Genomic DNA, 144,179 nt, shown 5'->3' on the forward strand with positions numbered 1-144,179 from the left:
TATATGGGCGTCCATGTCCATTTTGGGATAGAAGATGTAGAGCCTTAGCTTAATGATAAACTTTTGCATTCCCACTTATTGAATCTCATTATATAATGATCCTTGATGTCAGAGTTGTTTTAACTTTCGATTTAAAATGGTCATGTACAGTGTTTAATAAATTATAAATTTTAAGACATCTATAACGGTACTGGTAATCTATAAAAATATAACTGAATTTTTATATTATGTGAACATGACTAAACCTCTTTGTTTTTGATAATAATTAAAATTGTTGATTTAATCCAATTTGATTTGTTGATTGCCTTTGTGAATTTGGTGTATGTCTGCATTTCATATAATATGTGTTTATACAGATCAAATTTTGAGATATAACGTGTTTTGTTTTCTGTATAGTTGATGATTTACGAAAGCACACAACTATACTCTGTGAAAGGGATACTTTCGCTTTAGCTTGCTTCATGAGAGAACGAGCTCACCGCCATCACACTTAATTCTACACCCTTTCTCCTAAATCCAAAGATTACCTATTTAGACACTTTCCTCACCAATCTGAAGTTTCTATCATTCTATATTGTCGATGCTTTGAATACAACAATTATAATTTGGACAAAATAGCGGCAAAGGTCATTCGGAGTTTTTTTATGTCTTACGGTTCTGTTAAAGATACTTTCCCACAAAAAGTATTTATAGGGTATAGCAATTTTGGTATATATGGCAAGTAGAAACATCTAATCTTACTAGAAAAATACTGGATTCCCTAAAAAAAAAACATCGAGCGCATACATGACAAAAATGTAAAGGTTTCCCTAATCGGCAACCCGACGAATAGGGATATCTGCTCGAGTGACGTCAATGGTTGCACTGGAAGATTGTCTGATCTCTCAGCGTTAGTGAGCGCTTGTTGTATATGTTGATAAACTTGATGTGGAGCTTAAACGTACAGCAGTTTCTAAGATAAAAACCACGGAATAAATAATCCGAGAATAAATTAGGCTTCGATATTTATGATAAATGGACAGCGATAAAAGACAATATCGTCTTGTATGTGCAATGAATTCTCCTCCGCCTTCGCACCAGTTGTTACGTACCGCGTCAGCTAAGGTATCTTGTATGAAAAAAAATAATGAATTGATAGGCCTACACCATTTCTTATGGGATGTACATGGTATTGTAGGGTAAAAAGGGTTGGTAATGGTATTCCTGTGTCTGCCTATGAATATTTGCCACCAACAGCGTACCCTTTATCGTTTTCTCGTCACTAAATACACCGGCGAAGGTATACTGGATATTGTCTTTCTGAAATGAGAATTCCAATCTTCAGCATAATAACGTGGTGATATTTATTTAAGCAGACCATAAAGAACCACGGCTTTTGTCTTAAACCACAGGTGTAGATGCTAGTGCCCTGGACGCATATATTGTCTGGGATCTACATATATCTATCATACTGACATACAAATTGCATTTGAGTGAATGTGACAAGAATGGGCTTCCTTTTCACTATTGTTGCAAAGGCCCCGGTGACATTTTCGGCTCCATGCAAGCTTACAGATAAGTTATGTTAGATTTAGATAAAGAGCTAGCCATTCTTGCTATAATAGTTTGAAAATAGCTAATGTAAAATGAATAATAATGTGAAAATTTCATTCACACTACTCTATTGCGAGCGAAGATATTAGCCTTTGAAGGTTTGACAAGACGTGTGCAATAATTTCAACCAGCGTACTGGTTGTTCGAAGCTAAGTCTCCCTCCTCCACTTTTAGCTTAAATCAAAATATGGCTGAACTGTACAAATCTATTTAATATCGGAGAAATCCGATGCCATCGAGAGTTGATTCTGGCCTGGATAAGTTAACTGATGTCAAATTAAATAATTTAGAAAACATTTCAGGCCTAGAGAAAGATCTGCAATAGGCGGATTTAGCTCTTGCATAATATATGTTTAATCCAGCCCTGGTTATAATCAGAGCACACGAATTTCTAAGTGTTTGTTCACAAAGGGGTCTAATTTGTAATGAAGTCAAATTTATTGAATTTATTTCATATTATTTTCGAGTATTGGTTTCAGACCCAATAGCCACATCATAAACTTATATACATGTTCATAGCTATATCTAGATAACCGGATTACACAACGGGTGTATTTTATATCCAAACTAACAGAATACCCGGCTTCGCTCGGGGGTCATAACTCCGAAACCGGAAGTGGTAGACTAGCCTATGTTACTCCCCGGTCCGAGCTACCCTTATACCCCAAATTTCAGACTCGGGGCAGACCTAGTGTAGCCGCCAACCCCGAACAAACGGGCTTCGCTCGGGGGTCATAACTCCGGAAGTGGTAGACTAACGCCACCTGGCCTATGTTACTCCCCGGTCCGAGCTACCCCTATACCCCAAATGTCAGACTCGGGGCAGACCTAGTGTAGCCGCCAACCCCGAACAGACAGACAGACAAACAGACAGACAAACGACAGTCACAAATATATATGTTACAGTCAATATCTACAATCAGGCAATTTTGGGGACTAGATTTTTAATATTTGGTTTAAGGCAACTATTTTAGTGTTATGTTGTGCACAGACGACCTTGACATCAACAGAAAGCAAGAATACGTCTCGCCGAAAGTCCTTGACATTGATAACGTTCGTGATGTCACAGTACCTCCCAAAATGAAATTCACAGACTTGGAGAACACTCGGAATAAAGTGTTTAGTAACGGTTGTGGCCTCCTCTAGCGTCTCGTACTGCCACACAAAGTCTTCTCATGGATCTCAGAACATTAGTAAACACTACCCGAGGAAGACGTCGCCACTGCTCAGCAAGAGCATGTTGAAGGTCCTGCAACGTCAGTGGTGGATTCACTTGCTGACGAACACGTCGACCCAGTTCGTCCCAGATGTGTTCAATAGGATTAAGGTTGGGGCTAAGCGACGGCCAATCCAGGACTTGGACACCGGCATTTCTTAAAAAATTCTGGGTAGCAATTGCTGTATGGGGTCGAGCATTAATGTCTTGTTGAAACGTTAGTCCAGGCCCATGTCTCTGCATAAACGAAAGAAGAACAAGTTGCAAAATCTGATCCCTGTACTGGACAGCATTTAAGTTCCCTTGGACAACAACAAGAGGAGAACGTCCATGTGCACAAAAAGAAAACCAAACCATGACGCTGCCGCTACCAAATCGGTCAACTTCTCTGACGCATGTTTGAGCGTAACGTTCACCTCGTCTGCGGTACACTCGGGCCCTGCCATCGGCAAATCTCAAAGTGAATCGAGATTCGTAACTAAAGACAACCGAATTCCACTGTCTTTGAGTAAATAATATGTGTTTTGTGGCCCACACAAGTTGGTTACGGCGATGAAGATCTGTCAATATTGGTCCATTATAGGGCCTCCGAGCTCGAAGACCAGCAGCCTGCAAGCAATTTCGAACGGTTTGTGCAGTTACCCTTCCACCAAACATCTCTCTACTTGTGGAGGTTTCAGTGACAAATCTGTTTCTAATGACGTAATCGTATTGCTTGATCTTCCTGTAGTGACGTCACACGTGGCGCTCCCGCCCTTGGGCGGTCGGCAATAGTTCCAGTTTGAAGCACTCTCATTCTAAGATTAATTATTGTCTGGCGTGAACAATTAAAGGCTCTTGCAACAGTGACCACAGACTGACCAGCATAGAGCCTACCTATAGCACGTAGACGTTCTACATTTGAAGGGGATCACGTGGCTAAGTGGGTAAGACGCTAGCTCGCTAGCCTGGAGGTCGGGTGTTCGATCCCTGCATTGGCCGAGAAAGTTCATCCAGATTTTCCGGCGTGGTTCTCCCTTGTCAGTGATGCAGGACGGAGGGGCTGACAAGGAAAGCTGTCTAGTCATTCGGATGGGACGAAAAACCGAGGTCCCGTGTACACATTGGCGTGCACGTAAATGATCCCTTGGCAGTTGGAATTCGATATAAGAGTAGGCCGTAGTGCCGCTGTCCGGGCAAAATTTCCCTCATAGTACACTGTATGACGTATGCCCGTCTTCATTAGCCCAGGTTAGGAGCAGAACAGTAGGACGTTAAACTCCATTTCATTTCATTTCATTTTTTCTACATTTGAAAGGTGCGGCATTTTCTAACAAAGATGAAAATAACAATTTTAATTTGTTTTTCCAGTTCAAGTTACGTGTGCGTGTTCAGTTTAAGCAAACTTGCATCGTTTGACCTCACGAGTTTGTGTTTGCACGTGTTTTTCAGGTTTTTCATCTTTATATGCTTAAAAGTCACGTGATCCACGTGACTTTACAATTTTATGAAATTAAAGACTTCTTACTACTTACTATTGTTAGAAACACTTTAAAATTTATGTGACTTACCAGAAAAAAAAATTTGTTGAAATTCATCAGTGTCAAGTTTTTAATTTGGCTGAGTATATGTAAACATGTCAGCCAGGTGCGTGCTTTTACAAAGTTATTATATTACTGAGTTGTGTCCTCAGATTTGTACCAATCATATTCGTATTTGTAACAGGATCAAGTGAAAAGAGTGAACAACAGTCGGCTATAAATAAGGCAAACAGAAAACGCACTTCACAATACTAAGCTTTGCGACACCAATATGACTTTCCATCATATTTATCTACTGGTAAGAAATATGTTTATTTATTAGCTTATTTATATTTAATTAATTCTTTATTTTATTATTTATTTGTGTATTTATTTATTTATATATTAGATTCTGTATTTTAGTATTGATTGATTTGTTTATTTAATTAAAGATTAAACACACGATTATGAAACTATTTTTAAAAATCCACTTGAGGTCACTTATTGCTTCGAAATATTTCTACATAATTCAAAGACTTCTATCTCTTCATTTTTTATTTAATGGCGAGCTTATGAAAATATTTAAAATAAAAACAATTAGATCAACTTTATTTAAATACTTGTAGGTTGAGGATTTTATTATATATTTACTTTAACCCACGCCCCCCCTTTAAAAAAATGATGGTCTTAAACGAACATTATCGAAATAATATGGATCAGATCGTGTTTGTTCCTGTAATATTCATCATATCCTTGCAGAAACTTCTTTCTCAATTCTAGATCCCCAAAGTATGGAAGCCTATAACTACCATTCATATATTTCGCCCCTTCAAAACACGAAAGTCGAAAAGTCGAAAAGTAGAAGTTACGACAAAAAGTGAGGCTACAACACGCTATACAAGCCAAAATAGGAAATTAAGAAATAATACACAACGATAATAGCGCCACTCGTTTTTTCCTAATTTCATATTTTCGACTTGCATTTTGGCTTGTATACCGTCTTGTCGACTTTCGACTTAGTCATATTTTTGTATTTATTGATGTCAGTAAGAAGGCGCCAACAAGCGATACAAGCCAAAATGCAACTCGAAAATAGGAAATTAAAAAATAACACACAGCGATAATAGCATCCCTCGTTTTTTCCTAATTTCTTATTTTCGACTTGCATTTTGGCTTGTATACCGTCTTGTCGACTTTCGACTTAGTCATATTTTTGTATTTATTGATGTCAGTAAGAAGGCGCCAACACGCATACCAAGCCAAAATGCAACTCGAAAAGTAGAAATTAGGAAATTAACACACCACGCTATTAGCGACTTTTCGCCTCGGAAGTTGTTGTAGTCTCAGTTTTCCAGGTCGCATTTGAATACGTGCAATCAGGGCTCACACTGTATTTCATTTTTTTCCGTCAAAATGGATAATAATTTTTATATAAAAAAAATGTTCATATTTTTTTTACGCCAACTGGGATATTTTATCTGCCAAAAATGTCGGATAAAAAAAACACACCTTAGGCTACAACGCGCATGTGTTAAATCACTAGACCACCCAATTCCCGTGTATGTTGTTTTAATATTGCATATATCGGTACGGGAAATTTGTTTTATAATAGGCCTATATAATAAATTAAATTGTTGTAGCCTAAGGTGTGTTTTTTTTATCCGACATTTTTGGCAGATAAAATATCCCAGTTGGCGGAAAAAAAATATGAACATTTTTTTTTATAAAAATTATTATCCATTTTGACGGAAAAGAATATGAACATTTTTTTTATATAAAAATTATTATCCATTTTGACGGAAAAAAATGAAATACAGTGTGAGCCCTGATTGCAAGTATTCAAATGCGACCTGGAAAACTGAGACTACAACAACTTCCGAGGCGAAAAGTCGCTAATAGCGTGGTGTGTTAATTTCCACTTTTCGAGTTGCATTTTGGCTTGGTATGCGTGTTGGCGCCTTCTTACTGACATCAATAAATACAAAAATATGACTAAGTCGAAAGTCGACAAGACGTTATACAAGCCAAAATGCAATTCGAAAATAAGAAATTATGAAAAAACGAGGGGCGCTATTCTCGCTGTGTGTTATTTCTTAATTTCCTATTTTCGAGTTGATTTTGGCTTGTATAGCGTGTTGTCGCCTCACATTTTGTCGTAACTTCTACTTTTCGACTTTTCGACTTTCGTGTTTTAAAGAGGCGAAAAGAAGAAATTATGAATGGTAGTTATAGGCTTCCATACCAATTAGCACAGAGAATGTAACCGTACCTACAAATATCATCGCATCAAAAATGAGAAATAATTAGTGACCTGCCTTATTTTGATTGGACAAGAAAAGACATAATATTTTAAATTCTCACTCTTTTACAAAGTACAATTGCAGTGAAATAGGATGGCAGAGATTTAGGCCGCATTCCATGGGCACAAATTGTCGTTGAAAAAATATTTTCGTTCCTACAAATCCGGTCTAGAAGAAATTTTGTAAGTGTATAGATCATATAGAGATATTCGGTTATTGTAATTTTCTCCAAAAAATTTCATAGTTCTTCGGTGATATTCTTCTTTGAAATCCGGACTATTTATTGATAGTAAAATTCATAGTGCGCGAGGTCACGGGGCAGAATTCAGCGTTGTTCGCGGCGTCACGTGATCGTTTTTTCCACAATCGACCAATCACGGTATTCGCGTGTGTTGTTGGTAAACACAAAATGGCGTGCTTCACGAGGAACACATTGCAGTTATACATGTAGAAGCCACACGAAATGGCGACAAAGGCTCAATTAACTTGTATTGTTAACTTAGACAGTAATTAAGATAGGTGCAGAACCCTTTACAAACACAAAGTGAGACAAATGTCGTGAGGTAGCTATAGACTTGTTTCAATTGGATGGAAATGACCAATCCATTGCACTAGGCCTAATTGCAGCATTTTTCGATACAAATGGATTTATTAATAAGGATATTATATTGAAGATACAGTCGGCAGTGGTTTTGGATTTCACCTAATGTTTTATAGATGTTTTAGGAACAAAACATTTAAAAGATGCGAGAAAGAAAAAAGAGTGAGAAGGCAGCGTCTACATTCAGTCCAACCGAAACTAAAACTGTCACCACAGACTATTACTGTGATGTGGTCATAATATATTTTACCAAACATTATTTAACAACTGACTATTACTATTAGTATATTAATCATTCGACAAAAATAACAATTCACTCATAACATAATATTTTAAAAACGATTTCACCAAACCTTCAACAAGATATGACCACTTCTATTGCAACTAGTAGAAGTAATAAATAAATATTATAAAGGTGCATCATATATAGGCTACAGACCATAAGTTCAGAAAAAATTGTGAATGAAAGAATTGAATATAACCATCCAAGTCAACCCAGAACATTGCATGCTGTGATTCAAAGGAAAGAGGGGGATACTAATTAATCAAAGTATTTGATAATCCCTAATTAAGTCCTTCACACCCCACTGATAAAGTAACATGAGCTGAACATTAATGTCCAGACGACACAAAGTAGGTCATTTTGGGGTCCAACATATGGTTCCTTTGACCGTTGTGACCAAATACTTGTGCCATTTTGGTTAAGGGCCTTTATGTCCATAACCCCTACTACTAGGCCTAGTACTTCAACAACTTTAAAAACTAAAAGTGTGTCTCATTCACCCCTACTCCTTCATTAATCTCACCAAAGGAATCACATCATGGTGCAGTACTTGATACTACTAAATCAGAGTTAAAGAAGTCAGTTTTATCAGAGATCTGTAAAATTTGCAAGAAAAAATCCAAGTATTTTCGAGCGGAGGCCACACAAAAGAGGGACAATTTAGTCCAGTGCGAAATAAAAACAGCATTTTTATTATTTTATTTAAAGCACCAATAACACTTTTGCTGTTTTGATAATATTTATTAATCAGAAGCAAGATTCGAACATTGAAAGTGTGTTTGGCAGTTTTATCGATGATTACATGTACACTATGTTGTAGGTGAGCCCCATATTGATGGGGGGGGGGCATCTGGTTCATTCGCAATTGCAGACAAAACCCATTTTTCTATATGAGAATGAAATTTGACAGCTTTTAATTACAGTCATGTGTTATTTGAATTCATATATCTATTGTAAGCTTATACATTGTAGATGCAAAATTCTGAGCTAAGTCAAATAATTTAAGCATTTATTCTTAATATTTCTGCAACTTTTTAAGTTCCCAACCTTTATTTCAAAATATGTTTTTTCATTCTTAATCTTAGCTATACACTAGCCTATCCATGATCATTATTAAGACAGCAGGCTAGACAGATTTTAAGTATTTTGTTATGTAAAATGAATGATTTTATTAGAATTGCACTTATAGAAGCAGTGACCTTGTATTCTCTGTAATCTCCCTTGACATTAAGGCATTTTTCTACTGAAATCGACTGGTCCAATATCCTTAATCAGTGTCGAAAAAACCTGACTGACTGCCACATTTTATGTCAGTGTGATCAAAATACCTTTTGTGGCTCTCATACACCACTTCTCTACACAGATGGGGCGTGTTTGGGGTTCATTTAATCTCTGTTCGTCCCGATCGCGAGCAATTTGCAAGGTAAATCGTGCACATGGCTTTGTTTACAAATGCGATGACCTGGCACTTGACCCCAGAATATTTGACCGAACCCTGCAAGCGCGTCCGCTGATTGGCCAAATTTTAAATAGCTGCGCGGGATCCAACTCGCATCTACGCAAATATGGCTCCGCACTATAAAGAAATAAGTCATCGATTTCTAGCCTATTTCGAGCTTGAACTATTAAATTGGCAAATTTTATTGGAGAACTTTGTTGACATATTGATTGCACGATTATTCATAGTCAGATTATAGACCGGTTTAGCGGGACCGAAGGTGACAAGATTTTCACCCCGAGAATTCGGCCTAATTGTATTGGTCATGGTGACTTCAGATCATTAAATATGCATTATGTAAGGATTAGACACAGGGGAGGCCATTCTTGGTACAATAGTTCAAAAATAGATAATAAAAAATGAACATATAGAAAATACCATTCAAATTACTTTCTTCTGTGTGCGAAGTTATGAGTTTTTGAAGTTTTGACAAGATGTAGCACATATTGCTTATTATCGTAGCTACGCTATATGTTAATCCAGACTAATTCACGATTATCCAGTTTATCGCTAAAAACTTAAATGACCTTTGTGTTCTAATCTACTTATATTCTGAGCCATTAGAGTTGATTATGGGTGTGGCATGCTAATCAATGTTTAATAACATTTGAAGCCAAAAAAGGGCCGGCGATTGGCAACTTTAGCTCTTACATAATGCATCTTTATTTGCTTTAAAAATCGTTTTTCATGGTTATCTTGATTTCAGAGGATCGTCAATGTATTTATTTATCTTTCAGGCATTTTGCTTCGCTGTATCAACAGTAACAACTGCTTTGCCATATCCTTATGCTGTAAGTTGGTTGAATATATTTATTAATGTAAACTAAGTTAGAGCGACCGGTGTTGACCGTCTACGTGTCCGCTTGTCATAACTTGTGTTTACCGTTTGAAATACGCTTACCCATATAATGTTCTCCCAAACTAGTTTGGTATAATAATAGGACTGTTTTCGCAGAATAACTTACAATATATTTGAGATAAAATTTTAAAACCTTGTAAGCTGATCAACCACCTATACTGATATTTACAGATTTTATTTCCAATAAAACAATATTTATCGTTTTTCCTATTTTTACAGAAATTCCTAAAGGTTTTTTTTCTGCCCAGATCGGCCATCCATTGATTCGGTCATATTTGTTTAATATTTCAAGTTCTGGAGTATTAGTTCACTAATCTTCATACAATTCTGTACCGTCAATATAGATCACAAGGCAAGTTAACCAAAGAACCCCGAAGTATTAATCAACCTTCATATTAATTGTATTAATTTATATTTTAGCCCCAACCAACCCAGAGAGTGACGGCAAGATTAAGAGTGAAAAGATGTGCTCAGCCATGTTCTATTGATAGTAATTGTTCTGGTGGTCAGAAATGTTGTTTCTCGGGTCATTGTGGACGGATGTGTCAGAACGCTTGCAGAAAGACAGAAATTCTTTCTCTTGGATGAATAGGACTGTATCCTGGATATTTGCTTAAAATCTTCCTTACCAAATTCAGTTCTGTAGATTTATTAAGTGCACCCGACACAAATGCAGTGCTTCAGTGCCTCTTACCGATACCCCCCCCCCCCCCCAACACACATACACCAAGTATCTAATATTTATTAAAACATTATTTATATTCACTTTGTATCCAAGGCTATACATGCTTTCTTTTTAAATCGTGTATCCATAATAAAAGTCACTTGTAATTTTGGTATTTATTTCAGGCTTGATTTCTAAGGGAGTACCTTTTAATATTGAAGTATTTAAGTCTATGTGATATTGTTTAGGATAGTTTAGTGGTAGTGTGGAATCGCAATTTGCAGTATTACGTCTTAACATTCCCACTGTAACATATTCGACTTACTAAATGATAGTTGGAAAATAAATGTCATTTATTAGAACATTCTTGTTAGTTGTTACATAAATCAAACTAACAAGTCAACTACGAGATATTCAGCCCCAAACTAAACAGATATCACTCATATTGTGCATTTGTCTTTTTATAAGCAGGTAGCAATCAAACTATTTATCACTCTCTGATGGACCTTATACACTATACTAAATGTTTCGTATGCATGGAAATGGTGATATTTAGAAATATTTAGACTAACATTACCATGAATTTTCAACAATTCTACAACCGACAGTAAACTTATGTTGTGGACCTTATTAGTTTGTTATTTAAAGATCTTATTTCCTGCACCAACAACAATGATGAAGAGGGATACAAACCATGCAGTGCTACTCGTTTTTCCATATATGTCAGTGGATATTTTTCGGACTGCCAATAGAATTACACGAGACCTGTTTTTTTTTGTGCCACCCGGAAGTTTAAACGTTTGTCTTTGCCAGGTCCCGTCACGGGTTGAAACAAGCGATGATGGAATTCAGGACCCTCTGGTTAGTGATCCAGCGCCATACAGTTTGAACCACGGGGGCCGTCAATAAATAACTATCAAACCAGGGATTGACAAATCTCTTTGTCTATTCCCAACAATATCTGAAAAAGATAATTACTACTGTAAAACATGAAATTATTGCGAGTTGGGGTGGTGAAATATAATTGCGACGTGAAATTATTGCGAATTTCTATAGTGGGGAAAAAATTATTTTTTTTTTAGTAAATTTGTCTATAAAATGTGGTAGATTGTTAATTTTGGGGTGACAGTCGGCTCTTCAAAACATCGGTTGATTGGTGATCATTAGTAACAGTAAATAAACAACTATTGTGGATTATAGCTTTGAGGTGACAGTCGGCTCTTTAAAACATCGGTTGATTGGTGATCATTAGTAACAGCGAATAGTGTAAACTTGTCATTTTGTACCAACCTTCAATACTACTGTCTACCCTTGTGATGCATTCGATAACATTTATCCATTTTTGTGAAGAAAATCGACGAATTAATTTTATTTTATCAAAAAAAAGCACATGAACAAACAAACACCGCTAATTTTATCTCCTATTTACAGGGGGGGGGGGGGGGGGGGGTAACTCTGTATGTAATATTATAGGAGGCACTAACGCGTCTGTTTAACAATAAAGTGCCAATGGAAAAGAGATACTAGATGATCGTGACAAGACTCGGTACTTTTATTTTATTCAATCAGTATCAAATAATGTGTGGTTACGCGTGAAAACAATGACCAGGCTAGTTGTTTAATAAAACAAAAGATTTGTTAATAGATAATCCCGGGTTACATTTCTTTTTACCTGATCAGTGGGGGTCCAGTTAATTAACCACTACTCACGGGATTAGCAGGGGTGTTACAAAGAACGACAAGATGGCAACATTCAACAATGGCCGTTGAATGGGCGATGTTTTGTTAAATTTATTTGTAAAATAGTGACCGCTGGCCGCGTTAGAGGAGTGACCATTGAGTAAAGAGATGAAACAACAGAATTTTTACGGGGGGAATTTATCGTGACCGCTTACAAGCAGATGTCGCTGAATAGGAGTGGCTGCTCATACAGATTCTAATGTACTTATTGGGACTCTTTCTTGTGAAGAGTAATGAAGGGGGAGTAATTCAATATGGCCGACATTTTAACGAATTTACACGAAACTATTGCGAACATGAAATTATTGCGAGAGGGCCTCGCTCGCAATTTTCTCAATAATTTCATGCTCGCAATAATTTCATGTTTTACAGTAATTCCCCTTTTGTTAATTAGCTGCTTCTGCTTCATACATATACCGTTGAAGTTTGACATTTGTTTTTACCAGTATTAAATGTACAAGCCAACAGTTCGGATAATTCCCCGCCCCCTGCATCAACCCAGAAATAAGTAGATGACAATCATAAATTACTTGCACATATTTTGTCTTTTATAAAGACGTTTGATAATTAATTACACCTCGCAATTCTTGTAGGTTTTTAAATAGTGTGGGATGTAAAGTGCAATGGGTCGAGTAGAACCGCCATGTTTCCTTTATCTGTGGCTGGAAGGATAGTAATATTATTATATAAGTTATCTGTGCCTGGAAGCATAGTAATAATATTGTATAAGTTAATATTGTTAACAGCAGCACTGGGTATAGATAAGAAAATCCTATTATTAAAATCAGTATCTAAAACTTACGTCAGGGTAAATTTTGGAATTAGATATTTAAGTAATAACACTAATAGAGCTACATATATTTTCATACTTAAATATTCCTGGGACCAACGGGAACTTTAAATAAAGACTTTCCAATATGGTGCCCGAAAACAAATCAGAAACCAACTAATATGTCAGATCTGTCAAATTCTGAAAGTAAGAGTTCGATAAATCGGCTATTTGATTGGCATAATTGCCATAACTGTCAATTGTTAGAATATCAGATGGCCGATATGCATTTAACAGACATTACTACCAATTTATTATACACCTGTTGCAAGAACACCGTGGCTCCAATATACTACGTAAAATGTAATGTAGTTATAGAACACAATTATTGAAACCAGGTTTTTAATTGAGGTAAAATGAATGTTCAATCTTAGTGTTGATATTCAGTTTCTGCTGTTATGGTTAAACAACCAGATTCGAACCTTTTTTAATAGTCCGCTGCATTTTTCCAATACACGATTTGATATTCAAGCCGATCAACATAGAGAATATGTGTGGGGATGGCGTTTGACCTTCAGTAGAAGGCTTGTAATCTCCAATTAACTCCGTACATCGTACCAATCCCTTCACGTAATATATTTTCAGTGGAGGCATTGCTTTTCACGGTACTTTGGTCGACGTTATTTCCTTAATATAGGAGAAAAAATATGCTTTGACAAATTGGGCTTAACGTCCACTGGAAACAAACTAGGTCATTTATGTCAATAAATTAGTTTGCGCTTAGGGGTCTTTAGCAGTCGCAGGAAACCGAACGAGATCGGACAGGCGACCATACTCCTTGTCACGTACAAGCTAGGAATTAGTGTGGTTTCGATTCCCCGGCTGTACGTTACAAGGAGTGGGGTCGCCTGTCCAACTTCGTGGGTTTTCTCCGGCTCCTCCTGTTTCCTCCCACTGCTAAAGACCCCTACGAGCAAGCGAATAATTAAAATAAAATTGAACTATATGTTAGTCCCGAAATGACCTGGTTTGTGTCGATTGGAAGTTAAACCCCACTTCTATCCCTCCTCTTTCATAGGTAATGGACTAACAGATGGGTTGGGTTGGGTTAGTTGGGGTGGGGTGGAAAAGACGCCCCTACTCTTTGTCACGCACAAAAGCGGGTAAGATCTAAACCGCACGCGTTGAAATATTCCCTAGACGCCCCAGTAGAGTCAGCAGTGAAATGGGGTTTAACGGCCTACTACTTTTAGAAGATGTGGGAGGAATTAGTCAGAAAATTCAGTTTAAATAAGTGCATGCCTTAACATTATTTACCAACCAACTATGAATGTTGATAAAGATAATAGTTGCATTAATTAATTAAATACTTCGCATCTCGTAAAGAATCCGGATGGCTGGGTTCACGCATAATCCACTTCAAGCGTCATCTGTCAATTACCCCATAAATTGATAAATGAGGGTTTTATCTTTATTAACATTGCTCGTTGACTTATCGTATACATAATGTGACATACGTTAAGAAAATGGGGCATCCAATAGAAAACAGTGTAAACAGGATGTACGTATTGTCTGTCTAAAATGATTAACCTTTACTTTCAGTTAACAAATCAGTTCTTACTTATTCACCGAAGATGATAGTCGAAATTACAATCACACTGGTAAGTAATTTTAAAATGTTAAAAACGTTTGACTTTGCATTTAAAATGTTATTCAGACATAAACCTGCTCTATACTAGAAATTCGTAACGGTGGGAATGTGTGTCGGTTGGAAATCAGAATCACTGTCGAGAAACATACATGTATGAATAATGGTGATGAACTCCACGGTAGAAGATCCTGTTTAAATGTTTAGTATTATGATCTGCAGACATTTAGGTAGTGCATTGGTTTGCGATAATTTGGTGAGTTGTCGGTTGTTTAAAATATATTATCCAATATTAAATACATTTATTTTCGTGGTGAAAATAATAACCCCTCATCAAGTTGTGTAATCAAGCCCAGTAATCCAAAGTGCAGGAGAAACACTTATATTTTGTGTTTTTCCACGTGATGGTAGCCTTTGGTATGGTCCTTACAGCATGGTAGAATTGTCACCCTTTTAGTGTATTGTAATAGGACATCGGGTTTTCATTCTTAACAATCGTAATGTGTCGCATTATCTGTTTGGTCGATAGATACTTATAATTACCATATATTATACACCCTGTTAATGTGGTCGTCGCCCCTCCTTGCATTATGAACGCTATCGAAATTCAGAATCACGCATCTTGTTTTCAGATTAAATGACCCTGTTACTGACTCTCTATATGGCCAGTTGTTTAGATGTGTGCCCAAAGTTCCAGGGAGAGTTACACTAATTATTTGAGGTTGAAATGAAATGAAATGGGGTTTAACGTCCTACTCCTAACCTGGGCTAATGAAGACGGGCATACGCCATACAGTGTGCTATGAGGGAAATTTTGCCCGGGCAGCGGCGCTACGACCTACTCTTATATCGAATTCCAACTGCCAAGGGATCTTTTACGTGCACGCCAATGTGTACACGGGACCTCGGTTATTAGTCCCATCCGAACGACTAGACAGCTGTCCTTGTCAGGCCCTCCGTCCTGCATCACTGACAAGGGGAAACCACGCAGGAAAATCGGGATGAACTTTCTCTGCCAATGCAGGGATCGAACACCCGACCTCCAGGCTAGCGAGCCAGCGTCTTACCCACTTAGCCACGTGATTCCCAGATTTGAGGTTGAACCCTATCGCAATAAATCTACATGGTTGCTTTAACATAATATTTCAAATAGAGAAAACCATTTTAGCTTCTGCTGGCTATCTGGCGTTGACTAAGCCACCTGTATATTTGAATTGTATTTTATTACCCACTTAGCCAAGTGATTCCCAGATTTGAGGTTGAACCCTATCGCAATAAATCTACATGGTTGCTTTAACATAATATTTCTAATAGAGAAAACCATTTTAGCTTCTGCTGGCTATCTGGCGTTGACTAAGCCACCTGTATATTTGAATTGTATTTTATTATGTTGCGGATGTTTTCTTTTCTTCTTAATTCAGGTTTTCTGTTTAACCGGTAGTTTGGGACTACGAATTGGCAATACTGAGCTTTTAGATCGATGCAGCGTAAGTACACTTAATAACTTTTCATCAAATGCAGTTTTTGTCTCTATTAATGCTTTCTAACGGAAGTCTGTATTTAAGAGAACCTCGGCCATTATTCGTTGGACGGAAATATACACGTAGATGGGCGTTAAAAATAACAAATTTCCATTTTACGTTTACAGACAATGCGATGTGGATTTGGAACGGAATGTAAGCTGACACAGGTACAGTGTATCAGAGCACCTTGTCCACCCATAGCGTCTTGTCAACCTGGTAAGTTTTTTTTACAGCTCCACACGTATTCCATAGCCTATGCTAGTCACCATGATTCTGTTCTGAGGTGCTGATGATGGTGTCTCTTGGTTGATGTCCGTTGGGTCCAGTTATGCTGATGTGGGATGTGGTTCTCGAGGAGGAGTATTGGCTTTCGTCAATTAGCTTCATGAACCCTTGTCTGGTTGTCGACAGGATACGAGTCAGCTGCTTGTGAACACCCAATAATGTGACTTATTCGAAGGTATCCAAAAGTAAGCTTAAAATTGAAAGGCTTACAACACACGTCTTCCAATTGACCCCAATAAGCATCCAACTAACAACCCTTTACATTTTGGCAGTAACCACAACCCACGCCTCCAAACCCACTAACAACCCGTTTTTATTTTGACAGTAACTAGAAGAGTGAAACCAGGTGTATGCGCACCTCCAAGATCTGGTATGATGGGGATATGTGTTGAGGCGTGTTCTAACGATGACGAATGTCCTGGCAATAGGAAATGTTGCAGTAACGGGTGTGGTAAAACTTGTCAAGAGCCATCCTCGATGCTGCGATCTGTAAAACAGGGCACATGTTCAAGGCAACTTGAATTATACCCATTGCGATCGAGGTGCATGAATCGGTGTGTTACGGACTACGATTGCCCTGGTGATGATAAATGTTGCAGTTCCTTAATATGTGGTAGAACCTGTCAGACCTCGAGATCAGTGAGGCCAATGTGTCCACCATGGAACCCTTATTGTAACCAAAGGTGCCCGCCGTGGAATCCATATTGTAACGAAGTCATGTCTTAACATTTTGATACCATTTCTTTTCTTGTTTTGTTTATATAAATTTGATTCTTACCTGTTTTATTATATAATGAATAATATCTCTCTGTACAAGTGTTTATTACAAAGGTAGAATTACATAAGCATTTTTATAAAGATTTGTTATAAGATATTTCTACCTCCTACACCAAATGTAACAATGAAAACGGGAATAATAAATCTCAAGCACAAGCGATCCTAATCTAATGTGTAATGCCGAGTCATTAGCGATTGATTCCGATATTTAAAACACTGCCCGGGTTATAATCACCTGTACACTATTGCATTATTGGGTCCTATTCCATTGTCTGCAACTGGAATTGTTTACGATATCAACATTGATCTCTCTCACCGTGAAATCATATTACATAATTGATCATACAGGTTTGTACTAAAAGTACATTAAGGCAAAGGCAACTCCGAGATACTAGATAGCAAGAAGGACGCCGCCCACTATTTTGTCTATTTAGCAGTACCGTGAATGTCCACACGATATTACATATGTATTATTTTATGATTTGGAACAAAAAGAAAAGCCCGATATTATTATAGTTAACGTAATTTGTGTGTCTCCAATCGGATTAAAACACATCCTATTTCGTTTCGTATTTTATAGTTCAAAATTTCGTTATACTTGTCTGGAAGAGGTGTTATATATCCAACCACGGCAAGACCATATCATTGATGGTAACGCGAGCCAGATTGCTGGTGCTCACGCATTCCATCTTTGCTATTGTCTCCTTGGGGTAAAATTAACTTGGTCGCTACCCTGCAATAGGCAATGTTGCCCAAATCGATCTCTCGTCTCCAACCTATACGAGACTAAGCCTATTCTTTTGCTCCCCTGGGAAGATTCTCGGGAAACACTTGTTTGTGATATCACTCAAGGTGTGGAAGCGGACGTTAAGGAACGAACGCCACTGGCCATGGATTAGAACTACGTGCTAAGGCTAATCGCAAAAAAATAGACTTACCTCCCTTGAATTTAAACTTGACAAGAGCACGGGTGGACAACCTCGCTCATTAATTGGGAATTTTATCATTTTTGACGAAAATAATGCTCAATATAGTATCTCCAATATTTTCTTGTGGCGGTTGTGATTTAAAAGAGCTAGCTGAAAGTTTTTGATTTAAGTCAAACAGCTTATATAACTAATACTTCCTTTAGTCTTCATTGTTTACATGAACTTTGTAATGTTAAGCATCATGCGTACAACGTTGGGTTTTCAGCGTCGACATCCGGTTGAAATCATTCCTTGACTGACAGAAGTAACAGTAGGCCTAGCCCCTGCGGAAATACACAAGCTGCTAACCACACCAAATCAGTCTACATGCTACAGAAAAAATGTCTACGCACAATTGTACAGGAGAGACAACCCTGACTTCAGCAATATTTCCAGTACTTTAGTCATTCAGGGATCAGTTCAGCAATGTAACAAGTCCTAGGATTTATCAGCTCTAAGATGGTTTTCAAATCAAATTTTTATCTGATTTTGGCGAAACTTAAAATATAGGTCTATCTCCCAAAATTCTTGGTTCCTTTTGATATTGGCATGTGGACCAGACTAGCAATTATTTGTCCATTGTCTTCAATGTTAAATGGCTGTAATATCACAGGCTGTAGCTTTCTTTTTGCTCAACATTCCGTTGGTTCCAATCTTTATAGGCACAATGGGGACCACATTTGTCAATCTCATCATCATAATTTTGTAGGGGGCTGGCCGTTTTGATTTTTTTGCTGCTGGGATTTGATGTTGACTGGGGTGAAAATTCTCACTTCCGACACAATGATTGCTCTGCAGAAAGACACTTGACACCCCCTATCCCTCCACTGTAATGTCATCAGTATTACCCCGAACTGCTATGAAATTGCAAATTTGATCCCTTTTCTGCTATTCTAGATCACAATTTCAATCAAAAAATGAAGGAAGAGGGAGAAAAAATTAAGGGAAAAATTGTCAATTTATAACTCGAACTATATTGCTAGTCTGAGACCATGTGTTGGACCATAACTTCGTGGATTATGGGCCCTGATTGTACGAAAAATCACGTTTTTAGCTTGTGAACACTCTAGAGGTCACAATTTTCATCTCATTTTGATGAAACTTGAAATACATGTTTATAACTCAACCCAAAGATCTTGGTTCCTGCCGGTTTTCGCACATATCGGATCGTAAATTCCTGAATTATGGCCCCTGGTTGCTCTAGAGGTCACTGTCGGTTGAGTTCGAATTTCGTAAAAATCTGACCAAAACTACAGGACAAAATGGACGCCCGTCGTGGTGGTCCCTCTAGAGTTCACAATTTTGATCCGATTTTGATGAAACTTGAAATGTATGTTTATAACCCAAAGACCTTAGTTCCCTTCGATATCAGATCGTAACTTCCTGAATTATGGCCCTTGATTGTACGAACAATCGCGTTTTTAGTTGGTCCCTCTTTAGTTGTGCATCTTCTAGAGGTTAAGATTTATTTGATTTTATAAACCGTTTATATATAGAGAGAATATCCTACTCGTCTTTTTTTGATATCAAAAAATATCAACACAAGTTGATAAAGTAACGAAAAACGAGGCTCTGCCGAGTTGGTTTTTTTTACTTTATCAACGAGTGTTGATATTTTTTGATATAAAAAAAAACAAAAACGAGTAGGTGATTTTATTTATCACCCAATCCTTTCTTACGTGCACAAATAAATAAATATAATTATTTGCTATAGACTTCACTTTTACTGAACTTAATTACATTACTGCGTAGTGATACATCATTTTTGACAGCAATTCAACCATTGCAAAGTCCTTTATATTGACCCAGTGTTTCCATCAAAGTCAATTAAATAAACATAATTCATTTTTTTTAAAAAAAGGGAGTTACTATTAATAAAAAATGAACTGTTCTTTGAAAATACAAAAAAGTAGTTCCTTTTTAACTAACTAATCAAATTCATGTAAATCGATATCTCTCAAGGAGATATTGCAGTAGATTATGAAATTCATCCCACAAGCGATATCTACTGTATGTATTATTGGGTGATAAATCACCGTAACGCCATAATTACGATTGAGTTCGAATTTCCTTTGGATGAAACTTAAAATATGTGTTATATATCAAAAGTTCTTGGATGAGTTCAATTTTGCTGTTCATCGCAGTAGATTATGAAATTTATCCCACAAGCGATATCTACTGTAGAATGTATTATTGGGTGATAAATCACCGTAACGCCATAATTACGATTGAGTTCGAATTTCCTTTGGATGAAACTTAAAATATGTGTTAAATATCAAAAGTTCTTGGATGAGTTCAATTTTGCTGTTCATCGCACCTTCAGTTCTGGAGTTACATCCCTTGCCTTTGACGAAGAATGTGAAATATGTATCAAGTTTGTTGACCCTGCAGAGACTAAATGTTTTGTCGGATTCAAATGAAACTTAACAAATATGTTGACGACCAAAAGATCTTAAATGTGTTTGATTCTGGTGCTCATCAAAAATAAACTTATTGTTTAATATATAGCATTGGCTGTTAATTCACATTCACTTATTTAGGAAATACACTTGTATTACAGAACAAACAACTTTATTTTTGTGTTTTATAATGAACACTATAGAGACACCACATCTTACAACTTGTACATTCACTTTCAACATATTAAACAATGTATATTTTCATCATTTTTTATTGTCCCCAATTTGGGCTAGTTCCCCAAAACTATGCAATAGCGTCGACCAATTAGGATACTATTTTTAAAACTAAAACTTTGTCAGCATGTGTATGAAAGACTTTATTATAATGGTAAATCCTGAATATGTTTTTAACTTATTTATTCTCCAAGTTCGATTTGAAACATTGGAACAATGAAGGGTTGACTCCTATTGATCTTCCCTGTTCTGATGCAAAATGTGTGCGTATCTTGCATGCCAAACGCTTGTTTTCCATCATTGTGCACTGGTATTTGTGTCAATTGTCTGCAATCGAATTTCTTTTGAAACTCATAAATGACCAACCCTGAATGGTGTCTAATTTTACTCCGTCAACATTCCTTTTAGATGAAACAGACATAGCAAAATATGATGAAGGTGTATATAACTAGGAAAACGATTTTAATAGAGTCGTCTTGTTTACTAATTTGTGTTTAATGTACTGTGTCGACAGTGGGTGAGTATGGACTGGTTCACACACAGCTTTCTTGTGCAGTCCCGTTGTTAACCGAGAAAGTTCCCACAGATATAATCTTGTCCGTGGTGCAGGACGGAAGGCCTTATTTCCCATATATGGCAAACTTTCACGCCATTGACATTGCAATGTTTGTACACGTCTTCTTTAGCCCAATTGGTTAACATTTTGACTTGCGAAAGAAGACGGATCCGAAATTTCGACAGCTTCCTAATTTACGTCTTGATTTTTACAGCTTTTAAACAGTTTTAACTAGAATTTTCTGAATCACTCTGGTTGAATTGTTAACAAACGTATAGTATACATTCGTTAGTAATCAGTTCATTATTGCTGCTTGTGGGCGATTCTGTCATTTTTTTAAAATGAGTCAAGCGATGTGGTGTCGATTAGCCGCTCATCCAACCTCATGTTATTTCTCCAGGTCTTCCGGTTTCCTCCCACTGCTAAAGATCCCTACTCGCACAATAATTATTGAAATAAAATTGGGTCATATTTTAGTCCCGAAATGACCTTGTTTGTGCCAAGTCAACGTTGTTCCCTCCCCCTCTCTCTCTCTCTCTCTCTCTACGATTTAGCAAATCTTAACCCAGTACCTTTGCGATTAAAATGGCCAAAGCTGCTCACTACAGTACATAAGTGTCCATTTGAATAAAGGGTGCATATTTGTAGTTCATATCTCATCCCCAGCTCTCTCCCTCTCTCTCTCTCTCTCTGATTTCTGAAGTGTCTTTATTGTTTCACACGTTTCAAAGCGTAATTAAGAACCCTATCAACATCTGATTAATGCCCGAATACATGGGAAAGTAAACAAAGTATTATAAACTTCATCTAATGTATAACTCATGTTTACTATTGTGAAACAGGTGTAGGGCTGGTGAATGACCTTGTGAACAGCTCACAAAACAAGATTGAAATAGGTAGAGGACAATGACTAACAGCCATGTACTCAGTGCTTTGACATCTTTAACTGACTCGTGTACTTACTACATTACTATACATGAATAACAAGCTAAACCCTCCCTTATCATTTATCAAACAGAGCGTGTCCAGTAACTATTTTTGTTTTGACAGTCTAAACATGAGACTTATTTATACACATATAATAACGACAACATGACGCAGTATTTATTGATTCGATTTTAAAATATTCTCAACCTTATTTAAATCTTCATTCCAAATTTGCATGTGCATTCAATAGTTGACTGTTTAGAGGAGTTCTAGCTAATAGCTGAGATAGTAAGTCCTATTGAGCTCGTAAATTATTTAGATATTTATAAAAATAATGCGACGTCGCGGGATGTTTGCTTTATTCGTATTTATCACGATACAGGTACTTCGCTTTTACGTAAATATATAAATAAAACCAAGAATAACTACTATCTGCAACCTAAAAAATGTCCCCCTTTTGTACTTTCCTTCGTAATAAATAATTTAATTCATGCATACCTGAAAAAAATCCAATAAATATCAGAAAATGGTAAAGTTTTTAAAAAATACAACCCCACCCCCGGAATGCGGTCAATATTTTAAAAAGACAGACAAATATTTTATTTCGATTAAATATGAATTGCAGGTATTAGGAGGTTCATATATCGTCTCGGAACCCATCTTAGGTACAACAAAAAGACAAATTAAAATTAGTAAACAAACTGACAAAACGAAATAAATTTTAATCCATATATATCTTGCCCCTTGTTGCAATAAAAGATAAGATTAAGTCAAATCCAATCATATAATTCCTAGATATAAAGTGCGGTGCCATTTTATTTTGAATTCCTTTTTTTCAACATGTTTTTGCTAATAAACAGTATTGTCGGATAATTTATAGTAATTTGATGATAGATAAATATCTAACTGTGCCGCAAAATGTCCAAAAATACCTAATTTTAGTGACTCAAGAAAAGGTTTATTCTTCCCCAACCCTATATGTCATTCAAAATAACTTAAAATATAATTGATGTAAAAGTCATTGCTTTATAAATCTTTTACATTGTATTTACATCACAATTCGATTTATGTCACACAGTAAAACTATATTTAGCGTGACGAGTCATTGGATGTTTTTTTTCTTATCACGTTTACTGTTAATTTTAATTTTCTCTACACGGAAGTTGTGATTCTAATGAACATTTTATTTATATTGATATATTGTGTTTTATATGACAAAGACGAAATGTGGGTTACATAACTTTTTAATTTTGTTTAAAAAATGCATCGATCTGAAAATAGAGTTGTTACAAAGAAAGGAAAAAGTTGTTACAGACGTTTGACGTTAATCTTTTTACTGACTTAGAACAAATACCAGGCACTTTTACTATGTTTCGCGTGAGACTGAGTTGGTAGAATTTCAACCATCGAGCATCCCTGAAAACTGCGGAAAATATACAATCCCTGCAAAGTTTTCAGAAAATGAAGTGGTTCAGGCGTTCTGCCCCCCCCCCCTCTCGATATGCTACTACAAAGACCCATATCTTCAAAGTAACACATTTTAAACGTGAGTTAGTTAATATGTTGAGGGTGCTATACAGATGATACTATAAATCAAAAGTAAATGGAATGTTCTCTCGGGGATGACGATGTGATTTTTAAGATTGTAATAAATGACATGATTAGTCGGTGAGATAATAAACGTGACTGCCTTTATCTGACGTAGTGTCTGTAGGATGTTTGAAAACTGCGTCTTCAAACAATGCAAACCATTGTTACCATTTGTGGGTTTTATGTCCACTTTCGCCTTGGTTGATATCGCAGAAAAAACATTCGTGAAACAGTAAACTAACCATGGTACAGTACCCATATAGAAACGAAAAAATGTATGGCCAGATTCATTGTCTTGGCGCCTTGATTGGATGTAAAATTGAAAAGGTAAAAGTGGCGCACATAAATATCCCTTCTAAAATTAAAGGCTCTTAAATAAATTTGGTCTAAGATTAGTGATCGAACAAGCTCTGTGCGATTAAATTTTAGTTTCGACATATTAAACTGAAAATGGTTTTATTGCTAATGTTAGTTTCAGTTGTCGGAGGACCTAAAATTTTAAATGTAACCAGATAACCAACATCATAAAACAAATAATTTTATTTCTAATTCAACAATTTTAATTGCTTACCCTAATCAAAGAGGTCAGTTTGTTTTAATATTATTTTTTTAAAATAAAAAACCCAACATAAATGTGCATGAACTTTTTATCAATTAAATAAAAAAAAAACGGTAATTTGCCGATAATTTTTCCAATTCAGCGGATGTTGGTTTATCTTTTTGGTATGTCGTCTTGTACGTCACGGTAGTTCAAAACTAGATCATGAAATATTAATTTAATGAAAAGTTCTGTCAAATTACTTTTTTCAGAGCGAAGATGTGAGTGTTTGAAGTTTTGACAAGGAATAACAGATTTTCATGTGGTGAGGCCTTTTATTGATTGACGTCCATTTTAACGTTAGTCGATTATGTGGCCCGGATGGTGTAAATCATTCCATATTCCAGCTATCTTATGGTCTAGAGAGTTGTTGATTATCTGCTTTTATATGAATAAATGTCCAAATAATAATTTATATAACATTTGAAGCCAGAAAAGGGTCATGCAATAGGCGGATTTAGCCCTTGTCCAATGTATCTTTAAACTCCAGTTCTTAGGCACACTGTCATGGGATACAGAAAAAGCGAAAGAGTTTCAAAAGCGAATGATATTTCCAGGGGCGGTTATACGTGTTATCAAAAGACAGGGTTGTGTCGGTGGGGGGGGGGTACAAAGAAAATTCTTAGAGTGCATTGGGGAGAAAAAAGGATAATGAACCCTTTCCGAGAAAAAAAACCACGCAAAATCAACTAAAATCTGATATTTGTTATTGTGAAAAATGTTGACATATTTCTGTTTCATATTACTGTCCCAAGTTTTCTCGACACAGGGCTAGAAATATGAGAAGAACAAACGTTCTTTAAGCTTGATGCAAAGAGGTGCTAATAGTATCTCCTGGCATTTTGATTGTGAAATTTATATTATCTTTTTCGTATGGAAGGGTATCGCTGCCAATATTAAATGCTCTGCGACAATGTAGTTTCCATTGATTATATGTAAAAAGTACAATGTACAAAGTCCTAATACCGATAATGATAAAGTCAAAATACCTCTAAGGAAAGAGCTAAATTTAAAACGTCAAATGTTAAGTGTTAAATGACAAATGTTTTTTGACGTGTCTACATTTTACATTTCTCTCATTACATTTTACATTTGCGCTCGGCCACATCCCATTTGTCCTTCACGCTTTCTACACAGCAGCTTTCGCACAGCATCAACTTGCATATGCAATTGTAGGATATCACGTGACTTATTAACATATATGGAAACAGTCAAATCATGACAAATCATGACAAATCTAAACACCTCAAAAAGTTATTTTCTTTTATTTTTTGGAATTCAACTGTAACTTTTGTTTGAATTAAATTGCTTTATCATGGATGCTAGAGCTAAAGTATTCGGTTAGGTAACCCGAGTAAAATAAGTATAAAGGACGCAGTCAGCCATACCATCACGAGATGCACCGTCATCTCTATTATCGAAGTCATGTGATAAGGTTTCATTGTTTTCAGTGATATAAGATTACACCAGAAAAGGGTAACCCTGTTCGACGAGTTCCTCCCCTTATCTGACATTATTTTTTGTTCAAACTTGCCTCGGTTGTTCGATTAGTCCTAAAGAGGAACCCAGAGATAACAGGTCAAAACCTTATAAACGCCCTAAAGATCCGAGTTTTTTTTTTCAAACTAGCAAACATTCATTGGCTAAATCGTAGGATGAAATCTGAGGATATTCAATCTTGCTAATTAATTAAACGTGAAATCTTGAACTCTATAGTTAAAGGCCCTACTAGTGGACAAATATTCGTTGCCTAGCAACTTTATTAGTAAGTGCAGGGGGACAGCACCACACATAATTTACACAAAACAAATATATGGACAAGACTCAATAAGCAGAAATCACAAACAAACGAACAATTGGGCGTAACAGAATACTCCAAAAGAGTTTTGATTTTCACCCGGTTGAGCCTAACATGGCTCCCATCACAAATGTTCATATTAGTGGGCCCGCCGCCGTTAAGCACTAAAATTTGCATGAAAATTACTACGAAAATCCAAGATTATTTTTCACAGAATTGTACCCATGGACCTTTTACCAATTGAGATGGTTTTTATGTGCCAACATTTCGTTTGGACATCCAAACGTCCGGGCGACCGTTCACATTTGTTTGTACCAATCTATATGTCAAAATCTTTATCCGAATTTGACAAAACTTAAAAATACATGTTCATGTCCAACATATTATTTCGGATAGGTTCGATTTTGGTGTTAACGATCAAAAGATCTTTGAGGAGTTCAATTGTGGTCTGCATCAGATCGCAACTTCTTAGGTAATGACCCTTTTCTTTTACGCAAAATGTGAATTATGTACAAAATCTGTGGCTCATCTAGTAAATCGGACAAACAAATTATTGTCTGTCCGATTTAGATAAAATTTAACATATATACTCTTCAAAAAAAGTAGGGGATATTGAAATGCAAATACCTATGCAGGTTGTGATATGATAAATAGCCATGTACACTTGACATGCTTTGAGAGTATGTTCACAGATGGAGAACTTATCGCTCCAACATAACCACTGAGCTGCACATACGACACGCAATAGCGCCATACACGTGGAAGGGCTTCATTGGCAAATTTGACACTTCAAGGAAGGGTTGATGAAAACTGCCGCTTGCTGGTTTATCTGTCCACGTTTGCTTTCCTATCGGTTCGTACATAAGATTTACTGTTTAGCGTATCTTTGCTTAAGTGTGTTACGTTTAATTTGATCGGGAGGCGTGTTCGTCGACGTCAACGTCAACCGAAAACATTGCAAGAATTGGCCGTGGCACTACGAGGGGAGTGGGTCAGATTGCCCCAAATCGTGATTGGACGGTTGATTAGGTCTAAATTGAAAAAAAATGTCATGCTAATTCAGGAGATAACTATGGACGCCAAGAGGGAGGCATCTTGAGTCAATCTAATCAAAGCTAACTAATGCTACATAAACCAAAATAGTTATAGATCATTGTAACTGTTCTTTAGTTGGTGATATTGGAGAGCGTTATGTAGACATATTTTTAATTTTCACAGACGTTTTACACCTTTCCGCGAAATCTATAGATTAAATTATTGTTGTATTGACTTACATCACGATTTACTGTAACGTTCTTGCCTCCTTTTCACAAAGATGTTTGTGTGTGGGTTTTTACATTTCTGATCATTTGGAATTGAAACAATGAAATACAAGCAAATAACAGCATGCTTAACAATCCGATTCAAATCATATAACAGTTGTTTCTTGTACTTCACTAACATTTTCTTTGAAAACGGAGTTCAAATCACCTGTTCATATTAATTAACCGAATTCTCTGTGCTGTTGTATGTGAATTTCAAAAATCAAATTAATATGGAGGCAGGCCGCCATTAAATTTCACAATCTTCCTTAAAATACTTATGTTCATTTTCGGTCTAGAATCGAAGAAGATGGTTTGAATGGGCCTTTTTGCGAGGTTTTGGAAAAAAAAATATACATGGGTGAGACCCCAGTTGTTGCTCTGTCTGAAATTTTTGACCAAAGTTGGAGCCAGGCAAAACGACTAGAATTAGCATTTAAGTCATTGGGGGAATTATTTCATGATAGATAGTCTGTTCCCATGTCCCCATAAACGGTTCTGGTAGAAAGTTGATTATATTAGAATGCTGTGTAAAGATCAGAAGAAGGAATGTAAACGAAACGAAAGTGTGATCTAATATTAAATTAGATGTCTTATATAAAAAATATACGCATTGTTAATTAATTACTGGCATCACTTAAACGTATTCCAAGTTACCACAGTAACGGAAAAAGACCCATAGTTAAGAGTCATAAATATATTGATTAATTCCATATTTGCTCATTAATTAGTGTTGCGTTCTAGAAACAATATATATATGGAGAATGATTGTTTATTTGATATATCTTCCAGGTAATTAGTTATCGATTGCAATCGGATTATTTACTGGCTGAAAGTGATAGTTTTTGAGGACATTTACTTTGTCGCAGCAAAGCTTAACCATTAAGATGTCTGGCACACCTACACGCATGCGCCATCTAAATGAAGACATTCGTGACATGTTGGGAAGTCAGGTATGACGGATAGCAGGATATATACAGTACACCTGGTTAAGTTAGTTTCATTTAGTTTCGATCTTACGAGAAGCGATGAAGGGATTACAAATGCATTCCCTGGTGAGGCTCTGTTGCCTCTTCATAGCAGGTAAGGTTTTTAGTTTATATATAACTGGTTAACAGACCGAGTAAATAGTTCCTCTCTTTTTTTTATTTCCTTTCATGTATTTATATATTGATATTTCTTTAAACATTCACCAGTAGTATATTGTATACATTTGAATAACTGAATTAAATATGAATATGCGGAGAAAATGTTTTTGCGCGCAATTCCAAATCTACAGCATTTCACGAGGGTGGATATGGATGTTGTAAACGTGATTATTCATGTATTAATTAGAAAAAAACCCAATTAAACCACCTACAGTCCGTGGTTAAGCACAGAGCCCCAGATGAACCAGGGCCCATAATAAACAGGAAGGGGGGGCAATAATTTTAACGATTTTAAACTTGGGAATACATCAAGATTTAAATTCTGACATACCGTTTTTGTTTCTTTTATTGTGCGGTTTAGTATTGTTTTTATTTTAAATTACACCTATATGAGGGCACAATGGTCTTTTCGGTGCTTAGGATCTGGTTACGTTTTAATCCGGCCCCGCCTATGATAATATATTTTCTGTGCATCGAAGGTTTACCAAAATATTAATCATTTTGTTTATGCAATTTAATCTAGCCATATTTAGTACCAAAGTCGAAGCACACCTGATTTTTTTATTTATTTAAACCCATACTAATATTAAGAAAAATGGCTCCATCAACCTATTGTATATGGTTAAATATGCGCATGAATGTATCCGATGAAGTATCAGTTTGAAATTCTATGTATAGTTTTCCTATGTGCAAGATGTTTTGTCGTTTTATTTAATATAGTCACTCGCAATATAGTTTAATTTGTACGTGAGTATAGTATCCGTTTAAAACATTGATATATATATTTGTTATTTGGGCCCTGTTTCTCGAAATCTTAACTAAAGATAAAATCAAATTTTAGTAGATACTTCAATTTTGATTGGCTAAGTACTAAAATCAGTCTAATATTATCCAATCAAATTACTAAAATTTGGATTTTATCTTAGTTAAAATTTCGTGAAACAGGCCCCTGGACTCTCGACTAAAACGTTCCGGGTTCGAATCCCGGACTGGGCAGAGAAGAACCTTCGAGATTTTTCAACCACGACCTTCTCTTGTCAGGAAGGAGTGGTAATTGGGACAGACAAGTTAAAACGCTTCGGGTTCGAATCCCGCATCGCACCGGTAATAACCTTCGGGATTTTTCACATAGTCTCCTCTGGCACTTGTGGGACTGACAAGCTAAATGTTCCTAGTCGTTTGGATGAGACAAAAAACATGTGCATTCGTGCACATAAAAGAACCGTCGACATTGGGAATTCGATGAAGAGTAGGCGGCAATGCCCCTGTCCTGGCAAAAACACCTGTTGCATTACACACACAGCCATAGAATGGGGAAAAATTAAAGAGGGCATAATAAAAGGATATTGATGGTTTTGCTTTACATTTGAGAAGCAATGCTCATTGTTCTGATTCATGTGTTTTGGAATATACTACACACGACTAATTTTGTTTATTTGTTTATAAATATTTGTATTAATCCCTGATGTTAGATGTATATATGTAGTTGTTGCTGAGAAGGAATTTTCGGAAAATTAGTTGTTTCAAACTAAAAAAGTTGCCTCATTAAATAAAGTTATTATAATATAATTAATATACTCTTGAGATGAAGAGCATTAAGTTAGTCATAACTGTACCGAAATAATAATGTATTAATTATGACATTTATGAAAAATGATGATCACATTTATATGTCTAATGTGACATATTACATAAAAAGCAATTAATCTTAAATGTCTTAATATATAACCGGGCAAATAGAGTCTTATCATCCGAAATCAAGTGACGTCGAGAGGTTGGGTCACGTGGCATGGGAAATGCGTATGAACCAGAAGATACATACTTTTCAAAGCTAGTTCCGAATAGTCAAATATAAACTGATATGGAAAGTATTAAGTCGTCCAGGTTAGATGAATATCTGAAATGTGATGTACACATAGCACGGAAAAAGATCTCTAGCCATCTGGCAAAATTCACTATTGTCGGATATAGTGACGAATGTGATTGTTCCAAAATGACAGCATCTTGCATTGTCTTGAAAATCGTGAAATGTTTTCTTCGAGCAAAGGTTACATACAGTATACCTAACTACGTTAGTTGGTAATATTCAAGATGAAGCTTTAAATTGCGTTACAGTTTCTTATGATTTATTACCATACTGAACAGAGTTTTAAGTGTATTTTTATAGCGTCGGAGTTCAGAAAGATGGCCCGGAACCTTCAGTTGACATCAGGCCATTAACTTAAATGATAGTTCGGTCTAATAAAACAGGAATTTTTATTATCGAATCTGCCGCCAGAAGGAAAAATCGAATAAATGCGCACGATTTCAAAGGTTATAATATACCTGGTTTAGTAAAATAAAGTTACTAACGTCCGCATGGATGACTTAAGAGCAATTATTTAAAAATGTACAGCAAACCATATCACGGTGGATGTTTAGGAAATTAGTTTCCCAGAAAATGATTAGCAATAATAATTAGTTAGACTCGGTTACTATGGTGACAGATTAGAGGCTTTGCATTTTGTGAAAATTAGCGGCATCCTTTCTAAAAATAATATACCATGAGACCTGTATGTAGGCATCATAGCTGATATTTCAAGTTAAGGCTAATTTCATTCTGTACCCTATATATTTGAAAGAGAGATAAAGAAATGGGTTTTACATTTCGTCATTTGCACCAACCGGGATAATAATGACGGAACATTAAAGGCGTAGTTTGATAGGAAGATGCTAATTGTAGGGAGGTTCGGGAATTTCCAGAGTCTACAATGTAGGGAGGTTCGGGAATTTCCAGAGTCTACATTTTAGAGGACTGAACTTGAAACCAATTTACCCTTTACCCCTCTAATTATGGTTAGGGTTAGTATTCCCGAAAATACTCATTTATATAAGGCGGCCATTGTGGACTCCGGAAATTTCCGACCCCTCCCCCTGTCCCCACCCCAACCGGTCTACAATTTGCATCTCCCATTATGAAAAGCTATCTAGAAGAGCAAGACTAGCAACGGGGTTAAACAATTCTGGACTCTTATAAAACAGGTTCCGGATTGAATCCTGGAATCAGATGAATGAATGTAAATGATGCGATAGTTTGTACTAAATACCTGGGTATATACATTATAGATCCACACTGTCAGTTTGTGTTAAAAAAAACTTATTGTACCTGTCTATTTTCGGTTTTACATGTTTGTTAATTAAACCGGTTAGACATCCATGAAACAAGCTTTTCTTCTTTAAACATCGCGGTTAGGCTAAATGCATGAATCCACTCCGTCTAGTACAATTGTCCTTTGGGTGCTCATTGTCTTCGTCGTGATAATACATGACGTCAAACACGGAGTGATTTATAACTCAATTAGTATTGTCTATACTTGATGTGGTACGTATAATTATTTGGTTTTCCTCAACGATAGCTAACCTGCATTTTACAAGCATGTCAATATATATGCCATAGTTTTCTTAGATGCCTTAATGTGATGTTTCAGATCGTAAATCAATATGCAGATAGCGATACTGTTTTCGTCAAATTACATTAAAAAGGAAATGTCAAAAGTTTGTCATATCAATGGATTATTGACATGTTATTTATAAATGTCAGTACTAAGTCTGTCAGAAATGACCCCAAAGGCTATCTTATCAATCACAAAATGACCCTATGTCCACTCGCTGACCACTCATCGTTAAAATATGTAAAAATTTACTATAGATCAAAAACTATATATAAACATCTGTATGAAAATAAGTATACACATTTATAGTGATATGGTAAAAGAATAGTTTCTGGTTTGATATACAGATGGGAAATTCTCATAGTTCTGGTTCATTGCACAAATACAATCTTAAAGATCTATGTTAATATTTAAGATGAGATGATTACAGGATAACTATATGCCAGGACTATTCTCCTGAGCAATTGATTGAAAATTGTAAAGATAATTATGTATTTTTCATAACAAACAAGAAAGGTGGGGACCACTAAAGAACTCAAATCGGCACACATTATTTATTTTCATGGTGTATTTTGCGCATTAGAGGCAAATCCGAATGATCATATACATATAGTTTAATCGAAATAATTCGAAAGGCGTAAGTCACGTTATTATATTTCTGAAGAGGGTGTTTAGGGCCATTTTTTATTTTGACAGGAATACAGAAACGTGTAATGATCAGATTTTGATAAGAGAGTATGCATTTAATGAAACAAATGAAGAAAAATATGCGTAATATTAAAATATCCAGAGGTTATAATTTATATTTTAAAACTGGTTTAATGTATGCATAAAGTAGAGCTTCAGGGCCTAATATATCATTTTGTAAATACGCAACTTGTGGGCACGTTGTGATACCATAATTAAGGTGCTACAGTTTCAGAAATAGAAAAGAAGACAATACATTAAATAATTTCCACGAGAATGTTTTAATCTCACAGAACGTGTTTCAAAGGTATTAAGTGATATTAATTGCATAAACATATGAATCGGTGGTAAGCACTATGTTATAGCAGCACTACATGTTAGCCCTTATCATACCGGAAGGCCAATAGACATGTTCCTTATTTAAATTTACAATTATCTTAGTTACCATCTTAGCAACGATGGCCGCGGACAAATGGATTGCCGTTTAGACACCAAAAGATGATTATATACAAGAGATGGCGGCATGAAATCATTGAAAAGTATAGATGGTGAGCCTAAGGTGGCCATAACTTACAATAGGATTGATTGATTCAATGTGCTAATCTCTAAACAGTTTGCTGGTTTTTAAGACTTTATTTTTTAGGGGGGGGGGGGGTCCTTAAGACTATTTAACCCCAAACCATAATACTGATACTGTATTTACACGGAATAATAGTACCCTTCAGAGTAATTTGACAACATAAATCTGCTCTAATTATGTAGGTACAGATTTTACGCGCCATTATAATATAGCCAATCCTACAGATAATCTCTGAAGTAAACTATATAAAAAGAAAATATCTATATCCACGAGCCGTCTTAAATGACAATAAATACGGACCATGTTTCTTTCCTCTAAAAATTTGATACGATATTACACATACCACTATATCCGTGGGAGAGAAAGGCTATTGAAAGGATTCTGTAAAAAAAGCAACCAATTATATCAGCTACCAATTATACACAATTACAAGATGTACAGGAAAGATTGAAAATGATGGATTATTAGTACATATGTACAGGAAAGATTGAAAATGATGGATTATTAGTAAATTTTTTAAAAAAAAGAACAAACAAGGCGGCCCTATATTCCAAGCTATAATATAATTACAAAACGTATATTAAAGTTAAAAAAATTATGTTCATTAAATCCTCTTTAATTTGTGGGCTAAAAGCATACAGTAATAAAAACATTGAATATCACTCACGACATTTTATGAGACACACAAAATATAATATATTCTGTCTTTCCATCAAAAATACCTTGATGCTACGTAACTTACGATGCATGTTAATTTTCAAATTACGAAATATTATAATGTATGCTCACCAAGATTATAATAATAATACACTTGATTGAAAAACAACAAAATGTTCAACAATAGCAGACCATCGTCAGTGAGGGTTTAATTGATCAAACAGAAAACTATTAAGTATGTCATATTCAAAATATTTGACCTGTGTATTCTTTGAATAATAAGCGTACGGGTTCGATGAATGTTGGGGGGGGGGCAGAACTTGATATGCTCGAAAACAATTTCGGGTTACAGACGGCGGTGCCGGTCGTCTGCAAGGGGCGAAGCTTGTTGTGTAGGACCCCACGACTCGAAGAAATTATGACGACCACAAACGCGTTTTCCTGGCGCGAATCATGGTAGTGGGACTAGAGCATTAAGACATTGCATTAACATCTATTGCTATCGTAACGTCTTTAAATAGTAAATAGTCAGACTTTTTATGCTCCTTAACGCCGTCACGTGTAAAAATCAAATAGATATTTAAGTAACTTAATTGTTAAATAGGTATGCCAATAATAATATGTAATATAAAGAAGACGGTGTGTATATGGTTGGTGTAATTCAGTATTTATACATTTGGATCATATAGCCTAACTTAGGTGGCTGACTCGAATTCCAGTCAACCAATCAATCGGTTACAGTCTACGGAGAAAATTTTGGAAATTTAACTGCCACAAACGCGTTTTCCTGCTATTCCAGCAACTTTAATGTGGTCCAATATAGCCTACCTTAGGTGACTTATATGAACCCCAAATCCCAAACAACCAGGCAATCGTCGCGGGGGACCCGCGCTCATCGAGTAAATTTTGAAAATAAGCAACTTCAAAGTTTCCAATCGGTTTGCAACCGAAACCCCTATTTGGATTCCAACCATCCAATCAGACTCTTGCAGCTGCATTCACAAATAATAATCGATGCCTGAAAAATGTCGCACAAAGCAGAGTGGCTCCAGGCAAAATATTTTAATCCATAGTCAATTCAGTACAAATTCGTGGTATTCAATTAAAAGAAAACTAAAATTAGTGTTTTATTAGATTTAAAGCACCTTATTTTGCCAACTAGTTGAAACAATAACATTTGTTTTCACTTTACCCGTCTACCCGAAAAGTCAGATTACCTGACAGTTAATGGGCAGCTGAAAACCCCCCACCCCCTCACCCACCCCTGCCCGGATGCCTATGCTTTGAATGTTGTAGTTTTTTATTCATGTAATTACTGCCATCCTGACATACTATATTAAATGATCGAAGTATTCTGTTGGAATATAGGAAATAGAGTTCATTAATTGACCAGAATTGCTAATTGAGGTTTATTAGTAAGCACCACTTAAATAAACACTTTAGGGGGTGGGGGGAGTTTAGAGAACTTCAAATCGAATGATGCGCCACTGGTGTTGGTTTGTTAAATGGTTATAAAATGATATTAGAAAAATATTTTATGCTAGCTTGTATCGAAACGTGTCATAAGGTTTCTACACGAACCAGATCGTGGACTCATTAGGGACAAACCTATCGTAACACATCGCACGACAGTGGGAACCTTGTGCCCCTTTTCAATCAAGACACACACATGAAATGACATTAAAGCTATCTGATACATTATCATTCTGTGTGACAAAATTACATAATCGTATACTTCGCAAAAGCCCACTGGCTAACGAAACGCATAAACTGCAAAAGGTTTGTGACCTCAATAACTCGGTGCAGTGGGTGGCTGCACTATTTCCTCTGGTTTCATTAATGCCAATAAAAGCAAATGTACGTGGAAGTCAGTTTTATTTAAAGGCTGTTCTACTCTAGTCAGTAATGATCAGATTGAGTAATATAATGTTAACAATTTCTAATTAAATCATTTGCTACACAATAAAATCTTGTGAATATATACCATGTGAAAAATACTCGTGTCTTATCCATCATTCGTCATCAAGGATACCACCATTTGATGAATAACTCACGAATTAAAGTACGTCATAGGTTGTAAACAAATATACGCATCTTGATAGTTTTGAGTCATGAATCACAAAACATTAATCAAAGAGAGAGTCACTGATACAGGTAAATGTCATTGTCTTGAAGTAGATGTCATCAGTATCTAAAAGAAACATGATACGCCCTAATGATGATCCCTGTTTACTACCATGATAAATGAATGTACTAGTTTACCAACGCATGGATTTCCTTTTGATACTCTGATTAATTTGTCTCGGGTATTTTAATTTAAACGCATACCTTTCACATTCTGCATGTCTACACAAATAACATTATAGAATATTTATTCACACTACCGTAACCCCACCCCAAATTCTTGTAATATTGAACTGAATTTCTTCAAAAGCAGATATCCGTAGGTTAGTAAATAATAATGTATTGATGCCAGCCTTTAAAATATCTGTTAAGTTACACTGTATGATTTGCATTTTGATTTCTTCAAGAATTAATACACTGTCAACATATCTTATAAAAGGTTTTGTTAATTAGTTACTTGATATTTTAGAATGGTATATCATGTCATCATTAATAATTAAGGTAAATCAATGATTATAGATTTTAATATCAACAAAGACGGTAAACAGAGGTTGACCTTAGATGTAATCATAGATAGACGGTTCATCTGAATTATATTTCAGTTTATTGAATAGCAGAATAATCCCTCTGAATCGACTTAAATTCCGGTATAAATCATTTATAATATGGGTTGATAATTTGTGACTACCAAATTCAATAAGATTAATATATAATATGTACAATAAAGTGGGTGCATCAAAGTTTGCAAAATCCACGCCAAGTTTAAAATTACCATATATATAGAGGATATTTGTAGTTTTAGAGTGAATAACATATTTTATTTCATCGAGAAGCAAGAAAACTTATATTTTCACGAATGCGTAGCAGGAGTGAAAATATAAACGTTTTCTTGCTTAGAGATGAAATAAATATGTTATTCACGACAAAACGACAAATGTTCTATTTATTTTATGATTTTACAATCATTTTAGGTAAAAACAACTAGCCAGTAGAATAACACTTTTATTTCACTGATAAAACGCGGTATTCCACTACTGATCATAAAATAAAATGTTATATTCTTTTAATATTCGATGATTTTATGAAGTGCTATAGATAGGGATTTATAGGGGTAGAGTTGCTTGCAGTTTCCGGGCTTTTCTTTAGCTGTATTTTGTTCAGAAACGGTCGTTCTCTGGCGAAACACAACATAGCGCGTTGATATATTAACTCGGCAAAAACGCTCATAATATGTAGACATTGATATCGCGATATCCTTCGCCCTTTTGGCCCCTATTCACTTTCATACCATACGGAGTCAAGTCACGCTTTTTCTCCCCTTTTGTTTTTCGACTCCCCGCTTGTACTTGACAATGAGTAGGATCGCCTGTCCAACATCTTGGGTTTTCTCTGGGTCCTCGGGTTTCCCATCACTGCTAAAGACCTATGTGCATGTGAATTATTGAGAGAGAGAGAGAGAGAAAGAGAGAGAGAGAGACTTTAGAAGCTGATTTACATGTATGTGACATGGCTCTTACTGTTTCTTTTATGATGTCATTTTCAAGTTCGGCTGAGTCTGCGTAATTTAAAGATACATTATGTAAGATTTAGATAAAAAAAAACTGGAGTTCTTGCTTTAATAGTTGAAAAATTGGAAGGGGGGGGGGAATTTTGCTCACTTGATTCGAATTACTTAATTATGACGGTAGATTGTTTATTATCTTAGAAACGGTACTTGGTAATCGAGGCTATTTTATCGTTAAAGTAGCCGAGTCTCTCAGTCAATATCATCCAAAGTCTTCGACATTGAAAACACGAATTATTACAATTTAAATCAACATTGATGTTGTGGTCTTGCCGAGAATAGATGGGCTTCTGGTATCCAATATTTAAGACAAAATAAACATTTTACCATTGGTACACGAATCGTATACTATAATGCGTTTCACCCGAATTTGTAACAAGGGTCTCGAAGAACGAAGCTAGACATATTCACATATTCCACGAATCATGTCAAACGGTGACGCCATGTCCTTATCTGACGACCATGCGCAATAAATACTATCGGTGTAGACTGGAATAACGTATGTAGACTGGAATAACCAGACGCTAGAGATTGCCATTCAATTGAAACTTCTGGCGTATTTCGCCGAACATAACTGATTTGAAATTAGAGAAAAAACGGAAACGTTTGAATGTAAATCAGTTTATATACATTCATATTACATTATTGTATGCGTTGCGACCCATTTGTGACAATTTCTAGGTCTCAAATATTAGCGATTTAGCTCCTTTTTAAATCCCAGCCATCCAGTATTTTAATGAGTTGATTATAAGCTTGTCATGTCAATATTTGTCTAAATAATAGTTTATATAGCATTGGAAGCCAAAATAAAGACCCGCAATAGGCCTAATTTAACGCCTAATGCATCTGTAAGTTTAAAATTCGGTATTAGTCCACTAAAAATATTATACATTCCGAAACATACATTAGTTGGTCAAATTATGGTATCAAGTGTGGTGTCTAAAAATAAACATCAATAAAATACTTTTAACTACAATAAGTAATCCTAATCCCGTATGTTATATATGTATACTATTAAGTTAAATATTTGTTTTATATAACTGCCTAGTATACTTTCTACATTACCTTGAACATGTGTGGCGGTTTTAATTACTTGACAGTTGACAAATTACATTAATTGGTGGAGATCTGCGTGCTTAATTATCGCGTTATGTAAATAATTTTCTGTTGGGCATGTTATTAATGTTTTTAACTTAATTAAATATGAAAATACAGACCTACTTTTATATAGGTCAGTATTTATACGTTGTGCTATTATCGCGAGTTGAAAAGTTCAGATATCTAGGCGCTAAAATATCAACCTTCTCACGGCATATGTACTATGTACTCAGATTGGTTATTTAATATATAATTAAGAAAACAAAATCAAAATGCTAACACTAGATAATAGCCCTGCTTGAATTCAATCCGAATGAAACAGGTCAACGCATAAATTTCACGGACAACCAAATGGCGGCGGGCTTATTACATAGCGAAACGGCATGGATCGATGAAATTTCAATTCCTCATACTCTTATGTATACTGAACGGAACTGAACCATTGACTGATATTCCTATTAGAAAATCATCTTTTACAATATTTTATATTTTAGTTTGCAAGTAATTCGTAAAGTGCAGAATTGCGCATCGTGACTTTAATATTTATTTATCACTTAATAATACATTCTACAGTAGATATCGCTTGTGTGATAAATTTTATAATCTACTCCTATATCTCCTTAGGAGATATCGCTTTACGTGAATTTGATTGGTCAATCAAAAAGGGACTACTTTTTTTATTTTCAAAGAACAGTTCATTTTTTTATTTTCAAAGAACAGTTCATTTTTTATTAAAAATAACATCTTTCTAATTAAAAAGGAACTATTTTTATTCAATTGACTTTCATGGAAACACTGGGTCAATATGGTTGAATTGCTGTCAAAAAATTATGTATCCCTACGCCGTAATGTAATCAGGTTCAGTAAAAGTGAAATCTATAGCAAAGAATTATATTTATTTATTTGTGCATGTAAGAAAGGATTGAGTGATAAATAAAATCTCTTACTCGTCTTTTTTATATCAAAAAATACCAGCACTCGTCGATAAAGTAAGAAAAAAAACTCGAAAGAGTCTCGGCTTTTTTTTTACTTCATCGATTTGTGTTGATATTTTTTTGAAAGTCTCGTTCTTTTACTTTATCGACTTGTGTTTTTGATATAAAAAAAACTTGTAGGAGATTCTTTATATATTCTAAATGAGCGATATTAATACGCTAATGGAACATATTAACTTACGGCTCCCACCTTCAACACTAAATTATTCATTAAAGTTACTGATTGTTGCTAATTCTCATGTATCATATTTTTGTAAAAAATGAACAGAATTAAATCAATTTTAGAGTCTGAAGTCCTTTTAGAGGTTCAACCACCAGTGATTTTATTTACATTATAAATTTTACACAGACACTGGACTGTAGTATGGTCTATGTGTTCTCCAATCTCAAAAACAAAAGAAAAGGGTGGGCCATAATTGTCATTATTATGTTGAAGCTCAGAAAACAGAACTTTATTATCTTCAATTCATCATCACGATTTTCATTATAAATACTTGAAGATATTTAGCAATGGCGGAAGCCTGGATAAAGAAATGAAATCAGGATTAAGATCCTACCTTTCTGCGCGAACAGCAATCTTCATCATCGAATTCAGGTGGGTTTCTTTTACGAATCCCGACCGAACGACTAGAAGCCCTTTCTTTAACAGTTTCTCCGTCCTGCACCAAACATATGGTGAAACCTATCTGGGAAATTTACAGCAACCTCTCGGTCAAAACAGATCCATATAGTGTCTACCATAGAAAGAAATTTCAAATTTAATTCACTGCATCGCATTCTCAGTTGTTTTATTAATACTTTCCGGCAAATATATATATTTAATATTTGTTCCATGTCATCGCACTTGAGATTTGAACATTTGTTTCAAGGCCATTAATAATCTACGATATACTTGTTTCATTGATACCACGATATATAATTTTAAAATGTCTTTGTTTTTGTTTTCTTTGACAGCCGTTTATTTGGTGTCTGCCCAGCCTCCTGTACCAACATTAATAAGTGAAAAACCAATAGCAGGTGGGTCGGGATCAGCAATGGGTCAAGGATCATATATGCAAGCATTTAGAAAGTTTTTGAACCAGTTATTAAATGACTACAAACAGAAATTAGAAACTGGTGAGTAAGGATCTTAGTGTGTGCTGTTTCATTTGAAATGGGGAGAAACCATACTTTTTCATCAGGACACAGATCACCAAATATTTCTACGCCGTCACCCACGAATGTAGGACCAAAGCTATTTTTAGTCTTTCTTTCCCTTTCCCTTTTTCCCCTTTTTGCATGGCGGTTTTGTTGACTTTTTAGTGTAGAATGGAAGAAAGGGGTTTGAAAATACATTTTCTGTCAGGCTTTGGTGAATATTCATGATTTTGATGCGGAAGGTTACAACAGTTGAGAGGTTGGTTAGGTTGAAATGTGGGGCCGAAAATTGCATGTTTACTTGTCTGTACTTCCAGCTTGTGTATCTCAAGTTTTTCATGGTGAACCTCATACATGCTTTTGCGCAAGAGTTTGCCACATGTTGCTCCGTCGAGAATTAACATTAAAGTCAATGGGGAAATCTTTAGTGATCTGTGGCCATCATATTTCAAACCGTGCATCAATATCCTGTCTAAATTTCTTGATATGCAATGAGCATGAAAGATAAGGATTTATTTACACTTGCAATGGATGGTGCGAAACAATGCCGCCTGTAGTAGAAAGCGATCAATCCAACCAAAATTATGGAGAAGGTTATAGCCGGTCAAATGATAAATATATGGTGATCTGGGGTCTGTACATATTCAATGATCTTTTTGATAATCAATAAATTTTGTTTATCTTTTGTATAGGGCTACAAGCTTTGTTACCGGTACAGGTAGCTAACAGTCCTTGTTTGTCTACCACCGAAAAAAGGAAAGAGTTTTTTGAAGATTTGAGAGAGTATTTTGGTTTATCTTCTGGTGAAGATGAAGATGACGAGGATGAATCAACCACCAAGAAACCCGAAGAAGATATGGATTCCGATGATGATTTAGAAAAGTTCACGGTTCGTTTGTTATTTTATGAAAATTCATTAGACGTAAACGTATCATTTGTTGAGAAACAATCCTGTAGAGTTGAAACACCACATGAATTAGAAAATTAATAGTCCTAGAAGTTTATTTCCATTCAATTTCTTACAAAAGTATGTCGTTTTCTTGACTACAATTTCTTTGCAAAAATCGTTAGGATTGTATTATCCGACGTGGTTTCCCCTTGTCAGTGGTGCAGGATGGAGGGCCTGACAAAGACAGCTGTCTAGTCATTTGGATGGGACGAAAAACCGAGGTCCCGTGTATACATTGATGTGCACGTAAATGATTTCCCTCTTAGCACACTGTATGATGAATGTCCGTCTTCATTAGCCCAGTCGGAGCAGAACAGTGGGATGTTAAACCCCATTTCATTTCATTTTCATTCCATTTCGTTAGGATTGTATAAAGCAGGCCATTACTCGGATATGCTTAATTACACAATAATAACAGCCTCTATATTCAATTGTACATTATTTGAAATATATGTGAACTATCTAACTTAGCGTGTATCTTTAAAACGAATCACTTTAACCAGGTGTCCAAGATTTGTTACACAGCGTTTCTCATACCTTGCTATTAAAATATGACTTCATCATCGATTATGAACATGGCTATCCATCAATATGACATAGAATCAATCAAATGCTTCATAAGCCGCTAGTGGGTACGTCAATACGGCTTAAGATATGGCGGAATGCTACGTGCGAATTAATACCGTGGCCAAGACTGGTCTGGAATGTTAACAATCTTAGATTACGCTATTGTTAATACAAAAACGTTCATGTTTGTAATCTATTACATGAATTCGATCACAAACACATCTGATCTGTTTGCTGTACAAATGACTGGCTGCCATTGCGGACGGATCTTGTTATAAAATTACCCCACCCCTCGTACTCACAAAAACACCTGAATTGAGAAATGAAAGACGATGATATTCTACAAATTTCCAATTCTAATCGGAACCTATTTAATTATGTCCTGCAAGTCCATTAAGTTTATATCGATTCAATCTGATTAAAATACAGATCTTTTTATACTTTCGATGGTCTCCACTACATGAAGTGTAGTGGGAGGTCAGTCAGGGGTCATTCGAGCGGCTTTTGACCCTATGGAGTCAGACAATTGATTAATTAATCAGAGTTGATGTTTCAAGTGGATATTTATAAATACAACTTTTGCCTTGTCTCCGCTGCGAATGTCTACCCACAATTCCGTGCACCGCACTCCAAAAACTCATTATAACAGGTAATTTCATTGGCTAATCCCTCACATCAACCAGAACGCAGATTATATAACAACTCTTCCAGATCCCAGTGTAGTGAAGGCAAATAAAACGAACTATAAAAAGCGAAAGGAAATTTGATCTGAGTTTTATTATCATATTATATGGTCACAGAATGCATTACTTATCGTATATTTCATCTTTTTTCTTCTCTAGGATTCCACCCTGTCGTGTATTAAAGATATGTTAGGTGCAGACATAGTTGCAAAAATGTGCAAACAAATATCTAAAAATCCAGCCAGCATCAAGAACTTCAAGAAACTTCTTGCTGCAGGTTTTAATTGTATACAACATTTACGTGATGATGGTGATGATGTACGTTGATCTTACATAACTTTTTTTTCGGGCGAAAAGTCGAATGATTTGCATAATCTACGAAAACTGGCATATATTGTTTTTTTTTTCACTAGCGTAGTAAGGAGGGATGACATTGGAAAAGGGGTTATTTTCTGTCGGGACAGTAGAAGGATACAAGGCGCCTGCCATAATTCTAATTTTCCACGAAAGCACTACTTACTGGCGGAAAGAGTGTTGATGGGTATTGCGGGGAGGGGGAGTCAAGGACGTCCCCGTTGGAACAAACTCTAGATACCCTACTTCTTTATTTCTATATGGAATGTACAGAACGAGGGTTTCTCCTCGGAAAGTGACTTTTATTGGGCATACTCTTATTGGAATTCCTACTACTTTTTATATTGAGCACGGCAATGTGTACACGACTTGATCAAGATTTGTTCTTTCCATCCTAACGACTACAAACATTTTCTTTGTCAACTCGGGAGACGCCACGCAGACAATTGTGGCAGACCAAATCTAAGGGCTATGTTAACAATAACGAAACGCCATCTAGAAAGCTGAAACAAACAAATACTTAAACGATGCGGTTTAATGTAAGTCTTGTGTGCAGAGAACCGAGCCAAATCGAGTACCTGGACAAATCGGGCTTGGTAAATGATTATGGCTCTTCTGTGTCCACGACGAGACGTTCTTACGGACAGTCCCGGCCCCTAAACACCCTTTTAAAGCAGGTAATATTTAAATAAATTTTTCGGTGGAAGACAAAGCGCAACACATCTCCGTAGTCACGATTTTATAAGAAATAAAAGAGTTGTAAGTGGCATTTTCATCTTGTGTATTTTATTGTACATTTAGTTGGACCTTGACGATGCACAGCAAGATGCTTTCCTCGATAAACTTCTTGAGAAAGATGTTGAAGATTGGACTGATGATGACTTAGGGGAAGCTTTGATAGGAGCCCCGGATCTGATAGACGATGATATAATTGAGGATCTTCAAGATTCTGTTTTTAACAACAAGTGAGTTTATTCTTTACCATGGTGATAGACATCAAATTTTATCAATTACAAATTGAAGTGTTTGATTAATGCATGTTGTAATGTAGTAAAACGTTTATTCATTACATTGCATATAACATCATAATGACATAAATAAACGTACAACTCCAGCTAAGGGACGACCATGCAATGCAACTATGTGCCCACAATTCTCAATTTCAAATAATTGAGCCGTCTTTATCATTTATGAACCAAATGATATCAAATGTATGACACTATTCAATGTCACTACAATATTACTATTAGCCTGAAGTTAGGCACTGGGTCACCAACCAGGAAGTTCGGGGTTTTCCAGCGTGGCTTCTAGTTGTTCGGGTAGGACAGAAAACGAGATTGACTGTACACGTTGACCTTCATTATCCCGATTGGTGCAGAAAAGTAGGACGTTAAGCCCTATTCCATTCATTCATTCATTCACTTGATTATTATTTAAATGAGTTTTACATTATATTTTATATGACTTTTGCATTATACGTTAGTTAGTTTTGCATTATACGTTAATGAGTTTTGCATTATACGTTAATGAGTTTTGCATTATACGTTAATGGAATTTACAATATATTTTAAATGATTATACATGATACTTTTAACTAGCTTAATGTTTATCCTGTGCTTTATTATGCATTTATATATTTTGTATTAAAAACAATGAAACTATTTAGTCAATAGTCATAATATTAACACGACCTGACTTATAGCCGTTTTATAGAAATAAATATGTACATGTATACCCAATCGAAACAGATTTAATTATAGAATATATTTTTGAATTCTGGAACATTTTTATCAAATATGTTCTACTGTTTTTATCAAGTCTTATGTTCAATTATTGACGCTATAAATACGTTAAGAATTTTAACCTTTAGTTATACACAAAGAGGAATTAGAACTTTAAAGCTCTGCCGATTGATACGAACCCATTGTTATAGTGGGAATGTTTAAATTGGATTGCTTGCAAAATCTGACCATCCATTGCGGGGATATATCTGTTTTAGGATTTCGTATACTAGTCCTACTCATTTTAATCGTTAGAGGTTTTCAAATGTTCGGTACTCTCACTAACAATGCCTTGATCTAATTTTCCGGTTAATATAATTTTAATTAGCTGAGTCTAATGATATTTTGAATATGCTATTATATTTTAAATATATTACATTTATTTTCTTGTTGAGGGGTATAATGCCGCAAATTAGTCGTAACATAGAATATTTTCCTACTATATGACCATGCACCGATGCAATATTGACAACACAAAATTGATTTTATAAACTCCACTCTTAGATTGAAACATAGAAAGTACTCATAACATGGGAACAATGCTTTACGATTATATCACTCTGGAACGATTCAACGTCAATGATGGAAAATTGACCCAACTAAAACAATTTAAAGATATCACCTCAGCTTATATTGATTTCTTATGTTCCTTTAATTTATATTTTTTCTAACCTTGCTCTCGTGCCTTTATTATTTAAGCATTTGTTTACCAGGGTCGGGTTTAGTTCCATCCCAGTGTTCGTCGGTGTAAGTATAAATTTGTAGGCGTTGGTCTCGGAATGCCATCTATGAATGATTAAGATCTTCTTATTCGTGTGTCCTTCCTTTTTAAAACTTTACTAGATCTTTAATAAGCATTGAACATAAGGCGATACATCTTATACGATCCAATGAACTATGTGTAAATAGTATAATAAGCATATGTTTCCTCCTTATAGATTAAAGGGTATAAATCATTTCCTTTTGTCTGTGGTGGTTGGTATTGTTTTGTTGGGCACATTATTTTGGTAATGCTTTTTTGGAAATGATGTCTTGTTATTTAGAGATAATAAGCTTAGCCTGCCTCGTATATGACACCAATAATAGTGTTATATTTTTGTTATAAAACTGCAATTTCCCTAAAAATGTCTTGGTGTTTGGTTTGGTTTTATTTGGCACTTTCTCCTCGTTTATCAAGGCACGCCCTACCTCCACCAATAGAGATAATAATGAGTTTTATTTAGGACAAGAGCCCAGATTGTCCGAAGGGTTCTGCCAAACTTCAGAAATTACTTGTTTTATTGAATCTGAGCTGTAAGCATCAAACCTCTCCAAAAGCATCTTCACCTGCACCCGCTGACAGGCCTAGTTTCATTGCCTGGCAACCTATGTGTGTAATGTGTTTGAAGTTATTGTTGTTGCTCTCTCTCTCAGCACATTTTTTATTTGTTGTGTTTTTATATTTTATACATTAACCAGACTAATTTAAGGGGGGGGGGGGTGGTCGCCAACTCAATATCATCCACCGTCTTCGACATTGCAAACTTACTGGTCAATTTAAATCAACATTGATGTTGTTATCTTACCGCGAAAAGATGGGTTTCTGATATCCAATATTTAAGACAAACTGAAAATTTTAAAACTGCTCACGAATCGCGTGCCAGAATGATTTCGAGCGCCATTTGTAATGACGCGACGCAATGAACGAGGCTAAACATATCACACAGGGGAATATCTGTGTAGACTGGAATAACCAGATGCCAAAGACTGCCATTCAGTTTGAACTCTTAGGGTATTTCCCGATTAGAAATTACATTAAAAACAGAAATAATTGAATGTTAATCAGTTTATATGCATTCGCATTACATTATTAATGTGTTTCGACCCATTTGTGTCCATTTCTAGTTGCCAAAGATTAGGGATTTAGCTCCTTTAAATATAACTTCTATAGATATTAATCATTTTACCAGAATTAACTACATTAATATATAATAATCCTTGCAATATAACCCATTGTGTAAAATGGCTTTACCTAACGCCTGCTTCACATTTAAGTTACACAAAGTTCTTACCGTATCTATACTCTGTTTTGAGAGTTAGTGGGTGGATATTTTATATGTATATTTATACATTTCAGTTTAGATAAACTAGTTAATCTTGCGAAGAAAGGTAAAGGAAGTCCGAATTTAGCTATTGCCTTACGAGACCGAATAAAAAAACGAAAAGCACCAAGTCAGCTAACTGCTGCTGATATTAATCAATTAGGAGGAGGTATTCGATTTTTAGATGTAGATGATCTTGATGAAATAGATGATGATGAAGTAAGTTTTACCATCAACAATATTTTTAAGGAAATATTTTAAGGATGTTCTGCGGTTCCAGATCCCCACTGTGTCTTTATTATCTTACAAAGCAGTTGGCCATTATTTCAATAGTCTCCCACTACTAACTATGCTGGAAAACATTGCCCAGTGACATGGAGTTGGGACAGAAATAAAATGGGGTTTAACGTCTTACTGTTCTGCTCCTCTACCGGGCTAATGAAGACGGGCATACGCCATACAGTGTGCTATGAGTGAAATTTTGCCCGGGCAGCCGCACTATCGCCTACTCTTATATCGAATTCTAACTGCCAAGGGATCTTTTACGTGCATTCTAATGTTTACACGGGACCTCGGTTTTTCGTCTCATCCGAAGGACTAGACAGCTGTCCTTGTCAGGGGAAACCACGTCGGAAAATCTGGATGAACTTTCTCGGTCAATGCAGGGATCGAACACCCGACCTCCAGGCTAGCGAGCCAGCGCCTTACCCACCTAGCCACCGTGGCTCCCTAGAGTTGGGCCAGATGTTCAAACTACGTTCCGTTGAAACATAATAGATGTCGATATAGAAACATTTTATGACATAATATAGCCTTTAAGAAGAATAATGCATTTGGTGTAAAACCCATTTGGCTTCGTGGTTGGGTGATTTAGAGTCTTCAAGATTGATGAGACGATACGTAGTGTCTTCATCTGGCATTCCGTATACACTAATCCATGTTGTGTCCCGAAGCGCACGTAACTATTCCAAACTGTACGTTCAATAGAATTGAATTGCAAAAATGTTCGATGCACTATGATGTGTCCTGAAGCGCTCGTAACTATTCCAAATCGTACGTTCAATATAATAAAATTGCAAAAATGTTCGTATGCAAGTCTTTTGTCCCACTATTCTGCACCTGTCTGGAAAATGAAGACGTAAAATGCTGAGAGAAATCGTGTCCGGTCAGGGCGGTTCTTCATCGCATTCCAGTGTTGTGTGAAGCTGACCTCGGTGTTTAGTCCTATTAGAAAGCCTAAACCAGACGGGAATGTCCCCAGTAGTAACATTGTGATCGAATGTCACTGTGGCTGACACTCCGCAACAAACGTATACGCTATGCCAAGTTGATTTCATATATCCGGTAGACTTGCCATCAATTTTAGACTAGCTCAAAGAAGTTCAGTGCCAGGAATTTCATTTATGTATTTTGTTTGTAGATTTTGATTGGGGGCTGTTCGGTTAGATTGTTGTATTTAATATAGTTTGTAACCAAAAATAGAAATGGTCAATACCTGGTTTTCGAATGAAAATAATGGTCCTCTGAATCAAAAGACCTCTGATAATTTAAACGGTACCAAATGAGCAATAACATATTATAAGTTCTAAACAGTCAGTGTTTATCACCATAATATTTATTTTAGCTTGATGACGCCGACCTCGACTTCGACGACCTTGATGACGATGAACCATTAGGATTAGCCATTGGAAGAAAATTAAAGAAAAAAAATAACCAACCCAATATGGTGAATGCAACGACTCTTAGAAGGTGGGAATTCAATTTACTATAATTAAATCAGACTAAGGTTATATATATTACTTATAATTAGGAACCTTTATAATCTTGCTGAAAATTTTAGTTCCGTGTAGTGCACATTTGAATAGATAGGTCTTTACAGGTAAGTTTGTTATAGTATATTCTAACAAATAGTTATTTACTGTTGATTTTATTTTAGAATATTTAAATTCATCAAAAGTGACCGCGGATACTTAGCTGGCCTTAACGCAGAAGCTTTAGAAGATGCTCTAGATGACATTAATGATGATGATTTAGATGATGATGAGGCCAGTTTGGTGTGCAAAAAAATCAGGGAATCTGACGCGTTTGATGATCCTTCTACAATCACTGGAGAACAAATTCGAAGATTGGGCAATGTCCTAAAGGGTTGTGGCGAAGACTTCTTTGTAGATCTTCCACCTCAAGCTTTGAAAGGAGCTCTAAGTAGGATTAAAGATATTGATTTTGACCCATCCGAGGTAAGACTATCAAAAGATAATCGGGCAATATTTAGTATACTAATAATTTTTTGAAAACATGGAAGTTGTCTAATAATGGCTTAAAGACAAATAAAAAGAAATTTAATCTATTAAAAACGAAGTGAAACGTGATCCGCTATGTAATCAGATTAGCCAATCACTAAACCGTTTATTAATTGCGTTGCGTTTTATTTTTCAGGCACGAGGAATATTCCGAAAACTTAATATGGGCCAGGTATGTGAATGATATATGAACAAATTATATTTTTATATTCTGGCATAAAACGAGTATATATTAAATTAATTTTTTAATCTTTTAATCTTCAAATTGCTTACATCATCACTAAAATATTATTCTACGGTGTGTCCTTTTTGCAGACAAATACCTTCACTGCTACCACTATTAGAAATCTGGACAAACTAATGAATGGTCTGAACACTGATGAATTAGATGACATTCCTGATTCAGCTCTAGTTGGAGCTTTAGATGTTCTTGATGACATTGACTTTGATGATGCAGCCGAAAAGATTCTTGTCGAAAAGGTAAAGTATTGGTATGGATCTAGTTTAGAAAAACATTAAGTCTAAGGTGTCTCATAATATTATGCAGCATGTTCAACATGTCCATACAAATGAGTAAAGGGGATCACGGTGGCTAAGTGAAACCCTGCATTGGCCGAGTAAGTTCATAGAGATTTCCCGGCGTGGTTCTCCCTTGTCAGTGATGTAGGACGGAGGGACTGACATCTGTCTAGTCGTTCGGATGGGACGAAAAACTGAGGCGCGGTGTACACAATTGGAATTCGATATAAGAGTAGGCCGTAGTGCCGCTGTCCGAGCAAAATTTCCCTCATAGCACACTGTATGGCGTATTGCCCGTGATCATTAGCACAGTTTGGTGCAGAACAGTAGGACGTTAAATCCCATTCCATTACAAATGAGTACAATGCCATAAAGCTTCCTGTGAAAAGAAGCCACTCTAAGTTTAAAGACAGGACAACCCTAAGATTGATTGGAAATATGGAGGCTTTAACACCATTTCGGTAAATTTATCCTCCATGGCCTATTATTAGCCCATATGGAGCAGGATAATAAGACGTTAAACCTCATTCATTTCATGTCGTTAAATGCTGAAATTTTACAGATTAAAAAAGGTTCAAATGGACGGATCCCCACGGCTTTATTCAAGAGTGAGAAATTTCAAGAAATAATGAGTTTAGATGATATAGATGATGTTGATTTGGAAGATGTAATGGCACAGCTTACTGCATTAAGTAGTGTGAAATGGAATCCGATCCTGGTAAGTTAATGGAAATGAATACTTACTGGTTAGATGTCACACCACCAATCGGGATCTTTCTGGGGGAAACCTGTGGACCCGGAGAAAACCTACGATGTTAAGGACGCAACCCTTGACCCGTACAAGCTTGGAATCGAAACCATGCCACTTAACTCATTGATGACGTTTAAGGTCTAAAGCGCAAGCGTTAAACCACTCGACCCTTTCACCTCAAACCAAACCCTAAATTAAAGCAGATGTGTATACACATATCAGTAAATTAAATCAAAATACTGGATATTACCCATATAAAAAGTCCATGCAAGGGAGGTAACTTGTATCTTTCTATTACCCATATAGTTACTTTAGACCAAAAGGGGCATCCAGGATAGACCCCCGACCCCCCACCCTCTAGCTACCCTACTGGTAATAATACCACACCATAATCTCCCCAACTACCAACTTAATAATGACACGAACGTTCACTGGATGTAAGGAAATTAGCATTGTTCTCTTTATATCATGGGTGTAGTGAAATACAATTATTAAGTCCAGATGTGCATCTCCTTCAACTTTACTTTTGGATAAACTAATTCCTTAATACTGGCAATATTTAATTTACAATTCTAAATCTTTTCTTAGGCCAATCAACTTGTACGTAAAATGATGGCACAAAACACCGCTGGCATGAAAATTGGTGCCACTGAGATTGCGACTTTAGGTAGTCTAGTTGTCGGTCTGTCAGAAGATGATATTGAAAATATTAAAGATGATAGAGATGACGTCATGGCTACTGCTTCTATTCTTGGTGAACATGATGATGACCTCACTGATGGACAGGTATACCTAATTGTGTTATTGAATACAGTGTAGGAAGTATAGTACAAGCAATTGCAGAGAGACAAAAACTAAATAGTTCACTCACTTTTTTATATTTCAATTAAAATTCTTATATCTATAGCTCAAACACTGTATCTCTTGTGGTATCTCTCATATTTGAATTAATTAACATCTTACGTTCCTGCAGTAGTTGGACTTTTGAAGACGAGCATATGCCATGCAATTAGCTATGAATGACATTTTGTCCTGACAGTGGCGCTATGGCCTACTATTTTTATCGATTTCCAACTGTCAAATTATCTTTGACGTGTTATTAATGGTCGTCTCTTCCGAACGATTAGAGACTTCGCTTTTCCTGTACCACTGAAAATAGGAAACCAGTCTGAAAACCCCGAGAAACTTTCACGACCGAGATATAACTATAACCCAGCACCTCCCAGAAATCGAGATATTCACCTAACCATCGTGGTTCCACTTATTTAAACATCTTGTTAATATCTAAGAACTTAATTAGGCGAAAAAGACCCTTCATTTAAATATTAATGTCTAATTATTGTAGAGTGAAAGTATGGCTGATATGATAGAGAAGGTATTAGGTGATGGATCGATTGATATGGATGATACTGATGCTTTAAGAGCCGGACGCTTTATACCATACATGTAAGCTTTCAAATGTTAAACTATCAATTTAAATATATTTTAGTGCAGATAAAACCGTGAAAAATTGGGTATTGTTCAAGCAAGTAAGTGCGTACTATATGAACCATAGTCTCGGTCAAACAGAATCTCCTAGTCTTAAACATACGGAGGGTCTGGGAGCATTGTAATTATTTGACAAAAAGTTCCATTACCCACGCGTAACCGGAAGTTTGTTTTGTTTTTTATGTGGTTGATGGCCACAGATCACTAAAGATTTCCCCATTGACTTTAATGTTAATTCTCGTCTCTTACACCGGCTCTAACTTTTCCCCAAATTTCTGTTGGGTAGAACGCTTTCTGCCACAGACGGAGCAACATGTGGCAAACTCTTGCCCAAAAGCATGTATGAGGTTCACCATGAAAAATTTGAGATACGGCAGCTGGAAGTAGAGACAAGTAAACATGCAACAAAAATCGTCATGCATAATGGGGGAAGGGAAAGGGATAGAAAGATTAAAAATAACCTTGGCCCTTGTTTAGTGGGTGACGGCGTAGAAATATTTGGTGAGCTGTGTCCTGATTATCCAGTATCTTTGGCCAAGTAAAGTAAGAGTTGCGCCCCTTCCCGCAATAAATCTCAAAATTCTTACATTAATATATACAAAGTGTGTTGGATATTGAACTGGCAATGCAATCAAATGGATTTTCTGAAATGGCATTCTTAAATTAATTTCACGGGCGCCATCTTGTTTTAAGACTATTTACCTCTCTTAGACTTTTTTATGATAATGTAAAAGGCTGGTTAATCTAGTCAATGACCTGTTATTCTCAAATATTGACAAAGCAATCAGACAAATATTCTACGAATATTTTTCTGGATGATAGATGAAGCAGGGACTGGGCATGACGTCATAGCAACCATCTTGAAATTGTGGCGTCATATCAAAAAGTCAAGCGCCCCCCCCCCCCACGACAAGAACAACAAAAAGACTGAAAAGCGCTTTGGGACCATTTCTGGGTTCAAATTACAAATGGCAACCAGTGGCTTATAAAGGCAGTTTTATAGGTCGTCGCCATTTGAAAATGACAATTCACAATGGCGTTATTTGTCATTCACAATAAAGACGTTTAACTTTCAAATTAAAGAACGTTAATGCAAAATACCTTACTCAAAGCACGTCCATGCTCGTTTTTTTTCAGTACTTTAAAAGAATCTATTGCATTTATTCTTTGTGGCTGCGATAATTCCTCTTAAATAACATTCAATCAAAAGATTTAATTGCAAATTTTCTAATCAACAGGGACGATGATGATAGTGATAAAATTCGATTCACACCAACTGGTGGTAAAGCTTTTGTTAACCTGTTAAGTAAAGTTTCTAGTTCGAAACTCAGTCTTATGAAAATGATGTATTTGGCCAAAAAATCCAAACAATTGCTGAAGGCTGCTAAAAAACAAGGAGAAGATGTAAGTATATTTCGGTAACAGAAAAGTGGACATTCGTTTTGGAATTTGGAATTCCTGTCAATTTTATTAGCTAATTAACTTTAATGCATTTTCTGGATTGAATAACCAGTCTTGATAATTAAGGCATTATCCCGAACTTGGCCGGAAAACGACGAAAATTCATCAAATTACTATTAGTAACTTGATAAAATGAAGTATATCCTGGGGGGTAGTCACAGTCATTAAGAGACATTATTAGTAACTTGATAAAATGAAGTACATCCTGGGGGGGGGGGGGTGTAGTCACAATCAATAAGACACGCTATGTGTGTAATAAACATGAACAGGACAAAATTCACAACGGTATGTTGACATGACAGTCGATAATTATAATTTGAAATATTACCTTATTAAGGATACCTTAACAAAAGAAGATGTACGAAGTATGATTGGTGCCCTATTGGGTTTGTCTGCAGATGATATTCGTGGTTTGTCTAAAGACGCTTTTCTAGGCAACTTGGATGCTTTCAGTAAACTTCCATTATCCAAAGAACAAGGAGAAGCACTCGTTGAGAAAGTAGAGGATTTTGATCCGTGAGTATAAAGTAGAATTCTTCGTATAATAAATGAGAGAGAGGGAAATGGGGTTTAACGTCTACTCGACACAAACTAGGTCATTTCGGGACTAACATATGGTTTAATTTTTTTATTTCAATAATTCGCTTGCGCGTAGGGGTCTTTAGCAGTGGTAGGAAACCGGAGGACCCGGAGGAAACCCACGAGGTTGGACAGCCGACCCTACTCCTTGTCACGTACAACCAGGGAATCGAAACCCCGCCAGATGACTCAATGACAGACCGTATGATACTCTAGAGCGCGCGCGAGCTAACCATTCGGCCATCCACCCAACTCCCCGTATAATAAATATAATTGTATCTTTTTTAAAAGGCTAAATATGCGAGTGGTACGATGCCAATCAACCCGTACTTATCTTTCACATCTCGTTGTAAAAATGATTTTGTTAATCCTCAAATAAATCTCTAATATTAGTAACATAATTCAAAGTGGCATTTAGCTATTGAGAAAATTGTTTTTGATAACGATAAGAGGATACTTGTCGAAACGTCGTGCTTTTCGAATAAAACCAGTGATTGTTTGCCATAAAAACTTTGTTCTGTTAGTCTTGAATTTAAGTCTATTTTTATAACCTCTGATAATTTCGTTGATTAATAGTATGGTTATGTCGCTTTATTTCTCTTCAGAATAACATTACGCAATTTATATAGACAGTGTTGTCTTTCGTTAATATCTACAGCATTTCATATATTTGTGGTTTCCTTTTGTTAGTGCTACAGGACATAGGCATCTAGTCGTTCGGATGGTTATGGAAACCGAGGTCCCGTGTACACGTTGGTGTGCACGTAAAAGAGCCTAGGATAGTTTTAATTCAATTGCTGCCTGGACCAAATATCCCGCATTAGCACACTGTATGGCGTATACCCATCTTCATCAGTCCGGTTGGTGCAGAACAGTTGGATGTTTAACTCAATTTCATTCATTCGTTCATTCATATTTGTTGTATAATTATGTCTATTTATAGGGAGTACAACTGTAAGAGTGATAGATTATCACAACTTGGTTCCAACTTGCAATACCTACCAGAAGATAAACTAAAGGCTATTTGCAAAGTGAGTGACGGTCTCGTCTTTACATGTAAAAATAAAATTAATGTACATGTATTTATGTCATTTTTAAATGAATAATTATTGTGTTTCAATTATTATCATTACTTATCTTATCCTTTATCATAAAATAATTAACTGTCCTTTACCATTAGATAATTAACTATACGTTATCATTAAATAAGTTTCTGTCCTTTATCATGAAATAAGTTGCTATCCTTTATCATTGAATAATTATCCGTCCCTTATCATTAAATAATTATCTGTCTCTTATCATTAAATAATTATTTGTTATTTATCCTTAAATAACTATATGTCTCTTATCGTTAAATAATTATCTCCCCTTTATCGTTAAATGATTATCTGTTCTTTATCATTAAATAATTAATAATTGTCCTTTATTATTATATAAATATATGTTGATCCTTTATACTTCAATAATTATATGTCGTTTATTATTAAATAAGTCCATGTTTTAACATATAACTTGTTTAATGCCTTATTACACTATTTTGCCTATACCGTTTTTTTAAGACTTCGAATTTTGTCTAATGGTTTGGATTGTTCGTACTTGGTTTTATTTTATTTATCTTGGGGAATAACCACCATTTTTAGCAGCATTACATATTCTAAAATATACAGGCATTTGTTAACATATTTTAAATTGTGTATTCCAGGCCCAGCTGTCAGCTGCCGCGTCCACCATTATCAAGAAAATGGATAGCGTAGATGATGAGAGAGAGGAAAGAGTAAAGAATGGTTTTGGACGGGAAGAGACAGATGATACTACAGAAAGACAAGAGAAAGTTGTTGAAATTATTAGAGAAAGTTTAACAGTTACGGTTGCAAATGGCAGACGCAGAAGAGCCGGTGAGTTTTTAAGACTTGGACTAAGATTGGTAGGGGGTATTAAGTGCACAATATACCCAACTCGGTCTGGGTTTCCCTTGTCAGCGGTAAATTGGGGGTGGGGAGGAGAACACTTTTAGTCGTTTGAATGAGACAAATACAGATACCCATGTACTGCATGGCGTATGTCAGTCTACTTTAGTCCGGTGAGCGCGGAACAGTACGACATTGAAGCCTGTATCTTTGATTTTGTTTTTGAAATTCCGTGTAGCCCATGTCATATATTGATATGTTATATCACTGTGTTTAGTTTGTGTGAAACAATATACAATGATTATTCTGGGTTTTGTTTCAGTCATGGGCCTGAAGTGTGATGAGGTTAAAATTATGGGTAAACAAGCAACCAAAATAGCAGTAGATGAATTCTCTGCCATGGCCGAGGTTGAATTCTCCAACTGCTTAGAAACACTTGGTCAACTCAGTGACTGGTCACCAAATCATTTAAGTGTTCTTATCAAAAAGGCGACATCGGTAAGGTCATTGATGTTTTGTGTGGTTAAAGGGTACCAAAAGTCAATCCTTCTAGAGTTTAGCTAATATTGATAATGAAAACGACCCCCGCCTTATGAGCAGAAACTACAACTTAATGGGATGAAGTTTGTTTGTCCCAGCAGAAACACATTATTAGGACTTAAACGGTTTTGCTCCTTTAAAGATGATAAGGGAGAGATGTTGTTATTATTTTAAAAATGTTATTACAACAATTCAATATATGAATGAACAATTAATGCTATTTGCTTATTTTCACAGTCATTATATGATCACCCTTCATGGAGTGTTGATACTATTAAACGTATTGGTAGTATTATAGCTGGTTTATCAAGTACAGAAATCTCACAACTTGCTCTTACCTCTGTCGATGCTATGCACAGTACAGGAAAACATGGCTTAATGTCCATTAGTCAGGTATGTATAGATGATAGAATTCTCTCTTAACAGTTTGTACCACGTCCTCTTTGTCTGCCATGCTGCTGCATTTTAACAACTGGGACTATGACTACGGATTCTGGCATCGGAGTTTTAACTATTGCTTCATTTTTATAAATAGTAACAGTTTTAGTGTATAAAGCATCATATATAACCTTAGAATACCTGATAACTCTTCTCATTTATTCGTGACTCACACAACCAACAAATATTGTTTACGGAAAAATGGAAGGTACCAATGATTCTTTGGTTCACAGTAATTCATGAAATAAACGATTGTTGATATCAATTGACCGCTTCAATATCAGGGGAGCGTGGAATAAAACTCAGCGATTTAGTGTCTAAAAATACAATCTGCTTTATCAATAATATGTTTTGTGCAGTGTGTCGCTGAGGTACTAACCAGCAGTGCCCGGGTTCAGTTCTGGTGTAGATTGAGAAAGTTTTCCCGTTTGGTTTCCCATTGATAGTGATGGCGTGCAGTAAAGAAACGATATGACAAGTTGCTAGTTATTGTTATCCATAAAGTTGTGTTTGGTTTATTTCAATGTTTCCTATCACTATATACCTTACAAACAATACGTTAAAGATCTGCAGAATAGTGCGTAGAGTCGCTATCATTTCTTTCTTATTTATAGGGAGCCACGGTGGCAAAGTGAGTAAGTTGCCAACTCGCTAGCCTGGAGGTCGTTGGGTGGATCGCGTTGACCGAGAAAGGTCTTCGGGATTTTCAGGCGTGGTTTCCCCTTGTCAGTGGTGTAGGACGGAGGGCCTGACAAGGACAGCTGTCTAGTCGTTCGGGTGGGACAAACAATCGAGGACCCGTATACGCATTTGTGTGCACGTTAAAGATTGGCAGTTAGCAGTTGAAATTCGATATATGAGTAGGCCGTTGCGCCGCTGTCCGGGCAACATTTACCTAACAGCACACTGTATGGCATATGAACATCTTCATTAACCCAGTCGGAGCAGAACAGTAGAACGTTAAAACCCATTTCATTCCAGTTCATTTACTTTTTTATAGTTGAAAGCTGGTTTTGCCAAATGGTTAGGTGAGACAAAGGGTGGAAATGCTGCAATGATAAGTGGGGTCGAGTTATCGTCTCTTTCTGAATTTGTGTGTGGAGCAGAACTACCACATATCCAAAAATTAAATGTTGATGCCTTTAAGTAAGTATTATACGAATAATTCTACTGGATATTCAGATATTAACAGTATTAATGCTAATTACTACTTACATACAACATAGACAAAACAAACAATAAGTACTACAAAGAATAGGTTTAAATCTGCACATATTTTTTTATGATTGACATCCTATACTACAACAATTCACCAACATACAGTAGTAACCCGATCTTGTCATGACCTCAGCTTTTGTTTGCATCTAATATGGACACACACATAATCTAACTATTGTCATACCTTGTCAACTGTTCTTACAACATGGTGGAATAAACTCAGTAACCCTGCATGGAATTCTAGAACTCTGAAAATTTTCTCCGACCGTCTATCCAAATCTGATATCAAAGTTCCTTCGTTTTATTATAACGGTCAGCGGAAACCTCAAATAATTTATTGTAAATTACTTCGATGCTCTGGCCTGCAGGGTCACAAATTCCTATATTTGAAGATCCCGACCATTACCTTCTGCGATGGTCCTTACATTCAAATGCACGAACAGAAACCATAGACAAATTACAACACGATTTTAAAAATATAAACTGTCTTGACGTTAACAGGTCCATAAGTTTATAGATATATCAAACAAATAATATTTTATCGTCTATTTTATGTATAATTTTGGCTAGTCTCTCTAATGTTGTCTATTATTAAAAAAAAAATCTTACTGTGGTTGTATATGTATAATTATTAACTACTATATATACTGTATATTTTCACCCATTATATTTTATTATACTTATATACTATGTATGTGTTTGCCATTATAACTATGTATATACACCCATTTTGCATTAATATATACAAATTATTTAGCGAGAGGGGTTTTACATAGGCTAAGCCTGTTTAAAAAAAAAAAAGAAAAGGTGCTGTGGTACCCCTAGCATTATTTATAAAATGACTTGGGGTATAATAATATATGGTTATCTATTATTTCAGACAAGCCGTGCGCACTATTGGTAATGCCAAATCTTGCAACCACGATCAACTAAAAGAATATGGCAAAAAAGCTGTTGCTGCGTATGGTTCCGATGTTAAGACATGGTCTCCACCAGTTGTTGCAGACCTAGGTAGAATAGTTGGTAAGTTCTTCATTATCAAGTCTCGTATCCTGTATTGTTCTTAGATAAGAAAGTGTAGATTAATGGGTAAATGGGAATATAAATTAAGGGAATACCATTTCAATGTATTTTTTCTTGTAGAGTGACCTTTTATCCGATTTTATTTATTTATTTATTCTTTTTTTTGAGGGGGGGGGGGCGCAATTAGCGTACCTGTTAAACACACTGTTCATTAACTGATAAAGAGTGTGCAGGAAATGGACAGGGATTGGGGTGTGGGGTCTAAAGCGCGCAATTCATGGGACAAGGTTTTTCACTGATTTAGGAGGTCGAGGTTACAATCCGCACTTGTACGTCACAAGGCTAGTATCGCTTGTTAAACGTCATGGTTCTTCCCCCGGTTCCTCGGTTTCTTCCAACAGCTTAAGCCCATTTATCGGAAACGTAAAATAGAAATAACCAGTGTCGACATCTCCCCTAACTATAATAAACACCAAATTTACCATTCATTGATGATAAACGATTTTGTTTAGTGCTTAAACCATACTCCCTGGAGATACAATTATAAACTTTATCCAGTATATCTGTTATAGGCGAAAAGTATGTTGATTACTCTTAATTGAACATTTGATACCACTTTTCAATTGAGGAGTCAAGAATTGTATTGTACTGTATATTCTATTTATTGTTTATCAATATTACAGGTGGTTTAGAATCAACACATGTCTCTATGATGACCCCAAGTCAGATTAATATGATACGGCCTGAAATTATTCCTCGTTTACCATCACAAACACTTGGGGTAAGTATGTTCAATTAGCGTTATAGTATCCCTTGTAATATTGTAAAAGTTAAATCTAATGGGAATATCAGTCCAAAAATGGCTCAATTCCGCTGATTATTTATTAAGTTATGAAGAATTGAAAATTTCATCGATATATGTTACTTCCTATGTAACAAGGCGGTCGCCATCTTTAATTGCCATGAACCAAATGGATGGAGCTGCTCTAAATAAGACTGAACTTAACCCACGCCAAGAGATTATCTAGCGTTGGTATTTTGGTAACTGAATGTTAAATAATCAATCTAAACAGATATTCATATAAGCGTGGATCAAGCTGTGAGCAATATGATAATTTTCGACTTTTATTAACACATCTGTGGTGTTTCTAATGTGTTATTTACTTTTTATTATATATTCGTCGTTATTCAATACACCATTTTCTTGTTATCATTTCTGCAGGCATTAAAGGTGGATCAGTTCAACCAGTTCAGCAGTAACCAAGCCAACTCTGTTACCCAGGCACAGTATGATTCTCTTACAGCAGCTCAACAATCATCACTACGAGCTAAAGCATCTATCTCCTTTAAAGGAAATGGTCCAGCAGGAGGTAGGTTAACCTTGTATTTTGCTAACAAACTATTATGTCGTAAAATTGCTGCGTGTATCAGATATGGAATTTGTATCATTCTTTGTCAGATCAAATATCATGTTATAGGCGTTCGGAACGAAGAACTTTCGTGGAACCAAAACGTCGACTATTTATAAGACAATGTGATCTATTAGTGGTATGTCGCAATGGCTTGACAGTGTCAGGAATGACACACTAGAATGTATCCGGTCTAAGACCATTAGGATTTGTTCAAGCTCTGTTCCCGCATGGGAACGTAAATTATGTTATCTGGTCGTTAATGGAGCAAATACCGAGTTGTGGTAGGCTTAGAATCCCCATAATAATCTCCCTAGTTATCGCGAGTGCCCTGTCCTTTGAGAATGCTCCAATAAAGCCAAATATGTTGTCTGAGATATGTCTGCAATAATATAGAGCGAAGCTCTAATCGCAAGTAACACAGGAGCGTAACTGTAACTGTCATAGACTGTTGGCTTAAAGTTTAAAGCCGAATTCACTCGGCAAAACAGGCAATGCGCATGTCAACATTCATGTATTTGTTTTTTTTTTCATTCTTTGTTTTTAACAAAATTAATTGGTAATTAATCCAATGCTGGTATATAATTTAAATTAAAATCAATTAAAATCCAATTGAAATTTCACATGAAACGAAATTTTTTAACATTGTTTGCATCATTTGAAATGTAGCAGTGTCTGTTACATATTACTATCACTGACTGCACAGCTTAATTGGATGAATTTATTGGTCCAAACAATGCTAGTCTGCAACAGAATGATGCTACAACTTTCATTTCTTTTTTAGGTGTTGATAGTGTCAGTCCCGTTGGTTGTCTAACTCTATTAATGATGGCATTCATCACTTCATCCTTACTGTAACCATGGACGCTGACAGTCAAGTGATACTTCGATAATCTTTTTAATCCGTTTTGTTTTTGTTGTCTGGATTATATTATTATGCTTTCATTTCATATTAATAGCGGCTTTTAATGAATCACAGATAAAAAAGGAGCCTGATTTCGTTTTGTATGTACATAGTTTGTAACTTACTGACAAAGTTTATTGACATTTACTTTGTGTACATGATGCAGTTTTGAAACGATGTCGATTAAAGCATTTTGGTCCATCAGATTTCAAATTGTCTGCGGATACATTAAGTAACGAACAAATGTCATTAGCCTAAAAACTAAGATAACTGGTAGAATTTTTATAAAATAGAAATTCGTCCCCAATGCGACGAGCCGGCGTCTTCCTGTCTCCAATAATCACAATTGGCTTAATTAATTATACAGACTTTACCTTTCTTAATATTGTGCATTATCAAAATCAAAACCAACGTCTCTAATTTCCTAAGCTGAAAAATTGTATAAAAGATACATTTTATCCGTTTAAAGTGCTATTTACCGAATTTTTGATACTTAATAAATTATATTAATACTCCGTGTGATATAAAAAAATTGTAATAACTGTTTTATATATTTGAGAACTTTTAACATTACAATTATATCTGTTCATTTTTCTTGTTCTGTGTTGAAATGTGTGCCTTATGTAGAAAACAATATTATTATATTATATTAATATATTGAAATGGCAGTTATAATTATTCCATTGATGTTGCCGTGATGTAACCACAAAAGCATTCCCATTATTTTCTTAATTGATCTAATTTGTCCATGAATGAGTATATTGTAAATATGTATTGTTACTCCACCTATCATTGTATAGTTCGTATATCAATAAATTCATTATATATAATATAGCTCTGTTAATTAATTGTCATGCGTTACATTGATGCATAAGAAATGGAAATCTGTAACAAAACAAACAGCCTGTCAGGCAAGGTAAAACACGGCAAGTTATAACAGATTCTTTGGTCGGATTAGAATGGGATTCATCATCTCGTGCTTTTGATCGGAAGTGAGTCGGGTGGGGGTAACACCAGAACAGAAGGTCGGAAAACGCTGAATATAAATAGGGTTCTTCTTCTAATGGCCCCAATGGCCCATATGGCGTTAACTTAGTTTTTAGAAATACTGGTGTAAAGTCGGCGATACAAATTATGTCGTTTTAGACCAACATATGGTACAATGTCTTTTTCAATAAATCTCTTATGCATAGGGTCTTTAGGTTTGACAGGCGACCCTACTCCTTGGCACGCACAAGCTGAGAATCAAAACCACGCCACCCGCCTCAATGACATACCTTATATGATCTGCCGCGCACGCGTTAGCACATAAGGCCATCCCACCCCCGAGTTAAAGAAGCAGATATTTAAGTTCTTGTAACTTCTTGGAATGGTAGTTAGGAATTGATGAAAGCATCAGATATATATTAAAACTTAGTAAAATTCTGAATTATAACCAAAATTCAAATGAAGAAATTTATTATCTGCGTAGTAAATACATTATGCATAAATTAAAGGACAATATTGGTGCCAGTCATTATTACACATGTGATAGAACCGGTTAAACACGTTCCAAATTATTTTATCACAGAGATCATTGCTACGATAGATGCGTAATCAATGCTTGAACAATCGGAAGTGACGAACGCAAAAGGAACAACACGAGTTATCCCTCTATATAACTGACTGAAGTGACCAGTGATAACAGATACATGGGCGAATTTCTGCTCACTAATAATTCCTTCGAAGACCAAAAGTTGTTGTGTGAGACTGTGAAAGGATATTGTCCTTTAATATTACAAAGACAAACAACAGAAATGAGCTATAGGTTTTATAGGTTGCATAACAAATATCACTACTTTATAAACATATTGTGTACAGCATTTGTAATCACATTCATATTCTCTCAAATCTACTACTTCCATGGAAACTTTTCTCCATCTGGATCTTCGCTAACAATTTTTCTTCCTTCTTTACTGATTATCTCCCCTTCACCGGTCAATAATACAAACGTAGGAATTCCACGCACACCAAACTTTTGCCCTACACTTTCCTGAAAAAGTAAATAGTCCATGTTTGTGACTATATCACATCATATAATAATAATGTGAACATTTGTGTAGCGCCATTCCACGCTGACCAAATGAAAAGGGTTCAGTTCACTACAATTCTAGAAACATTTACAATACTAAACATAGCATCGGAACAGAAAGCTCAGTGATAATTTGAAAGTTGAACACTGTTTCGGGTATTTAGGAAGGTGACTCCATTGTGAAGCTGCCACATATGAAAATCATCTTGTAAGTTGGTACATATTTTATATATTTTTCAATCTATTAAGTTGTTGATTTTTTCGAGTGCACATTTTCATTTAGATTTTCAGAAATGGAGTGAGAATATTAAATGATATAATTATCGCGCCAAAAAAAATAATTTTACCTTGGTAATTCAAATAATCCTACGTTTCCCTTCCTCCGCGCGTCTAGTCAAAACCGGATTGTTAGAATTTATCTATGCCCAGATGTCAGTATTCGACTACTCACAGACAAGTACACGGATCGGATCGCCCTACTAATACATTGTATTCGCTGTTTAGGGGTGAAGCCTATGGAGAGTCGTAGTCATACATCAGTTAATATTTTAGTTGTGAAAGCCCTCTAATCGCCCTACAGATTGCAGATGATACAAAATGAGAGGGGCGTATTAGATTTTTAGTCATTAAAAATCTTACCTTTTCTGTACGTAATGAGAAATCTAAAGCTAACCAGGGCATCGTATTAAAATATTCTTGGAATGACTTCTCGTCTCGGTCAGAACTAATGAAAACAATTTCTAACTGTTTACCAGCTGTTTTCAGCTTCTTGTAGAATTCAACGAGTACGGGGGTAAACTGTCGACATGGAGGACACCAATGGGCAGAGAAATATAAACCTGAAAAGAAAAAAGAAAAGCGACATGAATGGCGTTTCATCGAAAATACTGTCTCCAACTGTTGGTTTATAACTAAAAAATTTGTGTTAGCTTCTTTGTTCCCGGGAACTATGACTTTGGATTGGCGTAAGAAGGTCCCATCAGATGATGTGACTTATAAGGCACGATTGTGTTTTTAACCAAGGAAATAGAGTCGACGGATTGCTTATCTCGCCTGCGTATTCCCACCCAGGACTAACTCTTCTGGCAAGTTTCCCGGGAACCATTTGTCTGTGATATCAACAATATTGCCAGGGCAGCAATCAAATTCTAAAGTATACACGGGACCTCTGGTTTATATACAATCCGATCGACTAGACACTGTTTCTTGTCCTTGTCAAGCCTTCGGTCCTTGACACGGGGACAGATGGACTGGAACAATGGAACATGAAGTGTTACTGTTTGAATACAGTGTTATATGTTCTTGAATTTCATATTTTTATTTAATGTCAAACGGACACCACTAAATCCGTTATTATTTCAACAACTTAATACATCAGTTGAATAGCTGTAGGACTGACCACCCAACGGTCACACATTCTACACATTAGACCATTCCAATTGGCACTATGTCTCTGTTATATTCTCCCATTGCCAGTTAAAACATGTCGGATAGTGGGCATTTTTCTTCCTATTAAGATACACCTTTAAATATGTTTTCCTTTAAATAGTTCAGTTTTATCAGCTATGTGTATGTAAAAGTTGAAGACTGGTGATTATTGGATCGTTGACTAAACAAGGTATAAATGATTACTCAGGGATTTCATTATGTACTCAATGGTAGTATTGACCTTGATTCTTAATCGGTTGGGTAAGCACATCAATACGAAACATCAATAAAAGATTTTATTTATATACAATAACAATAGCATTCCTTTGGTTGCTACAACAACTATAAATAGCCGTTAATTAGCTTCATACAAAATGATATGAAATAGAGTTTAACGTCCTACTGTTATATCGAATTCAAACTACCAAGGGATCTCTTACGTACATGCCAACGTGTACATGGGACCTCGGTTTTTTGTCCCATCCGAACGACTATACTTTGCCTCTTGCCAGGCCCTCTGTCCCGCACCACGGACATGGAGGAACCACTACGGAAAATCCGATGAACTTTCTCGGCCAGCGCAGGGATCGAACACATGACCGCCAGGTTAGCGAGCCAACGTCTTCCAGCTTCATACAAATTGAATGTTCGTTGTCTATGCTATTTAGCTTTATATGTATTTCCGTCTTCGTTAGCCAAATCGGTGTAGAGGTTAAAACAACTCATTTCATTTCATCTTTCAGAATAGTAATATTAAAAAATAAAAATACGAAACAAAAACAATAGATAATAGTTTTTTCACAGTATAGATGTGTGAAACCCTAATGGACACAACCACGACTGAATGGTGGTAATTATAGATGTATTATGAAAGAGCCAAATTTTCCTATTGCATGTCTTTTTCTGGCTTCAAATCTTATATGCATTATTTATTATTTAGCTATGTATTCGCATGACAAGCCTATAATTAAAACGGATGGTCAAGATATAAATGGATTTGAACACCCGCGAGATTAAAAAAAATCTGAATATAAAATGGTTGCTACCATTATAAACGATCTACGCTACGTCTTCAAACAGTCATACCTTCGCCCAGAATACAGTAATTTGAATAAATTTGTCAGTATATCATTTTTTCGTTATCTGTTTTTTAACTATTATAGCAAGAATAGCCAGCTCTTTATCTAAATTTTACATTATACATCTTTAATTTTCATTTAAAACACGTTTCATTTTGTTTAAATATCATACTACGTTGTCAGTATCCGTGTATAATTATACCTATATTTTATTTCCGCTTTATTAACTTTACTAAACGAAACAGATAACATCTACATTGGACGATTGTAGGATATATATATAGTTTAGTATATATCATGATAATTAGATCATAAACTCTTATTGTTCATATAACCATTCATATAATAATTACTATACTATTTATAAGAGCTTGAAACAATCTCCAAGAAAACTTAAACCTCTCACATGGATGGTATAATATGAAGATTTCTTTAATTTGGGTCAACAATATAATGGTCAATTTCAGTGGATTTTAATGTTAATTTATTAAGTGGCCTAACAATCTGTTTTCGTAGAAAGTTTTACTTCTATATTTAAAACCAGTTTAAAGATATAACCAATGTGTGTTCGACTGTATTGTACAGTCCGCCAAAAATGAAAACAAAATTAGATAACATGCCGACTTCCTCTTAATCCCGTTTTCCATGTACGCGTTTTCGCCGGTTACATATAAACGATCCCATCATATTCGAAAACGTGTACCCGGAAAACGGGCCTAAGTCTTTCGAAACAAGATTTAGTGGAATAGATCTTGTCCCATTAATCAACTCAATTCAGTACTTTAGTTCGATCTCCTTAGCTCCTTTAAAATGAATATAACGACAGATCACTGTGATATCATTTAAGAGATAAAGATACGCGAGAATAATGGTCCTAAATTTTACTTGAAAGCTGTATTAGTACAGGTTAAAATGTTATACGAAGATGCCTGCAATATCACCCTCGATGGGGCGAACGAACGGGGTTTTAAGTTTGCATAATTTAATACGGTGATTTTAGCGTGGGCAATAATAATATTAAACTAGAACTGCGAAGCAGTAATGACGGGTTTCACCGGTGCCACGTTACCCTTGAACTTATGTCACTTCCGGTACCAATGAAACCGTTAAACAGGTTTCCACATAAGCATTGCACACATGAAATAAAATGGACGCAGAAACAACCAAATCCAGCAATCAATTCATTTGCTACATGTCAGTGGTCCTGTCCAAATTACATTACTTCCGGTGATAATGAAAATGTCAAATTGGTTTATGAAATCAGAACGTACTAAACTAAGGCATACATGTACATAATGACTGACGGGTATCAACACCATCAGATAATAACTTTAAGATACCAGACCATAGCCTACAAATGGTTCTGAAGGTTTTTATAAATCTTTCCAACAAATATGGTAAATATCAGCCATTTAAATTGGAGGAAAGAAAAACAAACACAATTTGCAAGAGATGGATAGAGAAGAAAGTTAAACAAGAAAGTTTTTTCATACAATAATATAATTCAGGAAGTAACAATCTGATATGAGCTAATTACCACAGGAACCAACATCTTTTGGTAATCAATTCATTTTATACATTTAGTGATCCTGACGAAATTACATTGTATGCAGTGATAATGATAAAGATAAATTAGTTTTTTAAAATCAGAAATGGCAAAGACCCAAAACCTTGAAAAGTGACTTGTAGAAAATCGTCTATTTCTCTACAACCGTACAAGTTAGAAACCATTTTGCGGTATCTGTATGATCATATGTGTTCAATATATTTGTTGAGCGGAATCAAAAATCATAATTGTAAAAACATTACAAATCAGACTCATTTGACAAAAATATCCGTTTTGAAGGCTACAAATACAGTTTTTGCAAAATTGACGTTACTTCCGGTGATAATGAAAATCTGAAATTACTTGTATGAAATCATAATTGGTAAAAGGTATTAAACAGTGAAAATTTTATGAAAATCGAAAAATAATTGACAGTTGTATGGTCCAAAAACCTTGAAAAGTGACCTGTTCAAAATCGTCTATTTCTCCGCAACTGACCAAGTTAGAAAGGAATTTGTGATATCTATATGATCGTATGGGTTCATTCTAATAGTTGATTGGAATCAAATATCAAAATTTTAAACGAATAACAAATACAACTCATTTGAATAAATTATTTGTTTCGAAGGCTATAAATACGGTTTTTGCCCAAATTACGTAATTTCCGGTGATATTGGTAATGTTGAATTGGTTTGACCTAGTTAAAATTGACATTACGCACCAAATGGTGTAACTTTTATGAAAATCCAGTAATGATTGACTCTTTTACAGGCAAACTAGCGTAAAAAGTGACTCATGCAAAATTGCCCATTTCTCGGCAACTGCTCATATTACAAACTATTTTTCACATACATTCTCTTCGTATGGGTTATTTCTACAAGTTTATGAACGTATCAAAGAAATATTTTAATATATGAAGGCGCTGGATGGGTTGTAAATAGCTTATTTTTACCCCTTTTTTTACCTTTTAATCGAAATGGCCAGAAAACGAAATCGAAATTAAAAAAACTGAGTCCGAGATTTTGTGCACCTTAACAGTGCGCATCTTTTGGATAATATCAGATTTGTAAAAAATAATATTTGCTTTCAAAAAGTGGTACCGAACTGTCAATATTGTAGTTTTTGCTAAATTTACGCGTCTTCCGGTTCCGACAGGAAACTTTACCGGTAACAAAAAAAAATGACATTTTGAACCACGGAACATATGAACTAGGTTTTATACAAATCGAACAATAAATAATTAATGTAGGACTGAAAAACTGAATTAGCCAATGGCGGCCAAAGAAAATTACGGAAACAAAAAATGTTGACATTTTTGTTCAAATCAGATGACTCTTTAACCTTGGTTAAAATGTCATATAAAAATATTAATAAATAAAAAAGTTTTTTGTAAAAATTTAAATTTTCAAAATTTGGCGCCTAATATCTTCCAAGATTTGTCGAAAATCAAAAATCAAAAGTAACATAGCTATGTCCCCTGTTTCTGGCTATGTCAAAATGCATCATATGCTAAAATCCAATGATTTTTGTTAATATTACGGCAATATTTCAAAAAACGACATTTTCGGTGATTTCGGACATTTCGCAATGTCGCAGAATGCCGGGAATAGCTTTAATCTCTAAGTCACACCCACTTTCCCAGTAAAACTGAAGACATTGTATCGATCCGACAAGAAGTTGCTGAGATATAAGCAAATTGGAAAAAAAAAATAATAATAATAAGAAGAATAATAATAAGAATAATTTTAACAAAAACAATAGTGTTTCACACAAGCTACGCAGTGTGAAACCCTAATGAGCCTAACACCAATGTGACTGATCGATATGTTCGTTAAAGTTTGATGGGTACACATATAATCAATATTGATAAACAACTGACGTGGCTTACAGGTATATACATGTATACTTTATAGCATTTCGATATTGTCTGCGATATCATCCATGGTGGAAGCGGGCGCAAAACCCTTACTACTTACCTAGCATATAGCTTGTAATTGCAGTGTCATGCTGATTGTTTAGCAGTTTTCTCTTTATAACGAATTATCAATGACAGAGTCATTTTCAATATGTTGGGTACATACATGACAACATGTACACGTTACAGTCATACAAACTTCCGTTATCTCGTCTCACAACAGTGTTAAATATATGCTATGTCTATTGTTGTTTGTGGTTGCATACATTCACGAGTACAATAATATGGCTTGTCAGTTTTCTACTAGGCCAATATATGCAATGAGTACAACGTATACTTACCAACAACCTTGTCGCTACCAGTAAAAGATGAAACAGCGACATCTTCTCCTTTCTGGTTCTTTACAGTTTTAGTTAACATCTCCTCTATACTAATAGCAGCCATCTTGCTTGTTAATACGAGACCGAATGAGATATGATTTTACTTCACAAGCAGACGATGGGTTGGTGAGCGTAGGTGTGTCACGTGATGACAGTTTGATGAGTTGATTGGTGAAAGCGTTCATAAAACGTGTAATAGCGGATTTATCGCCATACTAAATAATGTATTGGGATAAATAGTATCGTGCTGCAACGGTATGCAGACGTATTTTGAAAGTAATAAAATCACCTTGTCAATCGGGGTGTGACCGAGTGGTCTTACGTGTGCGCTTTATATCATATGACCTGTCATCAATGACAGCCAGAGGACAGAGCAGAGGAAGGAGGAAAATTGGGCTATAGACCTGGGTTTTTGCATTCATAATTCACAACTCACTCAGATAGAAACTAAATAAAGCCAAAATATTAATTAATTTTCACACGACGAATGTCCCTTTAATTACGGTACCTCCCATAGGACACTAAAAGTTACGTGGATTTTTCTAACTTAAAGGAGCTCAATCCCTAATTTTTGGCGCGTAGAAATGGACACAAATGGGGCGCAACGCATATAATAATGTAATATGAATGTATATAAACTGATTCTTACATTCAATCGTTTCAGTTTTACTGTAATTTCTAATCGGTCATTTTCGGTAGTCTTTGGCGTCTTATTCCAGTCTACACCAAAAGTATTCTCCTGTGGGATATGTATAGCCTCGTTCATCGAGTCGCTCGTTACAAATGGCGCACGAAGGCATTCTGGCACGCGATTCGCGTGCCAGCTTTACAATTTTCATTTTGTCTTAAATATTGGATATCATAAAGCTCATCTTTTCACGGTAAGATAACATAAATGTTGATCTACATTGACCATTAAGTCTTGTTTGCAATATCGAAGACTGTGAATGATATTAAGTTAAAGACCGTAAACTGACTTTTGAATACCACTAAAAGACTAAACACTTTGAATACCATTTACCGGACCCAGGTGTTTTTGATCTGTGTTTATAAATGCTTATGTTAAAATACAATTTCATATTTTCTAAGAAAGTCAAAACATAAATATTTCTATGTCTTTTGCTTAATAGGTTGTCAACTCACTATTATACGATCATAGGTTATCTTTCTCACACTTAAAAATCATTGACCCCGGAAATAGTAACACAATTACCTCCCAATTACTTTAATATATCCATATATATCTAACAAATGTTTGTTGCATTCTTATACAATGTCAAGATAACCAAATTTTGTATCAAACTTTGACATGACATTGACTGAGATTGCACTATACTGACGTTTCTACGGGGACCATGCTCCCATCCCCCGTACCAAATTCGCACCTTTGGTTCTCACTTCATAACCTTCAATAATCCAAACCTCGGCACCCTAGATAGGGAATTTCGGACTGCGTCACTGTCAGTCATTCGGTCAGGTTTGATTCCGGACATGACCAATATATAGAGTAAGACCCCATGCCGTATACATTCTTCCCCACCTTTCCGCCATGGCTCAAAACCCTTACCCACAAAAGAATTATTTGTTTGGAACATATTCTCGGGCATCAAGTGGGAGGTTGGATTAACCCAGAAAGTATGCGGGGCTATTTTCCACAGAGACTGGGAAGTGAGACTGCATTAATCCACTGGTGATAAGACCTACTGCTAGCGGGTAATTCACTAGGCAATCTATGAGGCTGTAGTAGTAGTAGTAAAACACGGGCTTTATTCCATAGTACATACAGATAAGATTATATGACCGACATAAGTCATACATGTATATGTTTTAAAAACCTATCTTACATTAATGATTGGCATTGTGGTAAACACATCTTTTCTAACATTAATGTATTTAAAATCTATTTTATTTACCTAATTATTTCTCATGAAAGATACGTGTTAAGGTAAAGCCGAACCGGCATGGCTGATTGTCCTTGTAAAAACATACAGTCTATAGCTAGAACTATTTGTTAATCAAATGACAATCGGACCCTGTGTGGCCTTCCCCCAAAGGCTACATTGCCTTCCTGTGTAAGTTTATGAGACTAATTCATCCAACTAATATCTATTGGGTTGCCTCATATATAATTTAGACTGTGAATATAAGTCTATCAATAGTCTCGAGTGATCAACAGCTGTTCAATGACTAAGCTCTTTACAACCCAACTATCGCGTGTAGGCCTCAAATAAGAATCACTGTTTTAATAAGTTTTATAGTTTAATTGTATATATGCCGCAATTGTTTTATTGTAGATTTAATTCAGTGAAGGCTATGATTAATCTCTTTTTTTTGTAAATATTTGTTAAATTATCTACGCTTAATAAATCACATAAAACTTAAGTGGTTACATATATAAGATTATATAGTTGTAATAAGTAGTAATACACTTCGCACAAGTTTTATTCCATGGTAAATGCAGTAAGATAATATACTTGTGATGCACTGCTTACAGGTTTTAATCCATGGTAAATAAATCCTCGGTTGTACGTGGCAAGGAGTAGGGTCGCCTGTCCAACCTCGTGGGTTTTCTCCGGGTCCTCCGGTTGCCTCCCACTGCTAAAGACCCCTACGCGTAAGCAAATTATGTAAATAAAATTAAACCATATGTTAGTCCCGAAATGACCTAGTTTGTGTCGAGTGGACGTTAAACCCCATTTCTCTCTCTCTCTACCATGGTAAATACTGTAAGATAATACATTTCTGACACGTTTTAGTCCATGGTAAATACACTTTAATATAATGTAGTTTTTATTGTAAAATATCTAACAATAAAAATTAAGTAATGTCTATTAATGGTTATTGCACATGAAAATGCTGGATAATAATTGATATATATATTTCTCGCTGCCAACCTTGACACAATGGGTTTATCAGATTTAAACAAACCATGTCGCATTTGAACTTAGGTTTCTAATTAATTTCTCCTCAATATAGCCAATTACATTTTGATAATTCTTAACCTTCACCTGATTTTCAGTTTGAGAAATTTTGAGCAAAATGTCATTTTTGTTAACTTTTATCAAACCGGTATTTCCGTGGAAGCTTTCAACAGCTACATGAACTTTAAGACCCATTTTTTCTAGCCGCTCGCGAAATTCTTTATTATTGCTTTTTGAAATTGGTTGGTTTAGTAGTTTAACAGCACTGCTTGGGAGAGGAAATAAGGAAGGTGTTAGCAAACGATATGGAATATGTCCAGTCTGTCCTTGACTGTTTCGAATTAAAGCTTTTTCATCTCCAAATTTTGCACCATCCAGTACCTCCAGAACGTCCCCTTCAGCTATGTTTAATGATTCTGTTTTGAATTGTTCTGAGCTTTCATACACATCTTTCATTTCTCTTCGTAACTCTCGGGCGAATATCACATTGTTGTCCATAGTCGCCTGTTTATCGCCAATTTGGTTTCTTCCAGGCGAGTTCTAAAACATACGTTATTATTGTTAATTAAGAATAAGAAAAATACCACAGTTGCAAATCATATTAGTCCCACAAGGGCAATAAGCAGAAAAGTACCTTGTTTTCAAGGTGTATGTGTTGTTATGCCCTCTCTATTTGAGTGAGATGTCCACTCAAAAAAGAGATCGTGTATCAACCCATTCACCGAGAAAGCAAGGTATATAACATCTTCAAGGCTTGATCTCGCTTTAACTCCGTATATCTTCACGTAACACCCCGCATATTCAGGCACTAATTTCGACTGGGTACTGACCCAGCTTGAGAACCTATCAGATTCCTCGATCATCTACCTGTGTTAATCGAATTGCACAAAGTTCAAGGGTCGCTCAATGTCAAGGTTTCCGTGGAGGTCGCCATGTTTGATTGGACGCTGCCTTTCACGTGTATGCGGTAAATGGAGATAACGTAGCTGTAAGTTTGGGAATTGCAAAGCATGTAGCAACGTCTAGATGTTGTAAAACTCGCGGTCGTTTATTCGGGAACATGGGTATATAACTGACTTATACTTTTTCGAGAAATATACATTTTTTTGTAATTTTCCCAATTTCAAAAGCATTTTTCATTCAGGGCCCGTCAATCATCTCATCGCAAACGCTTATTTCTACTCAGGTAAAGGATGTCAGTACATTTCAAGGTTTAAATCAGATCAGGGAATATAGTCATACCAGCTAGAGTTATTGATTGGTTGTAAAAAGCAAATTAATGCCATCCAATCGTTTTATACAATAGTCATTTCCTGTTGTTTTTTCTGCGTTCCGGTTGTGTCGATTAAAGTGGATGGAAGAAAATGGATGGGGAATTCGATGAAGAATCCGACTTTGCCATGTCACAAATCTATATTCCTGAGACCGAGAATATCAGTTCTATAAATCATGCCGATGATTGCGAAGAATAAGAGCTAACTCGCAAACAACGCGAGAACCGATTAAGAAGCCCCACCACAGAATAAGAAATACAAGTTATGCAGAGGGGTCGAATCAAGCACGAGGGAAAATACTCAATTTGTGTATTAGATGATTCTATTTCGGTTTGTTTTTTTATAGTTTAAAATTTCGTTTTACTTGTCTTTACTACACTAGGAACTGGAAGATTTCTTATATAACCCGCGTTCTGGTTGGAGTGAGGGATAAGCTAATGAAACGGTCTGTTACGGCGAGTTCTTGGCGTAAAGTGCACGGGGTATTCCACTAGAAACATTAACGCTGATTGCCTAATCAATTGTCTGACGGCATAGGGTCGAAAGCCCATCGTATGACCCCTGACGCGACCTTCCACTACAACCGGTCAGATCTTCATGTAGTGGAGGCCATCGAAAGTTTAAAAAAAATGAAACGAAATATACATCTGTGTTTAATCAGATTGTGATTATCGGATGTGTAGATTTGTTTGTGAAATCATTAGGCAAGATGGTACACCATATCCAGCTAATACATTGAATAATATATGCATTGCAAAGTGGCTACACTTGCGAGATCGCTACAAACGATTTGATTTGAACATTTTTGATGATAAGAAAGGCACCTTTGCTAATTTCCGTACCACATTAGACGCACAGATGAAATCATTAAATTTGTGAGGTATATTAGCATTCACAAACAAAAATCACAACCATTAAATCAAGACAAGTTGCAATTAAGGAGTTCTTAAGGTTTTAGTGTAGAAAATGTCTAGGAATCAAGATATTTGGATTACGTGCCGAGGACGAGCATATAAAAATTTGTTTATATAACAATTTAAATTTGGTAAGGATGATATTAGTGACTTTGCAGTATTCCAGGGTAAGAACTTCAAGAATTTCTAATGTAAATTGAAAGATGGTGGCAGGAATCAGTTTAGGTGTGTCAAATGTATGTACTTTCTTGATGAATACATTTTAGTTGATCCACGAGCGAGTTTTACGGGTTTTTGGGTCCGTTTAATTATCTATTCAGTTCATATTATACAATTTTATACTATTGTCTCTTTGTGATATAATTTCTTAAAGTATGTATTATCTTCTTCAGGAATGTTAAACAGTACATACAAGAAGAAAATGTCATTCTATATAAAACTCCGAAGACTATATTTAGGAAATATTGGAGACAAAACTGGACCATTCTATCGCAGACCTCTTGCTCTTCGGGCAAAGGGGGAAGACTATATTTAGAAAGTATTGGAGACAAAACTGGGCCATACTATCGCAGACCTCTTATTCTATCGCAGACCTCTTGCTCTCTAGGCAAAGGGGGGGGGGGGGCTATATTTAGAAAGTATTGGAGACAAAACTGGGCCATTCTATCGCAGACCTCTTGCTCCAGGTAAGAGGGAGAAATATCCTTTTCTCCACACAAGTGATGGGTTTGCATACGATACAGAAGTGCTGGGGTCGTACATTCTAGAACGGTAGTTTATCAGTTTTGTAGTGTGATTTTTATGGGTACATCGCACAGATTGGCCCAATGTGTATCATTAGATCAGATTTTAAGGTAATAATACGTTTCCAGTTTCAGTTTACCACAGCAGCAGCTGACCATAATAAAGCGAACTGGTTACAGGAGTTCTGCAGTGGGAAGCATTAGCAGAAAAAAAGCCGTAAAATCCAAAAAGAAATATCCGACATGCTTGAACCCCCTAGTAGGAAAATGAAGAGTCGGAATAATACAGAATGCGAAACATCGGCAAAATGTGAAACCGCGACAAGATGTGAAACTGCGGTGAAATATAAAACCGCAACAAAATGTGAAACCGCGACAAGATGTGAAACCACAACGAAATATGAAAGCGCGACGAGATGTGAAAGCGCGACAATATGTGAAACCGCAACGGAATGTCAAAATGCAAAGAAATGTGCGACAAAATAAGAATGTGACTGAGACTGACGCAAATTCGAAAAGTGATGATCAAGGTAAATATGATGGAACACAGAATCTCCAGGTTAGCGCGCCAAGGTCGTACTCACTGAGCCACCATAGTTCCCAGAGGCAGAGAGGTGGAGAGAAGGTTGCTTAAGGTGTGTGCCCTATGATCTAGCCCTTAGTTATGTACCGTGAGATATATGCATGATAATTTATTTTATTCTGTATATGTGTTCCTGATAATAAAGCTATTCCCGTGAAGTTACATAATGGACCCCTCTATGCGAAATTACCCCCAAACCAAAAGAAAAATGATAACTTACTGTCTCTGTTGCATTTATTTTCGGATGCATGCTTTTGGATCTGAACCACGTCTGAAAAGAACAACATGTTACGGAATTACGAATGAAAATATTAATTAGATATCCAGTTTTAAGATTGTTAACAAAATGGGTAATTATTTTAGGAGTGTTTGGCCTCCTTACGTGTGGTTTAATGTCTTAAGCTCGAGACCATTGAACATACAGAAACTCGCGTGTGCTTTGCAATGAAATACGTCACACGGGTCCAAAGTTTTAACTAGCATAAAAAAATGTGCCCGTAATATTATTTGAAATAATGATACGCCAACATCAAAGGATGACGCCACATCTTTATTTTAAATACACGTAATTGCGATTTATAATCTACCGAGACTAAAGAGAGGTAACTCTTATAAATAAAGATGAACTCTGGTGATATCACAAGCAATGATCTCCCCAGGAGGTTTCAAGGACAATATTGGTGTCATTTATTATCACATATTATGTGATAGAACTCGCTAAATACTTTCCAAATATAACTTTAACACAGAGATCATTGCTACGATAGATGGGTAATGAAGGTTTCTACAAAAGGAAGTAACGAACACAAAAGGAAAACACGAGTTATCCTTCTATATAACTGACTGAAGTGACGAATGATAACAGTTACATGGGCGAATTTCTGCTCACTAACAATTCCATTGAAGACCAGAAGTTGTTATGTGAGACTGTGCGAGGATATCTGACAATTCAAGTAATTGCCACTTCACTTCTTCGATTCTAGAAAGTGAGCAAACATTGCCTTGCAAAGAGGGGAGGGAGAAAAGGCAATATTTTATAAATTGACGTAATCACTGATCTGGGACCTATAATGTCTACATAATTATTACTCTCTGTTCACAAGTCTATTTACAATAAAACTACCAAATATAACAATTCCTGAATAAATACTATCACTTAACATTAAATAAAACCTCCACTATCTTATATTTTAATAGGTTTGTATTTCAACTAAATTTTAATTTGAAAATAGACAGTAATACCAGTATTGATTTTCGAAAATCTGTATCGATTATCGGTAATATTTAAAAACACTAATTATATTCGTGATTATCGATATCGATAAAAAGTACCAGAACTAGAATCGCCCAAATATTTTGGGTTCATTTATGACGGATTTTATACTGCTGTGTTTGGATACAAGATGGAGATTAAAAATAAAGTCATTTGTGCAACATGCCTCTACGATGTTTCTCAATTTAAGGTGGAATAGGGACATGCAAAAAGTACACTGAAATATGTATACGTAATGCTTCGACAATTTGAATTCATACAATTCTTTTCCTTTTATTAAATAATTTTTTATAGGAAATAGCGAATCTAACCTGCAATTGCAGCTTAACATTTTCAGGTAGCGGTCTTCGAATAGTTGGTGGGTCAGAATGAACAGATCGGAGAGTCTCAACATCATCCATGCTTATATGACCTTAAATAATATTTCATATTCATGTATATTACATAATCACTCAATCACATCCGTGTGGGGGTTCTGAAATAAGGAAGCATCCAAGATCTTATGTTAGTCATATTCGGAGAGCGACCACCCGCTACCATACCAGTCGAGTGCTCTACTCGGCTTTGGTTGCTTTTACTGCAATGTAAGCCTAGCGCGGAAACAATGAGATCCGTCTCCAACAGGTTGATTGCGCGACAACTAGTCGCAAGATGAGGTACCCATTCAATATTGTTAAGGGCCAGTCGTACAACTAGTCAGAAATGGTACTGTAATTGGTCGTGACAACTTCCATTCCAACTAGTAATGGATGATCCGGAAACTAGTCGCGACTAGTATTGCCGAATGGAGTGGACTATCACTTTGGACTCCACACCTGGTCAAACATATCCCCCAAGAACTACCCCGCTGTTGAATAAGCCGCCTTATCTACATGTGTAACTGGGGCAAAACAACATGTATATGTTGGCTGACACAGGGGGAACACGAAAATGTAAAGAAATGTGTTATCTGTCAGTCCATCAAATGTAAAGGATACATTAGATTTTGTACCATTCCTCACCATTTTTAGTACAAACAGATGTCATGATCTTCTCCACTGAAACAAATGATTTATATGTCGTACAAAATAACTTTACTTTTATCCAATCTGATAACATACATCCAATCTGATAGCCATACAATCTGATAACATACATCCAATCTGATACCCATACAATCTGATAACATACATCCAATCTGATAGCCATACAATCTGATAACATACATCCAATCTGATAGCCATACAATCTGAGTAAAACACAGATCCTTCGTTCGTTCCTGGAGTTCTAAGTCCACTTCCACCATGGGTGATTTCGTAGACAGACACGGTCTGTTAACACGATTTCTTGGCGTAAAGTGTGCGGGAACTGTGGGTATTACTTTAGAAACTTTAACCCTGATTGGTTAATTAAATGGCTGACATCATAGGGTCAAAAGCCGCTCGTATAACCTCTGACACGACCTTCCACTACAACCGATCAGATCTTCTTAGGTATAAACACACGATATGTAGATCTGTGTTTTAATCACATTGATAAACATATTGTAAAAAAACAGTAATCCCACATTTGTTTTATAATAATTACAATATACATACAATTGTCAAAATACCCCACATCCGTTCGTCCTTCCAACCTGTTGATAATCTGTAAGTTACGATTTATTCCCCTCGGGTTTTATGCCAAGTAATCGACAATACGGTAATCAGATATACACTGTAAAAAAACTTGTGTTGAAACAACACAAACTTGTGTTGTTTTCAACACAAGTAAGGTGTCTCTATTTAACAACACAAACTTGTGTTGAAACAACACAAAACTTGTGTTAAATGTTGAAACAACACAAAACTTGTGTTAAAATTTATCAAACAACACAAACTTGTGTTGAAACTTGTGTGAAAATCTACACAATACTTGTGTTGAAATTTTTGAAACTTGTGTTGAAATTTTTGAAACTTGTGTTGAAATTTTTGAAACTTGTGTTGAAATTTTTGAAACTTGTGTTGAAATTTCTGAAACTTGTGTTTTTCCCAAATTTATATACAGTATAGCAACCTTTTTATGCAGGACCCATCTCTTTGCTCTGTTAGACCTGTAAAGTTTGATAAAAGAAGGAAACAAAATTTTTTTTTGTTTTTGTAAGATTATTATTTATTCATAAAATCATAGGAAAAAGTAAATTAATACATCAAAACTAAATAGATATTTGAAATGTTAACCGAAAAACAGAGAATTCTAATACTAATTATATTGTGTTATATATAATGACCCCCCCCCCCCCCCCACACACACACACACACACACACCCCACTTTACCCATCACAAAATATAACATAGCTATTTAAATTGTTCTTAACCCCACACACTTTACCTATCACAAAATATAAAATAGCTATATAAATTGTTCTTTACCCCAAAACAAGAACTGAGAATATAAAGATATGTACACAGTATCCCTACCCCATACTCCAAAATATATAATTCAAATAATATCTAAATTTAATAACATCCAAACCAAGCACTAAGATTAATTATGCACTAAATTGAAACAATTTCAAAAACTGAAAAGTGCTACAAAATCACACTACAAGTGATTTGTGAGACATATAGAAATAACTAATATACACAGAAAACTAACAAATGAAAAATGCACTATTTTGCAGGAGTAATAAAATGATGTAAAACCTTTTCCTCATTAAAAAAACCCCAAACAAAATGAATATTTTGTAAATAAAAGAAGCAAAACATCAAGATTACAGGATTGAAATAAAAAAATATCATATGTACAAAAAATTTATATACAATCACAAGTCATAAGCCACAGTGGTTCAGTGAGTATAAGGTGTTGGCCGAGAAATTTCAACTGGATTTTCCGGCATAGTTCCCACTTGTCAGTAGTGTTGGATATGGCAAGGGATAATTGGGTACAAGCCCGGAATCGAAAGAGAGAGAGAGAGAGATGGGGTTTAACGTCCACTTGACACAAACTAGGTCATTTCGGGATTAACATATGGTTTAATTTTATTTCAATAATTCGTTGCGCATAGGGGTCTTTAGCAGTGGGAGGAAACCGGAGGTCCCGGAGAAAACCCACAAGATTGGACAGGCGACCCTACTCCTTGTCACGTACAACCGGGGATTCGAAACCACGCCAGTTGACTCAATGACAGGCCGTATGATACCGCACGCACGTACTTACCATTCGGCCATTCACCACCCCCTCCCCCATTCCCGGAATCGAAACCATCCCCACTGCGTTCACTTAGAAGAACCCTTGACAATTGAATTATTTGACTCAATGACAGACTTCCTGATCAAATGTGTACGTGTTAATCATGCCCCCCCCCCCCTGGTTCCCGTTAAAGAACCCTTGACAGTTGAAATATTTGATATAAGATTAGGGTGTATGGCAGAATCACTCTAAGAACACAGAAAAGTAGGATACTAAACCGTATTTCATTTCATAAGCAAGGGAAAGTCACCTTTATGTAGGTCAAGGTTTTTTGTAATTCTGGGTGTATTTGATCTACATTTGGTTGCTAGTAATGCCTATTAAATACTTTATGATTTCTGACCAAATTCTAAGTGATATATATGTCACTTTACTTGCTATATTATACATACATTTCTGAAGAGAATTAAAATCTAATTGTGTTTTGGAAGAAAATTTAACATTAAAAACAAAAAATAAATATTTAAAAATTGGGTCAAATGCATTCTTTCCCAGAAGTATAAAATAAATTGATGCTTGGGTTTTCTTGTTGTTATCATACAGCAAATACTCTTTCAATGGTGTTCCAGCCTAAAAAATAAAAAGTAGGCAATAAGAATACTTTCTATGGTTCACAACGTTTAAATAAACAATTTATTTTGCCACATCGAGACCGAGTCTCTATTTGGTTTCAACTTTCCGTAACTCTTATTGTGTCTTGTCCAGTTACAGACCCAGGCAGATTATTATGCTCAAATCAAATGAGTTAGAAGTCAGAAAAAAGTCTTGATATTTGGGACTGAAGTCTCATAATAGGTCAACTATTCACCCTTTCATACATGTATTGTCTGCAAATCCAGATTCCCTACTACATCATGGCAGCACCTATTTACTTGGCAATGTCTAATTATTTTTGGACCCATTCTTATTTTATTTCAATTGACAACAATGCACGTAAAAGATTCCTTGGCAATTGGAATTCGATATAAGAGTAGGCTGTAGCGCCGCTGCCCGGGCAAAATTCCCTTCATAGCACACTGTATGGCGTATGCCCGTCTTCATTAGCCCAATTTATGAGCAAAACAGTAGGATGTTAAACCCCATTTCATTTCATTTTCAAAATTATAAAATAATTTGATGGCTTAATATTCAAAAGGTACAGTCCTTTATGTTTATAAAATTGTACGGGAGCCATAAAAAGCTCCTGATACCTTGAATATATGCAGTTTAAAAGTAAACAAAAATCTCAATATTTAGGAGAGAGAGAGAGAAATGGGGTTTAACGTCCATCCAACCCCCCCCCCCACCAAGTGTATAGAACCAGTTCCTGATTTAAAAAGCAAATATGCATGGTACTTACATAGTCTTTGTCTGATAAGCAAGATCTGTGAGAAAACGTCTCCACAATATCAATAGCCCTTTCCAACTTGATCTTCCGAGGTGGGTAACTGAAAAAAAAATGGCAATGTATTAGTTGGCTTAAATTGACTAGACAGTTTTGATTAATTAAAAAAATGTTAATTTAATTACATTTGTTTTGTTTCATGTGTTGGTTTGCTTTGCCACAGATGAGACAGTGATATCTACATATAGCTAAGATTCTGTCTCTGCTCATACATGACGTGTACAGTTTTACTATACTAAACTGAATTTTAGATTTCAAAATAGCATAACAATCTTTTCTATTAGAATTGAATAGTTACCCACCAAGAAAAAGCTGCTCTATCATCATTTTTTCCAGCCATTTCTTCTTCCATTTTTTTCTTTTATAATTTCTTTTGTTATTACATGATCTTTTTCTGGGTGATTTGCATATACATCCAATATTGAAACTGAAAAAATAAATACATGATATGTAATTTACGATTAAAGCTACCTTAGCATATATACAAACTGTGTGATATGAAATTGAAACTAATGTATCTATATGTATCAAAAGTTTTAATCCCAAGGAACTACCTAAGCCATAAAAGTCTATCTTAATAATCCTTGTTTGTCACATGGTTTAACTGTCGCAGTAATTAGAAGACGGCCATGGTGACTGAGTAAATTAGGTGCTGGCACACTAGCATGGAGGCCACAGGTTATCTCTTGGGGTTGACCGAGAAAGCTCATCTTGAATTTGCAGAGTGGTTTTCCCTGAGATCCAATGTACACATTGGCGTACACATAAAAGTTCTCTTGGCAGTTTGAATTCGGTATGAGAGTAGGCCATAGTGTCGCTGCCCAGACAAACATTTTCGCTTAGCACAATGCATTAGACCAGTCGGAGCTGACCAGTAGGACGTTGTCTTTAAACCCCATTTCATTTCAGGTAATCTAGTATTTTTCTAGTAAGATTGAAGTCTCTCTACTTTCTTTATATGTAAATATCATATTTGAAATAAGTCATACTTTTATTCGATATGGGGTGGGGCTGGGGGGAATGGTCTAGTAGGTAATGCATGCGCATGAAATCACAGGGTCTGTCATTGTGTTAAGTGACATGGTTTCAATTTCAAGGAGTAGAGTCGCCTGTCCAATCCGTTTTCTAAATACATGTACCCCTACGCCAAGCGAATTATTCATATTAAATTGAAGCATACCTTCTCTAATCTCTGGGTCCTTTTGTTTCCTCCTTTTGCTAAATACCCATACCCGTAAGCGAATTATTCATATTAAATATAACCTTACCTGTCCTTTTTCCCGAAACGACCTAGCGTCTGTAGGCTAAGTAGATATAAGGACCCATCTTGCAACAACTAATTAATATTACAATAATTAATATTACAATAATTAATATTACAGTAACATACCAATTTTTAATACATGTAGAATGAGACAGTGTGCAGGGAAAGGGTGGAAACGGAAGTAGGCTAATCCTCGTCGTAGTTGATTACCGGTATGCATATAGGCACAACATGGACTACTTGATTCTTCAAATACAAGTACATGTAAGGCCTTGTTTATGTCATTTCTCTCTCTCTCTCTCTGTTGCATGTAAGTGCCATATAAATACTTTATTTTGGATTGTATGTTCACATAAACTAATCATTGTAGGACATTGGTAAAAAAAAAAATAGAAAATAGAAAAATTAATTGAAATTTTTAACTGTTTTTCTTCGATTCAATGCCAATGGAGTCCTTGGTAAATTCTCAATAATTATTGCTGGAAGGTGGAAAGAGTCACATATCATCATTGACTGGAAAAAATAATAAAACTATAGAGAAACTTCCACAGGCTGATTCTAGTTCCATTATTTATTAACTGTGACTGAATCAGGCAAAAATGGGGCCTAATATTAAATATTACACAGACTCACAGAGGTTGAACAACGGATTACATGTCATTTGGGACTCACGTCATTTGGGACTCGCGTCATTTGGGACTCAAAAAAATATGACCACGACATTTGGGACTCGGGTAAACGACGTTTGGGACTTTGGTATACGTCGTTTGGGACTCTGGTTAACGACGTTTGGGACTCGGGATAATTTATTAGAAATAGGCCAATTCAAAACACGAAAGAAAATATTTAATAACATGAAACACGTGGTTAGTAAAAGGCTCAACCAAACGATAAAACATTAGTTGCACTTACGGTTCTTTGATAATCATCGTTTCTCATAAAAGTTTTATATTTATTTAAAACGAATAATATGCTGATGAATTTATTTGAAAATGACCTACACAAAAAACATAATAAATATTTACACGACATGCAATCTTTTTTAACAAGCCCCTAGAAATTGTTAACGATAATCCGTGAGCTGCACGTTGACATGCTTGTCGTAGATGGCAATACCAATTGATAAATTAGTGCGTACAAGGCAAAGTTTTTTTGTGGAAAATATAAGAAATGGCAACGAACAAAGCGGGATAATTAAAGCTGATTAACTGATAATCCCAATGTTATTACAGTATGTTCAAAGAAACCTAACGGTTCTTTGGTGGATGAGAAAAAAAGTGAGTTGTAAATCATCGAGAATGGCGGCCGTGTGTTGATTGCAGTTATACCGTTTCAGGAAAAAACATTAGCAGTGGTCGGTCAATCAAGCTCGTTTACTATTTATAACGCAAATTTTTCGTTTCGGTTAAAACAAAATATACGTCCATTTTAATTGGCCGAAGGATGTGTGACTAATAGAAATATGGCGGGCGGACAAACTGACCAAACAGTATATTTCGAGGTATTTGAGGTAAGCTAATTTAATATTATATCATAACTGCATGTGCATACTTGTGTTTCTGTGTGATTAAATATTCAAAAAATCATTCTTAGTATACAGCCTCGACACCAGTCCGCCTTGAATTGCAATGTTTGTTTTGTGTTCTGGGCGCCATTTTGAAAAAAACTGACATGACCTATATAATACAATCCAGCGATAGTGCAGTCAATTTCCTTTAACAGGGAATCCGAATTTGTTAATTTTCTGCAATATCACTTCGGTGGTAGCGGACGTTAAATAAAGCTATTTCACGTACAAAGACTTACAATAAAATCCAGGTGAATTGGGAAAAATATTCATGTATTTTCTTGATGAAGAGTAGCTATTTCAATTTGTAAATGCCCAGTCATCTTAGACAAATAATAATTCCAACTTCAAATCAGTTGTATTTATTCAAATCATACTATGAATAATTGTATTTTTCCACTTGCATAATAATAAAAACTTGACTTTTATTATTTTATTTTTTCAGGCCAAGAACATGGAAAATTGGTAATTGCCTTGTATCACTGCTAACTATAAGGCACAGGGAGCCTTGGGCAGAAATGATAATAATATGTTTCTCAGATATGTTACTGTGTACAGACTGAACAAAAAATGTATATACACTTGCTATTACATGTACATTATATCATTGGCAATAATAAGATCCAATTTTAGTTTTTAGTTACACACTGTTAACCACCAATAGATGACAATAAATCATAAAATGTATTCAGCTCGACGTAAGACTTAAATAAATAGATACAGTTGGTTTAACTTGAATAGAAGTTTTAATTATCTATGCTGCATATATGCATATATCACCTTGCAGCTGAATCACATTACATATCTTTTTAGTTGATGTTCATATCGTCTTACGTATTTGTCAACATCAATGTGACCTTGTTCTATGTCACATTACCCTTTTCAGACTTGTTACCACGAATTTACTCACCACACCCTCGCATAGTTATGAATTTATTGTTTCACTTGACTAAAGAAACATTTTGTAGGAATGTATGCTTTTATAGATTGGACACTTGTTTGCAATATCATTGTCGGTGGAAACTGGCACTATACCTAAAGAATGACTGAACAAATAGCGGAGACGGGGTTTCAGCCGGCTGATTTAAATTATTTCTTTAAATGCAGTAAAGCTTGAAATATGTCAGTTTTCACTCTTTAGAATGTTTTTGTAAATAAGTTTTTATTGTAGTTTCCGTGGCGTATTCCCAATAAGCGTTAGAAACAAAGATATACACCCTTAATCCCGGTGCCGATAAATGTTGGGTTGTGTGGAACATGCTAACAAATCTCAGGTACGATATATGTTTGATTCTGGTTGAGAACAGCATGAGAGCAACATGAATGTTTTCATTGGAGATGAGACGCAAATATTCAAAGGGGTCAGACAAACTCTAAACCAACCGCGTTCCCTTTACTGAGTCCCTTCAAAGGAGGCCCTGTCTGTCTACCTGTGGAATAACATGCATTTGTATCTGTTAAATTTGCGTGGTAGACAGATTGATTTTTTTTATATAACGTCTTACCCCAAACAAATTGCAAAAGAAACCATGAAGTTTCTGAGAGCGATATTTCGTAATTAGTGTGCTTTAATGGTGGGAGAATAAATAATTTCTTTTTAAATTTTTCAAACACAAACTGGTCATATATAAAATAGCATTTTCTGACAAGACCAGCGATAATCTCGTAAGATATGACTTTTACTATGTCTATTAAATGGTTTTCGACGTCTCTTCAAGGTCACCGTCATGCGCCAAAGTCGTGAAACGCACCGTCGAGGGATTTGTTGGGGCCTGTCTCCCCCAGAAAAATTTATAGAAATTTCAAGTCGGTCTTGCCTGGCCGTGAATACGGCAACCTGAAAGTGGTCGATTTTAATGTAGACATCTGAACTCCAATCAACAAATCAATCAACCAGGCTGTTGTCGTTGCATTCACATGACACCAGACGTGTCACCGATGAAACAAATATGCCTGAAACAAATGTCGCTGTTAGTGCGACCCATTTGTGACAATTTCAAGGTCCCAAATAATAGTCCGTTTTTACTATTAATAGTAATTCAATCAGTAAGTGCTATTTACCTTATAATAGTCGTCTTGGCTTTTACCCGACATTACACAAAACACCAATGGTAACTGTCGGGTGGTCTCTCCAGTCTTAATGAAGGCGTGGATGGAAAACAGCTGAGACCATGGCTTGTTCACCACCCGAAAAGTTGCATCCATATACCAAGTTTTTGCGCGTGCGAGTAGTTGCATCTGTCTATCAGTACAAAAAATGTGATGGCGCCTTTCCCCAACTTTTACTCTTTTTTGATAAAATCCCGGTGCACTATGATCGATGAAATCTTCGTCAAGCTTAAACAAAAAATAAATAAAAAAGTACATTTAATTACATGTTAATAAATAAATAAAATTGTACATTTAATTACATGTTAATAAATTCTTATATACATGGGTATTTAATTGCATGAATACTTACGCTTGACAACACGTCAGTGGGATCTTTTGGTCGCAGAGTCTGTCGGGTTCTTTGTAGCGACCTTACAAGTGCTGCCATGGGTGGTCTGCTATGAATGGGTTCTTCTGCAGAACCGACACTGGATAAAACTCTCTCCGCTATTGAGGAACATGACTTGGTAAAAACATTTCCTTTGGCTTCATGCTTTGCCTGTAATGATAAGATAAAACATATTAAACTACAAATATATTATTGGTTTATTTATATTTTATTTATTTACACACATATATAAATTTTTAATTTAATTGATATATAATTTTTAAACCTACTGTAACTTTTATCTTGGTGCCGTGTGTATACCGGGTTCTGCTGGGTGAAGATGGTTCTTTAAGCCTGGTTGGTATGTATCACCATCTTGGATTACTGTTGCCGGACATCGTGTTGGTCCGCTTCTTTTGGAACACCTCCAAATCGTAGTTCTCTTCTCTGTCTAAAATATATTAAATTCATTTATTATTATAGAGTTAACTAGGTTAACTAGAGTTAATTATCTTTACATTTTGTAGCTGAAATACATTTCTATACAAGGTAGTTAACTAGGTAAAATAAATCACCCTACCTTAATTGTATAACTAAACCCTTGGTTGTCAAACAACTTGGACTTGCCACGGGAGGAACCAGCTTCTACCTGCGTATACACCACTACGGGTTCTTCGTCGCAGAAGACACTAACGCCGGCATCGTCTGAGATGGAGGACTCCATGACCGGAACTGGCACATCGTATCGGGTTTCGGCTGTAAACGATTCTTCTACTTCCTTAGGTTCAGTTGTTGGGACCTCCATAACTTCTTCTTGTTGTTCGTCCATATCTTCCGTCTGCTTATTAGATTTAAGGTTGTTTTTTTAAACATAAATTAGATTACAATTCAACTAACACAAAAGTGTAAAAAGATTTTTTTCTAGTCTGTGCCCGCGTTTATGTCTACTCTTGGCAAAATCGTTATAATATAAAAAAAATCATGAAACAAGAATCAAAATGGCCGCCAATCGGGTCTCCAGCGCCAATCCAACCTCCCAAGATATAATTTCAAAACATATTCTTACCTGCTGGTTCAAGTCGAGCCGTTTCTGCTTTAATCATAATGTGATTCTGTAATGTAAGTATTTGAACAACATCGTAGCGCCGAACAACTAATGTTAATTAAGCATGATTTCAGAAAAATTGAACAGATTTGATAATAACATGCCGAAATTTTTTTCCTGACCGCGCCATATTATAAACATGAACTTCCGGTTTAAATTGTTGGAGTTTTTTTTAAGGAAACGAAATACTAACATTATACAGAGAAACAATATCGATGCTAAATTACATACATGGTATTATTTTTTTTATATAAATATTCACAAACCTATGTGACCATTAGCTTACATTTGTCAAACATATCACTGCTCCAAAATCATTTCAGCACGTTGTTAAATGTTAAATTAATTGTGTGAAATCACTTCATTTAATGTCCGCTTCCACCGAGATGATATCGCAGACAAAATGTAGCCTATAGTACGTTGATTTTATCAACCAATCACATTCAATAACAGTTTTACTTATTTTCTTGTCAACGCATTTGGAGTCAATTGTTAAAATCACACCGGGCATGAGCGCTCAACAGGCCTTTGATCTACCAGTTTAATGGGCCCAACTTTATTTTAACTACAGACATCTTAACACCAATTAGCATTCAAGTCTGTCTGGCTATATTGTCTGAGTAAAAAATACCTTTCTCTTACTTGTGGACCCCGGATTAAGACTTTGTATGGAGTTCAAATTTTAAAAAAAAAATATCTGTTGACGGTACACATTACTTGTGTTAATTATATGGAAAAAACACAAGATTTGTGTTAATGCATTAAAAAGAACACAAGTTTGTGTTAATGCAATGCAAAACAACACATAACTTGTGTAGAATAATTTTCACACAAGTACTTGTGTTGAGATCCAACACAAGTTTTTTTTCAGTGTACTATGCAAATGCAGCAATAAATAGTGATAGTGTCGTGTCGGGGAAAGTATGCTTAATCCTTTAGTATATCCGATACCACTTCTTCTTTTATAAATTCAAGTAGCTTATAAAAGTCATATCTGATCAACTTAATAGGTGTGCATGATGCAGGGTATACTTAAAACTTCTAAAACATGTAATACCACTTCTCATTTGATTTAATAAGTTCAGATAGCTTATAAAATTTATGTCTGAATAAATTAATAGGTGATTTTATTTACCTTTTACGTTTAGCTGACGAACTAATTTGACAAACCACCCATCGTCTTTGGTGTCGATATATGAAAATACCGACAAACATTTCGGTATCTCGGAAGGGCTTGTGTCAACCAGCAGACAAATGATCGCATCAAGTCTGTTGTCTATGCAGTATGAAACTGTGGTTTCAAGAACATACATGTGAAAATTTGAAGCATAAAACAGGGGCGATAATACCAAAATAGTTCGTTTTGTTGTGTGGAGGAAATAACCTATTTCATGTAATAGGGATTTATTTGGTCTAAAATCACGCTCGAAGTCAAAATATGTTAATTGTTTATTTTTCTGTAAACCAGTGATTAATTCTGATATTTTACTACATCCATTGTCAGGCATCGGTACATAATACAAACATACATGTATATCATTTTGTTTGGGTGATGTTGCACAATCGCATCCTGATGTCCATTGAGAATCGTTTGTTTTCGTAATGTCTTCGTACTCTGGATTCCAGGCTGCATATTGTTTTCTGTGTGTATGATCTTGTGTCCAGACATATTGTGAACTAAGTTCTTCGCCTAGGGTAATATGTCCGACATCTGCTGGTTCTGGCCCTTCTCTTACCAGCGTTCGAGCAACAGAAGGTAGTCCACCAGATGCGATATCAATTAATCGTGTAGCTTTTGGATTTCTAGACCCATCCATTTAGGTTGTTTTTGTGATAATATTAAATCATCTGGTAAAAACGAAAGAAAGGGAAATTAATACAATATCTCATAACAATCTGCATTTTATGAAAAAGGTTACCTCGATGACTAGATCCACCCATTTACGTTGTTTTTGTAATATGTTAAAGCATTTGGTAAAATAAACTAAAGAAAAGGAAATTAATACGATATCTCATAAACGATTAATGATAAATGGCTGCAATCTATGAAAAAGGTTTACGTCGATTTCATGAATTTTAAATACAGATCTAATCATTCAGAAGGTACTAAAACCAAGGCCTTGTGTACACATTGGCGTACACGTAAAAGAACCCTTGACATTTGGAATTCGCTGTCCGGATAAAATTTTCCTCATATAGTGCACAGCATGGCGTATGCCATTTTTCATTGCCCCGTCGGTACAGAAAAGTAGGACGTTAAACCTCATTCCATTTAGTTTTTGTAATATGACACGCTTCAATTCACTATTCACAATACTTCGTGTCCTCACGAATGCTTAATAGTTATTTTCATGGTGTGATTTCCGTGGGGTGATACAAGCGTGAATACCGTACGCGCCATTCAATACAAGAACATATTATTACGCACACATAGAGTCCTTTCTTAAAAGTTATTTAATAAGTACATCTTACCTTGCACAACCCAATTACCTGTAATGACGGTTTTTGAATGAACACAAACTAATATGTCATCTAAAATTAGAATAGCGGGGAATCCCGTTTATTAAGTTTCCGCGTTCCACGTTCTAGAAATTATGCTATGTCATGGTTAAAGTATCACAAATCTAACAGTGATTCGAATAATATTAGAAGTTGTCCCCCCCCCTCCCCCAATATTCTGGCCTTTGTACAGGTTAGGATGATTGTGCTTGATTTTAATTTTATATCTGAATGCAGTACACGGTTATGAATTAGATCATTGTGATTTCTTCTTATTGGATATAACCAGTTTATAAACGGTGTACTAGATCGCGTTAAAGATATAAGCTATCGCAATATCGATAAAAAAAAAAGAGAAAAGTTAATGATATGTATATTCTGCACATCATATACACACTTTAAATGATTTCATAAAAAAACTGACAAATTTATTGATAATTGAAACTTTGACAAAGCTGCGTACAACCGACAAGGAGGAATAGTAATTTACATTGGATAAACTATTTACATGGGAATGAATAGATGAATGAATTTATGAGTGAATGAATGAATGAATAATATTTAACGACCTACTTTTCTGCGTGTGATTTTTCTGAAAAAAAAATAAGTTCAATTTAATGAATTTTTACGAAGATAATTTAAGTTGTAAGAGGCTATGGTTTTCTGATAAGGGATTTTGATGAAACTTATAACAAATGTTTATATCTCAAAGATCTTATTGGACCGCAACTGCCTGGATTATTGCCCCTTATTGTACGAAAAATCGCGTTGTTAGCTCATGGGTATCGGGGGGTCGCATTTATTTTGGTTTTAAAAATTCGTTCAGATATATCACCGTTACGCCATAATCATGGTTGGGTTCGAATTTCGTGATAATGTGTATTTTAATAGAAACAAAATATTTCGGATGAGTTTGATTTTAACGCGCATGAGACCTTCCGTTCTGGAGTTATGCCCCTTTTCCCGAAAACAATACAGGCTATATTTGTTAACATAATATTTTTCAAATTTGGTTTAAAGCATTGTGGTTACTAGAGGACGAATCCTATTGATAATCAGTCGCCTACAGCTTTTTGTTCCAGAACTATTTCCGCTTACTTGAAATGTGTATTAGATTTGGTGTGAAGCACTGCAACCTTTCGTTCCGGAGTTACTCTATACGTACCGGTAACGTGGGGTTGGCACGTTATTCGGGATTCGAATAACGAATAACGAGCCAGCACGTTATTCGGGATTCGGGATTCGCCACTAAAACAGACCGACCTACGTTGCATCCGACCATTTCCTCGCTACACCCGACCATACAGGTAAGTTAACGCTGGGTGACTGACTAACAAGGAGACGACTGTTTGTCGAGCGAATAGGGTGTTGACTGGTTTGTTGCCGTGCACTGAGCAGTCCTCTCCTGCACTCACCTGTTTTATTGTCGAATCCCGAATAACGAGCCAGCACGTTATTCGGGATTCGGAAGTAAAACCGATGCACCCCAACAAAGCAGCCAGCACGTTATTCGGGATTCGGCAATAAAACAGGCGAGTGCAGGAGGGGACTGCCCAGTGCACGCCAACAGACCAGTCAAAACCCTAGGTCAGCTTGTTTTAGTGGCGAATCCCGAATAACGTACTGGCATGTTATTCGTTATTCGCGAATCCAGAATAACGAGCCAGCGCGTTATTCGGGATTCGGCAATAAAAGAGATGATTGCATGGAGATGACTGCTCTGTGCACTCTAACAAACCAGTCAGCCCCCAATTCGCTTGAGAAACAGTCGTCTCCGTGCTAGTCGGTCACCCAACGAGGAAATGGTCGGATGCAAGATAGATCGTTTTGTTTTAGTACCTGTTTTATTGTCGAATCCCGAATAACGAGCCGGCACGTTATTCGGGATTCGACAATAAAGTGCAGGAGAGGACTGCTCAGTGCACGGCAACAAACCAATCAACACCCTATTTGCTCGACAAACGGTCGTCTCCTTGTTAGTCGGTCACCCAACGTTCACTTGCCCCTACGGTTGGGGGTAGCGAGGAAATGGTCGGATGGAAGGTAGACCGGTCTGTTTTAGTGCCGAATCCCGAATTCCGAATAACGTGCTGACTCGCTATTCGTTATTCGAATCCCGAATAACGTGCCAACTTCACGTTGCCATATACCTCCCATGTGAGATGTAGACGTATGCATATCGGCTAATATGCCTCCCCCTTCCCCAAGTCTTGTCACCATTTTCATTGGGAGGATTGCTAACGTTACCGGCTATTATTATTTCCGTTAGAACCAGCCCTAGCCTCCATTACCAATCCTTTATTCGGTTCATCTGGCCCCGGTTTCTCCAAACATTCTCGGGCTTAAAAATGTAATCAAATTTGTTCGTCTTATTTTAAAGGAGTTAAATCGTTAATATTTGGGACCTACAAATTGACAGAAATGGGTCGCAACGTATATAATAATGTAATATGAATGTAAAAAAAACTGATTTACATTCAATTGTTTCCGTTTTTACCCTAATTTCAAAACAGTTATGTTGTACAGTTATGTTCGGCAAAATACGCCAGAAGTCTCAATCGAATGGCAAACTCTCGCGTCTGGTTATTCCAATCTATACCGATAGTATTTATTGTGCATGCTCTCCAGAGAAGAATATGAAGGTCACCGTTTGACATGACTTGTGGAATAATATGTCTAACCCCGTTCTTCCGAGTCGCTTGTTACAACTTGCACTGAAACGCATTATGGTACACGATTCGTGTACCAATCGTAAAATGTTTATTTTGTCTTAAATATTGGATATCAGAAGCCCATCTTTTCCAGGTAAGCTCACAACACCAATGTTGATTAAAATTGACAAATAATTCGTGTTTTCATTGTCCAAGGTTTTGGATGATATTGAGTTAGAGACTTGGCTACTTTAACTAAAATATAGCCCTTTAAAAAAAATTTTGTTGATTTAATGTATCAAATACATCAATAAGAAACTATGTGCAAATGTTTGTGTTTCTGGGTCAAAGACATTTCTTATAAACATAGCAATTGAAAGTTGGGTAAATTCTTAACTTAAATCTGAGAATGCTTTGTGAAACCGTTGCCTGGACTTCAGAACAGAACACTAGAAATCAACAGTCATAAATAGCAGAATACATTTAGACGGACAGTCCAAAAGTTTCGATTAATCTGTTTTTCATCTCCATTTCCCACTCGACACAAAGCAGGTCATTTCGGGACTAACAAATGGTTCAATTTTGTTTCAATAATTCGCTTAATCTTTGTCACGTACAAGAAGGGGGTCGAATGGCAGACCTTCTGATCGAACGCGCACGCGTTAACCATGCGACCATTAAGACATGATAAATTCGTACATGAAGCAGAATGAGTGAACCCAGAATGTAGGAGAGAGTATTTCCCATTGGGACGTGGCCTACTACTTCCGATTTTTTTCCCAGGTAAGCTCCATCCCACGCCTACCGGCAAACGGGTGGAATCTTCTGTTGCATTCAGTAGGATACAATGAACTAATGTATCTTCCACGATAGTTTTATCAAAGTCACAACTAACAAAAATACATTACAATCCAGTTTTTGTAATCAAACCTTCGATTTTGTAACACATTATGGTTATTACAAAAATAAACGTATACTATAAAACTGGTTTCTACAGGACTAAAAGGGGATCACGTGGCTAAGTGGGTAAGACGCTGGCTCGCCAGCCTGGAGGTCGGGTGTTTGATCCCTGCATTGGCTGAGAAAGTTCATCCAGAATTTCCGGCGTGGTTTCCCCTTGTCAGTGATGCAGGACGGAGGGTCTGACAAGGACAGAGGTTCCGTGTACATATTGGCGTGCACGTAAAAGATCCCTCGCCAGTTGGAATTCGATATAAGAGTAGGCCGTAGCGCCGCTGCCCGGGCAAAATTTCCCTCATAGCACACTGTATAGCGTATGCCCGTCTCCATTAGCCCAGTTTATGAGCAGAACAGTAGGACGTTAAACCCCATTTTATTTCATTTACTAGTAAACATATCACAGACATAAAATCATCAGACATGTGAAATGTAAAAATAGGTTTATCGACTATTATTCTTCCCTTTCCCCAGCCCTTGTAGGCATTTTCAGTAGGACGTTAAACCCCATTTCATTTCATTTTGTCGCCATTTTCACGGCGAGGATCGGTAACCCGTCCCTTGACCCCAGCCCTAACCTCCATTATCAATGCTAGGATCATTCGCGTTTAGTTGTCTGTACGGATGTTTTGGAATAGAACATTGCATATCAGCAGTCATAAACACCGAAAACAGTTTTCAGCAGGGGTAGCTGGACAGTGACATTCTAATGTTTTCATTATTCTGTTCTTGATTTCAAAATGCCGTATACGTTAAAAAGTCTCCTGGATTTGTCCACCTAAAAATGGGTGTATCTAAACTATTAACAAACAATGTGAAACTATTTAATTTAAATGTATATTGTATCAGAAAATGATGTACACGTATCCATCTTCTGTCTTTATTCATTGCCGGTCCATCATCAAGTCCAATCCTTAGTTTGGTGGCCGTAACTTCTTATTTGCCTGAAATATATATATATATATATATATATATATATATATATATATATATATATATGTTATATTTAGTCTTCTGAATCGCTGTGGAAAATATCAAGGCTTAGCTTTGCTTTTAGTTGCAGAGTCATGGAACTCATTCGCAGGATGGGGTTAAATAACAACTACAAACCATGGAACAGAACCTTCGCTTTTATAGATGACCGAAGCATGGCCCACGGTGCAACGCTTTAGATACTGTAATTTGATAAAACCTGGCAGTATACTGTTTTGAACAAACAGAATTGTATCCGCAAATACAATATGTCGATTTATCTTTTTTAAAAAAAAAGTCAAAATATGCAGAGATGTTTTGAAACTTACCATACGAATTACCGTATTTACCACCCATGCCATATAAGTTACCCATTCCGTACATTCCGCCGCCGAACAAGCCCATGCCCATGCCCATGCCGGGATACATTCCGCCGCCGAGCATGCTCATGCCGGGATACATTCCGCCGCCGAGCATGCTCATGCCAGGATACATTCCGCCGCCGTACATGCTAGGATACATTCCGCCGCCGTACATGCCGGTATAACCCATACTTTTCATCATTCCACCATAAGGTAAAGCAGCAGCTACACAAACAAGGGCGAGAAAGGCAACGACGCTGGATACCATTTTGAGATTTCTGAAAGAAATACATTTAGATAAAAAAATGAACATCGACGAGTACAAAACCGAAATCCACTATACATTCAAGACCCCTAAAACACACACACACACACACACACACACCCACCCACACAAACTATGTAATGCGACGACGACTGTTGTCCCTGAAAAATGCCATGTAATTAGTGATGGAAATCATAAGGCTAAAAGGTTTCCTGTAATAATATGTATGCTTACCTGGAGAGTACCTCTGCAAATACGATGAAAGGGGTAATGAATAAATTGTTATTTCGTTGTTTATTTATACGCAAAAATCACGCGCTTGGGATCGGTTTCCCACCTGAGGCGTCCATGACAATTCTTGCAACCGATTAATTTAAATGGATTTTAATGTTACTTAAAACTCAATCATTATTTTTTTATATGCACACCCATCCATTATTCAATATCATTTAATTGATGAGGTTTCATATGAATATCACTAAACCCAAACTATCCACTTGTAAACATACTCATCATCAGGGTCGAATTCGAAGTTGCGAAAAGTTGCCAGCAATGACTCTAGTTTGTGTATTGTCCGCGTGGTTGTCTTGTCGGGTTGGTTTCCGTGTAGTGTTGTCATCGTGCATTTAATTTGAGTATTTGCCAAACGTTTTGATATCTAACAACAAAATGTGAATGTGAATGTGAAGGGCTGCGTAGCTTTTCTTATGGCATCAGTAAGGACAATAAGAATAACATATTAAGAACGCGTTCGCGAGAGCACCAGGCAGAAGGTGCTAAGGCTGCATTTTCAGATTTGAACCAAATTTGGTACAAAGGTGGGGCTAGCACCCGAACACATAAATATAAAATATCAGACTGGTCCTCTAGTTCATGACTGAGAAAATTGAGAAAACAGATTCCATGACGAAAAATGATTTTATTAAAAGAAGTTTGAGCGCATTCTGCACGCCTCCCTCTGTATAGACAAGAGACAAATTTTGACATAAAATAGACGGAGTTCTCCTCTTACAAAATTAAAAATTTAGCTTGATTATCGAAAGGGGTCCTGTCTACCTGGCTAGATACCAACCACTATGATAAAAATCCACTTTTTCGATCAGCTAAGTTCAATACCTTGTAGTGCACTCTTTGCAGGGGTGGATAGAAAATTGTCGAGCTAATTATGATCATCTACCATCCGACTATCAATAACAATAATAAAATTGTTTGGATCGCATGTAAAGAGTGCGGTAGAGAGTATTGAATATCATGACTATTGACTGTGTGTGTCTTATAATGTATTAAGCGTAGAACTGGGTTTAATGCTTTCATGCTTCACTCTACCTTAGTGAAGGAAAACTCATTCCACACCCCGCACCCCCACCCCCCTTCTTACACACTTTTCAAGAGTGTCTGGCTTCATCCATTGGCAGATGGAGCCCAGTCAGACCCTGTATATATCGAATATCAACGAGAGGATAATTCCAGGTGTACTTGAATGGCATCTGCTATAATTCGTACTATGGTAAGATTAAATTAGATTTGACATTATTGAAGATCGGCCGGGAAATTTCCTGATCTGAACTCCATGTTACTACATACATTTTAAGCAAGTCAGTTATAATCATAAAATTACGTCAGAATATGTTCACTAGGTACTACACAATAGTATATTGTTCAAACGGTTATATTTACAATTATATGCGTTGCCGCGAACACAAGAATATCGATTGAATAGCAAAAGGCATAACACGTACATGTATATTATACAGTGAAAAACGCTAATGATTTGTGCTATGTAGTCCGTTGCCGAATTTTATTATAACACATAATCCGGTTTCCTCCCTCTGCTAAAGACCCCTAGGCGCAAGCGAGTTATTGAAATTAAATTGAACCATAAGTTAGTCCCGAAATGACCTAGTTTGTGTCGAGTGGACGTTAACCCACAGACTGTTGTTCTTTACTATAATCAAGAATAGATAACGCGCAATGGGTTTTATTTTTTGGAATTATCTCTTCTTGCTAAAATGTATAGTTTTGGGTCAATATTCCATGTCGAGTGGACCAACTTTCGGAACGTTAGGGACATGACTCCCTCCAAAAAACTATAAAAATATATGTTATAGTATATGCCTTAAAGTAACAAATCCGAAATTTTACCATTTGAAATTAAGACGCTGAAATGGATCTTAAATTCAACAATTTTTTCAGATTTTCATGTGTTTCAACTCGCATTTCTAATAGGAGTAGGACTTTATAACTTTGTGATCTACGTGAACGCTCAGTAGTCCGCAGGTTCACTAGTCCGCCGGTTTCTATTGTCATTTTCACCCGACACCACGACATTTAAAAATGTCATATTGTCGGGTTAAAATGTGATGTCGGGTTGTCGCGATGTCGGGTACAGGACGAACGTTCTGGCAACGAATAGTGTCTAGTTGTGAAGATGGGACAAAAACACAAGCTACTGTGTACACATTGACGAGCACATAAAAGACCACCCCCCCCCCTCCCTCACATTAGCACCTTTTTTTGTCTGGTCCTCACGCGAATTCATTTTAATCTGTTGGGGGGTCTTAGTGTTTCCCCGCTATCGCTAAGGAAAATTATGATAACAGAATATTATCATGAGGTTCTCCCGAAAGAATCAAGCTTTTATTTTGATATTTGATTTTTTTTTTCATTATCAAAGGATTGCCTAATAGTTGGCTGGGGACTATACTCTTTAAATAACCCCACAAACTTCTCATATAATAAGGTAATTAATATACAATATTAGCAACACTTTTGTAGTAAATAGGGCGATAAAAGCCATTCGTTTGGATTTAAATCTCTTTCATCAAAGTTAAAATATGTTAAACAGGCATTATGCAAGAGCTAGATCTGTCTATTGCAGGTCTGTCTTTGGGCCTTAGTAAATTATGAACATGACAAGACCATAATCAACCCTCGATGCCATCGGATAGCTCCGTTTTAAGTAAATTAGAACGGTTCGGCCATTTAATGATTTAATTTAAAAATGGAAAGGCTAGGCTCAGACTCGAATGACCAGTTCGGTGGTTACGATCAATGCACACATCTTGTCAAAACTAGAACCATTGATAAATTCGCTCAAAATAAAGTAATTTGAATGAAATTTCAATAAATTCATTTTGCATTTTCTATTTTTGAAATATTACAGTGAGAACGACCAGCTCTTTACCGAGATCTTGTATAGTGCCCCTTTAAGTGTTTATTTTTCTGTAAACCAGTGATTAATTCTGATATGTTACTACATCCATCGTCAGACATCGGTACATAATACAAATATATATCATTTTGTGTGGGTGATGTTGCACAGTCGCATCCTGTTGTCCATTTATACCAACTTTAAAAAAAAACAACATTACTCGGCACCTCTAGGCTCCAAGCCCCTGGAAAAGTGTCCCAGTTGACCCCCCCAACGGACCCTGTGCTTAAAAGGCACGGTTCACGCACGCACGAGGCATTCCAGTAGTGATTGGAGCGTATGTCTTGACAACACGACCATCACACTTAGGTCATAGCTGAATGTAGTTTTGTAACCTGTCACGCTTTGGCGGAAGGTCTGCTGGTGTGCACGTAAATAATCCTTGGCTTTTTTAATTTGAAGAACAATGCTTTGCATATGCCAGACTTCATTACCCTGGTTGATAGAACGAATTCACGACATAATTCCATCTCTTAACCTAATAGTAAACCCATATTTACGATAACCCGATCCAAACTATTTTTGGAGCCATAATGTTTTGGAGCCTAAACCTTTTTTTCTCGTTTTCCAGGACCTAATAAATCGGTCTTGGCGTGGTTGTCTGTAGATATATTCCAGCATTGAATTTCGGTATTTACAAAAGTCTGAATCGGCATGAATTTCCGGAACCTTACAAGCTAGAAATACTACGAAATAAATAATACAAATTCTACGGTAATAGAAGTGACATTACAAAGGGTTTAGAATGCATGCATCGATTTAGGTTATTAAAAGGTTGATTTGTTAATGCGATTAGTTCAATCAGACTTAGCCCGCAAACTTCTCGAAAAAACAAATACTTTATCTACCAATCCTATTTTTTGAGCCAATTTAATTCAGAGACATGCTTGGGTCTCCAATTGAAGGGTAGGCGGACCAAATGTAGGTGGGGGCAGCGCCGGGGCATTCTTTGGTTCTGTGGCACATGCTAGAATGGATTTGAACTATATCTGAACCATGACATACCATACACACATTGACACTTGGTTGACGGATTGTGATCAAGTCATGCAGATTTTAACATGAACATAGTTAGCAACAATCAAGAACTTATCGACCCACGAGTAAAGATAAGGGGGTCTGTATTCCGTACAAGGGGTACTTGCCAAGTATTCGATTCTTTTCGCTTATGAGGGAGGGGTAGCATTTAAGAGTAAACTTACACATCCCAACGAGAGAATGATCACGATCTATACACCGGTGTCAAAAGTTTACATTAAGCCTGGCCAAGTGAGTAACTTTTCGCTAAATGTCAATACGGTTCGTGGTAACGTTAGCGTATTGGCCTTGGGATATGCCTACAGCTAAAAATGTTCCCCATGTTGCTATTTCCGGGGTTTTTTTTCTTCATTGTCCTAACTTCATTCATCGAAATAAATAAAACAAAGACAGATTAAGTGATGCTTAATATTATAGAAATATTAACCCGGGCTGTAAAAATCTAATTTGGAAGCCATCAATGGAAATCAGGGACATATTAAGCTTGCATGGGGCCCTTGGTCATTGCCCGTCACACACTCAAATGTGTGCCAGTATGGTGGATAGATATACATGTATATATTTGGCACAACATAATAAATGAAATAATAAATTATTTTCTTAGATTCTGACTCGCTGGCTGCAACCCAGTCAGCACCTCACTTAATTTATTAGATGTTGGATCCGGAAATAAATTTAAAAATCTCTGAAAATATTAGCCCCATCGTTTTCTCCAGAAATTTGTGCCAAACTCTTTTAGTCGAGGGCAGGTTGTCCTAATGATAAGCAAGTACAGTTGCTACTCCTCTGTTTTCAGGAGCGGACTGGGCCGCGGCCCCGACTGGAAAAAAACATAATTTAACATGCAAAATAACATCTTCGTATCCATTAAAAATATAATGGCCTTAATCCTAAGAGGAAAATTATATATGAGGGAGGTGCATGAATAGTGAATGAAACTAGATTTATTTTCTCATTGTGTCATGTATTCTTCATCACGATAGGGCCATAAGAAAACCAGTCTATCTCCATTTGTGGCTGAGAGCTGAGAGCCAACAGGGGGTTGCTCGAAGGTGCATGTACGTACATTGAGCGCGTAAGTTGTCATTAGAGCCATGGGAATGCGATGACATTGATGGATGCGGGCATTTCCATGAGTATTTGAAATATTTTTTGGGGAATTCGAGGGAACTGTTTCAGAAATGACGGCGCTTTTTCAGAATAAAGGGCACTTTTTCGGATGTGAGGGCACATAGTCAAACACACGCCCCTGGTGAGAGATTTCATCGGATTCGAACATTATCAGAAATTTCCGATTTCTATTATCTTTGCATTCATGACAGAAAATTCACCCAGCATGCCTCTGGGCCAAGTATCCGGAAACATGGGTATTGTTTAATACTTACTTAAATGAATGTAACTTCTTACTTGTATATAGTACAAATACTAATTTATAGTACTCAAATAATCTAGAAATACTGCTTTGTTAAATTCTTGAATAGGAAATGGTAGTGGGTGTTCCAGAAAGCGGGTTCGCTCCCGATGTTAGCCGAGAAAGTTGATGGGGATTTTCCGGTGTGGTTCCCCCTTGTCAGTGGTGACGGACGGAGCGAGCGGGGGTGTGACGTGTGGAGGGGCTGACAAGGACAGCTGTCTAGTCGTAGGGATGGAACGAAAAACCGAGGTCCCGTGTACACATTGGCTTGTACGTAAAGTATCCTTTGGCAGTTAGAATTCGATATAATAGTAGGCTCCATAAATCTGGTATGCCAGATATGTTATATGTTTCGGTAATCAATACCTCCTACGATGATTATATCCCACATTCCCACTCAGTCATAAACTTGCATGTTGTAGAGTCGGAGTGATTTCTTACCGAACCGATCCTGCTGTAAACCTGCTATAAACAATACCACGTGAACCACTTCAGAAGTGCCTTTTACGATCCTCAAAGTTTTGGGGTATAGTTTCAACGCGGTCAGACTATTCATTCACTTTGATTCACTCCCCCCCCCCCGTTCGTTTGACACGTCCCTCTCTGTTCGGATAAGCTAGTGACTTGGCAACAGACAGTATCTGGTCAGGTCTATTTACCTCGACGACCAGTGTCTGATAGTGAAATACTGCCAGGTTGCATTAATAGCAGTCTATTTCTCAAAATATCGTCGCGAAAATATTCATTCACCTTGATTCATTCACTCCGTTCCTTTGACACTTTCCTCTCTGGTCAGATAAACTAGTGATTTGTTGTCAGGCGGTATCTGGTAAGCTCTATTTATCTCGATGATCAGTGCCTGAAATACTGCCAGACTGCATTTCGAGGGCTTATTTGAGGTTCGTAAGTCCGTTCATTTGACGCTTTTCTCTCTGGTCGGATGGGGGGTTGGATGGTCGAATGGTTAGCACGTGCGTGCTGTATCATAAGGCCTGTCATTGAGTCAACTGGCGTGGTTTCGAATCCCCGGTTGTACGTGACAAGGAGTAGGGTCGCCTGTCCAACCCCGTGGGTTTTCTCCGGGTTTTCCGGTTTCCTCCCACTGCTAAAGACCCCAACGCGTAAGCGAATTATTGAAATAAAATTTAAAAAGAAAACATGTTAGTCCCGAAATGACCTAGTTTGTGTCGAGTGGACGTTAAACACCATTTCTCTCTCCCTCTCTCTCTCTCTCTCTCTCTCTCTCGCTCTCTCTCTCTCTGGTCGGATATCAGGCGACAGGTGATATTTATTTTCCCAGGCTGATTTATTAGTAGTAGAGTACTGCCAGGGATGGGTCCCTGGGGTCAGCACTTTACAAACAGCAGAGCAAGATAGCGAGACTGTGACAACTGACATATACAATTTTTCAAGTAATATTTTATCTTAAACAATGTACATGCCATAGCCATAAGACAGCTGGGTATTGCTTAAATGATGAACAAAAAGTCAACAAATCAATAAATAAAGAAATCCATACTGACAAATGGTAATGTTCACCCTTGCCGCCCCCCCCCCTCCATACACAAAAAAACTGGTCTGGGTCACCTAAAGCAATCATTCAACAAACAAAGCTTCATGATCACCCCATTTGTCTATATATCTCTTATAATTCAAGTTCATTTTGTATTTTTATTTTTTCAAGTTTTAGGTAGTATCTCATTTCTTTTATGATACCATCTAGGGATACTGCCTGGTTTAATAGTTTATTACAATAAATATATATTTTTACAATAAACAAGAGTTTGTTACTTTGCATATTATATGATTTTATAATTTCCCGAACACTATATCCACTGAAGACAAGGTTAGGTCGCAATTCATGATCAAATTAAACCAATGGAAGAAATTTTTCCGTAACTTTTCAATTTTTTCACACACAAAAAATATGTGAGTGATGGTTTCTACACAATTTTTACAAAATGTACATTTATCATTTTCTTGTATACTTAATTTTTTTTAGATATTGATAATCCTGTATTGTAACCAGATAAGTTTAATGTCTTTAGTTATTCTAAAAGCTAAGGAATTGATATTTTGCCACAAATCACCTATATTTTCATCAAATGTGATTGATTTCCATTTGATCTTGCTTTTTGCTTTTTTTTATGAATCTGGGCAACAAACTATTTATGAAAATCCTACGAAATTACTTTCTTTTACTCATGATAGTTTGGAAGTGTTTTGGGCTGTCATGGTAGTAACCGCAGTAACCAATATTTTGATGATTTTCGAGAAATGTTTTAATAGACTTTATAATTCCTAAAGATTTGTTAAAAGGAGGGATGAAATTAAATTTTTTATTGAATTGGGCTAAAATAATTAGATTCCCTTCCTCGTCTAATATTCATAAATAAATCTTATTCTTTTTTCATATCACTCTTTGTGGTATACAGGATTTCTGGAAATTGTAATATTTTGTTATTATGCCGCACGGGTTCATTAATCATTTCTTTAGAATTCAGTGTTTTCTGGCTAGTTGAAAAACGTCTTTCCAAAATTAATTATTAGTTTCATTTAGTACACTTTGTGTCATCTCTCTAGGCCTGATATCTTTTTAAAGTTTTGTCCAGTTCGAGTTTTCTGTAAGGAGTTTTTTTTTATCCATGGCAATTTAAGACTTTTTATGAAACAATTTAAATTTAGTATTCTTAATCCACCGTTTTCATACTTAGGCTAGCGAGATACCCTTCCCGAGGAAGACCAAAATACTTGGGATATTTTTTGATAGAGTCACATCACCAGAACTCAAAACTGGTTCTTGGACAAATTTTCAACATATATATTTTTGCACTTTTACCAATGGTCAGGGTTTCTTTAACGATAATAGATTTGATGGGGGTAGGGATAGATTTTTGGTTCTTGTTCTTTGGTGCTGAACAAAGTTTGAAAATCATTTACTATCATCTGAAAGAGTAATGGGTGACCATGTCATATTTTTGGTCAAAACTTTTAAATTTACATATATAGTCCGGTGGCTAAAGGGGGGGGGGGGTCGCCACCCGAGCTGTGAATTTATGAGACCAAGTTTATCTAGACCAGTTTTTTGCGTAGATTCCGAATCTGGGTGGTGATAAGGCGTTTGAGGGGGCGTTGTCGAGATATAGGGGGCCAATGTCTACAATTGGGGGAAATGTGATAATGGTGACATAAATGATGATCATGTTATATAATTATTAATAAATTTCTAGGACTGCTTATCTCTAATTAAGTGTTTGTGATGCCCCCTGGACAATTGTTTTGATTTGTGGCGAGGTGGGGTGGGTGGTTGAAGGTGTGCGTGTGTGGAGGGGGGGGGTAAAATTGGCGGGAAATGAGTTCACGTCGATTTAAATGATGATTTATTTTTAGCTTGATGAAACATCTCTAAATATGTTTATAAGATTCCCATTGTGTGGGGGTGGACGCCGGGGTGGGGGGCAACATGTGTTTTTATGGACAGAAATCATTTGGTTCAAAATTGACCTTAAAGTGCTTTCTCGTTAGCTTTTTCGTTCATTACCTATTTCGTCATTCAGTATATCTGGAAATATACATAAAAAACACAGTAAATCAGAGACATGTTTATATATTAGTTAATTTTAGTCTTCATCAGAAGATTCAAAATCAAAGTTCATAATATGAGCGGGATAAATATCTTCTTGGTTGTTGACCAACAGCTCGCATATATCCTTTGGTTATGCCTCAGATACCAATTGCAAATCTTCATTCCAGCCATGCAGCAAAAGACCACTACGGCAAGGTGGTAATAAAGAAAGGTCTGTTATTTTCTTCTAGCGTCATCTACTGATGTAAGTCGCCTTTCGCGATATTTTCTACTTTTGTCCGTCTCATTATCGATCAAAATGTGTATATTTGGATCATTGTTTGTGAGGAGAATGGTTGGGATGTCTATTTCACCCGAGCAAGAACGCAAAATACAATTTGATTCAGCGCCTCCACTAATCTGCAATGCGAAGAGGAGTAGGTAAGCTATTTTGGTGTCCTCGTGGTTTGTTGTCAGTTCTAGGATGTTTTCGACTCTTTCAATACTAATCTTGATATATTTTTTGATGCAATTAAGATTAGTATATTGAAAGTGTCGACTATCTGTCTTTCTTTTTCCAACTTTCTAACAATTTTTAAAGAGCTGGGACAGACAAATGATGTTTCTGATTACATAATTACTGGTTTAGAAAAAATGGTTTGTACCATGTACGGCAAAAGGCGACTTACATAAGTAGATGACACTAGAAGAAAAATGTTCTGGGGGAATGTTAATTGTGATGAAAAATAACAAGCCTTTCTTTCTTTATTACCATCTTGCCTAAATGGTCTTTTGCTGCACATTAAACGCAACAATTATGTTGAAACAATATGGAGACAGGCTGCAAAACCAATGATCGAACAAGATGACCCTGCGACACAAGGCTAGAATGAAATTTTACAATGTGAATGGGTATCTGAAGCATATATCCAGCTCATATTATGAACTTTGGTTTTGAATCTTCTGATGAAGACTAAGAACAAACTAATATCTAAACATGTCTCTAATTTACTCTGTTTTTATGTACATTTCCAGATCGCTTGAAAAGTACCATTATAATTTAATATTATTATTTGGAATGACGAAATTGTTACTGAACGAAAAAGCAATCTGAATAAAATACAGATGTATATTTCGTTTCGTTTTTTTCATACTTTCGATGGCCTACACTATTTGAAGATCTGACCAGTTGTACTGGGAGATCACGTCAGGGGTCATACAAGCGACTTCTGATCCTATGACGTCAGACATTGATTAATCAATCAGCGTTGACGTTTCTAGGGGTTTATCCACAATTCCAAGCAGAGCAAGCCAAGAACTCGCCGTAACAGACCGTTTCATTGGCTAATTCCTCACATCAACTAAATCGCCTGTTACATAACCACTCTTCCAGATCCTAGTGTTGTGAATACAAGTAAACGAAATTTTGAACTATAAAAAAACGAAACGAAATAGCATTTGTATTTTAATCAGATTGAACGAAAAAGCTAATGAGAAAACACTTTTCGGGTTAATTTTGAACAAAATGGTTTCTGTCACCAAAATTACATTTTATCCCCCCCACCCTCCCCGCTACATACAGTGGGAATCTTACACACATATTTAGAAATGTGCAAAGGAATTAAAAGGTAATGTTTTACAAAGCTCTAAGAAAATCATTTAAATCAACGTGAACTCATTTCCCGCCAATTCCCCCCCCCCCTTCCATAAACGCACACCTGCTACCCCACCCCACCTCCCCACAAATCAAAACAGTTGTCCAGGAGCATCATATACACTTCTTTAGAGATAGACAGTCCTAGAAATTTATGTTTTATTAATATATAACATGATCATCGTGTATATCACAATAATGATATTTCCCCCCAATTGTAGACATTAGACCCAGATATCTCGAAAACGCCCCCTTAAACGCCTGATCACCACCCAGATCCGGTGAAGCGTCTGGAATTGGGTAACAGTTCAGAGGGTTGGCGGCTCTGGTCTTGACTGGTCTTGAAACACGGACAAAAAAGTCTAGAGTGAGCATGAATCACAGGGCAATAACACGTCCTTCTCGCAGATTCCTTCTCAAATAAAACAGGTACTACTTATACCATCCCCATTTATTCGCCACCCATGATCAATTGGACAAGGGATATTGGGTTTCGCCGCATGGTGTGGCACCAAGTATGTCTGGTGTGTAAGTGTAAGACGTCGTCTGTTAGAGGAAGAGTGGCTGCCAATGTGTCCGTTGACGTATAGCAATAACGTGACGCAATTCGTCAAGGGTACAACAGGCGCGTGTTTTTTTCCCTTGTTAAATTTATTACAGAAAACATTATATCATAAGTTAATTCAAGGCTCTCTCCGAAAGTGGGACTAAGCTATTGACGTATTCTTGTAAAACATTTTCCGTTTTCCAAGAACTTGTGTTGTCGCAACCAGATAACACATGTACTGCAGGTAAACATAGGCTGACTATTTCTCCAAGGATTGTTAAAATTTAGTGAACAGTTGATTTCCTTCACCTCCAGGCGCTCCAGGTATCAATGTTGATATTGTTGGTGTTACAGTAGCAAGCCGACAGAACAATAACATCTGTATCGTGGCTTCTAATTATTACACGAGAATGATTATCCACAATGTCAACAGTATGCAGCAGAATCCTTGTGTACGCTTCCGCGTGGTTTCTGAAACAATAGGCGTTTCTGGGCGTTCAAGCGGTTTTAATATCTCTCGAAATCATGATACCTATAAATTCCCTCTGGTTTTGCTCAAACGAACATCTTGGTATGTGGCCAGATCATTCTGTTGATAAAGAACGGCAGCCATGGAATGTGTAGTATTTTTACCATTAAGAGTTGATCAAAGTTGCCAGTGACCGAATCTCTCATAGCAGCTCCTTTCAGAAGTAACGGGTTTTCTATATTTAATTGTTCGTATGATAGTCGCAATAGGAGGTGTTTGACTTCGGCGTATGTCCAAGAGCATGCAAAGTCATGGTGCATTTGAAGATAGTATGCGACTGGAACATATTAGCTGGTATCCAAAATTTCTGTATAACTTAACACCTTCTTGTTAGATATTATGTTGGTTAACAAGCACAAAAGTTTCCAAGACCAAATGGAACGAAATCCTGGCATAGTGTTAATGTAACATTATTAGTGATAACGGAATATCAGTTTTGTAAATATAAAATTTATTTACACCAGGAACAAGAATAAAAAAAAAACAGGAACATAAATAAAGCAGGAACATAACTCAAACAGGAACTAAACTACATCTGGAATATAACAATAACATTAACATCGTACATCAAGACAACCATTTCACCCTTCAGCTAAGGCAGCGGCCAAACTCCGCACGTCTCAGGGTCTTATTTACATTCGTATTACATTCTATTTAATCACGAACATCTGAAAATAATTCAGTGCATAATTAAATACGTACAAATATGTATTGGACGTGTATATATGTAGTGGACAGTACAGTTTGTATTTTAGAGGAGAGCCGAAAAAGCTCCCCTAATTAACAAACTGAAAAAAATCGCTCATTTTCGATAAGAAGAGTGATTTAGAAATTAAGGAGAGTGATCTGATAATTATTTTGGTTTTGTTTTCTAAATTAGATGATAAATATATACAACACATGGCCTAGCCACCTTCGAGAATAGATCTCTGCCCTAAATGGCCGTCATATCCAAAACTTAGTATACAGTTTTGTAATGCGTTTCTACTCCGTTTCACATCTGTCATACACACAAAGACTACATGTATAAAGTTTTTAAAACAAAATTCTCGAAGTATACCTACTGTATGACTTAAATGACTGATTTATGACTTAAAATGTCGGTCAATTAGCTTAGTGTCTGTTCTCAAGCGGAGCTACCTGTAGACAGAGTCTAAGTTTAGTATAATGGCCCCGCTGTGTCTGTGCAACCATACAATATAACAAATAGTAGCGTACTATGGGCCAGAAACTGGGCATGACGTCATTTTCGAATTGTGACGTAATATCTAAACGCGAAACCCATCAATTGAGGCGCAATTGTCCAAGGAACCATCATGCCTAATTCTATGTTAATCGTACATGAATTGACGGGGCCTTGGGCTTTTTTCGAAAAGCGCCACCTTCAAGAACAACAAGAACATGATCAGTAGCTCTAATAGTAAGTGCAGGAGGACCCAATTAGTGGCCCTAAAATGATATTGTGTTGATATTTGCGATTTTTTTTTATTTAAATCACAGAGTGTGCTGGAAAACAAACACAAAATATAACTTATCTGAAGCTTCTTTACCGTTAAATAGTTGCATTTTACGCACAGTGTCGATATCAATGATTTTATTACGTTTGCTATGGAAACCAGGAGAAATAACTATTATAGCCCGTTTTGAAAATCGCCCAAGAACCGATTTCATAATGTTGGTAATATTACCTTTCCATCTAAACCAAATAACCTTTGCTCTACCATAGGTAGGGGTATCGGGAAAATATGGGCTTAAACCGCTAGCCTAACTCCTGTGGTATTAATTTTCTCGAAATTCTATCTGTCTACCCATTCCAGATATAATTAAAAAATATAATCTCGATTTCCTTAACAACTTCTGGCTTGGGGTAGGTAAACTAATGCAGAGATGTACCAGTTTTGGTATTAGGATACCTTTTACTAATTTCCTTATTACTGCTAGAAATCTCTTTGATCACATTACAGTGTATCTTTTATTTCCTCAACTTTAGAAGTATCATTTATGCTAACTATATCATCTAGATTTCTTCAGAAGGTAATTCCCAAAATCGTAAAATTTCCTAGAGATGGTTTTAGTCCGGCTTCAGGGATATGATTTAGGCTATTTTCTGTGAACACTGCAATTGGGATACATACAGTTTTGTCTTGATTTGGAGAATTTGGAATACTGATCAAGGACCGTCAATGCATTTCCTAACGATTTGATGCATCCATCCAAAAAGATGGTTGTGTCATCTGCATATTGTGAGAATTTATATTCCGTATCTTTGATGGTAATCCCTTTTATGAGGATATTATTTCTAAACATTATACAGATAGGGAGATATTGGATCGCCTTGTCAACACCCTCTTGAGCGACAGCCATTTACTGGCAAATTGATTAGTTTTGGACGGGCCGTATAATAACCACCGACAGAGGAAAGATATATTATAGATATTCTTATTCACCCGATTAGATTTTATTACATACTTCGAGAAGGTATTTGTTGAGTAATAAAACCTTCTAGTAGTTTATCGAGGGCTGGCCGTCCTTACCGCACGGTATAAATACAACCTTCTGGTAGTTTATCGAGGTTCGGGTGCTTCCGGAGTCCAAAATGGCCGCTTTATATAAATGAGAATTTTGGGGATAACTAACCCGAACCCTAACCCTAACCCTTTTTAAAAGACTGAACTTGGGTCTAATTTAGTTTTTACTTCTCTTAAAGGGTTAGGGTTAGGGTTCGGGTTAGTATTCCCCTAAATACTCATTTGTATAAAGCGGCCATTTTGGTATTTGTTCTGTCTTGTTCTGGAATTTGTTGCTTCTAGTGGTGATAATATTTGTACCGTGCGGTAAGGACGGCCAGCCCTCGATAAACTACTAGAAGGTTTTATTACTCAACAAATACCTTCTCGAAGTATGTAATAAAATCTAATCGGGTGCCTTATTCTACACACCATATTACAAATTGAAATGATTTCATAAAATTAGACAATTGTGTAGACTAAAATCTGATGGGCTAGCCTGAAGGACAATCGTGTTAATTCAAACTAATTACTTTTTAAATACTTCGCGGATAGTCTAAGTAACACCACAGAGGTATACACTAATTATGAATTATGGTAATAAATTTATAAAACGCCAACAAGTCCCGGAGCATAACATTTTATAGCAAAACAAATTAATTATTTTCGCTGAAAATATATACTGGTCACACCTTTCAATAGTACTGTGCGGTTTTCGCAGTGTGCGCCCTTTTCGCACCAAACATCACCTGTATATTTGAACTTTATTTCGGCTTGTTAGTTGTCAAAATCATTGTAATTAATAAATTATAAAAAAAAGATAATACATGACTCCCATGACATTAAATTTCGCCTGATTCCAAACTTGATGGGCTCGTGGTTTATTCCCGATTACCATGACGCATTTGTGAAGCTCCTTAAAATAGAAACTTCCAGCTGCTTTGATCTTACAACATTGATAGAAACCAGAAAGGAACCTAGCCCCGAGTTCACAAAGCATTCTCAGACTTAAGTTAGGAATCTACTCCAAAGTAACTAAAATATAAAACTTTTGTTGTTTTAGTGTATTAAATACATCAATAAGAAACTATGTGCAAAGTTTTGTCGTTCTGGGTCAAATATATTTCTCATCAACAGTGGTTGAAAGTTGAGTAAGTTCTTAACTTAAGTCTGAGAATGCTTCGTGAACTCGGGGCATGGATTGAGAGATAAGGGAGGGGATACACTTCACCGGAATCAGATTATTTAGAGTTAGTTAATCACATTTAAAAGCATATTAATCAACTATTAGCCACCCAAGAGTGAAAGGGGCATAGCGATTTCCATTTACATGATTTGATATATTATTTTTTTTAGTATAGTTTATGCGTCTTATCAGCGGGTTGTCTTGTAGGTTTTGATTTTTTTTTTTTTTTTTTTTTAGCTTTCCTTCTGCACTAATATTAGTATGGGAATCATTACAATTATTTCCTTTGAAGCGGAAAAGGTACCAAGAGGACATGTTTTAGAACACCAAGACACAACACGACGTGACGGCCTGTTTAGTGAGAGAGCGCCTATTTTTTTCTTTTTTTTTTATCGGTAGTTTTGATGTTGTGGTGCTATTAAGCCATGTCATGGACGTTGTATATAAGGTAACTATCACCGAGGTAGACTAAAATATATAATTTATTATGTTCGTTTTGCTTAATCACGTTTTTCACATTAAATAGTATACTTTTTTTAGTACGGATTCACATATACATATTTGAACGTATCGTGCGGATTTCGCAGTAATAATGCTTGTAACACGGTACTGTTTTCGAATGTATATAGGTGTACAATGATGATGACGCATGTTACATGTTGACAATGCGATAATGCAGATTTCACTGCTGACCGAAGCGAGATACCAGATGTTTTATAATTATTTTCTTGTACATATCTGTTTGTTATGCCATTACGATAAAGCTCTTTATTAATGTCTCTGTTTACTATTTACCAATTTTCATTTTCAATCAAACTATTCACAAACTATTTTGTTGTATAATTTTTGAAATGTCTATAGTCTATGGTTTGTCTTATCCGCGGGTTTGTCTTGTTGGTTTTGTTTTGCGTGCAGTGCGATTCCCTTGCACTTACTAGTAAAGTTATTTGGATTTTTATGAAAACATCCAATTTCTTAAAGGCGGTAATTAATAAACGCTATGTATTTAGATTGATTATCTAAAATTCAATTAAGAAAGCAAAATCAAAATATCAACGTGCGACAATCTCCTGGCTTGGATTTATGGGATTAGAAAAAGGCCTTTTTCTTAAAAGAACAAAATTCGCAAAAGGACGTTTGGTGAAATCCGTCGGCTTTCTTTGAAGAACGCTTGTTGATATAACAAGCCACCTAATGGTGTTGAGCGAATTTTTTTCCTATTGCATGTTTTCACTTATTTGATTGTCGCCCACAATTTTCAATCTGTTTACTCAATTACTAATGTATCACAATTAACTGACTACAATTATAATACCAACATGATGGAATATAGTTTCGAAGGAGTTCACTCGCGTGTCAGATATTCTTATGAGCATATAAAAGAGGTTTTGTTAGGTTTGTATTTTCAAGTGTAAATAATTTAAGTAAATCAACCTGTCCATAATATCAAATTTATTGTATTGGACGTTAAATCTGTAATAAATAACAACAACAACGTTAGGTTTGTTTTGTCTACGATATCACCCATGGTGGCAGTAGACGTAAAGCTCTAGGAACGAACGAACGTTGTTAGGTTTGTTTTGTAGTTCTGCTTGTCTACGATATCACCCATGGTGGAAGTGGACGTAAAACTCCAGGAACCAACGACGACGAACGAAAGAACGAACGTTAGGTTTGTCTCACGACAGTGTGTTTTAAATTGACTTTTTGATATACAAGGACTTTTTATTTTGTTTTTATCAATTTTAAGGTGATTTGTAATGTATACCAGGATATATAGTTACCACTTAGTGTTACATGAAATCGGTATAACGGATAACGCATAGAAACAAAATGTGCCTTACCAATACGCAAAGCTTTTTGGCTTAAAAGTTAGACTTAACAAATCATTCAATATTTCTCAATTTATTATTTGTGAAATTCATAGAAATACGGTTAGTGACTACAATGTCGTTAAGTATTTACAAAGATATGAGGAATGGAAATTTAATCGTTCTCTGCTGTTCCATTTGTAAATGATAGACTTACCATTTTCTACATGTATTTTTCTTACTTCTTTTTCATATACAACATCTGTACCAACAACAAAGGTCTACTTTTCTTCGAAGTTCATATTTCCGCTATTTTTCAATCTCCTGTAATCGCTAATTGAAAGTCATTCTATTGTTATTGTTGAATATTTATTGTTTAAAGTAGGGTTGCAACAATACGCTGCGCTACGATATGATACAGTATCTTGTCCTAGCCCAACGATATGGGTGCAACATGATACACGCTTTTACTGTGAAAATGTTTATTAATAGATAAAATAAAATGAATACTTAACCAATATTTTTGGGACTTTGTTACTCAAATTGAATTAAAATACACAATCTCTGATACAAAATTAAGTAATTACACAGAAAAAAGTCAGGTACACATACATGAATACAATCCTGTGAACCGTTATAGGGTATGCCATGTGTTGCAGACTGAAATTTCCTTATTAACTTTCCTGTTGCCTTTTACGAAGATAACAGAAAATCAAAATGGTCCCACACTTTTGACCGATAAGATGCTGGTAGTTTTTCGATCTCGACTTCACAAAGTATAATTATTACTGGACGTGGACATAGTCAAAAGAAAAATACCGCCGAAAGTTGAACAAATTTTTAAATACTTTTTGTAAGGGCCACCGGCATCGCGAAGATGAAATGAGTGTCCAATACGATTTAATTGGTGTAAAATCGATGGCGTCCTATATTTTGTCCAATGGAAAATATTGTCTTATCAAGTTTCTGGGTCGTATTTTTCACGAGATTAGTAGGTCAGTTTTTGCAATGATATGAAGTCTGGATGGCCGGGACATTATTCTAGGTTCAATTATTCTACCGGGATTTGTCTTTACACTGAGCTGATAAGTAATTTTACGTCCTACTGCCCAATTTATTGCATAAATATCACGATACTAACAACCAACAAAAGTCTTGTCTTCATTTAGTCAACAACGAAGATCTAAGAAAATACACAAGAAGTGCACTTGAATTTTGTTGGTTGTTAATATTTCTCTTTTCTTTGGTTAACAATAATCAACATAACTTAGAGCAGACAATTAATGTAATAATTATTGGTTCAATGCTTAATAGTAAATAAGATCCAATGCGGATATGGGAATTGACATAAACTTGTGTCTCCAAATATCCAAATTAAGGTAAATCAAGTCTGTCCTTTGGGATGTGATCTGAAGTTGATCTCCTTGTGACAGTTTTCTAGGAAACTCTGTCTAATTCTGTTATTTGGGTCTATATATCTCCATGCATCGCCTAGAGCATTAATCCTACAAAATTGTCGTGTATGCAAACAATACACCATGGTAACTTAAAATGCTTTAGCCCGTAGACGTTAATTGCAATTTATAAGGTCAATTTAAAGTGTAAAACAAAGAATACTGGAGACAGGTGATTAAAGACAATATGAAATATATATGATATATATGGAGGTTAATTAAGGTGGAGTAAGGTTCATTAAAATATACTTCACCGAATTGAGTAATACTGTGCGGATTAGCACGACGAATTAAACATTTACAATCGGGTCGTAATTCACCCTAATACAGTATCCCATTTTCGAGCATCTTACTTACCCTGGTATACATTACAAAGATACACTCCAATAAGTAACCACAAACAAATAAGCTCACTTTCGTATATTTTTTATGAAATAAAGATATCAAATTAAATTTTAAAAATTTATAAACATATATTTCTTCAAAATAGAAAACAAATATATTCACAACAAAAAATACCAATAACTTTTAACGCCCAATTTTACCCTTAAAACATTATGAAAGATGTATGGCGATGCGATTACTAAGTTAAACGTTAAAGTCGAGTTTATTGACACTGAAAAAAGATTGTAATATTGTTATTCCACAATTAACCGTACTAATAACCGCCAAGAGTCGACAAGAGCGTTTCTTTTGTGAATATTAACCAAAGTATTGCAAAATGTGACCAACAAGGAAAGGTGTGTTATATATATGCACATTGTACACATAATATCCAAAATTTAAAAGATGCCATAAAAATTTGATAAAATTATGGATGATTGAAATTTTAAACTGTCATGCTAATCTCGGACAAGAACCGACACGAGGTTTTTTGTCTGTTGTTGTGGTTTTTCGTTGTTTTGGTACTTGGGCTGTACACGAATAATGCACCTTTCAAAGAAACTTGTGACTATGCAAGGTAAAATTTCCTAGAAACACCTTTTTAAGCACTATATTTTGTTAAGCGACAAGTTTTCCTAATCAGTAAACCACATTGTCAGGCGGAGAGCGGAGACGCATATCAAGCTTCGCCGTACAGACGAGCTACACGACATGATGAAGATCATAAATTCATAGTGCTCGAGAAAAATAGATTATAATTATAAATTATTTTACAAAATGGAAAATGAACTACAAAATTATAAGTTCAAAATTGTAAATTTTAAGTTCAAAAATGTAAATTTCAATTTCAAATAGTAAATTTCCAAAATTGTAAATTTTTTAGTTCAAAATTGTAAATTTTAAGTTCAAAATTGTAAATTTTAAGTTCAAAATTGTAAATTTTAAGTTCAAAATTGTAAATTTTAAGTTCAAAATTGTAAATTTTAAAAACTGTAAATTATTATAAGTTCAAATTTATAAATTATAAATTTACAAATGTATAAACTAATTTACAAATGTATAAACTAATTTTAAACTAATTTACAAATGTATAAACTAATTTACAAAATTATAAATTAATTTACAAAATTATAAACTAATTTACAAAATTATATACTAATTTACAAAATTATATACTAATTTACAAAATTATATACTAATTTACAAAATTATATACTAATTTACAAAATTATATACTAATTTACAAAATTATATACTAATTTACAAAATTATAAACTAATTTAAAAAATTATAAAATTAAAAGATGATTTACAAAATCAAAAGTTATTCTACAAAATCTAGAAATAAAAACAAAAATTAGAAATTATTTTTCAAAATTAAAAATACAACTAGGAAATCGGCCCAAAAAATAAAGTTCGTGTTTGAGCTTCCGTACTATGGTCTGAAGTAATATTGTTCGTGTTACACTGAAATTAATTTATCATTACAACAAAATTCTGGTTTATAAATAGTTTACAATCACGACTGTAAATTCAATTCACTGATCTTCGTTTGGATTTTTCGGACAATGTCTAATATTCCACGGCTATTGGGTGGATTAGAACACCTGCCTCATAACGTTAAACTGGTTAGTCGAGACTTTATACATCATCGTAGCAAAAGACAGGGTATTTAACAAATGGGACTATTAACGTTATATCTTGTCAAACTTTCATAACATAAGTTAATTAAAAAAAATTCAATACATCCATTTTCATTATCTATTTTAAATAAATATAAAAAGAAAGGACGGCTCTTTATTTAAACCTTAACTAATTCAACCTTAATACACGTTCTATTAATGTTCTAAAATTGATTATGTATTATTTAAACATACATTATGCAAGAGCTAAATCTGCCTAATTGCAGGTCTTTCTTAAGGCCTGAAATGTTATGTAAACTATTAAGTAGACTTTTAGTAACATGACATAATTAACACTCGATGTCATCGGATATCCCCGATATTAAGTAGATTAGATCGGTTTAGCCATAGCCATATTTTGATTTTATCTAAGTATGGTGAAGCAAGTCTAAGCTTCGAACAACCAGTGCGGTGATTGCAATTAATGCACACATCTGGTCAAACCTCCAAACGCTTCAATAAATTCATTTTGCATTATCTTTTTTTCGAACTACTAGAATGGCTAGTTCTTTATCTAAATCTTATATAATGTATCTTTAAATAAAGAGTTGACTTTTTTTCTAACGGACAATGAAAATGAATATACACGTATTGAAAATTTCAGTTAACTCAAGTTATGAAAGCAAATTTAAAAAAACCCAAACAAACAATGGTAGCAAATCTACCGGCTTGGATTCAATCTGATCTAAATAACGCCCATGAACAATGGTTGGCGAAGACTATGGGTGGTACTGACTTAAAGTTACAATTTCATATTTTCTAAGAAAGACAAAACATAATTAGTTCTATGTCTTTTGCTCAATAGATTGTCAACTCACTATTATACGATCAAAGGTTATCTTTCTCACACTTAAAAATCTTCACACCGGAAATAATAACACAATTACCTCTCAATAGTTTGAAGTTGAAAATGATATTTTTGCCAATTTCTCAACTGGCAATAGTAAATTATAGGATTAATAGGATTATTCTTTAACAAGGTATAGGACTGTTTATAGATACTATCTATTTTAGGTCTTTATTTTAATACATTTTAAAAATATAACTTAAAAATATGAAATTATAACTTTAAATATATTGACCATATCCTGTTCATATAAATTTTCAATTCACCCAATCAGTGTAAATACTGAAAAGAATACCGAATCCTGTATAGACTGATATACCTTTCGGATATTCTACTTTCACAATATTGTAGTTTAAAAATAATTCGCAATTTTATTAATTTACCAAGCATCTCCACCCCCAGACCTTTACACTTTCAATAAAATTTTGTCATTAAATTTATTACACATAAGCCGGCGCAAAGCCTTGTAAAGTAATGTTGTTGGGTGAAAAACATCTAAGATCAGCAACTTAAAATTAATTAGTCAATGACCTTCGGCCATCCTAAAACATCATAAACTTACACAAATTAATATCTACTGGGCTAATTCAAATTTATCCACTGTACAGCAATTAGATTGCTTTCTAAATATGCAGTGAATATAAACTTGAAATGTAATCAACAAATGCAGTAAATACAACTGATCTTAATTAATAATGATTAAGTAAGATATAATACAAGAAATTATTTTGGAACATTTTTACTTAACATTAATTTACTAGATTTATATTTCATGTAGCACATACACTAGTATTAGTATTATACGATTTTTGGGAAATACTTTTATTGTTAATTCGTTTTTCATTTTGAGAGAAGTCTGTATCACTACAAACCCGGGACTGTACAGCGCAGCGGACGCTTACGGCTGGCCGCGCGGATAATTGATGATGATGATAGCTAAGCAGGGGTGAATGAGCTGCAATGCCCGGGGTGAGTTCGACAGCTCTCAAAGGAGCTAAACCTCTAATTTAATATCATCCATAATGTTTGAATTTAAAAACACGAATTAGAGTTTAATGTTGGTCGATTTCAATCAATATTGATGTTGTTATCTTAACAAAATATATGGAATACTAGTATCCAATATTTAAGACATGTTTGTAATTAAATAATGGAAAACGGTAGATAAAATGCCATTGACAACAGTTCTTTTTATAATTATTACAAATAGTGCTTTTAACAAATCGTTTTAGGTGGACTTATTTTTTTAATTAATTTTGCATCAATATAGCCAATTTCATTGTGATAATTCTTAACCTTACAGCGGTTACCCGTATTAGAAACTTTGAGTAAAATGTCACCTTTTTTAACTTTCAAGTTCATTATATTTCCCGAATGGTTTTCAACAGCTTGATAAATTTCCAGTCCCGTTTCTTCCAAACGCTGGCGGAATTCAGTATTATTGGCCTCGGAAATTGGTTGATTCGCTAATTTCACAGCAGCACTTGGAAGGGGGAATAAGGAAGGCGTTAACAAACCATATGGTATATATCCAGTCTGCCCTTGACTGTTACGAACCTTACAATCTCCAGAACATGTATTATCCAATACCTCCAAAACGTCACCCTCGTTTAACTTCAAAGATTCTCCGATGTGCATTTCGGAACATTCATAAACATTTTTTCCCTCAGCTCTCAAATGACAAGCAAATATTACATTATCGTCAACGGTCCTCTCTTTAACTTGGTATTGGCTTTCTTTTGGTTTTGGTATAATCTGTAAATATTTTTAAAAATCCTTTATTATTCGGTTCACTCAAAGACAGGGGTTAAAAATTATCAATAAAATACTGTGCATAACTATTAAAGGCTCAATACCACTCTTGTTGTAACTGAATAATATGTCCCAATCTTTATTCTGGTCAACAAATTGTACTATTTTACAATATTCCAATTAATTGATGATACAAATTTCATCTTAACACACCTAATTTAAAAAATTGGAAAAATTCAACTAAATGATTTGAAAAGCCTGACGTAAAGCTTTTCAAATGTGACTTGGATTTAAAAATATTTTTGAACCCTTTGGACAAGTAAAATAGGATTTAATGGATAATTTACACAACAGGTAGGACACTAACACATCTAGTACTTAGAATAAGGCTATTTTTTTATTTTCTGGAGCTGTCAAGCGCCCGTCACACGTTTTGGAACAAACTCTACTTTAAAAGAGTAGAATGTCAAATTGTTCGTGAATACCCGGACCGCGTACGATGATGCGCTTTTCTGCTTAGGCTAAGCAGGGCTAAGACATTTGATGAACATAAAATCTCTGTTTATAGTTGAGGTAGATTGTTAGAACTAAGTGTGATAATGAACATTGCGGGGTTGGTCGTGGGAGTGCAAGATTTAATGAAGATGAGGATGCGCCATGTAGTGTGCTCTGGGGAAAATGGTGCCTGGACAACGGCGCTCCCGCCTACCCTAACTTTATGTGCCAACTGCCGAGGGTTCTTTTATTAAGTGCACGGCAATGTCTACACGGGACCGGACCTCAGTTTTTTGTCCCAACCGAACAACAAGACACTCTTCCTTGCCAGGCACCTAGGGCCTCAACTAGCTCAGAGCAACGAGGTGGGAGGGGACGGAGGGGAGTGTTCTCAGGAATGCTGTAATATTGACGGACAATATGTATATCTATTTTTGTTATGGTCGAAAAAATTTTCACAGGGTGGGGGGGGGGGGGGGTGGCAGAAGGGCCAAACTTATCGGTAACTCATGAAACTCAAATGCCCGTATGTCAGCCAATTTCAAGCTACAGACCACAAATTTTGCAGTTTCAAGTTTTTTCATGTACAATAACATATATTTTTCCAGATTTTTTCGAAGGGGTCGTTTTCACACCCTTGGCCCACTTGAAATGGAATGACCCTAAAAATAAACATAAACAAGGGGAAATAACTCCCTGGTTTACGTCGGATAGGGTCGTAAAACCTCGAAAGTCGAAATCCCCTTCTCCACCCAATCATCTTTTTGTCCGTTTTTTTAGAATGCATTACATGATGGAGTGGGATGAGATTATAGTTTAAAACTATAAGTAACTATGATAACTTTAAATTATATTTATAATGCACGAAACACTTAAAATAAACAATGATTTGTAAACTCCATGGCATATATCTGGGGAGTCTATAGCTAGACATTTTGCAAATGGTCATTGCATCTTCTGTACAGTGTTGAATGTGGTACAACTATAGAGGTGTATGTGCAGTACGTATACGAGGGTTTTTGTATGACGGAGATGTAAAGAGGGAGATAACTCCATTATTTTTCAATTTAAAAATTGAATTTAAAAACAAAATCAATACCACTTACTGATTCGTTCGGCATGGTTTTAGATCTTCCAGACCTAAATCTGAACCAAATCTGAAAATAAGAAACACATTTTTCTAATGAATATCTAGCTGTTGTCGAAAAAAAAATATAACTCGAGTTTTTCTTTTCTCAAAACAAGGAATTGATAAAACAGGTTTATTGTCATAATTTTAATATCAATTTCAATAAGTTCGGAACAAACATTAAAAAATACAACATGAATACATGAATCACTAGCCACACTGTAACAAAAATTTCCGTTAAAAAAACGTAAAAAATTCCGGAAACAAAAATTACCAGGAAAATTTTATCCGTATTTGTTTTTCCTGTAATTTACAGAAATTCCTTCAATTAACATAAATTCCATTTTCAAATTCAGAAAAAGAAATCCTGGTAAATTTTCTTTCCTGAGCATGAAGATGATAAAAATTTCATTGAATTAACCACTGACTTTATACCTGTGCGTCAAATAGCTTTATCTAACGTCCGCTTCCACCGAAGTGATATCGCAGATAATCTTTAAACATAACCTCTTTTTTTTCTAATTTATGAATCGAGAGCAAGGTATCACAACCCGCCACTCGTCAGTTGTTGGGGTCTTTCAGTGGTAGACTCTGCTATAGAGACAACCAGGCTTACACTGGCCAACGGGTTGTACTATCTGGATTTAAGCCTGCTTGATTACCAGATTTTACAACCTTACCACACTAGGCATTAAAACATATTTTACATATTTATGAAAATACTTACAATCTGATTTCCGTATGATGAATAACAATACACTTTATAGATCTTATAAATAATGGAAATTAGATATACATTTCAATTAATATACCAAACGTTACAAAATATGATTCTTCATATTATGGTTAATCCATTGAAATGAATACTATAACATGACCATTATTATAAATGATTATATATGTATACGATTACTTATCGTTGTACCGCTTATCCCATAAAATAACAGAATTAAGTCCATTACAGAACGGAATAAAACATTTTATCCCTAAATTTCACGGAACTTCCTTGTCATTCCACCGTTTATTCCGTAAAATAACAGGATTAAGTCCATTATAGAAGGGAATAAAACATTTTATCCCTAAATTTCACGGAAAGTTCCTGTTAAATACTGAATATTCCACAGAAATATATAAAACACGTAATTTGAAGAAATAATTCATGCGTTTAACACAATTTTACCAAAAAATCCTTCGATTAACAGAAAAAAGGTGTTAAACTACGGAATTCGGCCACATCAAAAATGGATATTTTTTACAGTGCAGGGTGTCCAGGGTTCAATCCTGGTTTGGACCGATAAAGTACCTCAGAATTTTTCAGCAAGGCATGTTGCCGTGTCTAGTGACTAGTCATTCAGATTGGTCTAAAAACGAAGCCCCGCGTACACGTAGGCGTACACAGAAGAGATCCATTTACAGTTGGAATTCAAAGTAAGAGTAGCCGGGAAACATTTTCACTCGTGGCACACTGCATGGTGCACGTCCATATTCATGGTTAGATCTATTTCTTAAGGACACCTTCAGATTTGGTCAAAGGTCACGAGATGTAAACAGGGCTAGCGCTAACCCTACCTCTGAACGTAGTCCTAACCTTAATTGCCTTTTTTGCGACCGTGACGAAATCAGGAGGTGGCCTTAAGAAATAGATCTAGCCCATCTTCATTATCCCGGTTGGTGCAAAGGAGTTGTGCGTTAAAGCATCAATCCGATTAAGATAATATTTTAGGTAACAACAGTGAAGATATAAATTATAAGTTATTTTTGAAACCACAACAAAAATTTGCAAATCCATGTAGAATCGCCTTTTGCCGTTCGGGATTCGTCGAGTTCCTAGATTCGCTACGGATCTAGAATTATCAACATAATCCATCAGTAAGAAAGGGTTATGGAGAGCTTGCGTTGAGCACAGAACAGTTTAAGCACAAATGGAACGGAGGGCAATTCATATCTTTTGACCTTTATAAAGATTTGTGAAATCACTATGGCTTTGTCACAAACCTGAGTTAAAACTACCTGCATTAACCGGGATAATAAAGAGGGCCTTATTCCATGCAGTGTGCACCGAGTTAAATTTTACCCTGAGAGCGACGATTCCGCCTATTCCGCATTGAATTCCAAGGGTTCTTTTACATGTGAACGAGTATACTGATGGATCTCGGTTGTTCGCCACACCCTAGACACCCTTTCCTCTTTACAAGGACCCATGTTCTGCATCTAATGTCTTCGATATCAGTCCGCTTTATTTATAGAATAATATTAAATGAAGAAATCTACCTGCATTTCAAGCTTTGTTCTCTCGGACAGTTGTCTTCGAATGGTTGCGGGCTCAGAATTCACTGAACGAATAGTTGAAAATTCATCTATGCTTACGTGACCTTAAATAATATTGAAAACATATGTAAATGATTTTGTCAAAGGCACAACAGGTCAAATCTTTCTCATATTTCGCAGGGGAGTTCGATGGCCGAATGGTTAGCATTGGCGCGTTGCATCATAAGGTCTGTCATTGAGTCAGCTGGCGTGGTTTCGATTCCCGAGTTGTGCGTAACATGGGATAGGGTCGCCTGTCCAACTTCGTGAGTTTTCTCCGGGTCCTCCGTTTCCCCGCACTGCTAAAGACCCCTACGCGAAAGCGAATTATTGAAACAAAATTGAACCATATGTTAGTTCCGAAACTACCTAGTTGGTGTCGAGTGGACTTTAAACCCCACTTCTCTCTCTGTCTCTCCTTCTCATATTTAGTAATGTCAAGACTTGTTATTAGGAAATTGGTCATACAAACATAAGGCCGGCTTCTATGAAAAGGTTAGCAGAATTAATATATTATTTGAATTATCTTAGATACATACAAAAATCAATAGAAACTAATGTAAACTTCAAAGAAGACCACAGTATAAAATTTGACCTATATGGGATTTTTTTTTAAATCCTTTCTTAAATAGTTCAGAAATAGAAAATGGATAATACATTGAGCATTTCAGCCAACTAACTTTACTCTGAGCTAAGTTATGGGTATGGAAGTTTTGACAACAATTAAACGACTGCCAAAGTTCATTGTAATGATAATAAATGTAGTCCCAATTGTTTGACCTTTTATTGCGTGACATTTTAAAGATAACTGATTATATGGCGTGGATGTTCTAATCCATTTAAATATCGGCCATCCTATATGATCCAAAGAGTTGATTGTATACTTGTCACATGAATAAATGTCTAAATAATAGTTTTTATCAGGCCTCGCATGTCCTTAGTACGTAAAACATGTACGGTAGTTGTCCGAACATGACCGGTTTTAATCGTGTCTAAAATAGAGAGCTACCGCGTAAAAATACTCACTTAATTTCGTGCAAATCGATGATTCAATCTTGCCAACTGAAAATTTGAAAATAATTATTTGTATACTCTTCCAAAAAAGAAAAGCACACTCCATTTTTCATCCTTATTTTTATTTGAACGGGATCTTTGTTTCCATAAAGCTTACTTGTTTTTAATGTCATTATGTAAGGATAAAAGAAATCCATCATTGGTTTTAAATGTATTGTCACTAATTCTGACTGGTCATACTTTTTGCCCAAATTTGTTTTCGATTGATTGCACCAAGACACACGAGTTTAACAACTTCGCAAGCTATTCACATGAAACCAAATCTAAGGGCTTTAAAATCCCGGGGTTCTCGGTTTCAAAATCAGTTGCAGATGTAAACATTTAACGAGCCAAGTGATGCCACGTCTGAACGAAGACCAATAACATATCGGTCGGTTACAAGGAGGTGAATCCCAGACAGATATAGCCAGGCTGCTGAATGTTTCCCAGTGGGCAATTTCTCACCTTTGGGATAGGTACCGACAGCGAAGTTCAACACGTGACCGCCCAAGCCCAGGCCAAACAAAAGTGACCCCACCAGCCCTGGATCGTCACATCCGGTTACGTCATCTGCGGACACTGTTCACAACAGCAACCTCTACTGCAGAGTATGCGATGTTCGATGCATCACCAGCTTACTCTTTCTGGAACACGTGATATCACTTCTAGGTTAATTGGGGAATTTACATAGACATGGTGATTATGGCTCATTCATGATATAAAAAATACAACAGAAATATTTAAGTTTTGGTACGAACGACATGAAGTGTTCTCGAAAGGTTAGGCAACTAGAGCTAACCTGATTCCTTTCTCATGATATTCATGGGGTGTCCTATATAAAACTATACAGTATAATAGTTTCCTATTCATTTTTGTTTTTGGTGGGGTGGGGAATTTTCAAACGTGTGGGAAACGCTTAAAATTATTAAGATATTTAAATTAAATTGGAGGACGTAAACTGAAAACATAATAACACTCGATCTCAACGGAATGTCCTTTGAAAGGCACATTTCAGCGAAATTTCTCTTTGAAGGAAACTGTCTAATCCAAAGAGACATAGTGTTAGGCCAGGACGAAAAGAAAGTACATGTAATACTTCGTTAAGTAATACACTTCAGCTAAATATCTCTTGGAAGGGAAATCACCTTAGTTATCTGATCTATTTTTAGCATATCGCCAACGGGACCCTGTACTATTGTAGATATTACGTTGAAATACGTTTCTATAATATATAGATTAAAAATCAGATACCATTTTGGGAAAACAATTCAAGAAACACAACATATTTACCATACCTTTTAGATCCAGTTGGCGCTTCAATTTTAAAAACCATCCATCCTCTTTGGTATCGATGTAGGGAAATAATGATACACCTTTTGGCATTTGTGAAGGGTCTGTATCAACCAGTAAGGAAACAATAGCACAGATTTCATAGTCTACACAATATGATACTACAGTTTGAAGAACGTACATGTGCATTTTTGAAGCATAAAAAAAGGGCGATAATACTATAACAGTTCGTTTTGATGTATGAAGAAAAACACCTAATTCATTTAATAGGGATTTATTTGGCAAAAAATCTCGTTCGAAGTCAAAATATTTTAATTTTTTATTTTCTTCTAAACCGCGGATTAATTCGTCTATTTTACTACAACGTGGTACGGGGACATAATACAAAAATAAATCATTTTCTTTCTCAAATTGGTCAGAATAGCTCCCGGTTGTCCACCGTAAAGGTCTTGTTTTAGGAATTGCACCAGGGGTTTTATCCGGTGTCCACGAAATAGATTGTTCTTTGTGTGAGGGTCTTCTTTCTGCGCGAATTTCTGGATCTTGCAAATATTCGTCAAGTGAATGATCGGTTTCTTCGATGTCCGCGGCACTATTCGGAGAAATACTTCCAGTGTCCGATTCCAGTTCTGAATTTCTCCGTCGAGAACGGAATTGATCTCCGCTTGGATTTTCTCCTTCTTCTTTAGAAAATTTTAAATGTTGGTTATCTATTGTAGGCAGATTCGATGTCCTCGGATTAGGTAGGGTGTTGGACTTGTTATATCCAGCCATTTTAAACTAGTCTTTACTTCCCGAACTACCCATCTGAAGAAACAAAATTCGAAAAACATTGAAGCTATTCTTTCGATTCGGAGGTGCAGCCAGGCTGATAAATGCGCATTGCATAGTGTCATTTTATAGACTGTAAGTATACTTTGTATCATAGGCATACGAGTCCGAGGTGGGGGTTACGGGTGGGCAGTTGACCCCCTAACTTTCAGGCAATCTGATTTTTCTGGCACACGGGTAAAGTGAAAACAAAAATTATGATTTCATGTAGTTGGCAAAATGAAGTGCCCGAAATCTGATAAAACACTAATCTCATCTTTCTTTTAAATTGTATTCCACGAATTTGTACTGAATTGACTATGGATTGAAAGATTTTGTCTGGAGTCACGCTACTTTGTATGATTGGAAACTTTGAAGTTACTTATTTTCAAAATTTACTAGGGGAGCGCGAGACCACCATACCCCGGGACGATTGATTGGTTGTTTGGGATTTGGGATTCAGGTAAGTCACCTAAGGTAGGCTATATTGGACCACATTCTTTTCGGGCATTTCAGGTCCTGCCCCCGCCCCAACAAAAATTCATCAAGCCTATGTATCACGAGGCCATTTTATGTACAAAATTATCTGATATTTGTAAATTGATCTCGGTAGGAGGACACAAGTGAGACACCCTTCATAAAACGCTTCTGGTTATTAAAAAAAAAATAAAAGTCACGTCATGATCTAAAATGTATAAATATTGAATTACACCAACCATATATTTATCGTTGATGTTATACATACGTATACAATTTCACCCACCTTCTTTTTTTATATTATATTGTTTTTGGCAGACTATTCAACAGGGAAGTTATCAAATATCTATTTAATTTTTACACATGTGATGGCGTTAAGGAGCATAAAAGATTTGACTACAAACCAGTGAGGTGTTACGATAGAAATATAAGATATTAATACAGCAGTCGTAATGCTAGGTTCCCACTAGGTTCCCAAGAAAACGCGTTAGCGGCCGTCAAATTTTCCAAATTTTCTTTGTGGTGGCGAGGCGGGGCGGGGGGGGGGGGTATGGGTCCTACACGGTAAGCTCCGCTTCATCGCTCCTCGTAGACGACCGTCCCCCCCCCCCCTAACATTCTTCGAGCCCGTACGTCGTTGCTTGTATATTGTATAGTGGCATTTAATAAACATACTTGAATCCTTGCCTTATAAGACATAGAAATAGATTTCACAAAATAAAACACGTGTATGCAGAGGCGTAGAAATTATATAAAATGTTGACAATCTGTGAAGCCGTAAAAAAAATTTATTTAAAGTTTCAGTCTTCTGTAAACACTGTTTTGGCATATTTTACGGGGTTAAACTAAAACATCACACCAACATATTGGGATATGTACAGGTTTTATACAGATAGAATCTTAACTAATCCTAATAATTGTTGTAAATAAATAGGAGTTAGGGCCTACTATGTAAATTTTTTATTTTTTTTTTGGGGGGGGGGGGGGGGGTCCAAGTATATTCACCCCCCCCCCTCGAAAAACAATTGGGGGGAGGGGGTCGCCCCATCGCCCACCCCGGACACCTCCCGCCCCATGTGTGACGCCCATGCTTGTATGGATATACTACTTCTAAATTTTAATAAAATGCTACATTTCAATACACATACGGGTATCGTTATCAATATACAATATTATACTTTGTATAATTGTATAGCGGGTGTTGGGTGGCCTAGTGGTCTAGAGTGTCATGCGTCGAGCTCTAACTGCCCGATAGTGGTTTCGATCCCTGATGTGAGCGTATGTGGTGTCTTGAAGATAGAGCACCTTCTCAACCTCGTCGGTTTACTATGGGCAGTCCGGTTTCACCCCCACATAGGAATAAGCATAACAAAATATCACCATCGGTGGAAGCGGTCGTAAAAAGACTAATAGAAGAATGTATAGCGGATTATAGCACTCTCGGCGAAGGTTTCAAGATAAATTACATCGAATAAATATAGAAGAATAAAGCATTAAAACACATCCTCCTAACACAGGAAGTATTATTATTATTGTGTAAGCGACTAGTTCTTCGGTATATAATAAAGAAAATGTGACTATTAGGGCCAATCAGATTAGCTCGTAATTGCGACACACGTAAAAGACGATTACGGACGAAAAAAAAGAAAGAAACACAGATATATTATCAAAATATTTTTCCGCATTTGATTGATCATAATGGTCTTCCGTAGGTTAGATACATCACGACACAAGGGGCATTAAGGTGTATTAAAATATAGCCACAGTCATATCTATTTATAACATATACAGTATGTAATATTCTTAAATGACATTTATAAGTACAGGTATAAAATTCATATTAACACAACTTTATGGATTCACTAGGTTTATTACATGCAACGTTTCAACACTCTTACGGGTATCTTTATCAAGCAATGATACATAGTGAATCCAACCATACATTTATCGTACATTATGAATAAAATAATTTATAACAATCAAAACATCAAATTAATGTAACCACAACAATCACTTTCTTTTGAGTCTGACTTCACTATCTCCCATACCCTTTCCTTGACATCAAACAACATCATATAATAGCTAGCTGTAACAGAACTACAACTTACCTGTTCGAAGATTCAATACCTGCCGTCTGACAACTATTAGTTTGAAACGACTTCATTAAAAGGTACATAGTATTATTATACTTCCGTTTTTATGACACGATATTTATCTCAGTAATCACACATCCGCGTTACATTCTTATTATTACAATCATAACGTTTTTCCAATAATCTAATTATATCTATATTGTAAATATAAAATGTATAAAAAATCCCCTACTTGCAATCAATACAATCCTCTCAATAATTAAAAGTATTATATAGAACGACATAGATCAGTACATGGTATACCACAAAATACATTGCTCTGTCGATCATCATACCTATAATGTTAAATAACTCTAAACAAAATTAGAATATCAATGTGAGTGAATATATACGCAAAGTTATTTGGCCAGGGCAGCGTCGCCAAATCTTGCTGAATCACTAACACAGAGTGGAACGATACATAAGTCTCAATTATAATAGAGAACATGACGAACAATATAGGCCTATGTAGGTCGACATAATTAAGGGCGGGTCTGGTGGGGGCCGATTCGGCATAGAGGGGCAAATATAGCAAGACCTTGTTGAGAATTACTTTAATTCATATATTAACATTAAAAGGGTCGGAATAGATGTAAAGAAATGGGGTTTAAGGTCGTACTTTTCTGCACAACCCTAGCTAATGACGACGGTCCTCACCGCTCGACTACTGCGCAACTAGTTCAGCTCTGAACGTAGGTCTCATTAACACTCTCCCTAAGATTCGAAAGTGGTTACCATCAATGGACACATCTTGTCAAGACTACAAACATTGATAACTTCGCTCAAAATAAAGTAATTTGAATGAAATTTTCAGGAACCATCCTATTGAATCCTTGTAGAAAAAGTTTTGAGCACCAGTCAATCTGGGCAATTTTTTACATGCTAAACGGTCGTGTACAGGGCGAGTCTAATGAAAACTACGTTCAGAGCTTAACTACTGCGCAACATGAAAATCAGCACCTTGTCAAAATACGACCGGCAAGGCTTACATACTGGTCCCTGGGGAAAGTCGGTATAATCAATTAAAAATTTAAAAAAAACCAATCCACTAATCATGTGAAGTAGTTTAACATAAACAAGCAGAATATAAGTCTGTTCAGGAAGTGTGTGCATGCTTTAAAGATATGAATGGTTGCAAATATTGACATTGAAACTTTTTTATAACAGTCTATATTTAAATTGTTATCTATTATCATAGACTAGATACGTTCAAATTCGAATTAAAGTTAAAGGGGAATTATGTTGGTCGTTCTCTCTATAATATTTCAAAAAATAGTTAATGCAAAATGAATACAGTATATAGAAAATTTCATTCAAATTACTTTATTCTGAGCGAAGTTATCAATGTTTGTAGTCTTGACAAGATGTGTCCATTGATCGTAACCACCGTGCTGGCCATTCGAGTCTTAGCCTTGCTTCTCCATTTTTTAATTAAATCATTAAATGGCCAAATAGATCGTTCTAATCTACTTAAAATCGGTTCAATCCCATGGCATCGAGGTTTAATTGTGGCCTTGTCATGTAAGTAAATGTCTAATCACTTATTATTTATATAGCATTTAAGGCCTAAAGAAAGGCCTGCTGTAATTAGGCAGATTTAGCTCTTACATAATGCCTGTTTAATATACGAGGGTTGGCTGAAAAGCTCCAAACCTGTCTGGGAAAGACATGTACAAATTCGATGGTTTCCATTTATTTTTCTGCAAACTCCCCTTCCAGGTGTACACACTTTTGAGAACAATGTTGCAAGGCATGGATGCTGGTCAGGAAGAAATTTTCTTAGAACGCCCTCAAAAATTCGTTCACAGCTGACATGACGTCATCATTACTAGGAAAATGACGACCGGTTATAGTTCCTTTTTGGTTACAAATCTGGCCAAAAATAGTATTATGATCTGCTTCAAAACGGTACCCATCTTCCAAAAACTGTTGTCATTCTTAACTCAGTGGCAAACGTTTGTTTCAATCCAACTGATATATACTTTTCATGTTTATAACTTTTCAGCCAACCCCCGTATTAGACACAGCAGCAACAAAAACATCGGATTAAGAGGCTCAAAGTCATTGAAAGTATTATGGTAGTCCCAATATATTATAATATGTAATTCTAAAGGATACTAAACCAACCATTCTTTTTATTAAAAAAAGAAGACCTCGCTTCCTCTGCACCCTAGTAGTAATCTAGAGCTCCCACCCCCTACACATAAAGTCGCAATACCCAAAATAAATTTGGTGAAGCAAGCCTCCTTCTCCACTTTTTAAAATCTCGAGCGCAATGGTCCAAGGGGGCGCTGGTTCTATATGCAAATGAATTATGGTTCTGTCAGTTGCTATGGACAATGGTGTCAACAAAAGTTAGTTACATGCAAGTACCCAAACCAAAATCTCTAAATGTAACAGAAATATGGAATCCTGAACTAGAAAAATGTTAGATATAACTAGATAATTCTCGGTTGAGGGTATACGCAGGCCAGCAACTATTCAGTTTTCGTACACTTTATCATCATTTATAAACATGGATTCCCGTAAATATACTTCCGCTGCATCCACCTTTCCCTTATCTCGTGACAGTCAATTCTTTATATGAATTTTTTCGTTTTGAGCTCATATCCTCTCAAACTCAAAGTCTCTTTTAACAACTTTTTGTATTCAAGGGAATTATCAGTGACCTGTAAATCGTCTGCGAATCTGTAGACTTAATAGTAAGTGCAGGAGGACCGCACTACACGCAAAACAAATATCTACAAGATAAACCTGCGGACAAGACAGAAAGTAGACATTGCACCAAATAAATAAACAAATATCAAATCAAGTGAATGGATCCGGGTGCCAGACTCGAGTTTACCTTCTTTTTTTTTTTTTTTTTTTTTTTTTTTTTTTTTTTTTGCCCCACTTCACAGTCTCAATCGACGTTACACATACCGTAATAAAATATTTATTGGGAATTGTGTTGAACCAATTTTACCCCATGTCATATTGGTTAATGCTCGGTTCCCACTGTATTCGTTGCGTTACGATTGAATTGTCTCTATTCAGTCCACGATCTAGCACGTGGAGATACGACGTGCGGATATGTTTCGACACGATTGCTTCGACTGACCTCATAAAACTTGATAGGATCACCACGATTAAAACCACGATTTCAATCATAGGCTCTCGGAGCGAATCGTGATAGTGCCCTAACCTAGCATTAATAGCAATATTATATTGTCCTTTAATAACCAGTCACGATCGAGTGGCTGGAAAAGAGAGAATAAAATTTGGCGCGTGCGTATTGTACATCACCGGTAAGACCACGAGGTTTTCAAGATGGCGGCTGGCAGAGTGGATTCGGAGGGAAGGAAGTCCAACCGGTCTGAATCACAAAATGAAATGGATCAAGAGGATTATGAGGAAGAGGAACCCGATTTCAGTGATCCAGAAGACTTTATAGACGATATATCAGATGAAGGTATTGTTAATTATGAGAATAAATCTGAAAATCCATGTTAATATTTGCCATATTTTGGTTGAAAATCAAAATAATGAAAATGAACATATTTTTTGACTTCACTTTGTCAGAATAAACATCTAAATTAAATTGTTGATCGTTAATTATAAAATTATTGATTATACTCATAAAGATTCAGCTACTACCTTGATTTTTAAAATGGTTTTGCATGATGTTGTTTTCCACTGAAACAGGACTTGACAAGTTCACAAACTTTTCAGATCCACTCCAGCTGGAGCACATGATTATATGATATGATGATGCATGATGGCATTGAAACAATATTGCGACGGCTCACAACTTTTATTTGGGTTCCAAATAGCAATAAGCCCAATATAATATTGCTAAACACAAATATTAAAATATATACCAACTTTATGGTGTACTGCAGTAATAATTGCTAGCTTTGCTTGCAGACAAAATATTATTTTAAATTTGATAATTGAAGTAATGTCTTGTAATTATAAAACAAGTGATGATCATTTGCAACATTACTTATTCTATTGTATTTTTATTTTCAGATCTTTTACCCGATATTTTCAAAAACAAACCAAATGAAACAGATGGTATTGATTCTGTTGTGATTGTTGATAACGTGCCACAAGTTGGTCCTGAACGATTAGAAAAACTGAGAAATGTTATCACTAAAATTTTCAGTAAATTTGGTAAAATCAAGAGTGATTTTTATCCAGTTGATGAAAAAAATGTAACTAAAGGGTCAGTAATTAATTTTATTATTTATGTCGGGTGGTGTCCGAAAGATCTCAACGCATATGCAATAGCCTATAATCTATGTGGGTTGCAAGGTTCTCCACTTACCTCTTTGTTCTAAGGACATATATATATGTAAGCAAATTATATACCTACATGTAGTAAGAATAGAAACACTCCCTTTTTTAGTCCCAAAGTGACGAAAATCATAGATATTAACCAGTTCAGTGTCTTCCTAATCCTATACTTAAAAAAAAAAATCCCACTGATCCTTATTCATAGAATTTTGAATCCCTTGCAGATTACAATATCGTGGAAGTTGAATCTCTAAAAGGAATATCAGTCCAAAAATAGTCCAGTCGATAGTTCCATTACAGTGTTTATTTACAAAGATCTGATTAATGAATTGAAAATTATTTTCTTAAATGATTAGATGTTTGAAAAATTCTAATAACTGCTTAACATTCTTTTTGTATTAGGTATTGTTTTGTTGAGTTCTCTTCACCTCTTCATGCTCAAGAAGCTGTGAAAGTCGCTGATGGATATAAACTTGATAAACAACATACATTTGCTGTTAATCTCTTTTCTGATTTTGAGAAGTAAGTACCCAGTACTAGTGAGCCAACATCTTTTGCTTTTAAGTCAAACTTTGCAATGTTGTGGTCGTATATTGTAATCGTCATTACCTACATTAAAATAAATATGCAAAATACAAAGGTTAATTGATGCACAATTGTCCAAAGAACAAACATTCCCAGTTTCATGTAGATATTACTCCAATTAGCGGAGCCATAGGCACTTTTTTTTTAAGAGCATCACCCTAAGAAGACGGCAGTTACCAAGTGGATGGAACTTTAAACTGAAGAAAAAAAATATGTAACTTAATGTAAAATAAACATGACAGTTCTATAACAATTACTGTAGTTCTATTAAAGCTACGTTTCAACAATGATTCTCTTGTTGGTGCCATTCAAACAGTATAACTTTATGTAATTGAATTATATGTTGAATTTGTTTTAATTTAAGGTATGAAAAGGTTCCTGACGAAATTGAGCCCCCAGAACCCAAGCCTTACCAAGATCCAGTAAGTATAAGATAGGTCTATATATATATATCAAATTTGTTTTTTAGTTTGAACTTCAAATAAGTACTAGTCGGCCATACTTGATGCATAGTTTGTAAAAGTTACTTGTGGAAAGAGACTTATAAATGTATTATACTGATTTAATCAAGATCTCTGGTTCTAAAGATTAGCATTTTATTTTACTGAAGCAAATACTATCCATGATTTGTGCCTTTAACTGTAATCGAAATGGATGTAAATGTTTAATAGACTAACCATAGTTATATAATCACTGACTTGGTCATATGTGAATCTTGACATTATTTGAAAAATGAATGCAAATGGTTTTTTCTTTCGCAGGGTAACTTGATGTATTGGCTACAAAATAAAGAATGTCAGGATATGTTTAGTGTTATCTATGAAGGTGGAGAAAAGACATGTATATATTTAAACACTACAGAACCTTCTGTAGTTGAAGAAAGAGCTGTGAGTTAATAATTCTTTCTTATTTCAAGAACTATTGGACAATCTTGAAGATATAGACTTGGTTCTTGTCTTAAGGAGATATGTTCTATAGGGAACATGACTGAAATCCTAAATCAGGCACTGCCAAAGCTTTTGTGGTTGTTCATCATCACTCATATATTTCTCAGAAATATTAATAACTAGCGGTTGGCCTGGCATAGCACGGGTATAGTCATGAACCGGAAGTAGCATAACTCCGAAACCCGAAGTGGTGGTCTATCACCACCAGGCCTGTGCTACTCCCTGGTCCAAACTACCCCTATGCACCCAATTTCAGCCCTAGTGTCACTGCCAACCCTGAACAAACAAATGACGGTTATAAATATTAGTATAGATTAATATATTATTAATATATGAATAATACAAAACAGAAACAATAATAATAGTAAATCTTTTTGAAAAACTGTATTTATTATCAAAGTTAATTATAACAATATGATGTCTGTTTCAGAGGTGGACAGAAACCTATGTAAGGTGGTCTCCAAATGGTACATATTTAGCTACTCTTCATTTGAAGGGTATAGCATTATGGGGCGGAGTAAAATTCAGTCAAATCATGCGATTTAGTCATCCTGGTGTACAGCTCATTGATTTCTCACCCTGTGAAAGGTAATGAAATGTTTTGTTAGTAATATAGTTCCATTGGTGATGGAAATGGTGATCTGCCATAACAAAGCTAGCTAAAATGTGTCATGTTAGTTTCAAACGATTGCATATGGGGAATTGGTCTTTTAAATTGCTGTCAACCATTGAATATACCACAGTTGGTTCTGTAATCTGTGAAAGATAGTTATATTCTTAAAATATTGATATCATCTGTCTAGTTTTATAATCTTTAAGATGTAAATATGTTCCAATTACATGTATTATATTTTGTAGATATCTTATAACCTTTAGTCCCGTTCAAGAACCCCGTGATGAATCCGAGTCAATTATTATATGGGATATTAGAACAGGTCTTAAAAAAAGGGGTTTCTTCTGTGAAAATCAAAGTACCTGGCCAATCTTCAAGTAAGTTTTGTTTTGTTTTCATACTGAAAAGTATTGTTGCTGCCATACATCTTAAAACTTTCTTACTAACATTGTATTTTCATATTATACATGTACATAAATCATTGAAACTTTTTATATTCTTTCTCATTTCTCACTATTTCTTACATTCTCGAATTATAGTAATTTTGATGCAATCCTATACACAAAGTTTTGGCTTAAATCCTTCCAGATATGGCCTATCTGATTGTTATCATCAATAATTACTGGAAGTAACCATTTAACATAGATAATTATGATCAGATCGCTCTGTTTTTGTTGACAAGAATTTTAGCTATGTTTCCTTATCATTGAAACTTTAAATGAAAATCTGATTTTGAAAACGGTCTATAATCGTGTTATATAATTATGATGATGTGGCCCCTGTCCGCCTGGAGATCCGTCCACAATTTCTTTGTACGTTTACAACCTTAAGATCTAGGTTCCCTTACCACCAAAATGACGGTTGAGTTAATTCCCTGAAAGTCGGACCTCTAGAGGTCACAATATTTATCTGATTTTGATGAAACTTGAAATATATGTTTATATCCTAAAGATCATTCTTTTCAAGACTAGCGCTTACCACATTTTTACTTCCTGGATTATGGCCCCTGATGGTCAGAAACGTCGCCTTTTTTTTCTAGCTTGTCTGCCCATCTCTTGCAAAATGTGGGCATATCTTGCATGACAACTGCTTGTTTTTGATTTCAGATGGAATGCTGATGGAAAATATTTTGCTCGAATGGGTCCAGATGCAATCAGTGTTTATGAAACACCAGTAAGTTACAATTCAGTTATAGAAATATAGACTATAATATGAGCAGAAGGACTAAAATGGCGTCACTGTGGAAATCGCTAATATTGAAATTTACCTGTGGCAGGTAACATTGACATTCGGGATCGTGTTAATCTTATGGAAAGGATATGTTGACATATTACTTGCATTATTTAAAAAATTTATGAAGCTTTTCTGGTGGGCTTTAAACATGGGTGGTTGTTTACTAAAATATTATCAACATGCAAGTGGCAAGGTTTCGATTCCCCACTTGAATGTGACAAGGACTGGTGTCACCTGTCCAACCTCATGGATTTTCTCCGGGTCCTCCGGTTTCCTGTTAAATTGGGAGGAAATAAAATTGAACCATATGTTTGTCACGAAATGTCTTAGTTATTGTCGAGTGACCATTAAACCCCACTTCTCTCTCCCTCATTTTCAACATGTCCTCAGTTGAACTAGCCTTATTCCCACTTGTCATTTGTACTCCCGAGGTCAATCTGTGTAAACGTTTGATGAGTTGAAATTCAATAAAAGTGGAAATACAAATGTTGTGCCAAATTCTGCTGTCTTACATTGCACATATTGTGATCATAGTATTTGACATTCACCCCAAGATAGCAGGGGTTTATTTTTTAGACCCATGATATTTGGACCAAGTAATGTAATAGTGATCGAAAATATTCTTTCCTTTTCAGTCATTTGGTTTATTAGAAAAGAAAAGTATAAAAATTCAAGGTGTCAGGTATGGATAGAATATTCTGAATCTGTAATATCATGTTTCAGTGATGGATTATCATTAGATTATAATTTCTACTGCTCATTTATCACTGTAACCAGTCATAGTGTGAGACCACTGTACATTGATTTTTTTTGACTGAGTTATCACCCTTGTAAGAAGCAGATGTTAACCCTTATCTGGTAGTGTTAATTGATCAACGCACGAGTACCACTCTGGTCCAGTGAGTAAGGCACTGACCTAGAGATCAGGATCTGTCTCTTTGTTAGCCATGTAGTTCCCTTAGCTTTTTTGAGTATTATTTACCTTGGTCAGTGGTGAAGGATAGAGGGCCTTGCAAAGAACAGTGTCTAGTCGTTTGAATGGGATGGAAAATGAGGTCCTGTGTAGACATTGGCTGGAACGTAAAAGAAGCCTTGATTGTTGGAATTCAAAATAAGAGTAGGCTGTCGGACCACTGTTCAGACAAAAATGCTCTCATAGCACACATTATACCCCAGTTGGTACAGAAAATAAGACGTTAAACCCCATTACATTTCTTATTAAATGGAGATGGCTGATTGATAAAAATCAGTGTTATTGACAATAGTAAATGGCGACCATCTATTTTGTCTACTTCATTTTCAAAGATGATCGATGATAATGATGAGAAGGAAATGACTGAGATTATATTTCATTAAGATTAAAGGAGTAGCGTTCATTATATTTTGGAAACCCAATTTTGTGTATTTGCCCTTGAACCATGTCAATTAGCATATGCTATGTCTTGAATAAAATTATCCTTTTCAGGGATTTTACCTGGTCTCCGACAGATAATATGATAGCTTACTGGACATCTGAGCATGAACATACGCCTGCACGTGTAGTTTTGATTGAAATACCCAGTCGTAAAGAACTTTGTGTTAGAAATCTGTTTAATGTGGCCGATTGTAAAATGCACTGGCAGAAAGCAGGGGATTATCTTTGTGTTAAAGTTGACAGATATTTTAAAGCCAAAAAAACTGATGAAACAGATCAGATCAAATATAGTGTGAGTAATATATTCTAGAAATATAATACAATTATTGGGTAAACATCCAGTTTTTTTGTTAATGAGCAAGACACTTGCTCGCAACTCCTCTGAAGGTCGCAGGCTCGCTCCTGGTGTTGGTCGAGAAAGTTTATCGTGATTTTCTAGTGTGGTTTCTCCTTGTCAGTGGTGCAGAACAGAGCTCCTGACAAGCACAGTTGTCTAGTTTTTTGGATCGGTCGAAAATCCAAGGTCCCATGTACACATTGGTGTGCACGTAAAAGATCCCATGGCAGTTGGAATTCGATATAAGAGTGGGCTGTAGCGCCACTGCCCAGGTAAAATTTCTCCCATAACACACTGTATGGTGTATGCCCATCTTCTTTAGCCGAGTCGGACCAGAACAGTAGGTGTTAAACCCTATTTCATTTCTTTCCTTATGGCCCTTGTGAATGTTTAAACAACGAAAGTCACTATCAGATCTACTGTTTTGGGGTTTTTTTTGCAATGAATAACAATGCAACAATTTCAGTAGATTACTTGCCCTTGATTGCGTAAACGCCAATGTTATTATACAGTATGAAGATTTAGCTGCTAGAAAAACTTAGCTGATGTAGGCAGATGTTTCGTTTCCTGGCAACCTGTCTATATTATTTGAAATATATTTTCTATGTATGCCAGTACTTCCCATTCATATATATTTTTTTTCATTTTCTTAGGGTATCCATTATAATTTTGAATTGTTTCGAGTGAGAGAAAAATTAATCCCTGTAGATAAAGTAGAAACAAAAGGTATTGTATTTAATATGCACCTGTTTTACTTACTGAAGAACAGTTCCTAATTTAATTGGACAATGTTTCAAAGAGTACTGTTTTCTTTTCTTCCATAATTATGTGTTGTCTATTGCTCTAAGGGATTATTTAACCTACCTACTCTTTGAATCATGTGAAATAATAATTAGAAGATTGTCTGTTGTTGCTAATGAACAAAAACATAAATAATTGAGCTAAATCTAGTAAATCTTATGTTATTTATTTCAGATCAGGTTATGGCCTTTGCATGGGAACCAACAGGTTCTCGGTTTGCCTTTATACATCAGGATGCTCCTAAAATAAATGTTACTGTTTATAAAATGAAACCAGACGGAAAAGTTGAGCTACTCAGTAAGTAACTTTCACTCTAGTTTTAATAATTTTACATTTGAACCGGTACTTTAAAATTTGACATGGTTGATTATCAGATCTTTTGACCCTCAAGGCATCATTCCCATTTTCATTGTAATGAGCATTATTATTTCATTGATAATTCCCCCACTTTAGGTATTAGAGGTGATTTTTTTTTCTCTCGTTAGTTTATTAATTCTGCTAATTCATTTATTAAGCTTTTCAGAAATGTATAGTTCATTTCTATTCCATCAATATTAGATGCCACTTTGTTATGGCTAAGTGGGTAAGACGCTGGCTCGCTAGCCTGGAGGTCGGGTGTTCGATCCCTGCATTGGCCGAGAAAGTTCATCCAGATTTTCCGGCGTGGTGCCCCCTTGTCAGTGATGCAGGATGGAGGGCCTGACAAGGACAGCTGTTTAGTCATTCAGATGGGACGGAAAACCGAGGTCCTCTGTACACATTGGCGTGCACGTAAAAGATCCATTGACAGCTGAATTCGATATTAGAGTAGGCTGTAGTGCCGCTGTCTGGGCAAAATTTCCCATATAGCACACTGTACGGTGTAGGATGTTAAACTCCAATTCATTTCACTTTATGATATGCATTGCCCGGGTTCATAGTGAAAGTATATTTCCATTGCTTCTGAAATAAACTTCAAAGCAAGCCCACATCAGTGGCATAATCTGGAATGTTAGCATATTCGAAGTTCCAAACGATACTTATGTAATAAGATTGCTAACAGGCTTGTGTTTGTGCCTATCAAGTTTGTGGAATTGTTATGTCAAGGTGGATATTGTTATCATATTTATGAATACAACCATGATTGAATGTTTATTAAACTAGTACTTGTTTATTTATAGAAACATTAGAAAAGAGAGTTGCTAACCATTTATTCTGGAGTCCAACTGGTCAGTTCCTTGTTCTAGCTGGTTTAAGAAGGTAAAAAGCTTTAGTAAATTTATTTTAATTCAAAGTTGTAATACCAATAATGTGAAACAAGTTGTAAGACCTGCATATTGTATTGTTTGTAGTACAATAGCTGTGACACACAGCTGATGTAATTCTAATGTACATCAAGGTAGTCAATTATATTATTATCGACTTGTTAGCATAATAGATGCGCTATACATCTTTTTTCTCCCCTATCTATTATAGAAAACAGGGGATTATTTTTGGAACATAATAACTCTGCTTCTAATTGAGGACTGAGGTAACATGTTAAAACTTTGAGTAGATGTTCTCAGAAATATACAATTGGATTGTTGTAGACTTAGGAACACAATAATTGAGTTACAATGTTCAAACTTGGTTTAAAATGCTACAATATTGATATTTTCAGTATGAATGGTGTATTAGAGTTTATAGATACAACTGATATGACAATAATGAATCAAACAGAACACTTTATGGCTACTGATGTAGAATGGGATCCAACAGGAAGATATGTAATATCTGCAGTTAGTTGGTGGGGTCATAAGGTATGTTATATCTGTTAGTTGGTGGGGTCATAATAAGATATGTTAATCTATTTGTTTGTGGGGTCATAATAAGATATGTTAAATCTATTTGTCGGTGGGGTAATAAGATATGTTATATTTATTTGTTGGTGGGGTCATTATAAGACATGTTAATCTATTTGTTGGTGGAGTCATTATAAGATATGTTAATCTATTTGTTGGTGGGGTAATAAGATATGTTATATCTGTTAGTTGGTGGGGTCATATGTTATATCTGTTAGTTGGTGGGGTCATTTAAGATATTTTATTCAAGTAACAATCTCTGGTTGTTTTTATTCAGGTTGATAATGCATTCTGGATTTGGAGTTTCCAAGGTAACTTATTACACAAACAACCAATGGATAGATTTTGTCAGTTATTATGGCGACCAAGACCACCAACCTTATTATCAGAGAAAAAGATTAAGGTAAATATAATAACCTTGTCCCATGCACAAAACAGTTTCATTTTGAGTTGAGGGTCCATTATTATTATTATTAATAATATCAATAGAAACACTAATAAAAGACAAATCTTGTATCTGACAAATCCTAAATTTGTGATAAACAATGTCTGTTAGCGGTGTCTAATTTCTAGACTCGAACGTTATACACATGGGAAGGTATGCTTATTCTTATAAAAACATCTCATACCACTTGTGTGTTTATATCTAGCATCTTATAGAATTCCCATTTGCCGTTCACCTTGCGTAGTTTCTGTGTAGTTTTCCTTCATGTGTTATTTACATTTATAGGAGAAAATACTTTTCCAGATTGTGCAATAAAACAAGACTTGAATTTTGTAAAGACATGAAAGTTTCTATTGATGAAATTTCGACTCGTTACAGATTAGCCATTAGTTGTCATGTATGTATATATATTTTATAAATAAGTATATTTTTTATTTACAGGAGGTTAAGAAGAATCTGAAAAAATATTCTGGAATATTCGATGTTGAGGACAGCCAAAAGAAGAAGACGGCTTCAAAGGTAAAACAAAAACTACTACATGAATTCTGTGGTGGGGATTTGGAAATTTTACAATATTTTATAGCTATTAATGTAAATTTTAAATTGTGTGTGGTGGAGATTCGCAGATTTCACAAGTACATTATATTTTACATTTATTTACATTTCTATTTCTTGGAACCTTAAAAGTAGATGAAAATGGGTCTAAAAGCAGATATTAATGTAATTTCTAAACAATTAGATTCAGTGAAATACGCAAACAGTCCAGTTTGAATGGCAATCGTTTGCGGCTGCTTAGTGCATTCTACACCTGTTTTTATTATTATTTAGTCATTTGGGAATCCGCAATTTTAATTACTTCCACATTGTCTTCTGGTATATGTTTTTCTTAGTTCATTACAAATGGTGCTCAAAACCATTATGTCCATAGAGTACTGAAATGATCATTGTGTCTTAAATACTGGATATTAGAATCCCATATTTTCACGGCAACCTAACAACATCAATATTGATTGAAATACACCAACATTGAATTCTAATTTGTGATTTTAATTCTGAATATTATGGATAATTTTGAGTTTGTGGTTGTTATAATTATTTTATCATCTTGTTATGGTCAAGAGAGTATGACCAGGCATATTTGTTCTTATAAAAGAAATTTCAATCATGGTCATTTGTAATATTTTAGGAATTATTGGAGAAACGTCAACAATTATTGGATGAATTTGAAGAATATAGAAAACAGAAGGTGGAAGAATTTAATAAAACTCGGGATATACGTATTGAAATGAGAGATGGTAAGTTAAATCTCCTGAAAGTCATTTACTTAGTATTTGGGTTGGGTGGTCGAATTGTCTAATATGTGCATTGAGTCAGTTGGCTTGGTTTTGATCCCACACTTCTATGTGACAAGGAGTAGGGTCACCTGTCTAACCTCACAGGTTTTCCTCTCTCTATTGAAGACCCCTACGAGCAATTGAATTAATGAAATATATTAGTCCTGAAATGGCCTAGTTTCTCAGCTTAATCCATGCTAAAATGACTAAAATTGACTGTTTAACATTGATTTTAAAAAAACTAATTTATCAACCAT

General features: G+C 35.7%; 4 protein-coding genes and 3 long non-coding RNA genes across 13 annotated transcripts in view; 3 read left to right on the forward strand and 4 right to left on the reverse strand.

Moving 5' to 3' along the window:
* The first annotated feature begins 4,524 nt into the window (after nucleotides 1-4,524).
* LOC126810213 (uncharacterized) lies at nucleotides 4,525-16,989 on the forward strand. 2 transcript variants are annotated; one of them, XR_007675104.2, is made up of 7 exons: nucleotides 4,525-4,627; nucleotides 9,728-9,781; nucleotides 10,270-11,374; nucleotides 14,625-14,683; nucleotides 16,092-16,157; nucleotides 16,319-16,409; nucleotides 16,804-16,989. It is a non-coding gene; the product is annotated as an uncharacterized LOC126810213 (long non-coding RNA). The 2 variants fall into 2 exon arrangements; XR_007675105.2 differs by lacking the exons at nucleotides 9,728-9,781; nucleotides 10,270-11,374 and having other exon boundaries at nucleotides 4,576-4,627.
* Nucleotides 16,990-28,598: 11,609 nt separating this feature from the next.
* On the forward strand, nucleotides 28,599-62,800 carry LOC126810212 (uncharacterized). The gene is made up of 24 exons (XM_050535179.2): nucleotides 28,599-28,709; nucleotides 40,865-41,026; nucleotides 41,740-41,936; nucleotides 43,406-43,564; nucleotides 44,402-44,565; nucleotides 47,498-47,681; nucleotides 49,087-49,211; nucleotides 49,399-49,699; nucleotides 49,899-49,934; nucleotides 50,078-50,242; nucleotides 50,844-50,999; nucleotides 51,621-51,818; nucleotides 52,378-52,478; nucleotides 53,759-53,924; nucleotides 54,319-54,497; nucleotides 55,504-55,591; nucleotides 56,263-56,455; nucleotides 56,790-56,965; nucleotides 57,245-57,400; nucleotides 58,446-58,591; nucleotides 59,544-59,686; nucleotides 60,370-60,467; nucleotides 60,909-61,056; nucleotides 61,880-62,800. Exons 1-24 carry the CDS (start codon nucleotides 28,655-28,657, stop codon nucleotides 61,951-61,953), a joined length of 3,570 nt encoding a protein of 1,189 aa, XP_050391136.1. The 5' UTR covers nucleotides 28,599-28,654; the 3' UTR covers nucleotides 61,954-62,800.
* A 9,478-nt stretch (nucleotides 62,801-72,278) lies between these two features.
* LOC126810858 (uncharacterized) lies at nucleotides 72,279-91,645 on the reverse strand. Of its 2 annotated transcripts, XM_050536171.2 has the most exons (6): nucleotides 91,609-91,645; nucleotides 90,272-90,984; nucleotides 79,128-79,163; nucleotides 78,438-78,538; nucleotides 77,074-77,124; nucleotides 72,279-73,879 (listed from the first exon to the last, which is right to left on the reverse strand). In XM_050536171.2, the coding sequence occupies exons 2-6, from the start codon at nucleotides 90,951-90,953 to the stop codon at nucleotides 73,337-73,339; spliced, it is 1,413 nt and encodes a 470-aa protein (XP_050392128.1). In that variant the 5' UTR covers nucleotides 90,954-90,984; nucleotides 91,609-91,645; the 3' UTR covers nucleotides 72,279-73,336. The 2 variants fall into 2 exon arrangements, with proteins under 2 accessions (XP_050392128.1, XP_050392129.1); XM_050536172.2 differs by lacking the exon at nucleotides 79,128-79,163.
* LOC126810859 (uncharacterized) lies at nucleotides 81,480-89,319 on the reverse strand. Of its 5 annotated transcripts, none has more exons than XR_008786191.1 (7): nucleotides 89,098-89,319; nucleotides 88,322-88,869; nucleotides 88,014-88,202; nucleotides 87,614-87,889; nucleotides 83,024-83,148; nucleotides 82,677-82,764; nucleotides 81,480-81,907 (listed from the first exon to the last, which is right to left on the reverse strand). It is a non-coding gene; the product is annotated as an uncharacterized LOC126810859 (long non-coding RNA). The 5 variants fall into 5 exon arrangements; XR_008786192.1 differs by having other exon boundaries at nucleotides 88,322-88,872; XR_007675310.2 differs by lacking the exons at nucleotides 87,614-87,889; nucleotides 88,014-88,202; nucleotides 88,322-88,869; nucleotides 89,098-89,319 and adding an exon at nucleotides 84,112-84,200 and having other exon boundaries at nucleotides 81,489-81,907.
* A 4,443-nt stretch (nucleotides 91,646-96,088) lies between the features above and the next one.
* On the reverse strand, nucleotides 96,089-97,102 carry LOC126811495 (uncharacterized). The gene is made up of 3 exons (XR_007675614.1): nucleotides 97,077-97,102; nucleotides 96,545-96,855; nucleotides 96,089-96,187 (listed from the first exon to the last, which is right to left on the reverse strand). It is a non-coding gene; the product is annotated as an uncharacterized LOC126811495 (long non-coding RNA).
* A 22,328-nt stretch (nucleotides 97,103-119,430) lies between these two features.
* LOC126810343 (uncharacterized) lies at nucleotides 119,431-127,485 on the reverse strand. The gene is made up of 5 exons (XM_050535344.1): nucleotides 126,702-127,485; nucleotides 125,380-125,415; nucleotides 124,318-124,418; nucleotides 122,024-122,074; nucleotides 119,431-120,425 (listed from the first exon to the last, which is right to left on the reverse strand). Exons 1-5 carry the CDS (start codon nucleotides 127,468-127,470, stop codon nucleotides 119,886-119,888), a joined length of 1,497 nt encoding a protein of 498 aa, XP_050391301.1. The 5' UTR covers nucleotides 127,471-127,485; the 3' UTR covers nucleotides 119,431-119,885.
* A 5,901-nt stretch (nucleotides 127,486-133,386) lies between these two features.
* The window catches only part of LOC126810702 (eukaryotic translation initiation factor 3 subunit B), an 11,746-nt gene continuing 953 nt past the window's right edge, over nucleotides 133,387-144,179 (forward strand). Inside the window, exons 1-17 of the mRNA XM_050535899.2 lie at nucleotides 133,387-133,566; nucleotides 134,127-134,322; nucleotides 134,796-134,915; nucleotides 135,343-135,400; nucleotides 135,740-135,865; nucleotides 136,356-136,513; nucleotides 136,784-136,915; nucleotides 137,645-137,711; nucleotides 138,407-138,453; nucleotides 139,237-139,477; nucleotides 140,176-140,248; nucleotides 140,498-140,620; nucleotides 141,484-141,562; nucleotides 141,963-142,101; nucleotides 142,421-142,546; nucleotides 143,030-143,107; nucleotides 143,775-143,883. Coding sequence (XP_050391856.1) covers nucleotides 133,425-133,566; nucleotides 134,127-134,322; nucleotides 134,796-134,915; nucleotides 135,343-135,400; nucleotides 135,740-135,865; nucleotides 136,356-136,513; nucleotides 136,784-136,915; nucleotides 137,645-137,711; nucleotides 138,407-138,453; nucleotides 139,237-139,477; nucleotides 140,176-140,248; nucleotides 140,498-140,620; nucleotides 141,484-141,562; nucleotides 141,963-142,101; nucleotides 142,421-142,546; nucleotides 143,030-143,107; nucleotides 143,775-143,883 — 2,014 coding nt within the window. The 5' untranslated portion in view covers nucleotides 133,387-133,424. The remainder of the gene's footprint in view (nucleotides 133,567-134,126; nucleotides 134,323-134,795; nucleotides 134,916-135,342; nucleotides 135,401-135,739; nucleotides 135,866-136,355; nucleotides 136,514-136,783; nucleotides 136,916-137,644; nucleotides 137,712-138,406; nucleotides 138,454-139,236; nucleotides 139,478-140,175; nucleotides 140,249-140,497; nucleotides 140,621-141,483; nucleotides 141,563-141,962; nucleotides 142,102-142,420; nucleotides 142,547-143,029; nucleotides 143,108-143,774; nucleotides 143,884-144,179) is intronic.

Source organism: Patella vulgata, chromosome 2, assembly GCF_932274485.2.
Source record: "Patella vulgata chromosome 2, xgPatVulg1.2, whole genome shotgun sequence".
NCBI classification, from domain to species: domain Eukaryota; kingdom Metazoa; phylum Mollusca; class Gastropoda; family Patellidae; genus Patella; species Patella vulgata.

Coding starts and splice junctions, on each gene's coding strand:
- LOC126810858 (XM_050536171.2), bottom strand. CDS start 90,953: ATGGATGGGTCTAGAAATCCAAAAGCTACACGATTAATTGATATCGCA. Junction 79,164..90,271: donor TCGTCAGCTAAACGTAAAAG/GTAAATAAAATC, acceptor CATTTGTTTCAG/TGGAGAAGATCATGACATCT. Junction 77,125..78,437: donor ATGTTAAGCTGCAATTGCAG/GTTAGATTCGCT, acceptor TGTTCTTTTCAG/ACGTGGTTCAGATCCAAAAG.
- LOC126810343 (XM_050535344.1), bottom strand. CDS start 127,470: ATGGCTGGATATAACAAGTCCAACACCCTACCTAATCCGAGGACATCG. Junction 124,419..125,379: donor ATCGATTTGCACGAAATTAA/GTGAGTATTTTT, acceptor ATATTATTTAAG/GTCACGTAAGCATAGATGAA. Junction 122,075..124,317: donor GAACAAAGCTTGAAATGCAG/GTAGATTTCTTC, acceptor TCTTATTTTCAG/ATTTGGTTCAGATTTAGGTC.
- LOC126810212 (XM_050535179.2), top strand. CDS start 28,655: ATGAAGGGATTACAAATGCATTCCCTGGTGAGGCTCTGTTGCCTCTTC. Junction 47,682..49,086: donor ATGAAATAGATGATGATGAA/GTAAGTTTTACC, acceptor TATTTATTTTAG/CTTGATGACGCCGACCTCGA. Junction 49,935..50,077: donor GAAAACTTAATATGGGCCAG/GTATGTGAATGA, acceptor TCCTTTTTGCAG/ACAAATACCTTCACTGCTAC.